Source organism: Saccopteryx leptura, chromosome 3 (genome assembly GCF_036850995.1).
Source record: "Saccopteryx leptura isolate mSacLep1 chromosome 3, mSacLep1_pri_phased_curated, whole genome shotgun sequence".
Lineage (NCBI taxonomy): Eukaryota > Metazoa > Chordata > Mammalia > Chiroptera > Emballonuridae > Saccopteryx > Saccopteryx leptura.
Genome location: NC_089505.1, coordinates 17,008,510 through 17,152,688, shown reverse-complemented (window position 1 = coordinate 17,152,688; position 144,179 = coordinate 17,008,510). Strand labels below are relative to the sequence as shown.

General features: G+C 40.2%; 1 protein-coding gene across 5 annotated transcripts; it reads left to right on the top strand.

Moving 5' to 3' along the window:
• The first annotated feature begins 58,316 nt into the window (after nt 1-58,316).
• Nucleotides 58,317-130,952, top strand: TAB2 (TGF-beta activated kinase 1 (MAP3K7) binding protein 2). 5 transcript variants are annotated; one of them, XM_066373030.1, is made up of 9 exons: nt 58,317-58,699; nt 59,474-59,612; nt 85,215-85,363; nt 99,949-100,139; nt 107,734-109,231; nt 124,096-124,256; nt 124,463-124,556; nt 125,828-125,908; nt 129,048-130,952. In XM_066373030.1, the coding sequence occupies exons 4-9, from the start codon at nt 100,038-100,040 to the stop codon at nt 129,188-129,190; spliced, it is 2,079 nt and encodes a 692-aa protein (XP_066229127.1). In that variant the 5' UTR covers nt 58,317-58,699; nt 59,474-59,612; nt 85,215-85,363; nt 99,949-100,037; the 3' UTR covers nt 129,191-130,952. The 5 variants fall into 5 exon arrangements, with proteins under 5 accessions (XP_066229127.1, XP_066229125.1, XP_066229129.1 ...); XM_066373028.1 differs by lacking the exon at nt 59,474-59,612; XM_066373031.1 differs by lacking the exons at nt 58,317-58,699; nt 59,474-59,612 and adding an exon at nt 84,379-84,490.
• Nucleotides 130,953-144,179: the final 13,227 nt, after the last annotated feature.

Sequence of the window (144,179 nt, the reverse complement as noted above, 5' to 3'; positions counted from 1 at the left end):
GCATACCCCTCGCCCAAAGTCAGATTGTCCTCCGTCACCCTCTATCTAGTTCTCTGTGCCCCTCCCCCTCCCCCTAACTCTCTCCCTCCCTCCCTCCCATGTCCTCCCTCCCCCCACCCCTGGTAACCACCACACTCTTGTCCATGTCTCTTAGTCTCGTTTTTATGTTCCACCAATGTATGGAATCATGTAGTTCTTGTTTTTTTCTGATTTACTTATTTCACTCCGTATAATGTTATCAAGACCCCACCATTTTGCTGTAAATGATCTGATGTCATCATTTCTTATGGCTGAGTAGTATTCCATAGTGTATATGTGCCACATCTTCTTTATCCAGTCTTCTATTGAAGAGTTGTGACATTAATGCTGAGGATTAGTATATTAGTGCAGTTGTGGCTAACAGAAGGAGCAAGGCCTCCTTCATCAGGGGAGAGTGTTCTTATTCCGTTCAGTGTGATAACTGGTGAAGAAGACGCAGGGAACTGGGAGGTGGAGCGGAGTGGGAAAGTAAGGAACAACATAAACATCAGCGACCCTGCAGAGATGGGGACGAGAACGTGGTTTGCATGGCAATCACGTCTCCATGACATTGCAAGGTGAGCCATAGCAGAAAACCATAGAGGCCAGAAGGAGTAGATCGGGTATCCGTGGCATTGGCCTCAGAGAAGAACTTCGTGACCAAAGAGAAGGTGTGAGCCATGGTGGGAAAGCCCTGCTGTGGTCACATGTCCTTTGATTGCCTTGATAGAGAAAGAGTTAGCCCTGGGGGTTATATTTTGTTGTTTTTACCCAAACATGTGGCACCAGCGCAAGCTGGAGTAGCTTGGGAAACTAGGATACCCTTGTCTCTAGAACTGCATCATTTCTAAATCCGATTTAGACAAAGATAATGAGTTAGAGCCTAAAAAAAAAGAGAGAAAGAAAGAAGGAGGGAGAGTTTTGACTCATTTGAAATAATGCTGGAAAAATGCATTTTAAATGACAAGGGTTCAGAACTTCTTTTTTAAAACACAGCAGTTTCCAAGGTTTACAATTTTGTGGGTCTCTAATGGCGAAAGACCCTACAGAGCAAACCCAGCTTCGCCAGCGTTCGCTTTCAGAATGGCCTTGGAATTTGGTTGAGGTTAAGGATATTTCCATAACGTAAGTCTACACCTTCACTGTTTTCCAACATCTGAACATCACTGTTAATGTGACTGCTTCTCTTTTATTTTGCTGTGGCCTTTCTCAGCTTCCCACAATCGGGATAGTATTTCATGTCCACAGGAATGGAAATAATAACCAATAGCTCACTTTCCTCTTCTGCGGTTTCTGTTTGTGTTTTTCTCCTGCTTCCTTGAGCTTCCTCAGCTCCCCTCCTCCCCGACCACTTACCCCTTCCAGCCCTGCTCCACCCAGCCTCTTGACTGCAAGTGAAGTTTATGAAGAGTATGATAAAAGGAACATAACAAGGGCTAATGCCTAGAGGCTGTCATCTCCAGAGCACTGAATTTGAAGCCAGGAGGCCAAGGTTTAATGCTAAACCCCAAGCCCCACACCAAGTCTTCCACGATTCCCTAATGTCTATAAAAGGTACAAAATCCTTAGCCAGGAATTCGAAGTTTTCCCCAATGTGACATTGACCTGCATCAGTGTGCTACCACAGTACCCACATGAATTCTCTTCTCCAGCCAGCTGGGAAGTCGCCCTGAGCTAGGCGTGCTCATCCTGATGTCTACGCTGGGCTCAGGGCTCCACTTGCCAACAGCGCCAGCCTTGTCCTTGCCTGCAGAGGTCCTATTGGTCTGAAGCCCATTCATGAGCCTTACAATGGGTTCATGGGCCTTACATTCAGATAAGGTTACACCTTCAGTTAAAAGCAGAGTGTATTGGGTGATATTAGCTATCAGTAAAAGTCGCCTTAAAAGATTTTTTAAGTCTAAAGAATCAAGGGAGCTGAAAATAGCATCCAGTGGTAATTGAATATGAAAAAGAGAGGTCCTGGCCAGTTGGCTCAGTGGATAGAGCACTGGCTGGCGGGTGGATGTCCTGGGTTCAATTCCCAGTCAGAGCACACAAGGGAAGCAACCATCTGCTTCTCCCCTCTCCTTCTCTCTCTCTTCCTCTTCCACAGCCAGTGGCTCGATTGGTTAGAGCATCGGCCCTAGGCACTGACGACAGCGCGACTGATCTAAGCATCTGCCCCAGATGGGGGTTGCCAGGTGGGTCCTGGTCAGGACGCATATGGGAGTCTGTCTCACTCTCTCCCCTCCTCTGAAAGAAGAAAGAAAGAAAGAAAGAAAGAAAGAAAGAAAGAAAGAAAGAAAGAAAGAAAGAAAGAAAGAAAGAAAGAAAGAAAGAAAAAAGAAAGAGAGAGAGAGAGAGAGAAAGAAAGAAAGAAAGAAAGACAAGAGGGAGGGAGGGAGGGAGGGAGGGAGGGAGGAAGGAAGGAAGGAAGGAAGGAAGGAAGGAAGGAAGGAAGGAAGGAAGGAAGGAAGGAAGACTAAAAGAGCATTAGTCAAATCCCTGTACAGAAAGGATATGTCAACAAAAGACACATCCATGGTGTCTGTGTCACTCTCAGAGGAGAGCACAGCCTCACTGGTGAACACATCGCTCTCATCCACCTGGCAGACTGTCCCTTAGCCGAGGTGAATATGCTGGAACATCATAATCTGGTCACCTCACTGCCGCACCGCCCGCTCTTTACTTTTGCTCAGATTTCATGCTCACCAAGGAGCCTGCGGTCACATTGGATTCCCATGTAGCTTTCCTTAAGGAAGAGAGAGGCTGACTGGAGAGTGTGAATATCCCTGTTGGGCAGATAAAATGTATTATGCTCACTTTGTTAAAGACGGCGCTGCCCATGAGGAGGCCGTCGCCCAGGTGATATTAATGTGTGTTGAGAATCCTTGTAGCCTGGGGCTTGGTTTTGGGATTAAGCCTTTCCCACCCTTTTTGATGTGGGGTGGTACAATCCAATCATGCCTCAGAGAAGTGACTTTGTATTAGAGACTTCCCTATTTTGTATATTGGATTAAAGGTTGTGAAGCTACACTATAAAAATGGGGGCAGAACGGGACCTTGCTCTCTTGGTTCCTGAGATTATCATTAGAGGAGAGAGTAGAGCCAGCAGCAGAAGGAGGCCATGTGGAGTAGACCAGGAGAAGCAGCCAAGATGGCGGAGTGCTGAGTGAGATGCCAGTTTGTACAGAGTTTGTATCTGGGATAAGGAAGGAGATGGGGAACTGAGGAGAATAAGGCTGGTGAGCTAGAAACCTTTGATTCTAGGAAGCTCGGATAAGTCAGTGGCTTTGTGAGCACTGAATGTGACTGGGTTTTGGAGCCGGGTGCAAGCTAGAATTAAAGACTATGGCCCATCAGTTTTTGGCTCCGCTGTTTCTTTACCGACTGTCCGAATCCAATGCGAACCTGCATGGGAGGCCGGGCTGCTGTGATAGTGGGCCTGGCCGTGGCTTCTGGCTCTACAATCCCAAACCTACATCAGCTGACAGCGGGCCATTGGCTTTGTACTTGGTGCCCCTTCACCTTCGGTGAGTTTGGTTTGCGCACCCATTGCTGAGAACCTGGCCAAGCTGAGGCACCCCGAGCGAATGGAGTTTGTGAACCTCACAAGCTAAAAGCCAGAGCACACATGTGGCAACTTCTGGAGGCAATGCTTTCTGAAAGCCCTGTGTGGGAGCCAGCCTGATCCCTGAGACATCACCCTGCTGTCTCTGTAACTTCCGCACGGTCTCCCTTGGTACCAGTCAGCGTCTGGTTAAAAGGGAGAAGACCCACCAGTTATCTTAAAGAGAGAGCTTAATACAAAGAATTGGGCACTAGGTATTAACCAAAAATGAATAAAAGGAACACCAATTTCCCGGCCAGGGCACACAGGAGAGGCGCCCATCTGCCTCTCCACGCCTCCCCCTCTCCTTCCTCTCTGTCTCTCTCTTCCCCTCCCGTAGCCAAGGCTCCATGGGAGCAAAGATGGCCCGGGTGCTGGGGATGGCTCCTTGGCCTTTGCCCCAGGCGCTGGAGTGGCTCTGGTCGCGGCAGAGCCACGCCCCGGAGGGGCAGAGCATCGCCCCCTGGTAGGCGTGCCGGGTGGATCCTGGTCGGGCACATGCGGGAGTCTGTCTGACTGTCTCTCCCCATTTCCAGCTTCAGAAAAATACAAAAAAAAAAAAAAAAAGGAACACCAAGTTTTTATGGATATAACAAGTGCAGTAAGTGTCTCCCATCTTTAAGGGTTGCAGAACAAAGGAAATTTAGAAATTTAAAATTTAGAAAGTTGGAGTAATTTTGTGGGCTAAATCATGTTCTTCCCCCTATCTTTGTCCTTCCCCCTCCCCTCAAAAACCTGTATGTTGAAGTCCTAACTCCCAATACCTCAAATGGTGACTGTATTTGGAGATGGGGTCTTTAAAGAAGTAAAATAACAGTGAGGCCATTGGGGTGGGCCCTAGTTCAATATGACTGGTCTCCCTGGGTGAGGAGCTTTGGACACAGAGAGGCACAGAGGGAAGACCAGGTGAAGACACAGGAGATGGCCATGTACAAGCTAAGGAGAGAGGCCTCGGAAGAAACCAACCATACTAGTACCCTGTTTTAGGAGTTCTACCTTGCAGAACCACGGGAAGATACGTTTCTCTTGTGTCAGCCACCCCGTGTGTCCAGAGTACCTTGTCATGGCAGCCCTAGAAAACGAATACAAGGAGCGGGGCGGAGATTCCTGCAAAGCTGGGACTCAGAAAACTAAGCAGAAGGTACGTGCTGCCAGTGCTGGTGTTTCTGAGAGAAGGCAAGGCAAGCAGAAAGGAGCATGCATACCCTTCCTCATCTTCTTGCAATCCAAGTTCTCTGTGGTGCCCCCTATTGGTAGGACCTAACAAGGATCCAGCAGGCAAAGCAAAACAAAGCGGTTTGCTGAACCCCAGTTCCATCCTTGTAAAGCAGAGGAAGAATGATGGGTTGGAACTACGACAATAATAGCTTAATAACTGACATCATATTGTATTTATAGATACCCGTCATTATCTCTCCCCTCCACTCGAGAGGGAGCTCCAATGGGGTAGAGGTTCTGTTCTGCTCACTGCTACGTCACCAATGTCTAGAATAGTCTCTGACAAATAGCAAGACCTCAATAAATACATGTCCAGTAATTAAGTGAATTTGTATCATCACCCAAAACAAAAGGTGAAAATCAAAGACTAGTGACAGAGACTCTCCAAAGTCCCTCACAAGCAAGGTGTTACCGTATTTCCCCAAGTATAAGATGTATCCTTTTTCAAAAAATCTGGAATCTAAAAACTGGGTGCCTCTTCTACAGTGGTTGTAGTTGATTTTACTTGCATATCCCACTTTTTCATGTGAATGAAGTGTTGTATGATTTTTATGATGAATAAAACTTGAGTTCAATAACTTTATGTTGTACTTTTTTTTTTTCAAATTTCGGGCCCCAAAATTAAGGTGCATCTTATATATGGGAGTGTCTTATACATGGGAAAATATGGTAGTTAGGATGAGGTTGCCTTTAACTACCAGAAAAACCAAAATAGTAGTGACATATGAAAAAGCCATTACTATTTCCTAGTATATGATATGGTACACTGCATCTTGAATACATGCGTTGGAACTAGCTGGGTTTTGTTGTTTTCTTCCCAAGGACCAAGTGCGTTTTTCATGGTATTTATTCCAGGCCTCCTCTGATCTTCGGCCACGGTCTCGCTTTATCTCCATGAAGACGCTGGCAAGCTCTTAGACCAGAAGCACGTTGGCTGCTACTGGCTGAGGCATGATTCTCCCCTTCTGAAGGGCCAACGGGAGGAACGTGTTCACCTCTTCATTTCTGAAAAAAGAATTTGCTGGTGCTATTCCGAATGTAGAGAGGCTACTCTGCCATTGTGATTAGAAAAACAAAGCTTCCCTGCTGCACTTAACGTGAAATATATGCATCTGCAATTTCTTCTGTCCGGTTATCCGTAATTTCTAATCTCCTTACAATGAACATGCATTTCTTGTGTAATAGAGACTTTTTTTAAAAAGCACAGTACAGTAGTTGTTTCCAATTCTCATGGTTGCAGAATGAGTCAATTTTTTTTAAGTCAATTTTTTTTTCTCAGAGTGACCTAGTGGAAGGAGCAGGAGGAGTCTGGGAGCTGGAAACTTCCGAGTTCTTGTCAAAGCATCAAGAGCCCCTTGCTGTGCAGCCTTTGCAATTCTTTTGAACTCTCTGAATCATGTTCCTTGTGCAATAAATAAGGATATTCAGGGACAATTGCAAAGTACAATTGGCTAGTGTTCACTGTATCTACACAGTTTTCATTTAGGATAAGTAGAGAATTGAATCAGAGGCATGATACCTAAATAAAAGCCACTTCTATTCATCTCTGTGCTGTGAAAAAATGGTCCGTCCTTTGAGTATGCTGTAAAGATCAGCATTTTAGTCGGCCAAAGCCTCACAACTAGAAACCTGCTTTGGTTGTCATGAGAAAGAAGATTGGAAACTTTGCTTGGCTTACTTGACTCATTTGCCAAGTATTTACTAAAAGCAGACTCGGAACACAACTCCCTCGTAGTAAAGGTACCAGCCTTTCCCATGCTCCTTCTTAAATAACCTGACGCATGCCCATTGCCCTGGTGTCCCTGTTCTCCATAATGCAAGCTATCTCCAACCACAGTGGGCGGCACTGATGTGAAAAGCTGGCCCGTGAAGAACTGAGTCAGTTGGAACCAGTCTCCTGTGAACTGAAATTGAGTCAGGGGTCATTTAGAACTTGGAGTGGGCACCATGCTGGGCCATGTACAAGGGAAAAAGCCCAGGGTGCAGCCAGGCAGAGGAGCAAGTGTGGAAGGACCAGCAGGGCAGAGAGACCTGAAACCAAAAGAGAGGAATGGGGGAGGAGGAAAGAAAGTTGCCTGAGGCCCCCTGGTTTCCTCAGACCAGGAAGAACTCTTGTTGGGTTTATGGGAGTCCTCTATGTCTCCCCAGTAAACGCCTTTCTCAGTACGACTGGAGCAGGTTTTATTTTCTTACACCAACAATCAATTAAGTCTATAGACCTTGCCTTTTGCAGCAGTGAATCCTAGGCTAACATGGCATGCACCACTAGGAAGAAGTCCACCCAAAATCCCAGAAGTAGTATAGAGCAGCCAACTTCTTATTCTACCAAATAAGGAATCAGAAATCTTACATTGTACTATCATCAACAGAGTGCTGGAAATTAGAATGCATACATAATATACAACATTTTAAGTTGAATAGTTTTATTTAAAACTCACTGCATTATCCTTCTTTTCCATTTTTTATTACAGTACAATTTACATATAGTAGATTTCACTCTTTTAACCGTGCAGTTCTTCAATTCTTGAAAAATGCATAGAGCTATATATAATGCCACCACAATGGAACAGTTAAATAGAATAGTTCCATTACTCTAAAAAATTCCTTTGTGCCCTTTTACAATCTACCCCATCACCACCCTCAGCCTCTGGAGACCATTGATCTATTTTCCATCATTGTACAATAGTTTTGCCTTTGCAAGATTAACATGTAAGTGAAATGATATAGTATGCAGACTTTGAGTCTGACTGTAATATAGTTGAGACTTAGCCATGTCATTGTATACATCAGTAATTCATTCTTTTCCTACTGAGTAGTTAGTATTCCATTACATGAGTGTACCACATTTTGTTTATCTGCTCCTCAGTTGGGAGACATTTGGTTTGTCCTGGTTTTGGGTGATTCTGAATTAAGCCACTATAAACATTCACCTAAAGGTGTCTGTGTGAATATAGATTTTCATTTCACTTCGGTAAATACTTAGGAGAGGAATTACTGGGTCTTACAGTGCACGTATATTTAACTTTACAAGAAATTGCCAAACTGTTTTCCAAAGCAGCTGTGCTATTTTGCATCATACCAGCAATAGATGAAAGTTCTAATGCTCCTATGCTAGCCAGAACTTGATAATGCTAATTTATGCTTATATTAGCTATTCTAATAAGTACTTCATGATATTGGTGGGTTTTATTTGCATTTCCCTAATGATTAGTAACGTTTAACATCTTTCTACATGATTATTTGCCATCTCTATAGCTTCTTTGATGAAATGTCAGTTTAATTCTTTTGTCCATTTTTAAATTGGCTTGTTTGGTTTTCCTATTATTGATTTTTGAGAGTTCTTTATACATTCTGAAAGCAAGTCCTTTTTCAGATACATGCATTGCAAATATCATCTCCCAGTCTGTGGTTTTTCTTTCCATTCTTTAACCACTGTATTATTCTTTTTTTTCCTATTTTTTCCAAAATTAGAAGTGGGGGGGGGCAGTCAGACAGACTTCTGCATGCACCCAACGGGGATCCACCCAGCATGCCCACCAGGGAGCGATGCTCTGCCCCTCTGGGGCATTGCTCCGTTGTGGCCAGAGCCATTCTAGTGCCTGAGGAGGAGGCCATGTAGCCGTCCTCAGTGCCGGGTCAACTTTGCTCCAATGCAGCCTCGGCTGTGGGAGGGGAAGAGAGAGATAGAGAGGAAGGAGAGAAGGAAGGGTGGAGAAGCAGATGGGTGCCTCTCCTGTGTGCCCTGGCCGAGAATTGAACCCAGAACTTCCACACGCTGGGCCGATGCTCTACCACTTATTATTCTTTTTTATTTTTTTAATTTTGACTTAGTTGAAGATATTGTCAGGAATATCATTGGCATAACAGTATTTGGGAACACAGAAAATAATGGACAAGAATGTGAATAACTTTGTTAGTGAGCTAATACATAAATAGCCTTACTTTAGGATGGATAGGCAGCTCTATTCCATAAGGTCATCCAGGGACCCAAGTTCTATCTATCTGGTAGCTCTATCATCCTCTGGATGTAATCCTTGTCTGCTTGGTTAACACTAATTTACCACCATTTTATTTGCATTTTTACCCTAGGGAAAAGAGGAAGTAAAAGGCAACTACTTCTTTTTCAGGACATACTCGGAAATTACCAGACCTTACTCACTTATCCCAGTTAGGAAGGCTTGAAAGTATGTTCATTAGCTGGGCAGTCAAGTGCTCTCCTTAACACTATTACTGTTGGAGAGTATATATTGGAGGACCAGCACAATCCCCCAGAGATAAGAAATGAAGCTGTTGTACTGGAAATCAGATTTTCTTACTCAGACTCATAGATATCCAGAAAGCAGAAGTTCCTTTTAAAAGCTACAAAAAGGCTTTGCCAAAAGCCACTTTTGAGGTCACTAGAAAGTGGAAGGTGATTTTTACATTGGAATTCGCTAAAGGAGTTGGCAAAAGCTGAGGACACAAAGGAAGACACGCATTGTCAGACACCCACAAAATCAGCACGACACCCCTCCAGCCCACCTCCAACCTCCCAAAGACTGAGTTAGCGAAGGGGTAAGAAGAAGTTGTTGAGTAATTGCCCTGTGTGAATGTAATTTTCTGGGGTAAGAGATCATTTCTTCCTCATCCTAGGAGAAGAGAAAATGAAGTGTTCCTTCTCAAAACTAAGTGATCAAGGCTCAAGAAAATCACTCCTAAAAATCAGAGCAGTTTTTTATACCCAAGGGCAATTTTGCTCCCCAGGTAGAATGACCAGTAATCCTGGTTTGGGTTGGCACGAGGAATTTCTGGATGTTTTACTTTCCTATTGTTGCTATAACAAGTAAGCATAAACTTGGTGACTTAAACAATGAGAATTTATCATCGTATAGTTCTGGAGGTCAATTATAGTCTTTCTAGACTAAAGTCAAGGGAGAATCAATTCCTTGTCTTTCTCAACTTCTAGAGGCTGACTGCAATACTTGTTTCCTGGCACCCTTCCATCTTTAAAGCCACCAACTGCATCACTCTAATCTCTGCTCTTGTGGTCACATCTCCTTCTCTGACTCTGGCACTCGTGCTTCTTTCTTATACACTGGGCTCACCCAAGTCATCCAGGATAATCTTCCCATCCGAAGATACTTAACTAATCACATATGCAAAGTCCCTTTTGCTGAGTGAGATAATATGTTCACAAATGTGGGGACATTTGCAAGTAGACTGCTTTGGAGGGTCATTATTCTGCATACCATACCAGGCAATGGGACTTCTAGGCCTAGGACCAGGAAAGTTGGTCACCCTACTACCAGGAGACATTTGGCAATATCTATGGATGTTTTTAATTATCACAACTGTCATCTAGTAAATAGATGCCTAGGATGCTGCTAAATGCACAGGACAGTCCCTCACAACAAAGAATTATTCAACCCCAAATGTCTATAGTGCCAAGGCTGAGAAACTGGATTAAAGGTACCAACAAAAGTCATGAATGGGCCTGACCAGGCGGTGGTGCAGTGGATAGAGCATTGGACTGGGATGCTGAGGACCCAGGTTCGAGAACCCGAGGTCACCAGCTTGAGCGCGGGCTCATCTGGTTTGAGCAAAAGCTCACCAGCTTGGACCCAAGGTCACTGGCTTGAGCAAGGGGTTACTCGATCTGCTGTAGCCCCACAGTCAAGGCACATATGAGAAAGCAATCAATGAACAACTAAGGTGTCGCAATGTGCAACAAAAAACTAATGATTGATGCTTCTCATCTCTCCATTCCTGTCTGTCTATCCTCTCTCTGGCTCTCTGTCTCTATAAAAAAAAAAAAAAAATTAAAAAAAGTCATGAATGGCATCACTAGCTGGTGAAATTGATGATTTTCTCTCTGCCTCCTTGAGCAGGAAAAAAGCAAATGGAGGGAAATGGTGGGTCTTAGAGAAGAGGTGGAGCAAGCAGCAGGAGTTTCTATTCTTCACATGGAGTGGATACTTGAGTTTCCTGTGGGCTGAGGGGCTCCCATAGAAGGGTGTTGGGAGTTTGTCCTGTAGTGCCCCACTCTGGAGTTCTGTCTACCAAGTGAGTGAACTCTACCAGCAAGGGCAGACAGCCAGGGGGTGGGTACAAAAGGAAACTGGAAGAGGTTGGGCCAGAGCAGACCTTCTAAAAAGGGAACTGCACACTGGGGCAGCTTCCCGTGGCCCCTAAGAATGTATTCAGTGTTCCACAAGAGAATCTGCCTTTGGATGCCTGGCACAAAGACAGCATGCACAGCCCACCAGTTTTAGCCAAAGAAACAGTGACAGTCACCGTGAAGAGATGATAGTTGTGCCCCAACCCCTCCCCTTTGTCCCCAATCCTTCAAAATGTCATGAGGAAAGGACACGGAAAGGCAGACACACAGCTTCCTTGCTCAAATTCCTAAAGCCAGAAGTCTGACCTGTGACAGTGAGAGGGGAATTTTTGAAAGAGATATGTAATTAGAGTTTAAACTGGACTCATTTCACTAAGTTCAAAGTGACTAGATGTGGACAAGGCCCACCGGGGTGAGGACGATGGAGACGCAGAGACCCGACTCCAGGGACCAGGTTCAGTGACACAGATCCACTTTATTCAAGAAGTAAGCTAGCTTATATACACAGGTTCAGTCTATAGAGTGTTTCAGCGTGTCCTTCAAAGCCAATGGCTGAAAAGATCAGGGAGCTGTCTGGTTAGCACTGAGTTACTTCCTTATAGCGGGCGAGCTCCCTCCTGAGTGTGCCTAGGAGGGTTTCAGGTGCTGGAGTGTTCTCATAGCATTGCATCAGCCACAGCTGCTAGGAATGCGCTCTGCGCTCTACCTACAGTTCCCCCTTCTCTTTTAATTAAGGCCAGTTGAACTTGCTTGATGACTGCTTGTTGCTGTTGTAGCTTCTGAATGCTATGCATTATGCAACAGAACCCTAGTAGAACTAAAACAAGTATAATACCTATTATACTATATGCTAATAGATTAGCTGGATTAAACAATGAGGCAAGCTTCTGTAATGTTTGACTAGTTAGGAAATAGAACGTGGGTCTTAAACAGGGAATTTCTCCTGGGGGTCGGGATGTCATTTCCCTCCCATTGTGTTACAGAGACCTTCCAGGTGCCGTTAAACACAGTTCCATTTTGATTGTAAAAAAATGGACGTAGGCCTGACCAGGCAGTGGCGCAATGGATAGAGCGTCAGACTGGGATGCAGAGGACCCAGGTTCAAGACCTCGAGGTTGCCAGCTTGGGTGCAGTCTCATCTGGCTTGAGCAAAAAACTCACCAGCTTGGACCCAAGGTCACTGGCTCAAGCAAGGAGTTACTCGGTCTGCTGAAGGCCGCGGTTAAGGCACATATGAGAAAGCAATCAATGAACAACTAAGGTGTCACAATGAAAAACTGATGATTGATGCTTCTCATCTCTCTCCATTCCTATCTGTCTGTCCCTATCTAGCCTTCTCTCTGACTCTCTCTCTGTCCCTGTAAAAAAATAAAATTAAAATTAAAAATAAAAAAAAATGGATGTAGGTCCATGCACACCCCCTTCTTACAAAGGTCCCAGCATCCAAACACAGAACGGATGGCTTGCTGTGGGCTGCCTACTGCATATGGTTACATTCCGTCTCTCAGCTTTCGATGCCAAACTCCGAGGTTGATGGTCTGTGCATCAGGGCCAGAGGCAATGTGTCAGTCTCCCCAGGGAATTCCTTCTCTTGGGAGTGTTCTTAGATGTTCATCATACAGGAATGGGCAAAGAGGTGACCTTGGGAAGGCAAGGTTAGCAGGGTGGGCCCAGCTGTTGGTAGCTAGGGGGAAGAGGGCTTGTAGGCCAAGTACTGAGCCTTGGTTGGTAGTATCATTTTCAGCAAAGTCCCCCGTAGTATGATTTCAAAGGAGGACCCACCCCTCAAAGAGGACAGTGTTGTTATTCAGAGTAAACTTAAGTAGCATTGGGTCACTAAGGTTACCCCATATAGTGCCATTCCACTGTTGGGATTCCCGGCCACTACTGTCACAAGGGAGACTAAGGGAGCAGTTACTGGAATATACTGCTGGAAACTGTGGGCTATTAACTTCAACAGGCATAATTATACCAGGGTGGGGAACAGTTGCCTAGACATGAGGATCTCCTCCTGCCTGGGAGTTCACTGTGATAATGGCACATATAAGCAAGAACAGAGTACCAGGTCCTGGGGGCCCACCAGAGGCCACTCTCTGGGCCCGCCCCACCAAAGCCTCCACATCCCCCCAGGTGATGGGGCGTGCACACCAGCTGCGAGGTCTTCTTCTGGAGCGCTGAGGCCCTCCTCCCCTCAGGCATTGTTGGTGTGGAGGAGGCCAGTGCTGTGGCTTTGAACGGGTGAAGACTGAACCACTTAATGGGTGCCCAAGAAACCCTGTCAAGCAGGTTGGGGGGTTCTTGGGTTCCAAATTGGCTGAAAAACACAAGCATAACCTCTCCCTTGCATTATAAGAGAGTGTGATCCCTGCCGTGGCTAAGTCCTTCCAGCGTCATTTCAGAAAGAGGGGTGGGGGAGAGAGAGAGCAAGAGATACAGAAAAATAGACAGACAGACAGACAGACAAATGAGGGGAGAAAAGAAAAAAGACACATGGAGGCATATAGGCTGGCCCATGGGTCTACAGCGGGAACACGTGTTGGAGTTAAAGCTGGGGTAGAAAATGGTGTCTGAGAGGCTGGGGTGGGGCGTTGAGCCTGGCAGGGAATGTGGAAGTAGCGACTTCCGCTTCTTTGGGTGGCGGAGCTGACAGCGTGGTTTCTAATGTATCTAGTTTTCTTTCTGCGCGCTCAGCCGCGATTTTGTCAAACTCAGAGGCTAAACTACCTTCCACCTCAGTGGAGGGGGGTGATAGGGAGGTAGGGGCTCCCCAGAGAGAGGGGAAGCCTGTAAAATCTTTGGCACTGGCAGAGGGTCCCCAGCAGGAGCACTGGTCAGGCAGGCATGTATCGCTAGCAGGGCAGGAATGAGGCCGAGTAGGAAGGTTTGTCCTTCATGTACTTCAGCCGAACAGATGCACTGGAAAGCTCGGGCCCAAGTATCAGGGTCCCAAAGAGGCGCATCCCGGAGCCAAGGGTTGAAACCTGAGAGGATTTCCCAGTAGGTACAAAGATCCTTTTCACTAACTTTAACTTGACTACTCTGCAATAGGGCATAGGGTTCGAGTTTGCGGGGCTCAGGAGTAAGGGAGAAGGTTTCCCATTGCAGAGGATCACTCACCCATCCTTTGAGTGCTGAATGGGTCCCTGTTCAAGGCACCAGTATGTGGACAGGCCCACCAGGGGTGAGGATGATGGAGACACAGAGACCTGACAAGGCTCGCTGGGGGTGAGGGCGACGGAGACACAGAGACCAGACTCCGGAAACCAGGTTCAGTGACGCAGATCCACTTTATTCAGGAAGTAAGCTAGCTTATATACACAGGTTCAGCCTAGGGTGTTACAGCGTGTTCTTCAAAGCCAATGACTAAAATAGTCAGGGAGCTGCCTGGTTGGTGCTGAGTCACTTCCCCGCAGCGGGCGAGCTCCCTCCTGGGTGTGCCTAGGCAGGTTTCAGGTGCTGGAGTGTTCTCACAGCACTGCATCAGCCACGGCTGCTAGGAATGCGCTCTGCGCGCTACCTACAGCTAGAAAGTAAGCGGATCCATCCTAGATGTTTAATAATCCGCTTCCTAGTAGGACAAGAAGAGTGAACAGTGAGCAACTGAAAGCAGCGATTGGAGAAAATAAAACTTTATGCTAGCACCTCAGCAAGCGAAATCTCCTTCGTAATCTAGTTCCATGTCTTACAAATGTAATATCTTCATTGACTGGCATTGTAGTTGGAAACACAAAAGGACCTCTGTCCAAATTTGCACCCAGGCCTTCACCTTGCGCCCAGGGCCCAGGCAACAGTTTTCTATGTGACATAAATGGTTACGGCTCGGTGGTCTTGCCTTCAGTCATCCAAAAGTCTCACAGACAAGCGACACAGAGCAGGGACCCCACCGCTCAAGTGTGTGGGTGCTTCCTGAGCACTTTGCCCTCAGGAGTGTACCTGCAGCCTCTCTACAACCATAAAGTAGAGAGTGCTGCTTTTCGTCTCATGATTCTAACGAAAGCAGTTTATTTCCTTGGTTTTTCAGACTTGCCATTATTAATTTGGGGGAGAAAGTAATAAAATATTAGCCCGCTCAGCTCTCCTTATATTTCTCCCTTTCCACCATTTCAAGCAGGTAGCCAGGCATTTTTGTGCCCCATGATAATGTGGTAGCTAAGAAGTTACAGAGCCTAGAGCAAAAGTTGCCTGAAAAACGATTCCCTTTCTTTCTTTTGAAAAAGTCTTAGACCTTTAAAGAAAGACACTGCACTCATTATCCTAGAGGAAATAGACTTGGAGAAGTGGTTTTAAAAAGAAAGGGTAAAGATTGGGCCCTTGACTGGAAAAGAGAAGGATGTTGGGTTTCCAGAGAAAGTGAGGACCAGGGAAATGTTTATGGAGGGCCCCAGAAGGTGTCAGGCCCCAGTAGCTGCACATGTACCCCGAGCTGGACCCTCTTCTTGCCAGTGAGTGCCCCACCTTATGTATGGCACAAGTCATGGAGCCTTAGGACCTATGAGGGCTATGACCATAGGCATCTCAGCATTAACCCGGGCATATTTAGTTTAATATCGATATAGATGGTTACACAAAGAAATATTTATAAGTATATGCACACACTCAGGTTAGTATCACATATTTATTTCCTTACTCTGTCATACCTAGCAAGCACCTAGATTTTAGTTTCTAATACCATCCCCCAATAAATGAACCAGAACTCCTTGGAGAAATGGAAGCTAACTAAAAGAATTCCGAATGGCCAAAACTATAGCAATTTAAACCACACACAAAAAAAAATGAAGTAGTATTGAATGATAATTCAAAGTATAAAATAAATACCCATGAGTCCATACTGACATATATAAATTATTGAATAAATAAAAGAGAAGGAACAAGTCTCCTGTGCAAAAGAATTTTCAAATCATTTTGGGGTATTCTCCACTCCCAAGGTGTTGGAACATAAATCCCTACTCATTAAGTGTGAGCTGTGCACAGTGACAACGAAGACACCATGAAAACAGTGTAATAGAGTAATTGTATGATAAACAAACCTGATTAACACACTACCTAAGCCAGGTGCTCAAATTCAATATCAACAGTAAGAAGTTGCGCTCCTTTAGTGTAGTGAGAACATCATGTTACTTCTGTGGTCTTCCTCCGCAAAACCTATAACCCCAGCTTAATCATAAGAAAAATATTAGACAAATCCCAACAGAGGGACACTTTACTAAATACCTGACCAGTATTCCTCAAAAGTGTCAAGGTCATGAAAATAGAAAAGTGGGAAAACTTTCATAGCCAAGAGGGGCATAAGATGATGAATAAATGTAACATGGTCTAGTGGATGGGATCCTGGGACAGAAATAGGATATTAGGTAAAACTAAAGAAATCTAAATCAAGTATTTTTAAAAATAATAATAATGTACTAATATTGGTTCATCAATTCTAACAAATATACTATACTAATATAAAATGTTTACAGAAAGGAACTGGTGGGTGGCACAAGGGAACTCCCCACTAGCCTCACAATTTTTCTATAAACCTGATACTTTTCAAAAAATAATAGTATCTAAAATGCTCATTAATCCATTATTGCAACTGATGCATTCAATGACCCCTTTCAATAACTGATAGAACAAATAGAAAACCTGAAAGAATGTAGAAAACTCAAACATATTCACCAGTTTGACTTATTGACATTTATAGAACAACACAAAATAGACATCCTTTTTTGGAACACTTACCAACTTAGGTTATAACCTGAGCCATAAAACAAGTTTCCAAAAAATGTTAAGGGTCCTAGTCATACAAAGCATGTTCTCTGACTACGATGGAATTAAATTAGAAAGTAAGAAAATGGGGCAAGAAGTAATTGTGATTATTAAATGTGTGATTAAAACTGTTACTCACTGCACTTTTCAGACCATATTTTAGGACAGTAATCAGAGCAAATACGAATTCAGCAAGAAATTGACTCTCTCACCTCAACAAAACCGAGACTATGACTGAGTCACGTGAATTAGTCACACACTGAAGAGGCTCTGGCTGCCACCTCCCTCAAGGGAATCAGCCCTTGCCATGTCAGACAAAAAAATTAGTGCCTGCATTAAAAAAAAAAAAAATCTCGGCCCTGGCCGGTTGGCTCAGCGGTAGAGCGTCGGCCTGGCATGCTGGGGACCCGGGTTCGATTCCTGGCCAGGGCACATAGGAGAAGCGCCCATTTGCTTCTCCACCCCCCCCCTCCTTCCTCTCTGTCTCTCTCTTCCCCTCCTGCAGCCAAGGCTCCATTGGAGCAAAGATGGCCCGGGCGCTGGGGATGGCTCCTTGGCCTCTGCCCCAGGCGCTGGAGTGGCTCTGGTCTCGGCAGAGCGACGCCCCGGAGGGGCAGAGCAATGCCCCCTGGTGGGCAGAGCATCGCCCCTGGTGGGCGTGCCAGGTGGATCCCACTCGGGCACATGTGGGAGTCTGTCTGATTGTCTCTCCCCGTTTCCAGCTTCAGAAAAATACAAAAAAAAAAATCTCTTCCCACCCAGCCAAGGCCATAATACATCCCAGAACAGCATTTTTGACTGCTGGTTCATAATGCATTGCAACTGACTGAGACAGCTTATGGGACCTGTAAGGTGAGAATGAAAGAATATGGGAAGATTTTACTTCCTACCTTAAGGAACAAAAGGGTGTCAAGTGATCACCTGGAGAGAGTGATCTAATAGTTATTTAAGAAATCAAACATTTCTCCAATTAGTAGGCCTGAGTGGTTCCAGGCAGGTGCTCCCGCTCCTGTCACACTGAGCTCAGTCTGCACCCTTGGTGGATGCTGAGTGGGTGGAGATAGTAGAAGCTATGGATTTCAGGTCGTGACCTATGTAAGTGTGCTGGTAACTAACCTATAGAGGAACAAAGAAAGTGATATAAATATAATGGGAGTACGGGAGGAGGAGAGAGGGTACGTTATATCTTTGTGCAAGATCACTGGAAGGCTATATTGATGATATCTGGTGTAAATAAATCCCAAAGTGTAAAAGAACATGACTTGGAAGTGCAGAAGTAACTATCGAAAGACACGACTCACAAAGAAGGGGTGCTTTTATACAAAAGGACTAGAATGGAATAAGGAAGGGCAAGGGACTGTGACTTAAAAGTGTGTGTTTGATTTAAAAATCATATTAAAAGTATAAAAAAAATTACGAAAATTAATGGGGTGAGTAGTTCAAGATTCCAGAACTCAAATAATGACAATCTTGTAGATGTGTTGTCACTACAATCCAACCACCAATGAGTAACTTGGCAACATCTCTCGCGCTCATTTGGGTTTCTCCGACTGAACACTCATTTGCCAGATCATGCACCTAAAACGCAAATTGACCTATGTCATTTCTCTTCTGGGAGCATTTAAGAGCCTCCCATCAACTACAGCAGGAAGGCAAGGCTCCTAAACACAGTGTGTAAGGACTTCGTTAGCTCTCCTGTGAATTCTCTCACCACTTGCGGCACCTCTGCCAGCTTCACGCTGAAGCAACGCCGAAATGCTTGTCTCCCCACGTACCCAACGGGCTGTCTCCAGCTGTGCTCTCCAGTCGGCCTGGTATCCATCCTTCAAGAACAGCAAGGCGTTCCTTCCACCACCAGGAACCCTTCCCTGACTTTTCTCAAGCTGGGTTGGGTGCCTCTCCCCCCTTTTCCAGAATTCTTGGTGAATATTTTTGTCACTGTTCCTTGGGTGCTTCCCCACCCTTTTTCCAGAATTCTTTGTGACGGTTTTTGTCACTGTTCCAACAACGTTATATAGTGTCATAGCTTTGGTTCCCCCAGCCCCACTCCACCGCCCCAAATTGCTTCCTGAAGTCAGTCTTTGTATCCCAGTGCCTATTGCCAAGTGCACAGTAAATGCTTGATAAGTAATAATTTTTTTAGTTTGTTCTAAGAATGCTAATCTCATTAAGACTAGTAGGAGGTAATATTTAACAAAATAATTAGATCTAATTTTCAATCTGGGTTAACATGTATTTGTCACAGAATGATCCTTTTACATACACATTCCAAAGCATATAAACAATCTATCCTTACTCAGGGGCAGGGTAGGCAGTTGCCTGAATTCAAAAAGTTTCTGAGAAGTTCTCCTTAACCCACTCCCAAAGACTGTATTCATTAGATGCTAGAGAGGCCATCCCAAATTATTAATATCTACAGAAAGGCCTTCCCAAGCTTTTCCTTTTAGACACAAATAATCACGAGAGAGGTTGCCCCGAATTATGCTCACTCTCCTCGTGGAGTGATTTCCCTACACCCACCGTCCCCACAGAGCCAGGAGCATCTAAGATCACAGTCTGAGGGGGTGGGGGTTAGCTAAAGGGAGTAAGAGTGAACTTTTCTGGAATCTGGGGCACTATCATACAGAAATTAAGAGCATAACCCTTGGAATCAGATAAGGCTGGTTTGACTTGCCCCTGACTCTTATATTTGTGTGACATTGGTCGGGTTATTTTCCCTCTCTGAGTCTTAGTTGTTTTGAAGAGGCCACATTCTCCTGGTGTAGTTGCCAAGATTCAATGATGCAATACCCAGTGAGTGCTTTAAGAGGGCACAGGATAGGCTATATCAGTAGAAGCTAGTTATCACCCACATTACCTAATGGGTAGACCAGCAGCACACGACCCCTAGGAGAGAAAGCCAGAGGGCACTGAAAACAATTCTCAAATATTTCACAATTGTGCCTGGTTCCTAGAACCTTGTACATTTCCCAGAACCTCTTCTCAAGGAAATAGCCTCCCATATCTCCTAGGCCTATCTTAAAGCAATCTACTTCTCTCCCTTAACTGTGTCTGCATGTTTATCTATTCATGCGTTAACCTTTGGGAGCAACAAAGAATCCTGTCTTGTTATAAAGTAAGGAAAGTTTCAAAAACCTGTTCTTTAATATACTTCTGTATGGTCTTTATCACATACGGTCTAAGCATACTCGGTGACTCTTCTAAACACTAAGCAAAACTAGTGAGGTACAAGGTTCTTAAAGCTGTCTTATAGCCTCAGGCAGTGGTGAGTGGGTAGAAGCAAACTGATTTGCTTTTAAATTCTCAGTCAGTTTTTCTTGGGGATGCGTGAGAGTCACCTAGAGAGCTTGTTAAAACACATTGCTGAGAACTACCCACAGTTTCTAATTCCTCGGGTCTTGGTGCCTGAGAGTTTGTGTTTCTATCAAGTTCCCAGGTGATGCTTCTCTCTGCTTGTTGGGCAGATAAAATATAGTATGCTCACTTTGTTAAAGATGGCGCTGTCCACATGGAAGCCCGTCACCCAGGTGATGATTTAGTTGCCCTTCTTGCTTGGGATGGGCGTGATTATATTAATGTGTGTTGGGGGAGGGCTTTCGTGCCAAAAGGTTTTAAAAGGAGAGATCACATTGTTCCGGGGAAGAGTGATTATGTTTTAGGAGGAGCCCATGCTGTAGGAGAGCAGAGAAAGGCCACATGAAGGAGAGGAGAAGCAGTCAAGATGGCAGAGTGCTGAAGGAGAAGCCAGTTTGTGCAAACTTTGTGCAGAGAGAAGGAGATGGGGAACAGAGGTGAATAAGGCTAGTGAGCCAGAAACCTTTGATTCTAGGAAACTCGGATAAGTCAGAAGCTTTGTGCGCACTGAATGAGTGGGTTTTGGAGCCCAGTGTGTGATTTTACTTGCTTGCCTGCTGGATGCAAGCTAGGATTAAAGCTAATGGCCCACTAGTTCTTGGCTCCGTTGTTTCATTACTGTCTGTCTGAATCTAATGTGAATATGCATGGGCCAGGCAGCTGTGATGGTGGCCATGGCTACTGGCTTTACACTGCTGCTGGCCTGGGATTGCACTTTGAGGACCACTGCTTCAAGTAACACAGTGTAGAGTTTAAAACAACCAAGTTTTAGTTTTGCTTTCAGGGAAAGAAAAGCACCAAAAATGCATTTTATAAACTTTTTTAGTACTCTTTTAAAATAATTTATTTTTTGTTTGGTTTTTTTGTTGTTGTTGTTGTTGTTTTGTTTTTGGTATTTTTCTGAAGTTGGAAACGGGAAGGCAGTCAGACAGACTCCCGCATGCGCCCGACCAGGATCCACCTGGCACGCCCACCAGGGGGCGATGCTCTGCCCATCTGGGGCATTGCTCTGTTGCAACCAGAGCCATTCTAGCGCCTGAGGCAGAGGCCATGGAGCCATCCCCAGCGCCCGGGCCAACTCTGCTCCAATGGAGCCTTGGCTGCGGGAGGGGAAGAGAGAGAAAGGAAGGAGAGGGGGAGGGGTGGAGAAGCAGATGGGCACTTCTCCTGTGTGCTCTGGCCGGGAATCAAACCCGGGACTCCTGCATGCCAGGCCGACACTCTACCACTGAGCCAACCGGCCAGGGCTTAAATAATTTATTTTTTTAATGAGGTATACATTACCCCCCCAAAAAAAAAACTTTCTTTTTAATAATCAAGTAGTTCCAATCATGTTTCTCAAACTTAATTACACACTGCAATTAAATTTTTCCCAATGCCTGGTCTTAAATCTTTGAATTTGAAAAATTTTAGTTGCTATCAATGGACTTCTAGATCTGACATGTGCACAGAACATGAAAAATATTTTTCAAATAGTGTTACTACATGGTGCACATCTCTTGTGAACTATTTCTCTATACTCAAGAAAACTATTTGTTTTTTATGGCTATTTTCAGTTTTTCTAAGTTATTACTAACTTTTTGTGGGTCAAATAAGTTTGCAAATATAAAGTATATATTTGCTCACTTGTAGTTTGCATTGGGTGTGGGAGACAGGATGTAAACACGCAGGATCCTTATAGCCCAAGGCTTAGTTTTAAGACTAAGCCTTTCCCACCCTTTTAATACTAAGATCTTCTCAACACTAAGCTTTTCCCCACACCCTTGACTGTTGCAGAATATGAGGTAGTGCACTCTTATGAGGAATCCCATTATGCCTCAGATAATTGGCTTTGTATTATTTGTATACTGGCTTAAAGGCTTTAACTTCTACACCATTAAATAAGGGAAACCAGAGGTGCTCGCTCTCTCTCTCTCTCTCTCTCTCTCTTCCTGAAATTAGCATTTCAGAGGAGAAGCAGCGAAGATGGCGGAGTTCTAAAGGAGAAGCCAGTTTGTGCAGAGAGAAGGAGATGGGAAACAGATAAATAAGGCTGGTGAGGTAGAAACCTTTGATTCTAGGAATACTCAGATGAGTCAGTGGCTTTGGGAGCCCTGAATGGAAAGGGAAGTGTTTTCCCACTGTGTGTATTTCTTGCCCGCCGGGTGCAAGCTAGGATTAAAGGTAATGGCCCACCAGTTCTTGGCTTCGTTGTTTCATTACCGTCTATCTGGACCAAATGCAAACCTGCAAAGACCAGGCAGCTGTGATGGTGGCCGCAGCTACCAGCCTTAAACTTTTGATGTTACCCTACTTTGTTTTTTCAAAACAGGAGGTGAATAGCATTTTTTTTAAAGCCCTCTAAACAGTTTTAAAGTTTTTTAAAAAGGGTGCCAGTGAGCCCACCATGCTTTGAAATTCTACCAAAGGCAAACTGGTTCAATCTTTCTGGAAAAAATTTTGCCAGTTTATATCCCAATTCCTAAAAGTTTTCACACATTTTGACATTAATTCCTCTTTCAGAAGCCAATCTTGATGAAATAACCTAAACAAAGCTTTATGAGCAAAACTCTTTACCACTCTGCATCATTTGTTTTAGCAAAACTTTGAGGCTCCACTATTGCAGCAGGCGAGTAGGTGAGCGACCTGTGGTACATTCATATGTTGGACTGTTTGGCACCCTTAAAAATGAAGAATTTATAGTAATATAGGAAAATGCTTATGCTATAATGTTAAGAGAAAAAGCAGATTTAAGAATTGTATGTATTGTTTAACTTCAACTATGTAACCATAAAAGAATGTATTTTTTTAAAAGACTGAAAGCAGAACACAAAATATTAACTTGAGGTATCTCCAGTTGAAAGGATTATAAGTGGTTTTCTTTTCTTCATTATACAGTATGTCTGTAAAGTCATGGTGCACTTTTGACCGGTCACAGGAAAGCAACAAAAGATGATAGAAATGTGAAATCTGCACCAAATAAAAGGAAAACTCTGCCAGATTCATCCCTATTCTGTGCAGTTCGATGTGGGCTCACGCACAGAGTTTTTAGGGCTCCTTAGGTAGCTATCCTGTATAGCCTCTACAGACTCGTCACTGACTGATGGCCTACCAGAACAGGGTTTCTCCACCAAACTGCCAGTTTCCTTCAACTGCTTATCCCACCAAGTAATGTTATTCCTATGTGGTGGCGCTTCGTTACAAACGCGCTGATATTCACGTTGCACTTTGGTCACAGTTTGAATTTAGCGAGCCACAGAACACACTGAACTTTCCTCTGTACCGTCCACATCTCGACTGGCATGGCCGTGGGCTGCTCCGCTGTATACACGGTGTTACGTCATCATCTGCTCATGCGCACATGCTGCCACATCATCCTACAGAAACTGGGAGGGTTTTCCTTTTATTTGGTGCAGATTTCACATTTCTATCATCTTTTGTTGCTTTCCTGTGACCGGTCAAAAGTGCACCATGACTTTACGGACACACTGTATTTTCCTACACTGAGGATGTATTGATTTTATAAGTAGAAGAACAATAAACACTGTTTTAAAAACAAGTAAATAAAACAGGAAAACCCCCAGAAAATGTGTGAATGTGTGCAAAAAACTGGAAATGCTCCCAGAAATATTAAGTTGGGAGAAATAAGAAGCCTCCCCTACACATATAGTGATGAGGAACTACAACAAGCAAACTTTGTTTTCTGGGTTTGTTTTTTAAGAGTGTACTAGGAAATTGTGACTTTTTCAAATGGAAAATGAAATCTGCTTTTCAAAAGTTGTTGTAAAGGCACTTTTTCTGATGCAAACTGCTGAGGTATATATACTGACTTCCCAGCCAGCCCACAAAGCGCGGGGCCTGTCTCGGTCAGCCTGTTACTGAAATCGTTTTCAATGCCGCACTGTGCCTGGTTTTAGTTTTTATATGTGTTAGAATAAAGACATTGTGCTCGCTTGAACCACCACATAACACGATTCCCTGTGGAGTGAAATTCAGGAAAAGGCAGGTCAGTGCTGAGCACTTTCTGAAGTGCATTAATAAATAAAAGGCCTGAGAACCGATGCATGAGGCGTGTTGTTTATAAGGAGGACTTAAGCATTAATCTCAATTTAACAAAGCACCACCAAATAGTTTCACACTAGATAACATTTGAAGCTTTGATACTCGCACAAAGGTGGGTAACATGTTTAAATTCGATCAGCAAATTATTGTTAAGCCAAAAAATAAAATTATGGTTATGATGAATTAGTTAAAAAGTTAAAACACATAGCAACAAAAACATAGCTCAATAACAGTAAATATTTTAAGTCGGTGGTAAGTGCAAAGTACCGTGCGTGGATTATCTCACTCACCCAAAATCATTTCATAAGGTGGGTACTGCTCTTTCCAGATGAGGAAGTGGTCCCTGTGTTGTTTCTGTCTCACGCCACACTCTGCTCAATAGAGTGGATGTTTTTCGGGTTCCCTGTTCCTTCCTCTCGCCTCTCTGCAGAACAACAGAGAATAGACAAGTGACAAACTCTCAGAGACTCCTAGACTCTGTGCACCTCAAGGCTACGCCCGAAGGAAACATAAGCTTCCTCCGTGACCGCATTACCGCAGTGCCAGCGACTTTTCCCCCGGCCCCGCTCACCCTGAGATGTCAGGGACCCGGAGGGACGCGGCACAGTTCGCATAGAGATAAAAGGGTCGGGCCTGACCTGTGGTGGCGCAGTGGATAAAGCGTTGACCTGGAAATGCTGAGGTCGCCGGTTCGAAACCCTGGGCTTGCCTGGTCAAGGCACATATGGGAGTTGATGCTTCCAGCTCCTCCTCCCTTCTCTCTCTCTCTCTCCCTCTCTCTCTCCTCTCTAAAATGAATAAATAAATTAAAAGAAAAGAAAAGGGCCTTCTCTTCTTCACCCAGCAAAACCTCTCCAATCCGCGTTATTGCCGAAAACAGTAATCAAACTGGTGAAAAGTTTGATTTCCAGAATAGTTTAAAAATGATGCAACTGTATTATACATGAAGGAACCTGCTAACTTTGGACTCATATACAAAGGACTCATAACTTTGTTTATGAGTCCCCACAATATTCGGTTGTGGCACTTACACGATGTCTGATAATATTGTGATGAGAGTATTTTGAACTCATCTTGGTTCTCTACAAGGTTGAACAGAATAACTTTCCTTAAGTTAATGATTTTTCCTGCTTCTGCTCTCGCTCCTCAGCAAAGGAACCAAAGTGATTCTTTTTTTTAATATTTTTTCAATTCTTCAAATACAGTTGGCATACAATATACTTTCAGGTGTACAGCATAGTAATTAGATGTTTATATATGTTATGAAATGATTACCCTGGTAAGATTAGTGCATCTCTGACACCTAGTTTTTACAATATTATTGATTATATTCCCTATGCTGCACCTTGCATCCCTGTGACTACTTTTATTACTGGCGATTTGTACTTCTTAACCTTTCTGACATTTTCACCCACCCCTGCCAACCCCACCGCCCCAATCTGGCAATCTGTTTGTTGGCTGTATCTACGAGTCTGTTTGTTTTTATTCTGCTTGTTCATTTGTTTTGTTTTAGATTCTACATATAACTGAAATCATGTGATACCAAAGTACAATAATTCCTTTAAATAGAGATCCTGTCTTTCCTCTTTGCAAAACCATCTGGTGGCCCCATATTGCTCAAAATGAAATCCAAAGATGGAAACAACCTAATACCCATCAAGAGGAGGACCCTTTTGTTATGCAAAAGCCACCACATCTTAGTTGTTGCTTCTTGTAGTTACTTCTGCACTTCCAAATGCGATTCTTCTGACCCACTTTGGGATTTATTAATTGCAGATATTGTCAGTGGATTTCTGATAATAGTATTACGCAGATGTAACATACCCTCTCTCCCCCTCCCGTACTCCCATTATACTTATATCACTTTCTTTGCTCCTCTATTGGTTACCAGCACACTTACATAGGTCACGACCTGAAATCCATAGCTTCTACTATCTCCACCCACTCAGCATCCACCAAGGGTGCAGACTGAGTTCAGTGCGACAGGAGCGGGAGCACCTGCCTGGAACCACTCAGGCCTACTAATTGGAGAAATGTTTGATTTCTTAAATAACTATTAGATCACTCTCTCCAGGTGGTCACTTGACAACGTTTTGTTCCTTAAAATAGGAAGTAAAATCTTCCCATATTCTTTCATTCTCTCCTTACAGGTCCCATAAGCTGTCTCAGTCAGTTGCAATGCATTATGAACCAGCAGTCAAAAATGCTGTTCTGGGATGTATTATGGCCTTGGCTGGGTGGGAAGAGATTTTTTTTTTAATGCAGGCACTAATTTTTTTGTCTGACATGGCATGGCAAGGGCTGCTTCCCTTGAGGGAGGTGGCAGCCAGAGCCTCTTCAGTGTGTGACTAATTCACGTGACTCAGTCATAGTCTCGGTTTTGTTGAGGTGAGAGAGTCCATTTCTTGCTGAATTTGTATTTGCTCTGATTACTGTCCTAAAATATGGTCTGAAAAGTGCAGTGAGTAACAGTTTTAATCACACATTTAATAATCACAATTACTTCTTGCCCCATTTTCTTACTTTCTAATTTAATTCCCTCGTAGTCAGAGAACATGCTTTGTATGACTTGGACCCCTTACATTTCTTTTTGAGACTTGTTTTATGGCTCAGGTTATAACCTAAGTTAGTAAATGTTCCAAAAAAGAATGTCTGTTTTGTGTTGTCCTATAAATGTCAATAAGTCAAAGTGGTGAATACGTTTGAGTTTTCTACCTTCTTACAGAGTTTCTGTCTATTTGTTCTATCAGTTATTAAGAGGGATCATTGACTGCTTCAGTTACAATTATGGATTTTACTATTTTTTACAGTTCTATCAGTTTTTGCTTCATATATTTTGAAGTTTTATTATAAGGTACATAGTTACCTTAAATTATAATGGTCACTTAGGGTTTTTATTATAAGATGTTTATGTCATTTTTTTATTTAAATGTCATCACATTTAGGATTATGTGTGTTTTAACATATGTAAACATTTAGGATTAAATTTATACTACACTACATATAAAAATACTTCAGAATATTTTATACTCAACATTTTTTTAAATAAAAAAATAAATAAAACCATTCCACTTATACTTCCCGAAAATTTTTCTCTTCTCCTACCCCCTCTGTCTCCAATTCCAAACTAAGAGAAAGAAAGACAATTCAAAATTTTTCTAAGTATGATATTGCTGTTATTAAGCCCCCTAAATAGAAGTCTGCAGTCATGAAGCTTGGCCTGAAAAAGCAATTTCTGAAGCTCCCATGGTTGTTTTCACTGGGAAGCACAACTCATTTGGAAACTTCCAACTTGCCAGCTTTTCAATCAGGGATACTAATGAAGAGATGTGCCCAGAAAAATTATTTTATTCATCTGGTCAAAAATGTTAATTCAATCCTCTTATACTGAGCAACAATAAAAATTTTCTAATTAACTTGGGTTATATGATATTTTTATTAAAGAAAAACAAAGGAATTTAATTAAGATTAAGAATGTTAAGGAAATAGGTCATATGATTAACTGTAAAATAACTTTAATTTTTGAATAAGCTCATTGTTGCTTAATTAAGATATATTGATTTATGGAAACTTCAGAGGTACTTTTGTTCCAAATCGGAAATATGTTGGCTGTATTAATATGTAACTTTTATGCTTCTTAATTACCTATTGGAGCACTGTCAATAGCATAGTGTTCTTTCAAAAATAAATTTAATAATTAGTCCTTCCTCTATTTAAAAAAAATCTATTTAATTTATTTTATGTGCTTTCTTAAAATAAACGAAAATTCTAAAATGCTACCTGGCATAGTCTGATTGTTTAATCTTACTACTTTCGCTCCAAGTCCTTACTAATGACTTTAATTGCATCAATCATTCTAAAATTGTGCTTTTTTATCTTGACCTGTTCAGTTCTCATGGATTCCTGATTATAGAACAGTTTTCTGATGCCGACGCTGATAGAGTTTAATCTATGGTCCATGGCAGTGGGAAAGGAGGTTAATTAGTTTTTGTTGTCAAAAATTTACTAAACTATTCACTCTGTATAGAGCACTGTACTCATCAGAAGCACCACACCGCTGGCTAGAGAATCAATCTGCTTGCTATTCCTACTCTTGAACTCTGCAAATTCCAGTCATCCATTACTTCCTCCAGGAAGGCTGCTAAGATCCATTTATATTCCTTGATTATGTTAATTTGTATAATTATTATGTAAATTATGCTAATTTGTATATTTTAATGAACATTCATTAGTATGTGGCTTCCTAACTTGTTTTTTAACGATGTAGTTCTTATGATCTGTCCTCATAGTTAGACAAAAACCTTGAGGTCAGGCACTGTCTTCCGTTGCTCAGATGACAAGTAACTGAGATTCGCACTCATTCTCCTATAAAGCTCAAGTAATATGCCTAATGATCTCATTCAGTCACAGTAAAATCCTGAAGTCGATTTCTGGATAGTCAACAGAAGTTTAAACTGCATTTCATGCTGTAGTCTAATATGTTGAAACTTGACAATCCCTGAATGGAAATGTTCTCAGTCGCCCTCAGGTCACAGAGCCTGTGATCCCCAATCATTCTGATTGAACAGTTTACAACGTGGTGTTCTGCCCAGAGCGGGAACTGAGAGATTGTGTTTGATTTTTCACAAAACAGAACAAAATGCCAGGAAGAAGAAAACCTTTTAAATTTCAGCCCTCATTATTTTAGATGTTATGATACCTTGTCAAAGTAGGCCCATGCTGAAGCATATTTCTATTTTTACTATAAAAATACAGTTTACCTAGTAAAATATTTATGTGGAAAAGGCGAGGAAATTTTCAATCATCCATTCAGTCAACAGCCATTCAGCACCTGCTAAGTACCATATATTCTCTTAGGCTCCTGGGATCATAAGAAAGCAGAACAGACTATTATTCCTGCCCTTCTAGAGTTTATATCCTAGTGAAGAAGACACAATTAAAAATTAGTAAATACACTGGACAGTGACAACTGCTGCAGAGGGAAAGAAGGCAGGCGGGAGGACGGAGGAGATGAGGGAGAGGATGTGAGAGGCGGTTAAGGAAGTGCTCTCCGTGAAGGGGATGCTGGAGCAAAGACCTGCAGGGGTGACGGCTAAGCCCGGGTCCATCTGCAAGTGCAAGAGCAGGAAGTGTGTACCTGCTGGGCAGACGAGCAGCCCAGTGGCCTGGTGGGGGTTGGGTCAGGAGGACAGTGGTGGACAATGAGGTTGGCTCCTGCAGGACTGTGGTTCTGCACACTGGCTGCACATATGCGTCGCCTGGGGGACATTTTTTTTTTTAGAGAGAGAGAGAGAGGAACAGACAAACAGGAATGGAGATGAGAAGCATCAACTCATAGTTGTGGCAACTTAGTTGTCATTGATTGCTTTCTTATATGTGCTTGACCGGGGCTCAAACTGAGCCAGTTGACCCCTTGCTCAAGCCAGTAACCATGGGGTCATGTCTGTGATCCCATGCTCAAGCCAGCGATCTCGGGGTTTCAAACCTGGGTCCTCAACATCTCAGACCAATACTCTGTCTACTGCACCACCGCCTGCTCAGACTTGACTGTGGGATTTTTGAAGGACTCAACCTAAGATTCCAATCCAAAGACTCTGGTTTTCAAAGGCTCCAAGGTGATCTACTGAATATCATGGTAAGGAGTTAGCTTTTTATTTTTAATTGGTTTCCAGTTGTATTTCGATATCATTGGCATAGAATATTGTTTTAGTGTGAGATATGCAGCAGTGATTTCATGTGTGTATAGATTGTGGAATAGTTATCAGAATAACTATAGTTAACATCCGTGACCTCACATAGCTACGATTGTTTTCCTGTGAGAACTTGTAAGATCTACCCTCTCAGCAACTTTCAAATACTTGATACAACATTATTAGCAATAGTCACCAGGCTGTACATTACATCTTCTGGACTTATTTACCTTATAACTGGACGTTTGTGCCTTGTGACCACCTTCATCCATCTCCTCCTCCAACTACTGGCCTCACCTCTGTTTCTATGAGTTCAGTTTTTTTAGATTCTACATATAAGTGAGATCATCCAATATTTTTCTTTTTCTGACTGGTTTATTTCAATTAGCCTAATGCCATCAGAGTCTATTTGTGGTAGGCAGTTAGACAGACATGAGCAAAGCAAGGACTATAGGCCAGTCACAGAAGGTCACCTGGGTGGAAAGCCCCAGGTGCCTAGCAACGGGCAAAACTGGGAAGACAAGGACCCCACCTCCAGGATACCCTTTCCTCCACTAGCATATTGCTGGTCATGCAGTTTGAACCCTTCCCTGACCTTTCCGGCCCTGGCATGTTGTTAGTCGCGCTGGTTAGACCCTCTTAGAGGAGGAACTAAAAGGAGGCTGGACAATAACCCTTAAGCATTAAGCCCCCAGGACAATGAGGCTCTGACCTGCATCAGATACATCTCAACTTCAGCTGTGTTTCGGCTCCAGGCCCAGGAAAGCAACACACCTAGACAAGCAGTGCCAAGGCGGACCCCAGGACCACCTTCATTGACTGATGAAGCTGACCAATCAATGAAGACCGTGACTCTAAAACAACACACCTGGAAAACTGATGAGTATGCTACTGAGATTCTCCCCTGGGACCTCCCCTAAAATCTCCACCCTTAAAAGCCCTTAGGACAGAAGATCCAGGTGCTCTCCCTCCCACTAGCACAAGCCTGCCTGCACCTTCCCCCAGGCACATTTTCCTTGCCTCTCTCCCTGTCTCCTAAGCACTTAGGGACCCTGGGAGACTCACTATCAGGAAAACAATGGACAGTGGCAGCTCGTCCTAGGGTAACCCAAACCTATCTCTAAGGCCCCTTTTCTCTGACTTCCCAGGGAGCCAAAGCAGCCCGCCTGCGCTCTCTCCTGCTGCTGCTTTTATCCAGGCCCTTCCTTCATTGCACTGTCCCCAGCTCGAACAAATGTCCTTCCCAGATCACCTGGATTCATGTTGTGAAATCTTTCCTGCAGGAAGTCAAGAACTCACACACTACTGGCCGGCCCTAGGCAGACCTGCTCTGGGCCATGTCCCCTTTCCTGTAACATACTAGTGTCTGAAATATTTTCTTATATGTAATACAGTGTAAACTTGTTTTATATAAATCTAGCACCTTATTCAGGATGATCAGTTTCCCTCTTCTGATTCTAGAGAAGTCTGAAAATTGCCACTGAAATTTTCTTCTTTTCTGAGTCCTCTCCAGTAAGCCGTCATTAATTCACTTCTTCTGTGTGCTGCTGTTGTTTATTTGCATGGGTTTTTCTGGTTTCAAAATAAAACTGGTCTCAGATGCAGCTGTCCTGGCTTGTTCTTTGAATCTTTGCACATTCCAATAGCCTTTTCCACTGGAATGTTGAGTTTAATAAATGAAAAACCAGATGTTTCAGGTACATGCAGCCTGGGTTGAAAAGGACATCTATGACAGGGCTTCCGTGCTTTTTGAAATAGTTCATTTATCAGTAGTATACCTGTCAACTACGCAAAAATTTTTATTCTTTAAATATAAGCTTGACTTGTTCTATTAAAGAAAAATTCATATCTCTCAAAATGCTATCGATCACTTTGCAGACAATGACTTCATTTACACCGGCTGATAATATCAAAGCTTATAAAAATGCTTACTCTGCTATAATAATTGATATTATAATCTAATGATAATTTAATTACTAAAAACCTCAATTAATCCAAAAGAGTACTATAAAAACTATTGTTTCTATGGCAAAAGGGCAGAGACTAGAGAATATCAAACACTCAATAACAAGTTATTGTCTCTGAAAAATTTTTAGTTATTAGAAACTTTGTAACCGTATATGTGAATAGCAATAAAACCTAAGCATCACTGTGTAAGTCCAGCATCTGATTACATCTGGTTTTTGCTGAAGAGTAATGCCATATATAATATATTATATATATATACTATCATCATTTTATAACTGATAACACCCCACATAAGGCAAATTAAGTTCCCAAATAAATGGATTGCTTTATGGAAATTGTTCTTAAAATGTATGCCATAGTAAAAGACCTACAAATTGGAAAGACTCTTGAAGAGTCAGTAGACCTGGGCTCTCTGAACCTTACTTAGTTTTCTCACATAATTGTGACAATCAAGTGTGATCATTAATGTAAGAGAGCATTGAAAACTATAAAGCGCTATGCAAATATACAAGATTTTAAAATCTTTTTTGAGTGAATTATAACACACATCACAGTCTTGTTTCTTTCTTTCTTTCCAGTCCTTATACAATATTTTTCCTTTTCACCTTATTATACTGCCAAAACCTCCAGTAAAATGTTGAATTGTTTTCTTCATCAGTGGATACTATAGTGAACTCTTAAAGTAGACTCAAGATTCTCTGGATAAAATTGTGAAACATCTGATTTACTTATTTATTTATTTTCTGATTTCTTTCTTTCATAGATGTTTAGTGGGGCTGCCATCTAAGCCTTTATTTAGTCCCACTATCTCTCCTTTAAAGATAATCTGTTTTTTTATTTTGCGCTCACTTTTAAGACTAGTGTCACTGGTTTTGTTCAGTTTCACTACAATGAGTTTAAGAGAGAGGGAGGTAGTGGGTTAATGTTTTATTTTTCTTTTTTTATTTGTTTGTTTATTTATTTATTTATTTATTTATTTATTTATTTATTTCCTGAAGTTGGAAACGGGGAGGCAGTCAGACAGACTCCCGCATGCGCCTGACCGGGATCCACCCGGCACGCCCACCAGGGGGCGATGCTCTGCCATCTGGGGCGTTGCTCTGTTGCAACCAGAGCCATCCTCAACGCCCGGGGCCAACTTTGCTCCAATGGAGCCTTGGCTGCAGGAGGGGAAGAGAGAGACAGAGAGGAAGGAGAGGGGGAGGGGTGGAGAAGCAGATGGGCGTTTCTCCTGTGTGCCCTGGCTGGGACTCGAACCCAGGACTCCTGCACACCCGGCCGACGCTCTACCACTGAGCCAACCGGCCAGGGCCAATGTTTTATTTTCTTTAACTTACCTGGCTTGAAACTCTGTAATTTGTGGATTAGTATCTTTCATCATTTCTGGAAAATTATCAACCATTAGTTCTTCAAATATTATTATTTCCCATTATCTCACTCCTATTCTGAACTTCAAGTACACATATGTGAGACCTTCTCTCAGTAGCCTCTGTGCTTCCAACCCTCTTTCTTCTTGTTTCTCTATGTTGTTCTCAGGATAATTTCTTCTGACCTATTACATAGTTCACCAATTCCATCTTCAGCTGCCTCTGATCTAGTTTTAAAACCATCCACTAGTTCTAAATTTTTCACTTATGTATCTATTCATTTACATAATTGGTCATTATAGTTGATGGTTTCAGACTTAATTAATCTTCTCACTTATCTTTGTGCTGGTTATTTTTGACCATTGCACATTACATTTGTAAAAAGTATTTATAGGAACAATTCAAGACTTACCATCTTGGGGGGTAAGGGATTATCTAAATAATTTAATTCAGCGTTACTTAAAACAGGAAGTACATAGATTAATAAATGGGTATTACTTAGGAAGGAAGGAAAATCAATGTGTTGAGAACATTGTATGTCAGATCCTCGTATGTAATATCTTACATAAGTCTTATAAGAATGCTTCAAGATAGATAGTATCTTTATTTTAAGGAGACAAAACTGAATCCCTCAGAGATTAACTAACTAGGCCAAAGTCACCTATTAGTAACTGCTAGAGTCCAGAGTTGGACACAGATATTTTTCCTACCAAATGGCTATTTTCATTATAACATGTTATTAGACTGTCTTCTATTTACACCCTTGTTCTTTTTATTTTGAAATTTTCAAACCATCAGATTGCATAAAATAATACATCTATGCGGTAAACATCTAGATAACCTTCACTAGATTGACCCATTGGTAAAATTTTCACATAGTTGCTTTCCCTCTCCACCTCCTCCTCCTCCTCCTTCACCTTGCTTCCTCACACACTCCCTACCTCCTTCTCTCCTATTTTCCTTTCATCTACCATTTGATGGTTACATTTCACCCTTAACACTTCATCACATGTCTCCTAAAAGCAAGCTCTTTCTTCCACAGCCACAATACAGTTATCATTACCGAATATGCAATTAATTTTAAATTCCCAATTGTCCCAAAAATATCCTCTATAGTTGTGCTTTTTCTTATCTAGGATCCAATCAAGACTCGCGCATTTTATTTACTTGTCAGGTCTCTGGCTTCTTATTTTAAAAATGAGTGATTAGAAAAACATCTGCCCAGATGCCGACACACAAATAATGGTTTAAGATGTGAAGAGGAGCATGAACGTGTTAATTTATATCCTGATGTACTTTTTCAAAGAACATGTACAATTTACATAACCTTTAAACCAATATTTTTTCATTTAAAATATCTTTGTTTAATTTATTGAGTTGACATGGTTTCCAGTGTCTCATTTAATATAGCACCCTCTACTCACCCTATCATGCCCCCTCATGCCCGGTGCAAAGTCTCCTTCCACTGCCATTTCACCCCTTTGTCCCTGCTCCCCCTTCCTCTACCCTCCCCTTTCCCTCTGGCTATTGCTACCCTGTTGTCTGTATCTCTGTGTTGTGTATATATAATTTGACTAATCCCTTCACCTTTTTTGATTCTATCCCCTCTTTCCCCTTCCCTCTGACAGCTGTCCATCTGTACTTGTGACCCTGCCTCTGTTTCTATTTTATTCCTCAGTTTATTGTGCTTATTAGATTCCACATGTAAGTGAGATCACATGATACTTGTCTTTCTCTGTCTGGCTTATTTCACTTAACGTAATAATCTCCAGGTCCATCCATGCTAACACAAAAAGGACTATTTTCTTCTTTTAATGGCTGTGTACTATTCCATTGTGTAAATGTGCCACAGCTTTTTTGTCCACTTGTCTATTGATTAAACCAATACATTTTAAAGGAAGGTCTGCATTTTCTAATAATGCTGTTCATAATAATATTGATGTTCATAAAGTTCATGATACTTCTGCTTATTTTTATATATAAAAGTACTTAGTACAATATTTTTCTTACTGAACTGCAGGTTTCCTTTTTAATTAAAAATGCAGGGTTTTATGTGATAATACATTGAATTGTGGAAATTTGAAAAATAGTTATTTTATCTTTCTCAATACAATAATCTATTCTGTTTTGCCTAAAATATAGGGGCATCAACTTAAAACACACAAAGAAGCCATTGGTCCTAAATCACAATTTAGTTGAAGGAAAAAAATTAAATAACTTTAGGGGATTTTAGGAGATTATTATACTAAAGTACTACTGTTCTAGATACCTCTGAAAATATGTGTACTATTCCTTGGAAATGTATTGTCTTTGGGGGAAAGTCATATAGTTTTAAAATCAGAAGACATCAGCCCTGGCCAGATAGCTTGGTCAGTTGGAGTGTCCTTCCAGAGCCCAAGGTTGCCAGTTGGATTCCCGGTCAAGACACATACAGGAACAGCCTCCTGTTCTTCTCTCTCTCTCTCTCTCTCTCTCTCTCTCTCTCTCTCTTTCTCTCTCTCTCTCTGTCTGTCTCTCTCTCTGCTTCTTTTAAAAATAATAATGATATAATAAATTAAAGTAAAATCAGAAGACATCATTTTAAGTCAAGACTCTACTACTAACTATATGTATAACTTTGAACCAGTCAATTAAGCTCTGAACTTTTTCATTTGTAAATTAGAGATTGTAGTATGTACTCTTTAGGGTTATTTGAAGGAGAATGAAAATATGGAAGACATTGTACAAAGTCTAGAATATACACAAAACACAGAGAAAAACATCGATTTCTCTTATCTCAGGAGCAAATTCTTTTTTTTTTTTTTTTTTGTATTTTTCTGAAGCTGAAAACGGGGAGGCAGTCAGACAGACTCCCGCATACGCCCGACCGGGATCCACCCGGCACGCCCACCAGAGGGGGATGCTCTGCCCATCTGGGGCATCACTCTGTCACGACCAGAGCCACTCTAGCACCTGGGGCAGAGGCCAAGGAGCCATCCCCAGAGCCTGGGCCATCTTTTGCTCCAATGGAGCCTCGGCCGCGGGAGGGGAAGAGAGAGACAGAGAGGAAGGAGAGGGGGAGGGGTGGAGAAGCAGATGGCGCCTCTCCTGTGTGCCCTGGCCGGGAATCGAACCCGGGACTTCCGCACGCCAGGCAGACGCTCGACCACTGAGCCAACCGGCCAGGGCCTCAGGAGCAAATTCTATTAAGTGATATTTTATTCTCCCACCTGACAGAACCTGTTTGAGAATTTTGAAGTTAATCTTAGTTAGAGGGATTAATTCTATTAACTGGCTAAGTACATTCCTTCTGCTTTTGTTGTTTCTGAATTTAAAAACCATGCCTAGTTCAATTATTGCTATCAATCATAACTTTTCATTGAGGATTTGCTTAAAGAATCTTTTTCACACTAAGTAAATATGGGGATTTATTTTTTTCCTTGACCAGAGAGCTAACTATGAACACTTTTATATATTATACACATAACAGAAAATGAAAAGTATTACAGTAAAAGAGGAGGAAGACTGTGTTAAGAAGCCATCTGATATTAGTGGAAATTTTCATCAGTGGATATAGCACTGGTTTGAAATATTTCATTTTGATCAAAAGACTAATAATTACATTAGTGTCTATTGTCAGCTGCCATTTATTATTTACATCAGAAAGAAAGTTAATAAGCCTGATAGTGTTGTGAAAATTAATGGAAATCTATTTTTTTCTATATTTAGGTTTTCACTAGATAAAACGGAAGCTTCTGGATGAAGACATAAGAATTTTTTTCTCACTTTTATTGAAGAATTTTGGTCTCTAAAGTATTAGCTATATAGGAACAGTATCGTGTATAAGACTAGGAAGATGGTAAGCCGAAGATAGACCTTGTAACCCTGAGACTTTGTGAGTGAATCCAGGTAAAGATGTCCATCCTAAAATGTCTATACATGAATAGTTACTTTGATTAAATTTAAGCCCTTATTTGTATACTTGATTGACAGATCCACAATGTCCTACTTTTCACACCTAAAAGAAAAAATCAGACAGAATTGTTTTGATCCATAACACATGCTTACTGAATCATGGTACAAAATGGACTGGAGTCAGATCATCTTGATTCTAGAACTGGTTCTGCCAAAAACTCTAACCTTAAAGAAATGTCTTAGTTTCTGTGCAGGTGAAATGAGGAATTTCAATGAAATGGTCCCTCAAATCCCTTCCAGTTGTAAAAGTCTGCAGTTTTGTGGATTATTTTGAAATTTCAAATAAGACTGAAAGTGACTCAGCATAATTCTCTTTTTTCAACCTTTTCTGGATTGAATAAGAGTAGTCTTGAGAACAGATTAGTGTTACGCAACAGAATTTTCCATCAGCCATGGGTCTAGAACCATCCCTCCTCCCACAACTACCTCTACCCCCCAACACATACATACACACATACACACTCCACTGTGGCTAAAACACAGACCCAGTGTCGGGCTCAGGAGAGACCAGGGGACCCAGTAGGGAATTAAGAAGGCAATGACAGGGAGAAGTGGGCTGAAGAGGCTGAGAGAGGGGGGGAGAAGTCAACCAATGATCTTTAGCTTAGAGGCCTACGTCATTGAAGTGGAAAGTTCTAGACTTTGCATTCTGCTATACAGAAAGAGAAGGTCCTAACTCAGTTATTCCCGTGCATTGGAAGTATCTTAGAAAAAATAAACCCATGTGTAAATTGAAATGCTGTATCAGGTGCTATACTACTCAGGGCTTGGCGAGTTTTGCTCTGAGACAACCTGGATAGAGAGTGAGCGATGACAAGAGGTCACCTTCCTTCTCACTCTTGGAATCATAGTGAACTGGACTGATTCAAGAGGTCCACACTGGGATTGACCAAAACCACAACTCTATGACTGAGTGGGGGCTATTGACATAGTGGTCAGAAAGCATAGATCATTACCAGTGACATCAGCGGCAAATCTCTGGCACTGTCAGAAACCAAAACTAGAAGACCTGGCAAGGAGCCAACAGTTAACAGAGGTCAGCCTCAAGGGACATTTAAGTTCCCGTTGCTCTAAAGGACAGTAACAAGGGAACTACAATACTCCTGGAAATGAACTCGAAAGCCTGCTAATCAAGTTATGGGTTCCTGGGGACATCATAATTTAAAGTCCAAGGTAACTGTCATCTTATTTGTATATTGAGTTTATTGAAGCCTACACTGTATAGATGTTTTCAACTTTTAAAATTGCTTAAAAAGAAGGCCAGAAGCAAGTTAATACAAGGATGAAATGGTCATTTCTGCCTATTACAACAATAACATTCACCAAGAAAACATGGTCAGGAGAAACAAGAACCCATGTTTATAAATCTTAACTAAGTGAATGCCAGTCCACATGCTTAAATCTTTTTGTTTATTTACTTGTTTTTTCCATGTGAGTGTTGTTTTATGTCATCAGAAATATTTCCTCATGTGAACATTTGCATATAGTTCTTCATCACATACATAATTCTTAGTCACATACATTGTGACTTAGGAAAGGGTTTTGTATTCATGGAGTATTTGTCAGCGAACACTGTACTAAAAATACTAACATCCTTTAAAATCTTATTTTTATTATTTCAAAATAAACCACTCCTATAAAGCTATTGCCTCAGTAGTCCATAAGGCACCATTTTGGAGGAAAAAAAAAACTTTGAAGGTAAAAAGCATATTTTTCTATAACAGTCTTCTATTATACTGCTCACAAAAATTAGGGAATATTTCAAAATGAATATGAAGTGATAAAAAAAAAGAAGCATTTGATTTTTTTTTATTAAACAAGAACATCAGAAAAGCAAATGACAAGTCAAAGAAAGTTCAATTATGCAAATGAGATATAAAACCAATTTTCATTTCATTGGTGGAAATGCACTATAAAAAAAGCTGAAAGTGGCCCTGGCCGGTTGGCTCAGCGGTAGAGCGTCGGCCTAGCGTGCGGAGGACCCGGGTTCGATTCCCGGCCAGGGCACACAGGAGAAGCGCCCATTTGCTTCTCCACCCCTCCGCCGCACTTTCCTCTCTGTCTCTCTCTTCCCCTCCCACAGCCAAGGCTCCATTGGAGCAAAGATGGCCCAGGCGCTGGGGATGGCTCTGTGGCCTCTGCCTCAGGCGCTAGAGTGGCTCTGGTTGCAACATGGCGATGCCCAGGATGGGCAGAGCATCGCCCCCTGGTGGGCAGAGCGTCGCCCCTGGTGGGCGTGCCGGGTGGATCCTGGTCGGGCGCATGCGGGAGTCTGTCTGACTGTCTCTCCCTGTTTCCAGCTTCAGAAAAATGAAAGAAAAAATAATAATAAAAATAAAAAAATAAAAATAAAAATAAAAAGCTGAAAGTACTGGAGTATCTGTAAGTTCCCTGATACCCTAATTTTTGTGAGCAGAATATTTAAAACAAAATTTTGACTAAGAGGTATACAATTAAACATATTTTCAAATCCAAGAAGGGGATTATTTTGGTATATGTCAAGTCTTAAAGTTGTTTATGTTAAAGACCTCTCGGTCACTGCTATGAACTTATAGCCTGCCCTGTTTCATATCGTCATTAAAAGAATATGCCCAAGTCAGGCTCAGGAGCAAATTGCACCATTCCCATGAATGTTAGAAAATTATTATCATATATATGTATACATATTTTGTGTGTATTATGTATATATATACATATCCCTTATATATACAAATAGTATATAGTCATATATTTTACAAAATATATATACTTTATGACAAAGAGTCTTTATTTTTCCTATTTTTTTTATTTGAAAAGGCATGTACCAAAATGTGAACAGTGGGTAATTCTAGTCTTAGAATTATCAGGACGTTTTATGTGTTTTCAGTTTGTTTTCCAGTTTCCCTAAAATGGCCATGTATTACTTGTGAAATAGAAATATCTATTGAAACACTATAGATGACCGGACAGCTAGTGGTGCAGTGAATAGAGTGTCAACCTGGAACACTGAGGTTCCAAGTTTGAAACCCCGAAGTCAACAGCTTGAGCTCAAGGATGTTGGCTTGAGCAAAGGGGTCTCAGCTTGAGTCTCCCCATTAAGGCCCGTACAAGAAGTAATCAATGAACAACCAAAGTGATGCAACTATGAGTTGATGCTTCTCATTCTCCACTCTCTCTCTGTGTCTCTCTCTCTCTCTCAAAGTAAATGATAAAAAAAAAAAAAACACTATAGATAAATAGTTATGGCTGAGAAAGATGTTCATAATAAAAAGTCCTATTTAACAGCAGACTTCCAATTTCAGGCGGGTACAATTGACCAAAGGCCTCAGTTGCTGGGCTTTGAAGTCCAGGGCCACTCTCTCTAACTCTGTTCCCAGCCCATAACAGCCTGTCAAGGTTACTAAGGCAGGCCCCTTCCTGGATGACTTGGGACTCTTCTGATAGCCCATTTTACTTGAGGACCTCCCTGGAATCTTGCAGAAATTTCCCTAGACGAGACAGCTGTGCAGAATGCCACCAGCCAACCTCCTGTTCCTCTCCCCTTCCCTTGGAGTCAGATGTAGATCCTGGTCTGACACCTTTTGCAACCTCTCCTAGGTCCCTGTACCATGTTCTCTGACAGGTGTCTTCCTATGAAATTCATGTACATTTAATACTTACTTAGTGTCCGCTTCTCAAAATACCTGAAATAACACAGGCTGCAAAGCATGTGGCACATTATTATACACCGCTCACAAAAACTAGGGGATACTGTATTACTTCATATTCATTCTGAAATATCCCCTAACTTTTGTGAGCAGTATATTTCGGTTGGAGGAAAAAATATATGTGTGTGCATAAGCATGTGTATATTTACATGTGGGTATACACATCGGTCTATGTATGTTTATAAATAGGGAAAAAAATGGGACAGTGGCTTTCTCTGGGTAGAAAGAGTATAGGTAATTTTTGACTGATCTGTATATTCTTAAATTTCTACTGTAAGTATGTTTTACTGTAATAAATACATAATATAATAAAAAAGTAAACCTTACATGTTACTAAATTACTTCAATCTGTAAGATTTACTTATACCTAATTTTACACTTTACTAGATTTGTTAAAGAATGGATCCATTCATTCGTTTCTTCATGGACACATTTGCCCACTATCTGCAAGCTCTGTGCTAGGGACCGCTGTTGATGTGAAGATGAAGATGACAGTGAAATCAGGTGGTTGCCCGAGAGAGGCACAAAGCAAGTGCTCTGAAGCTCCGAAAGATGGAAAGAGGACACCTGTTTGAAGGGCCAGGGGAAATCTGTGCAGAGGTGGCATTTTAGCTACGCCCTGAAGGAGCAGGTCACTTTTCGCTGCTTTGGAAATTTATAGAAACAGTTTTAGCAGTTTGGGTCACAGTTTGGGAGTGCATCAGAGTTTGAGACTGAGTGGGTCCCAGCTACCAACTTTCTCCCTGTGAGGGTCCCCTTGCAGCCCAGTCCTGGACCTGCATCACACAATGCTGAGCTAAGGTTACTGAACTCTTGGTTTTCTGGTCACTTGGCATGGTTTCCTCACATCGTTATCTCAGTTTAAAGGAGATCTCATTAATTTTAAAGATGCTTTTTGTTTTTATAGTGATCACATCCCATTAGTGCTGATGGGTATCGTGGATTTTGCCAGATAGTCCAATTCCCTGTTGACTCCTTTTTATCCTGCAGTGACAGAAGTCTGGGGATCTGACATTCAAGTGTTTGTTTTAGTTATCTCAACTCTCTTTTGGGCACTTCTAAAGATGGACCTGTCCTGACTCATCAGAAGCAAACGTGATAAAACAGGTCAGATTCGATAGAGAAAGGTGGAAAAAATGGCAAGAGTAATCGCAAAAGGCTAAGTCCCAGCGCTCTGCCTTCATCTCACAAAGCAGTTCACTTTACAAATGAGCAACTGGTGTACCTCGATCAAGATCTCACAGGCTCCTCCACCATTTCACCTAAAGGACTAGGCTCATTTGTTTAAAAAGTGGCTTAGCACTGCAGCCTTTCCAAATTTGGAAATATCACTTAAATAATGTTGAAAATTATTTTATCATGAATAGAACATCTTTCTTCCCATTCAAATAGCTTTCTGAAATGCTAGTGAGTGGTATTCATGGAGTAGAGTTTGGACAGAAGCGATAATCTAACATCAAATTCTGCTACATGAGCCCATAAAATTACTTGACTCACCACAAGCTTGAAATTCAAATACTGCAATAGCTTGTCACTTTGGCTACATTTCCTTTTTATAAAGGCCCTATCCAAATCTCGCAAGACCAGTCTGACTCAGGAACCATTAAATGTATAAAAACACCTCCTAATCACTTACTTCTGTACCTCAAACATCCTGCCTGTTCTTTGCTGTTAATAGATGAGTTGTTAGAATCTAAAACCTTGACATTATCATGTGGAAAGAAAAGTAGTTCAAAGGAAAAACAATAGAACACAAAGTTCTTCAGTGAAATGCTGACTTTGTGTGTAACATGGACAAAGCCGTTATTCATAAATCTGAGGTAACATTCTTTTCAATTTTATTTAAAGAAATGCTATAGTCGCTGAAACTGGAGTCTACAAGTGTTTCCTTAACATGTCATTTTTTCCTCCAATTAAGATACACAGACTTATTATTATAAAGTTCTTCAGAATTCTTAGGATTTTCCATTTTATAACAGCAAGTATTTCAACATTTATTTGGGGGGAAAATGTTTAGAAAACTTTGTGAATTTTTCTAGCTAGTAAACCAATAATTATGTCTAGGAACATGAATATGACCCAGTTCCTTCTCCTCACCCCTGCCTGCAAACAATCACAGTTAGTTTTCTTTTCTTTTCTTTTTTCCTTTGTATTTATATGGGAATTTTGCTCTTAGAGAAACAAGAGGAAGGGAAAGAAGAGGGGGTGCTATTCTGCAGGTCTCTAACACCTGGACTAAACAGTCTACTGAAAACTTACTGTGTGCTGGGCATTGTGCTCCTGCTGGGTTCACCAGGACGAGAAACTAGGGAATGGGTGGGGGGACACTGACTTACAGCAACAGAAAGGCCTGAAAGACCATACAAAGTTTATTAATTTTGTAGTCTGTAAGCTTTTTGAGAATAATAACTCCTGTTTAATCTGTGTCTTAAAATGTGACGCTGTACACAACAGCAATTGTACTTTTGTCCGTTTAGGTTTCAGACCACGCTTGGGACCTATAGGAAATCACTGACTCCTTACAATAACCCCTATGGTCCTGGCAGTTGGCCCTGTCCTCCTAACCCGGGATCTGGGGCTGAGACACTTTTTTTCTGTTCAAACATGGGCAGAGTTGTAATAAGTATTAGGGCCTTGAGTCCCACAGAAGAATGGGTTGAATTAAGGATTTTCGGCCACCTTAGTGAAATAATGGGTACACAGCCCAAATTATTGTACTTAATAGCCAGAGAACAGTACACATAAGATCAGGTTCAATAAGGGTGGAAAAGAGTGACAAGGATAAAGAGAGAGTTGCCTTGCACTCTAAAGCCTTATTTATATGCATGGAAATCTACACAGCTTTGGGGGAAGTTTGAAACAGAATGACAAACCAAGGCAGAGACACACTCCCCACTTCTCCTCCGGTCCATCTCATCCTCATCCCTGCCAAAGAGCCTCCTGCAAGCAAAGGCCAAGGCTACTCCGATTTTTTTTCTGCTGCCCTGTCATGGTTTATTTTCCTTTAGTTCTTTTAACTATCGTGGAAATGAGGTCAGTACTCCATGATTGTCATTTTGTTCCAAATTCTTGAAATATTTTATTATTTACAAAAGATTTCCCTACTGACTTAGGACAAGAAAAAAAAATAGGCAAATGTGCAAAATCTGAAAGTCCTAATAATAACAACTTCAATTGTCACGGTTTTAGTTAAACAAAGATTAATCCTAAAGGATTTCTGAAGGAAAATATTTAAGAAACATAGTCTTATTTTGTTTATTTTTTATTAGACACTTTCATTTTGTTTGTTGATGTATAAGTAACATATGCATTGTTAAAATTTCAAAAAATACCACCCCCAAAAGTATAAAGAATAAAACAAAAGTGTTGTCCCTAATGACGCTGTCCAATGTTATGTTTTGGAGTCTATCTCTCCAGACTTTTTTCTATACATTTCCACACTCACTGTTTTAAAAGTGATCAGAGTATTTTTAATAATCTGTTATACAATGCATCTACCTTCTTCACTTAATATAATATTGTGGCATCTTTTCACATCAATGTATGTACTTCTACATTAGCTTTTTCTAATCATCGCCTCATATTATATCAGTGCACTATAATTTAGCTCGTTACCTATTTACTCAGGTTATTTTATTTTGGGTTTTGTTTTGTTTGTATTTTTCCGAAGTTAGAAGCGGGTAGGCAGTCAGACTCCCACATGCTTCCCGCCAGGATCCACCCGGCATGCCCACCAGGGAGCGATGCTCTGCCCATGTGGGGCGTTGCTCCGTTGTGGCCAGAGCCATTCTAGCACCTGAGGCAGAAGCCATGGAGCCATCCTCAGCACCTGGGCCAACTTTGCTCCAATGGAGGCTTGGCTGCGGGAGGGGAACAGAGAGAGAAAGAGAGAAAGGACAGGAGGAGGGTGGAGAAGCAGATGGGCACTTCTCCTGTGTGCCCTGACTAGGAATTAAACCCGGGACTTCCACACACTGGGCCGATGCTCTACTACTGAGCCAACCGGCCAGGGCCTCAGGTTGTTTTCTATTTTTTTCTATTTTATTCCTTTTATATAAAAGATTAAAATAAACATCCTTGAACATACACTTTCAAATATGTGTTCAATTATTTCTTCCTGGGATTGAAATTGGTAGGTCAGTCAGTTTGCATATTTAAAATTTTAACACATGCTGTTAAATAGCCTTATGGGAAGCTTACACTAATCTTACTCCCATCCCAGGATGTAAGAATACCTCTGTCTCCACTGTGTCAATTTTGGGGCTTTGCTTTAGTTTCATTTTTACCATTTAATTTAAAAATTAAATGTCATTGTTTTTTAGTGAAATTGACTATGTAGAATAAATTTATTTTCCTATGTTTATGGACTATTAACAATACTTTTTAAAACCTGTTTATGTCTTTGCCCACTTTCTTTTAGCTTATGGAGTTTGAACCTTATACTTTTTGATAACCCTTTGCATTTTAGGGATAGTGATATTAGTCTATGCAGGCTATAAACTCCACAAGGCCAAGACCATCTTTTTCATCATAATATCATCAGCCTCTAGTGCAGGGGTCCCCAAACTACGGCCCGCGGGCCACATGTGGCCCCCTGAAGCCATTTATCCGGCCCCCACCGCACTTCCAGAAGGGGCACCTCTTTCATTGGTGGTGAGAGGAGCATAGTTTCCATTGAAATACTGGTCAGTTTGTTGATTTAAATTTACTTGTTCTTTATTTTAAATGTTATATTTGTTCCCGTTTTGTTTTTTTACTTTAAAATAAGATATGTGCAGTGTGCATAGGGATTTGTTCATAGTTTTTTTTATAGTCTGGCCCTCCAACGGTCTGAGGGACAGTGAACTGGCCCCCTGTGTAAAAAGTTTGGGGACCCCTGCTCTAGTGCAACAATTTTCAATTTTTCATCTCATGGCACACATAAACTAATTATTAAAATTCTGTGGCACATCAAAAGATATAGTATCTATTTTGTTGAGCTGACAAATAAATATAGTTACAATTTTGTTTCACTCACACTAGTTTTTGCTGTGTTGGCTGTTGTCATTTATTTCTCTGAAAATCTATGGGAAAAGAGGTCAGTGCTCCTGACTAAATAAATAGTCAGGTATGGCATGTTTTAAAATTCTCGTGGCACATCAGTTGAAAATTGCTGCTCCTGTGCAATTTCTGCTCCAGGGTGAAAATTCAAAAAGTATTTGTGGTTTGACTGACTTTGCCCATCATATATATATATGGTAAGTATATTTTTCCAGCTTATGTTTCTCTTCATCTTTTTTACGTATTATCTCTCATCCAAAAGTTTTTAAACATCATATAGTAATAATCTATCCATATATTCCTTTATGATAAATGACATTTGAATCATGTAGTTCCCATATTAAGATTATAAAAATAATACAGCAAACATTTACATACATACTGCATGTGCCAAGATCTGTTGCAAATACTTCAGATGATCATTCATTCAATCCTGCAATAAAGCTTATGTATAGTAGAGTATGTCGCCCCAATCCCCCTCACCCCCCAGCTATGTCTTCTTTGTAAAAGCCATTCTAGCCATTTTTCTCAATTAATTTCATTAATTTAAATATGTAATGTTTCACATTTTCTAAATCAGAAGGAGGAGGGAGAATAAAATGAGATGTCTCGCTGTCTCCCCTTCCTCTCAGCTGCCCCCCCATTCCTCCCATATGTGTGATTCCCCCCCTTTTTACACAAATGGTAGCATCCTTATACACGCTGTCCTGCAACCTGCTTATGTGATTCCCTTATTGAAGTATTCAGACGCTTTTCAAAATCACACTTTTGTTGTGAGTTAGTTAAATTTATGAACTTGTGGACAATTTTCATCCTTAAAGTATTGTCTTCCCACACAAAAGGATATTATTTCTATTTTTTCTAGCTTTCTTTTGTGTCCTTAAATAAAGATTTTAGCTTTCTTCTTATAAATTTTATTTATTTCTTAAATTTACTTCCAAATAGTTATTCTTTTCGGTCTTTATCTAATAAGATGGAAAAACAATATCTACTTTGTGTTTTTTTTAACTTGCATTTACATTATTGCTAATGAGGTCGCTCATTCTCATACACTTATTGGCCATGTTCATTCTCTGTAAGTCCAACTCCTCATCCTAAACATCTGAATGACAGAGAAGGTTTAAGAAGTTCTCAGGACTACAATCATTTTTCAATGCTTTAAAAATCTAATTCATCATTCCCACCAAAATCCATTTTTTCACCTTACTCCTTTGTTTCTGTTAATAAGCTAACAATTCTCTATCCTTCAGGCTCAAAAATCACGGTCTCTTCTTTGATCATTTTTTTTTCTTCCTCACCCCCAACTTTATTTCATTTGCCTAAAGGGATTTTTTTTTTTAAAAGCTACCATCAAAATTCTTCTTGCTCTCTTTTCATCGCCACAGCTCTGTTCATGTCCTCCACACCGTCACCTAGGAAGAGTAGGTTTTATGGTCTCCCATATCCTCTTTCTTCCTTCTCTCCCCAAACAGAGGATAAATGAAGTATAAATGCAATTACAGCCTATTGCTCACAACCCTTGGACAGTGCCAGCCCTGCCTCCCAAATTTAGTTCACACTTCTACGTTTTTATGTCTGTCTCTCACCACTATCTTACATTCTCCCTACAGTTCACCAAAACCAAATGACTTAATGCCCCCCAAATGCTCTGTGCTTTTCTGACTCTTTCTATGCCTTTGCTCCCACCACCCCCTGCACCTGGAATGCCCTCCCTTTTAATTTACTTTTTATTTGCTTATTTCGTTTTATTTATATTTTTTGGTCTCTTGCAATTCCATTTCTTCTTCAAGGCTCATCTGAAACATGGTCTCTAAGAAACCGTTCCTATGATCTCTTCCTCCTGTGAACTGCTAGGGGATACTTACTTCTCTTAAACCATCTACCCTGTTATTATCGCCATTGTAAATTGTTCAAGCAAAGAGAGTTAGTCTTGCATGATAGTGAAAAGGACTTAGGATATGGAGTCAGAGGACCTGCTCAAAGGCTAACTGTTCACTTACTAATTATTTTAGGGTAAGTCATTTAACCTTTTGAGCCTTAAGATCTTTAGTTGTGAGTTGATGGTCATAATAATAATATACATAACAAAAGAACCTGTGAAGAACAAAGAAGACAATGCATGTTTTTTTAAAAAAAAAAAACTATGCAGATAGCAAAACACTGTGTAATAAATATTGGTTTATAGTTGGGAAGTTTTGAATGCCCTGAGTTCCTATACATTTGTGCATCACACCGATGTATCGATGTACCATATTCTACATCAGACAGTAGTAATATTTTCTGATAAGATTTGGCATCATAATCTAGTCCCCAAAATTAAGATGCTCACATTAAAAAACAACAGGCTTTTTAAACAATGGTTTTATAGTCGCTGAAAAGTGAAGAAGAGCCTTAGAAGTAGGGAGCACCCAAGTCCAGCTTCGCGATGGGTGACATTGTTATAGACTGTAGAAGGTCGCTAATGCTGCTGACAAAATCATTCTAAATGAAACACGTTTTAATTAAAGAGTATGATATATGGTGAAAAGGCGAGTCAAAGATCAGAAGATAGCCACTCTGAGTTTTTCAAGTCTAGTGCTGAGGTAAAGGGCAGCTGAATAGGTCAAGAGGACTGTTGTTTTTTCCTGCATCAATCTGCTATTATTATTCTGCTGAAGTAAGTTTTTAAACTATTCATAACAACTTCTGGTGCCTCTCTCTACAGTGGCATCACAAAATACATACATACCATATTTTGTACACATGAGAACATCACCTTTTCTATCCCAGGAAGAAATAAGACAAGATTGAATGAGTGACTCTCTTCCTATATATCATTATCTCCACTATATACCATTTTAATCCCCTTTCTAATACTCTTATTCTGAGCAAAAGGCCTTGCTTTCTACATATATGAAAGGTACGAGGCCCCCATTTCCTCTCTAGTGCTCCTCTCTTTCTAAGATTAAATTTCCCGGCCCTGGCCGGTTGGCTCAGTGGTAGAGCGTCGGCCTGGTGTGCGGGGGACCCGGGTTCGATTCCTGGCCAGGGCACATAGGAGAAGCGCCCATTTGCTTCTCCACCCCCCCCCTCCTTCCTCTCTGTCTCTCTCTTCCCCTCCCGCAGCCAAGGCTCCATTGGAGTAAAGATGGCCCGGGCGCTGGGGATGGCTCCTTGGCCTCTGCCCCAGGCGCTAGAGTGGCTCTGGTCATGGCAGAGCGACGCCGCGGAGGGGCAGAGCATCGCCCAGTGGTGGGCAGAGTGTCGCCCCTGGTGGGCGTGCCGGGTGGATCCTAGTCAGGCACATGCGGGAATCTGTCTGACTGTCTCTCCCCGTTTCCAGCTTCAGAAAAATACAAAAAAAAAAAAAAAAAAAAGATTAAATTTCCCTACATTGTCATCCATCTTTCTCCTTTCTTTACTTTGTATTGAATTATAAGTATATTCAGTAAAGTGCCTAAATTGCACCTCAATTTTGGGTATATAGATCAATGATTTTTTTTGTGTATGTTTGAATACAAACAACTACAACACAGATCAAGATGTAGAGCAATTCTGGCGCCCCAGTGGGCTCCTTCATGACTCATCCTACTCAAAACTCCTCAACCTGTACCCCTCACAGGTAAGCACTATTGTGACTTGTATTGCCATCAATTAATTTTGCTTGTTCTTGAACTAGACATATATGGAATCATACCATTTGTTTTCTTTTTTTCTCCTTTCAGAATGTTCATGAGATTCATCTACTTTGTTAAGTGTATCAGTAATTCATTATTTTAAAATATGTAACAGCTTTATTAAAGTATTATTCACATACCATAAAATTTACCCTTTCAAACTGCAAAGTTCAGTGTTTTTTTTTTAGTATATTCGGAGTTATGAAGTATCACTAATATATAATTTTAGAGCATTTTAATTATCCCAAAAAGAAATGCTATATCAATTAAAAGTCGCTCCATATTCCTCCAGCCCCTGGCAAGCATGAATCTACTTTCTGTCTCTATGACTTTGTCCATCTGGGACAGTTCATATACATAGAATTATACGATATATGGTCTTTTGTGACTCACTGCTTTCAGGCAGTATAATGTGTTCAAGTTTCATCTATGTTGTAGCGTGTATCATTATTTCATTCCTTCTCACTGCTGAATAGTATTCCATTGTGTGGATATATTACCTTTTGTTTACCAGTTGATAGACATTTGAGTTGTTTGTACTTTTTGGCTATTATGAATAATGCTGCTATAAATTATATGTACAAGTTTTTGTGTGAACATATGTTTTCATTTCTCTTGGTTATTGCCCAGGTTTTTAATTTAGATGAGGTACAATTTACTTATATTTTCTTTTGTCACTTAGGTTTTTGATATATGTAAGGAACCATTGTCCAACACAAGGTCATGAATGTTTAAGTCCTATATTTTCTTCTAAGACTTTTAACGTTTTAACATTTAGGTTTGTGGTTAATTTTGAGTTAGTTTATTATTTTATTTTATTTTTTTGTATTTTTCTGAAGCTGGAAACAGGGAGAGACAGTCAGACAGACTCCCGTATGCACCCGACCAGGATCCACCTGGCACGCCCACCAGGGGCGACGCTCTGCCCACCAGGGGACGATGCTCTGCCCCTCTGGGGCGTCGCTCTGTTGCGACCAGAGCCACTCCAGCGCCTGGGGCAGAGGCCAAGGAGCCATCCCCAGCGCCCAGGCCATTTTCGCTCCAATGGAGCCTCGGCTGCGGAAGGGGAAGAGAGAGACAGAGAGGAAGGAGAGGGGGAGGGGTGGAGAAGCAGATGGGCGCTTCTCCTGTGTGCCCTGGCTGGGAATCGAACCCGGGACTTCTGCACACCAGGCCAACGCTCTACCACTGAGCCAATCGGCCAGGGCCCATTTTGAGTTAGTTTAGATACATGGTGTGAGCACAGTTTCCACTGCACACTTTTGCATGTGGATATCCAGCTGTCCCAGTACCATTTGTGAAACAGCTGTTCTCTCTCCCTCTTCAATTGTCTTGGCACTCCCACTGAAAATTAACTGACTGTGAATAAATGGGTTACTTCTTCTTGTTATTAAGTAATATTTCATTGTACAAATATATTACAATTTATTCATTCTTGTCTTGATAGACATTTGGTTTGTTGTCAGTTTGGGGCTACGTATTAGCAAAAAGGGGACCTGGCCCAGAGCAGGTTGGCCCAGGGCAAGCCAGTAGTGTGTGGGTTCTAGACTTCATACAAGAAGAACTTCAAAACCCAAGTCCATTGGTAGGACATGTGTTCGAGCTGAGGACAGTGCAATGAAGGAAGGGCCTGGATAAAAAAAGCAGCAGCAGGAGAGAGTGCAGGCAGGCTGCTTTGGCTCCCTGGGAAGTCAGAGAAAAGGGGCCTTAGAGATAGGTTTGGGTTAGTTAGCCCAGGACGAGCTGCCACTGTCCATTGTTTTCCTGATAGCGAGTCTCACAGGGTCCCTAAGTGCTTAGGAGACAGGGAGAGAGGCAAGGAAAATGTGCCGGGGGAGGGTGGGGAGAAGAGGAGGGCGAAGAGGAAGGCACAGGCTCATTCCTAGGAGGAAGAGCACACTGGGTCTTCTGTCCTAAGGGCTTTAAAGGGTGTAAATTTTAGGGAGGTCCCAGGGGAGGATCTCAATACAATATTCATCACTTCTGTAGGTGTGTCCTTTCAGGATATGGTCTCCACTGATTGGTCAGCACCAGGGCAGGGGGTCATTAATCAATGAAGGTGGTCCTGAAGTCCGCCTTGGCATTGCATGGGTGGTTTTGCTGCTTCTCTGGGCCTGGAGCTGAAACACAACTGAAGTTTAGATGTATCTGATGCAGGTCAGAGCTTTGTTGTCCTGGGGGCTTAATGCTTAAATTAAGGGCTATTCTCCAGCCTCCTTTTTTGTTCCCCTTCTAAGGAGGTTTAACCAGCATGGCTAGCAACATGCCAGGGAAAAAAGGTGGGAGGAGGGTCTAAACCACATAACCAGAGATATGAAAGTTCAGGGGGTCTAAACTATTAGACCAGCAACATTCTAGTGGAGGAAAGGGTACCCTGGGGGCAAGGTCTTTGTTTTCCCAGTTTTGCCCGTTGCTAGGCACCTGGAGCTTTCCACCCTGGTGACCTTCTGTGACCGGCCTATAGTCCTTGTTTTGCTCAAGTCTGTCTAACTTGCCTTCCACAGGCTATTAAGAACAAAGCTACTATGCACATTCAGGTTTGCACTATTATAAATAAATACGATATGAATATTTGTGTACATGCTTTTTGATTGTCATATGCACTTACTGCCCCTGGTACATACCCAGGAGTGAAACTGTTGATGTAGTTTTCCAGGGAGTTTTCCAGGGAGACAGAACCCAGAGGATAGGTAGGCAGGTAGGGAGACAAGCAGACAGACAGATCATGAATTGGCTCATGTGATTATGGAGGCTAGCAAATTAAAACTTTACAGAACAAGCACTGGCAGCCTGGAGAACCAAGGAGAACCAATGCCACAGTTTTCTTTCAAAAGCCATGAGGCTGGAGAACCAGGAAGAACTGATATTACAGATCAAGTCAAAAAGCCACATACTGGAGAATTACTCCTGCTTGGGAGACAGTTGCTCTTTTATTCTACTCAAACTTTCCACAGTTGGATGAGGCTCACTCACATTATGGAGGGCAACCTTCTTTACTCAAAGTCCACCAGTTTAAAAGTTAATATATAAAACACCGTCAAAGAAATACCCTGAATAATGTTTGACCAACTGTCCAGGCACCACGGCCCAGTCAAGTTGACATAAAATAAACCAACATAGTTGGGTAATAAAGTAGGCTTATATTTAGTTAGTTTAGATACTGCCAAAGAGATTTTAATGTGGTTGAACCAATTTACACTGCCATCTGCTCTATATTTTTCTTTGTCAACACTTGACACCACCAGACTTTTTCATTTTACTCATTCTGGTGGGTAGGTAGTGATATGTCATTGTTTATAATTTGCATTTCACTAATACAAAATTTTGTTGAACACTTTTCCACAAACTTAGCCACTTGGAAATCATCTTCGTAGAATACCTCTTCAAAGGTTTTCCCCATTTTAAAATTCTGTTGTTTGGGTTTTTTTATTGATGTGTAGAATTGTTTTTACATATTCTGAATGAGTTCATTGTCAGATATCTTTTCTACTCAACCCACTCTCCTGATAGTGTCTTTTTATTAATAGCTTTGTTTCTCTACCTTCTAAATTTAGGTCTACGATCCATCTTTAATTAAGCTTTTGTATATGGTGTGAGGTAGCAGTCAAGTACCTTTTTTCCATATGAATAGCCAATTGCTACAGTACCATTTACTGAAAATATTATCCTTTCTTCACTAAATTGTAGCAATGCCTTTGTCATAAATCAAGTTCTATTTCTGGATTCTCTATTATGTTCTTTTGGTGCATTCATCTATCTTTGTGCCAATACCACACTATCTTAATTACGGAACTTTTTAATAAGTCTTCAAACTTAGTAGAGCTTTTTTTTTACTTTATTTTTCTTCAAAACTATCTGAGTTATTCTAGATCCTTGTATTTCCACATAAATTTTAGAATCAACTTTCAATTTGCACACATACAAATACACATGCATACACAAATAACCTGGCCATTTTCTTTCTTGTTCATTTTTGTCTCAGAAAATGTCCCTTCCCCTGGAAATTCAAACTCTCCTTTTGTATCATCATTGTTATTCTCATATGCTTCTCTTGGACGCTCAAGACCATCACCTCATTCTTGCTTCTTCAATCTTTCACACTACTTTGAATTTTCACCTCAGCCTGTAAACATGGCCAAATATCTCTTATTTCTTACCAAATCAAAACAAACAAAAGCAAATGTTTTTCAATCTTACAGTACCCTCACATTGCCAACACTGAAGACATCAGAGCAGAGATAGAAAGAGCCTTCTTGGTCCTTGATGATAGTATCAAGTTTCTGTTCTGAATGTTTTAAACCTGAAGTCAACTCTACCTTGTAATTTCCAAAGTTGTGAGATATAAATTTTGTTATTGCTTAAAGTCATTTTAAATTGTGATTTGTTAAATGCTACTGAAAATATCCTTAATGATAGACCACTTTATATCAATTCCTCATTACCTCTCATTTGGGCTCTTGCAATGGTATGTGATCTTTATGCCTTTAAACCTAATCCATTTCATAAACATGCAGCTTGATTATCTTTCCTAAAGAACTATTTGATCATGCCTGGCCAGGCAGTGGGGCAGTGGGTAGTGAGCATCCACCTGGGATGCTGAGGATCCAGGTTTGAAACCCCGAGGTCACTGGCTTGAATGCAGGTTCACCAGCTTGAGTGCAGGGTCACTGGCTTGAGTGTGGGATCATAGACATGACCCCATGGTCACTGGCTTGAGCCCAGAGGTTGCTGGTTTGAAGCCCAAAGTTGCTGGCTTGAGCCCAATGTTGCTGACTTGAGCAAGGGGTCACTGGCTCAGCTAAAGTGCCCCTGGTCAAGGCACGTATGAGAAAGCAGTCAATGAACAACTAAGGTGCCGCAACCAGGAGTTGATGCTTCTCATCTCTCTCCCTTCCTGTCTGTCCTTGTCTATCCATCCCTCTTTCTCTTGCAAAAAAAAACCCCAAAAAACAAAAAAAACCAACAAAAACTATTTGACCATATCTTTTATCTCATTCAAAGACCATTAATTTACCTAAACAATAGTTCAGACTCAGCAGCTTAGTATTTGTGGTGTTATACACACCTACTTTTCTTCACATACCTCACGTTACAGATGCACAGAATTAAGTTCTCTCAAATATGCCTCTTTCTTTTCTGCCTACTGGAATACTCTTGCTTCACTTCCTCTTGTGCATGTGCAATATTCTTCTTGAAACTGTCCCTGACGTTTCCCCTATTTTCATATCCTGCAAAGTAATCTCCTTCCCCTAACCTTCTATAGTGTTAATTACCATCTATCTTGTATTAATGTTGGTTATATAGTGTAATCTCTTCTACCTGCACAGCAGAACTTTCTGCGAAGATGGCTGAGCACTTGAAATGTGGCCAGTGCAACTGAGGGCCTGAACTTTCCATTTTGTTTAATTAATTTAAGGGTAAATAGCTACAGGAAGCCAGTGGTCACTGTCTCAGAGGGCACAGTACTAGACAAAAAGGGTTCTAAATGTAGTACAAGGATTTTATCTTATTCCTGTTATCACTACAGAGAGCAACGGAAGGGCACGGACTGCTTTTATTCCCTCTTATTTTCTCCACATAGCCTTGTATTTAATAGACACTGAGTATTTATTGGATTATTAAATATGGAATTCACATTTACCAAACACAGAAGGGTTCCTAACTATTTCTGTTTCAAATCCAAATAGATTAACTAAGAAAGAAAAGCTGAATGACCAAAACTTCCATCTATTACTGAGAAACAGATGGCCAGTTCTTTTGAAAAGAATCTCTCTTTCTCTCTCTACCTGTCTATCTCACATTTCTCCTCTTTGTCAGAGGCAAATTCTCTGCAGTTCAAAGTTCTTTAGGTTTTTTTTTTTAATTTTCAACTTTGCAATAATTTTAAAGTTAGTGAAAAATTGCAAGAATAGCACAGAAAGGTCCATATTTACCAAGTTTTTAAAATACTTAAACACTTCTTAGAACTGAAAATACTATGTGGTTGCCAAGGACTAGGGAGGGGGAATTAGTATTTAGAGGGTATAGAGTTTCTGTGTTGCAAGCTGAAAAAGTTCTAGAGGTCTGTTGCACAATAATTTGAATATACTTAACACTACTGAACTCTACATTTAAAAATGGTTAAGAGCCAGATAGCTCAGTTGGTTGAAGTGTTGTATGGTAGTGCAGAGGTTGCCAGTTTGATCCCAGGTCAGGGCACATACAGGAACAGCTCAATGTTCTTGTCTCTTTTCTCCCTGCCTCTCTCTCTTAAAAAAAAAAAAAAAAAAAAAAGTTTAAGATGGTAAATTAAATAGTATGCTTTTTCACCACAATTAAAAAAACACACATACCACCATCTTCAAGCATGAGAACAGTTAAGCCATCTTTGGAAAATAAGCTATAATTTTATTATAGACTCCAAAAAAGCAAATATATTCTCTTTTGTCTCTGTGAATTATTTTTGTAGGAATCAATCTGTTCTTATGTATATTTTGAAGACCCCATTTCTTGTGCTTTTTTATGGCTGATTTTAAGTTCCTTATTTTATAAAAGAATCCCTTTTCCATCATATTCTAACTTCAGTGAAAATAGTTTCTTCAATAAAAACTATAATAACCTAGGTTCACCGCTGTTTAGATTTTAACCTCTCTCTTTCTGTATGTGTATGAAAGATGTGAGAGATTGTGTGTGTGTGTGTGTGTGTGCGTGCATGTGTAAAATTTTCTGAACCATTTGGAAGAAAACTGCATGCATAATGTCATTTACCCCTTAGTATTCATTGTGTTTTCTTACGAATATAGTCTCATATATAACATATTCAGGAAATTTAACATTGATACAGTACTTTTATCTAATCTATACTCTATATTCCAAATGCACCAATTATCCCAATAATGTCCTATATATCAATAGCATTTTTCTCCTCCAGGAAAAGATCCAGTTCAGGGTCACATATTGCACTTAGTTGTCATGTCTCTCTAGGAAAGGATGCAGTTTAGGGTCACATATTGCATTGTTTCCTTTAATCAGCCGTTTTTGTGTTGTCTTTTATGATATTCAGTGTTTAAGAATAGAGGCCAGTTATTTTATGGAATTTTCCTTCGTTTGGGTTTGTCTGACACTTCCTCAGGAAGATCCAGGTTAAAGTTAAAGCTCCTCAGTTTGGGGGATGTACTATTATACATACTTTCTCTGCCACCCACTGGTTCTCAGACTTGACCTATTCATGCCTATCATATTCTCGTTTACGAAGCACTGCATTTCTATGACAATATGTATGTACATATTTATTTTTATATACAATGCATAATTCTACCATTTCAAAAGCAGTCGGTTCTGTGCTTATACTGGTTTCAAAGACAAGTGAAATTTACTTCATAAGAGATTTAGTTTCTCTCATTTCATCAATTATTTTCATATTGAATATGGAAATAATTCCTCAAAGAGGACTACTGTAAAATATTATTAGTTGAGTGATTTCTCACTACTCCCAGTGAATAAATTAAAACTATAGTCTTTCCGGTTTTTAAATCCTAATTTACTTTAACACCTCTTAATGAAAACGACAATGTAGAGACAAATACTTAAATTATGATTTGTAAGTAATAATAAATACTTTGGGCTTTCGAAGTGGTAAAGGTTTTGAATTGGCACTGTATCTGAAGATTTCAGATATTTTTAAATGAGGGAAAAAGAACTGGGGAAAGTCTCAACTTTAGAAGAAGAAAAAAAGCTTGTACTTAAAAGATGCTTTAAAAAAAAAAAAGTCTCTCACTGTAGCTATAGCGCTCACACTGGAAACAAGAATAAAAATGGTCCGTTAGGATTTTTCTGGGGAGTAAGAATCGTTTCAAGGAAGAAACTGGCAGAGCTATGGAAATTTTGGACAGGGGCAGGAAAAAGCTGTAGCGTTTTGGACGCCATGAGAGCGATACGAAGAAGTATTTTACATTGTGATAAATGTTTTTCTTCTTTTCCTAGAGAAATTAAATATTTCTTTAAGAAGATAGAAGTCTCCCCTTCTCCCCACAAGTTAAAGTGTCTTTGGCTCTGCTTCTAGGACTTCTAGGAACGTGCAATTAAAATAAAAGCGAAACAACAAAACGCTTGCAGTATTTAGGGTTTTTTTCTTTCCTCTTCTTTTTGGAAGCGCTCACGAAAACTCAAACACTTTCTCCAAGCGCGGAAGCTGGGAGTTGCGTGGCTGTCGGACAGCTGCCGCACACTCGGGGAGGACTGCGGTCCTGCACGGGCCGCCTCCGTCCGCCCGCGGCTTCGGCGCCGCGCGGCTCCAAGGGGGTGTGTCCCGCCCGGCGTGCCCGGACAGCGGCCTCCGCGGCGGGCCCACCTGCAGCGGCCGGCAGCCCGGCCCGGCCCGGCCCGGCGCGGGGCCCACACACACCCCCTCCCGGAGCTGAAGCCGGGAGCTGGTCTCTCTCTCCTTCCAGCCCCGCGGCTGTCGGCCGCGTCCAGGGGGAACCCTGGATTCCTCCCCACGCGGACCTCCCCCTCCAGTCTGCGCGGCCGCGACCGAGAGAGACGGACAGACACACAGGCCCCGGGGCCTCCCCGTTAGGCGCCGGCGCCAGTCCGCGCCGTGGGCAGCCTCCTCCCCGCAGCCTCCGCAAGCCGGGCGGGGAGTCAGCGAGCGCCGGGGGAGGGCTGCAGGGCGGAGAAAGAGCATCCCCGCGCCGCCGCCGCCACTGCCGCCACCGCCGCCGCCCGGCTGGGAGAGGCCTCGTCACAGCCGCCGCCGAGGCGGCGGCCGCAGATCTCGCGGTGTTTGCCGGCGGCCGCGCCGCCATATTGTGTGACAGTATTTTGATTTGCACTGGGCTGGCGGAGCCGCGGCGAGAGCGAGCGAGAGCTGGGGGGGTGGGGGGAGGGCGGCGAGCGCGAGGGGGGTGGGGGCAGCGGGAGGTAGGGAGGCCGAGCGAGCCGGGGCGGAGGAGCGGGCAGCGGCGACGCCACCCAGCCACCGTTTCTGCTCGGCAGCAGCCGCCGGCGGGGCGACCCAGCCCGACCCCCTCCCCTCCCCCTCAGCCACGAGCGGCGGCGGCGGCGGCGGCCGCGGGGAGGTGGCGGCGGCGGCGGCGGCCGATCGGAGGGGCTGAGCGGGGAGGGCGGGAGGGCTGAGGTGTCCCCCCTGTCGGGTGGAATCGGAGGCGGCGGCGGCGCTGGCGGCGGCCGTGGTGGAGGCGGCGGCGACGGTGACGGTGGAGACGGCTGCCCTAGTGGGAGAGGCGGCGGCGGCGGCCGAGGAGGAGGAGGGGGAAGCGGCGGCGAAGGGTAAGCGGACAGCGCAGCCGGGCCTCGGCGGGATCCCGGGTCTCGGCTCTCCCCTCCGCTCCGCTCCGCGCACCCCCCTCCGCCTGGAACTGGCTCTGCCGTTTCGCAAGGCCCGTGCGGGCGGCCGCTTCACGCTCGCACTCTTCCTCCCTCCGCCTCCTTCCTTCCCCCGGTGGTGAGGCGGAGAGGGAGCCCCCCCAGGTCCTCCCGACCGGGTGGGGGTGGGGAGCATCGGGCCGGGCCTGGGCCCCGGGAGGACTGTCTGGGGGAGGGGGAGGGGGAGAGCCCCGGCTGGGGGGGTGCCAGGGGTGGGGAGGGCCCCTGCCTGCACCGGTGCCTCCGGCCTGCCCCTCGGGCGAGTGTGAGATCGGGGTGACGGATAGGCACCTCCTTTTGGGGAGCCGTGGTCCCGAGAAAGATGACCTGCAGGAGAGGCGTTGGCAGGAAAGACCGAGAGAATTCTTTCGGGGTCTGGGGGAGAAGGTCGTTCCCTTTCCAGTGTTGGTTTCCTGCAGCCCTGAAGTGAGGAGCGAGCCCCGCTGTGATCATGTGGCCCCTAGATTTCACGAGAGTTGGCTGCTCGATCAGCCTCACACCGTAAGACTGTGGTTGTGGCAGGGAGGCTGTAAAGGTCTGGCGAGTACTAGCCAGGTGACAGGTGTATCTTTCGGTTGCTGATGTTGTGGTATTGCTCAGGCAAAGTTGTATACCAGAGTGTCACAGGCCGGGTGAGTTTGTATTTATGTGTTTGGCCATGTTTCATTCCATATATAGTATATTTGAGATGTTAGGTTTCCATTCTTCAAGTCAGCTTAATTGTCGTGGAGAAATTCTTCAAATGTTTCTGATAAGAGGAGCTTCCAGGAGAGCGGAGGGAGTTTGCAGCTTCTCAGCGGTTTCTCAAGAAATTCAGGTACCCAGTCCCAGGCTGTTCTCAAGTGCCTTTATTCATTGAAAAGTTCTTGAACACTAAGGTTGTATTCGAGGCAACAGTGAGGCAGTATAATTTTGCATCCATTTTGTCTGTTTTAGGTAAGTTTGTAGGTAAAGCTGTCGAATTTCAGGGTCAGGTTGGTTCTCGTTTTATAAAAGAAATTACTTTGTGCCTTAGCTCACACAGAGGAGTATGTTGCTCATTATGCAATTTCAGATTTAGCCGGGAATTTTGGTGGGCATGGAGAATTTTTGCTTTCAGTTTTTACACTCCTGCTGCTTACCACATTCTTCATACAGTAGCAGCAAAATGACACCTTTTAAAAAAATACCTTTGAACTTTTCATAACAGTGAAGTCCTGATTGATTTTAAGAGCTAACAGCTTGCGAGACTTTAGATGAAAACATTGCATTCTCTACTAAAGGAAGACATGCTTTTCATCTCACTGTATGGTTTGCCTGAGGACATAAATTAGAAACAATAGGAGGAACTGTCAGATAAATGAGCTACAAATTAAATTAGAACCAAGTTGGTTTAGAAAGGATCCTATAGCTTTCAAAAAAAAGGTGTGTGGGACGAATGTATTGAATGATGGTATTATCAGTGTGTTAACAGGAAATAGAACAAAAATTCCAGTGATTCAGAACTTCTGTTGGGGTTTTTCCCCCTTAAAATGTATTCAGTTTTTAATAGAGGGTGCTTAAGATTTAAATCTTGAAAGGATCAACTGAAAGTTGAAGGTGTTAATTAGATGAGTAAGTCATCCACTAGAAATATACTCCATTATTTCGTTTTTCTCTTGAGTGCATGGAATAACCTTTCCTGAATTGAAAAGTATTCTCAAAGGACACTAATGAAATGTAGCCTTTCAACCCTCTTTCGTGGACTGTCACATAGTAGAACCCGTGCTTTTGTAACTCATTTAAGAAGTGAGAAATATCAGAATGTCATGTATTACAGATTTCCTGAAAAATAAATTTTAACTTGGATCAATACTGTTTGATTGAAATAATACTTATATTTGTTCCTCCCTTTAATGGAGAGAAGTACTTGGCCTTCAACTAAGGATATTGTTTAAAACTTGCATAGCAATTATTGCACCTAATGAAATGAGGAGGTTTTTAAACTCTGCAGTTAAGTGGGTACTACCCAGAACCCTAATTATGTCATTACTGAGTACTGTTTTAGTATTTGTAACACATAGCACTTAGGTAAATGTTTTAACATGATTGGTCTTGTGGTTCTTGATAGAATTAAAAACCCATTCTACTTCTGTAGTTTTCCGTGTAAGGAAAATTCTTTTCTTCAAATACTGTTTAGATGAAATGTACATACATATCTATGAACATACTGCATTTTGGAAAATGGGTGTAATATAGACTATTTACATGAAACTCATGAGTTTCAAGCCAAAAAAATCTGTGAAGAATGTCTGAATTTTATAAAACAGCATTTTTTTTAGGTATATAAACTGAACAAGACTATAAGTTTACCTTTTTTTTAATGACCATCAACATTTTAAAGGCAAATTTTTGCCTTGTTATAGATGTTTGGGGGGGGGGGAGTCCCTGCTAATCTTTATAATATATAAAGTTCATAAATAAAACTGTAATTCAAAAAGGCTTCAGTTCTGTTATATCTCTTCCTGGCTAGGCTCCCATGACCCAGAACAGCAGTAGCGTTTTCCCCTTGTTTCACTTAGTTCATCTGTATTTGATCCATCAGAAATTGGGACTCTTTAATAAAAATAGAAGGGTAATGAGGTAAGAACAGAGGCAAGTGTGAAAGTTGGGGCAAAAGAGAAATAAGGAGAAGATAGAGGATAAGATAGTGGGAGAGGATTAGATGAACAGTTTTAGGCAGCCAGGAATTTGGAGATGTAGGTAGGGGTGGCTGCCAAGCGTAGGAAAGTGATCATGCTGAACTGTATGAAGGAGATTTGCTCTGAATCTTTTGATAGACTTGACAATCTATATATGTCATCTTATTTTAAACTCTCTGTATTAACATGGTAAGGATTTGGAGACACTAAAATTATATGAAATTTGAATATATGTACATATTTATTTACCCCTGGCTCATATTTCCAGAATACTTATTGTATTTTAACATTTCATCTTATGATTCTGATCCTAAAAAATCAAGGATACTTGTTTAATCAGAAAGCTAAAAACCTGAGTAAGTACTCTTAGGGGTAGCTAGTACTATACTTTTTACATTCTCTTTAGTTAATCACTAAACTTGACTAGATAGAGTAAGATTAAGAATGGCTGTCTTTTTCTTTGTTTTCTAGATATTCCATCCCTCAAAACACCATATTTAGTACTAAGTAGTACTTAACTACTTGTAGTCAGCTTCATTAAAGTTACGTATTTCGCTTAGACTTTTCATTTGGATTTTTATTGACTCATTTCAGATTATGCTTAGTTTCCAGTTTCTTAATCTTCAAAAAAGAATGAGCTACTGTTAAAAGCATCACTAACAAGTTGATGTTTCAGAAGGAGATCCAAGGCAGAATTGTTACAAAGTAAAAATATGGCCGCCTGACCAGGTGGTGACACAGTGGATAGTGTCCTACTGGGATGCGGAGGACCCGGTTCGAGACCTTGAGGTCACCAGCTTGAGCGCGGGCTCATTGGGTTTGAGCAAGGCTCACCAGCTTGAGCCCAAGGTCGCTGGCTCAAGCTAGGGGTCACTCGGTCTGCTTTAGCCCCCCCCCCCCCCCTCCGGTCAAGGCACATATGAGAAATAAATCAATGGACAACTAAGGAACCGCAATGAAGAATTGATGTTTCTCATCTCTCTCCCTTCCCGTCTATCTGTCCCTATCTGTTCCTCTGACTCTCTGTCTCTGCCACAAAAAAAAAACAAAAAAACAAAAAAAAAAAAACATGGCGATAGATAGATAGATAGATAGATAGATAGATAGATAGATATCAATAAAAGATCTCTGAAATTTGATTAAAGTTTTGGCACTTAAAAATGCATTCATTTGAAATTCATTTATGTAGACCAGGGGTAGTCAACCTTTCTATACCTACCACCCACTTTTGTATCTCTGTTCGTAGTAAAATTTTCTAACCACCCACCGGTTCCACAGTAATGGTGATTTATAAAGTAGGGAAGTAACTTTACTTTATAAAATTTATAAAGCAGAGTTACAGCAAGTTAAAGCATATAATAATAACTACTTACCAAGTACTTGATGTCGGATATTTGCCAAGTTTGGCAGAATAAATCTTTATAAAACAACTTACTATAGTTAAATCTATCTTTTTATTTATACTTTGGTTGCTCCGCTACTGCCCACCATGAAAGCTGGAACGCCCACTAGTGGGCCGTAGGGACCAGATTGACTACCAGTGATGTAGACCCTCTTATCTCCTGATGTTGCTTGATGATGAGGCTTTGCTAAATGTGTCCATCTGATTTGCCTATCATTGTTAATATAAAGCTTTAATAAGAAATTTTATATTTCTAATTATCTATTCCAGTTCAACATTTGCTATCAAGGTATTGGTAAATTTCTTTTAACCTTTAATATCTTAATGTTAACATTTTTAGTGTTTGTTACATAGTATAGGAAAGAGAAAGAAACTGTTGTAATATTTACTGAATGCCTATTGGGTACCCAGCTTTCATTGATTTCACAAATATTTACTGCACTCTTAGTATGTGCCAGGACCTTCAAGATGCTGGAAATGCAGCAGTGAATAACATACACAAAATTTTTGTCCTCATATAGTTTACATTTTAATGTGGAAGACACAGATAAGTAAAATGTAGTTTATCTCGGAGAAAAAAGTACTGTGGGGAAAAGTAAAACAGAAAAGGGGTTTGGGAAATGGACATAGCCTATTTTAAGAATGGTGTAATGGATATTATCCTTGCTTTCAGAAACAAAAACTATCCTATACATAGATTTTCTCGTTTACGAATATACTTTATAACTTGGGAACATGGTTGTGTTTGTACAGAGTTTCAATTAATAGCGGTTTCCTTTTGTTAGTACTTCAAAAGTTGGTTTGAGGCTCATAGAAAATTTGGAGTTTACTATCCTGGTAATCACCTATTAGCTTTGTGATTTGGGGCCAATTACAATGTCTTAGCTTCTCCGAGCTTGTTTTTTGTTTGTTTTTCTGTACAATGAATTATATCTGTAAGTTTGTTGTGATGAAAATTATACATTTTATGTAAATTATCTGATATAGAAGGGGCTCAGTAAATTGCAACTTTTTTGTTTACTGCCTATCTGGAGGTCAGTGAAACATAGCTGAAGTTGGTGACTCTTCCAAGATGTTCTCATAGTACTGTGGGACATTGTCTAATGTACATTTTATTTGAACAACTAAAGCAGTCTTGTCTCTGATAGCATGAGGTTAATTAAAATGCAACTGTAACTTATAGTCATTAGTGCTTTCCGGGGAGTTTGTACATGTTATCTGGTCAACATGATATCAGAAGTAAACCTGTTTTTTACCTTTTCCTGGTGAAGGAAGGTTGTGACTCGTCTTGTTGTATAGGTTGATGAGCTGGGTCTCAGCATTTTGACAAGTAGATACAAATACTGTGTAAGATCCCAATTCATGGAAATACTTGTAAAACGTTTAGTACAGTGCCTGACATATTGTAAATGTTTCAATTCAGTAAATGTTTGCTATTTTTATTATTTATTACTTACTCCTTTGTTGTGTGAAGAAAGGTAACTCAAAGAATTTACAGAGTATTAAGGAAAACTTTTACAAAGATAAAATAATGCAAATGTGAATGACCTTTTTTGAGGAAAGAATAGACTAGCCAATCAAATTGCAGTTGTTTTTCATTTTTTGATTTGGAGATCACTAAATTGAGTTTCCCGGTGACCATCTCTTATTTTCTTTTCACTCCTGACTTCACCATGTCTTCAGTACCTGGCCTATAGTTAGGAGCTCAGGAAATTCTGTTAAACACTGAATGATTCTTATTGATAGTTTTTCTGTATACCTCAACTCTTTGATAGTAAGCACCTTCTGAGTCTGAAAAGTGGCTACACTAGAATCTGTGATTTTAAGCACAAACTAAGATGTGATGCAAAGTCTTCTGAACGCCAATTTTTGTAATCTAGCTAAAATTTTGGAAAATATCCTAGAAATTGAAAGGAAGATATCATTCATTTGCAATTAGATTAATACATATTTGTTAACCATTCCCTGTGAGTTGTTGAAATAAAAGTGAATAGCAGTTTTAAAAAGTAGAGTAGAAAAAGTAATTCATGCATAAGTACATGCTCTTAGTTGCTAAAAGACAACTTTATCTTGTCTCTTCAAAACAGTTTCAATGAAACTGTAGGTTTATACCTGAATTTTATTTTTTAATTTTATTATGAATTAAGTGGCTCAGTCACTTTCTTAAATTCCTGTGATGTGGGAATACTGGTATTTTCATGGAAAAGGGAAGATATCCCACCTCACCCTACTTTAACAGTAACCATTTTTTATATGTTTAAGTCTTAGCACCAGTCAGCTTTTTCCTGTTCTGTGGCAAGTTATCCTCTGCCTAATGAATAATAATTTTAGCTTTCCTAAAACTTAGTACTTCCCTTAAGTTCTGAAACGTTAGTCATTTACACAAAATATTTCTTGGCTTTAAAAAAAATACCCACAAACATATATATAAGACAAATTGTTTATATTCAAATTTGGATAATTATTATTTTAGAAATGAGATAGAATTACATAAAATTGAATACTTTGATGCTCTAGTGGATTGTTTGCTTGTTTTGAACTGTAACAACCTCCCACCGGAAAAGGATATTACTGCTGAGTATTAGTTTGAGTGGCTTCAAAAAAGAAAATCTGATTTATCCACAAACAGGTACAACATAGACAAGGGCATATTAAGAATTTGTAGTATTTTAATTGCCTTGTTAAAGAAAACGGTATTCTTGTTTCACTTAAAAACAAAAACAGTCCTAGTACATGTCACAGAAGCCAAACAATAAAATGGGTGAGGTCCTGTAGAAAGAGACAGGAGAAGCAAGAGTAAGCGATTAGAATTTAACAGATTTTTACATGAATGCTGATTATTATTAATAGAATTATTCAGAAGAACTAACCTGTTAAAGTGTGTGATCCTTGCAACCAAGCCCTCACCCCCAACATTGCCAAAACAGTAAGTCTAAAGTAATGCCACATTCCTGGATATATTACAGAGATTAGTGCTACCATCAAAGACTTGAAAGTTTCTGGGGGGTCATTCTGGCCATTTAACATGCCTGTTTAGTGCAGAAGACAGTTTCTGGGAGAATGAATTATTGAAAAAAAACAAAACAAATGCAACTGTAACTTTGTGAGTTGGGGCCAATTACAATGTCTTAGCTTCTCAGCTTGTTTTTACGTTTGTTTTTCTGTACAATGAATTATAATATCTGTAAGTTTGTGGTGATGAAAATTATACATTTTATGTAAATTATCTGATATAGAAGATAATTCTATATTCTATATGTAAAAGTAATTTTCACTTAGTAAATTCAGCTTTTTCCCAGGTTTATTAACTATACTTCCATCTGAATTAGTAAATGATATTTAGAATTTTAGCTTACAGTTTTTTTTTTAATTTTTTTTATTTATTTATTCATTTTAGAGGAGAGAGAGAGAGAGAGATTGAGAGAGAGAGAGAGAGAGAGAGAAGGGGGAGGAGCAGGAAGCTTCAACTCCCATATGTGCCTTGACTGGGCAAGCCCAGGGTTTTGAACCGGCAACCTCAGCATTCCAGGTCAATGCTTTATCCACTGCGCCACCACAGGTCAGGCATAGCTTACAGTTTTACGCTAAGATTTATTAAGGAAACTTTCTTTTGACCTTTAATATCTTAATGTTAACCTTTTTAGTTTTAGCAGAATTAAGCACATCACAAGTTTGTTTCCTGCCATTATGCCAGCCAGGCAGGCCAAGGATATTGCTTGTGTTATCGGTCTAGCGCCAGTAGTACCTAATTGAGAGAAAGGGTTTTCCATTCCCTATCAATGAGAGAAAATGCTTGCCAATATAAACAAATCTTGAAATCAACATCTTGATCTTGCTGATTCTCATACAGGCAAGTTTTGTTTAGTCAGAGAAATAAACAACAATAATTCTGATATGAACTGGAGGTAAAGGTATTAGAATGGGAAAAAATTATGAAATACATTTGGTCTTTTCAGCCTTGTTTTTATTGCTGAATAGTTTTGCTGTTAGCAAAGTCAGCATGTAGTATATATGTATATACTACATGTCATCGCTAGGAAATAGTTAACTTAGCAATATAGGCAAGAAAACTTACTTTTTAAAAGGAATTCAAAACAATGTGCATTCCATTTTAATCTGTTGAGCACAAATTATGCCATAGTTGCATGGTTAATTTTTAAAAAGCAATTAGTGACCTGATAAACTCTTAGGAACTTAAAACAGATGAATGTAGACATCACACGTAAGTGGTTATTAAAATTGAAAAGAGTTTTCAAGGAGATATCTAAGGGATCATTGTCAAAAGTTAGTAGAAATACAGATACTGTATTTTTGCACTGAGCGTAACTGGCTATTTACCTTTTGACTAGCATGTACCTGAACTGTACTTGACTATGCACTGTCTGCCACTTATGATGATTTTTTAAGAAGTGGAAACATAAATACATGGAAATGGGGGGGGGGGTGCCAAAAATTCCCATTTCCACATAAATGATTCTGTTTTACACATAAAAATGTATTGATATGTAGTGGTTGAACTTGCTTTTTCTTTCAGGTTTTTTCTGAGATTTTTCTAGCTGAGGTTCTTGGTTGGCCTGAGTGAGACATCCTCATTCTCTTCATGAGATTTTTCCCTCAGGAACAATGGCATGAATTTACAGGATGACTGTTCAGAGCAGTCACTGTAGCTCTGCAAGTGGAACAAGAAGTACTTTTTGGGGAAGGTAACTGGCTCATGGGAAAATTGGACTGATGAACTTAGCCAAACCAAGCCACAGGATTAGTACTTCCACTTTTATAGGATATCACATGATCAAAAGAATAGCAAGAAACTCCACGGAGTTTGTTTCATATGCCTTTTATGACACACCTGTGCAAAGTAGCTGCCTAACCCAAGAAGTCTTGCCTGACTCATTCTTCCACTGTGTTTCAGCTCTACATTTTTTATTAGTCAATCTAATTCACTTATCCAGTAGTTTTGAGTTCCTACTGAGTGCCAGGTACTTTGCTAGGTGACAAGGATGGAGAGATGAGTAAGATAGTTCTTGCCTTCAAGAGACTTACAAACTAGAATGCTATTCTGTAACAAATGCAATGACAGGGTTAAACATAGAGCACTAGCACTTTAGGAATCTATAGCAGGGATTGTCTGACTCAGATATGAGACGGACATCTTCATAAGAAAGGTGACACTTCATGTGTGTGTGTCAGACAGATAAGAGGGACAAGTTGGAAGAAGAGCAGCCATTTCGGTCAGAGGGAAGAACATGTGCAAAGGATGGAGGAAGTAGGGAAGGCCAGGCATGTTCAGTAACTGAGTAGTTCCACAATGCATTCAACACCAGCGCTGGGTTAATAGGAAGTGAAGTGGAGAATCGGAAGACAGAGTATGAAGGTGCTTACATGCTTTGTAAAGTAGATTTGACTTCATCCTAAGTGATGGAAGACAAGTGATTAAATTCACATGTAGAAAGATCTCTGGCTTCATTGTAGAGAATATTTTAGAAAAGATCCAGGTTTAGGGGAGAGGCAGATATTTGAGAGTTGATAAGGAGCTGAATTAGGACTGGGATTAAGGAGGAAAATAGGTGATGAATTTGAGAAGAGAATACTGAGTGTGAAGTAAAACAAGGTAAGGATTGTGCGTGGCCTGGCTTGAATACTGGCTGCATAGTGTAGTTAGTGCCTGTCATTCATCAGTACAAGAACGTACTGGGAGCAGTAGTAACAGGTGAGGAAGATATGAGTTGTGTTTGCTGATTTTAAGGTGTCTATGGAGAGAGAGAGAGGAAGAAGACATTGCTTTATATGGGAGGGGAGAAAGCGAAAACATCTCTGATTAGATGACATTTGAGCTGGTGCTTGAATGAAGTTATCAAGAAATAGCTTTCCAAATGGAGGCAGTAGCAAATGGAGAGGCCTTTAGGTGGGAACATACTTGCAATGTTCCAAGAGCAAGGCGGCCATTGTAGTTGGAGCTGATAAAAGAGGGAGATGGGTAGATGAGATCTGGGTATGTGCTTTTCATGTTGTATCTTTAGATTCTAGTCAGGTCTTTAAATTTTATTCAGGATGAGCCAGGAAGCCACTAAGGGTTTTAAGACATGATCTATTTGCCTCTTTTCCCCTCACTTAAAGCATGATTTATTTTTTGGTCATTGTGTGTACGTAGTTCTGTATCATTTATCATGTGTATAGATTCATACAGCCGTCACAGTCAGGAATAGAACTGGAATTGTTCACCACCACAAAGAAAGTTCTTTGTGTTGCCCCATGTAGATGTACCTCATCTTACCGTGGGGTTATGTCTCAATCGAGCTGTCATAAGGCGAAATATTATTAAGATGAAAATGAGGTTGGTAAACCTAAGCTACCAACACCAAAGCTTAGTCTGCCTATTCCTTTTTCTTTCTTTCTTTCTTTTTTTTTAGAGAGAAGTGGGGAGAAGCATGAAGCATCAACTCCCATATATACCTTGACCAGGCAAGCCCAGCATTTCAAACCAGCAACCTCAGTGTTCCAGGTCAACACTTTATCTGCTGTGCCACCACAGGTCAGGCTTAGCCTGCCTGCCTTAAACATGTTCAGAACACTTATGTTAGTTGGGCAGTTTTCTTAAGGTTCATCTCAAAAGTAAATGTCGCCTGACCTGTGGTGGCGCAGTGGATAAAGCGTCGACCTGGAAATGCTGAGGTCGCCGGTTCGAAACCCTGGGCTTGCCTGGTCAAGGCACATATGGGAGTTGATGCTTCCAGCTCCTCCCCCACTTCTCTCTCTCTGTCTCTCCTCTCTCTCTGTCTCTCTCTCTCCCTCTCCACTCTAAAATGAATAAATAAAAAATAAATAAAAATTAAAAAAAAAAAAAAAAAGTAAATGGCTTCCTACTCTTACCAGAAGCAAGAGACACAGATGGGCACTTTGTAGACATGACGGGATGTGAAAACATAAAACCCTGTCCAAAATGCTGGCAACACAGTGTGCTATAGAGCATTGGTCACTTACCCTCGTGGTTGCGTGGCTGATGGGGAGCAGTAGCGCGCTGCTGGTGGCCACATCACATGAGAGTATCTTAAGGAATATTGCTAGCCTGAGAAAAGATCAAAATTTGAAGTCCAGTTTCTACTGAATGTGTATTGGTTTCACACCATCGTTAAGTCAAACTCTGGTAAGTCAGGGACCATCTGCATCTAGTCATACCTTTCCTTCAACCTTAACCCCTGGAAACCACTGATCTGTTCTCTATCACTATAACTTTGGTATTCTGGAAAGTGTTATATAAATGGAATTTTACATTATGTTATTGTTGGCTTTTTTCATTCAACATTATGTCCTTGAAATCCATCCACTTTATTGTATCAGTAGTTGCTTTCATTTTAATGTTAAAAAGTATACCGTTGTATGGCTCTACTACAATTTGTTTAACTATTGACTGACTGAATGACTGGGGTTTCCAGTTTGAGTGGTAAATATAAAACTGCTATGAACAGTTTTGTACAAGTTTTTACGTGAAAAAACATTTTTATCTCTCTACGATAAGTCCGCAGGAGTGCAGTTGCTGGGTTGTGTGATAAGTATATGTTTAATTTTATAAGAAGCTGCCGCTTTCCAGAGTGGCTGAACCTTTTTACATTCCCACCAGCAATATATGAGAGATTCAATATATCCGCATCCTTGCCAGCATTTGGGGTATCCATATTTTTTATTTCAATGGTTCTAATAGGTATGTAGTGACATTTCGTTGTAGCATTAATTTGCATTTCCCTAATGGCTAATGATGTTGAACATATTTTCATGTGTTTCTTTGCTGTCCTTATATCCTCTGTGGTGAAGTGTCTGTTCAAGTCTTTTGCTCATATTCAAATGAGACTTTATATTTTAAGTCTGGTGGGTTTTTTTACATATTCTGGATACAAGTGCTATTTTAAGTATGTGATTTGTAAATATTTTCCCATAGTCTGCAGGTTATCACTTCATTCTTTTTAACAGGGGCTTTTGCAGAGCAAAACAATTCTAATTTTGATGAAGTCTAATTTACCTTTTTTTCTTTTATGGATCATGCCTTTGTTGTCAGATCTAAGAATCCTTTGCTTATCCTTAGGTGCCAAAGATTCTTCTCCTATTTTCTTGTAAAAGTTTTCTGAAAGCTTTATATCTTGTATATATAAATCTATAATCCATTTTGACTTAATTTTTATATAAAAGTGTGAGGTTTAGATTGAGATTTTTTTTTGTCTATGGCTGTCCAGTTGGTTTAGCACCATTTTTAAAATAAATCATCCTTCCTCCATTCAGTTGCATATGCACCATTGTCAAAAATCAGATGGCTGTATTTGTAAGAATCTATTTCTGAATTCTTTGCTCTGTTCCATTGATTGATGTTTGTGGCTGTCCCTCCACCACTAAGTACTGTCTTGATTACTGTGTTTGTATTACTGTATTCACTATCTGTGTTAAAATCAGATAGTGAAATTCCTTTAACTTGATTCTCCTTTTTCAGAATTGTTTTAGCTATTCCAGCTCCTTAACATGTAAAATTTGGAATCTACAAAAAATTCCTGCTGGGATTTTGGTAGGAACTGCATTAAAACCATGGATCTGTTGGGAAATTGACCTTTTTATCTTGTTGTCTTTTAATCCATTAACACAGTATTTCTCTCCTTATATATAAGTGGTCTTTGATTTCTTTCATCAGCATTTTATACTTTTGAACACAAACCCTAAACATTTTTTTATTTAGAAATTAAATTTAATGGGGTGACATTGATCAATAAGAGTACACAGGTTTCAGTTGAACATCTCTATAACATTTGAACTGGTGATTGCATTGTGTGCCCATCACCCAAAGTCAAGTCAGTTTTCATCACCATGTTTGTCCCTTTTCTTCCCTCCCCTCTTAACCACTTCACTTTTATATATGTCCATAAGTCTGTTTTATAACCTATCTATATGTGAAATCATACAGTTTTTAGGTTTTTTTGATTTACTTATTTCACTTAGTATAAATGTCCTCAAGGTCTCTATCCATACTGTTGTAAATGGTAATACATCATCATTTCTTTTGGCTGAGTGGTATTTCATAGTATATATGTACCACATCTTCTTATTCAGTATTCTGTCAAGGGACACTTTGGTTGTTTCCATGTCTAGGCCACATGAATAATGCTGCGATGAACATGGGATTGCATGTGTCTTTGTGTATCAGTGTTTTTGAGGTCTTTGGGTAGATTCCTAGTAAAGGGATTGCTGGGTCATATGGTAGTTCTGTTCTTAATTTTTTGAGGAAACCACCATACTTTCCTTCCATAATGGCTGTACTAGTTTACATTCCCACCAGCAGTGAATGAGGGTTCCTTCTTCTCCACAGCCTCTCCAACATTTGCTATTACCTGTTTTGTTGATAACAGCCAATCTAACAAGTGTGAGTTGGTGTTGGTATCTCATTGTAGTTTTGATTTCTTTTTCTTCCTTTTTTTTTTTTTTTAGATTTATACCTAATACATTTTTTGAAGCAATTGTTAAGTATTTGTGTGTGTGTGTGTGTGTGTGTGTGTGTGTGCACGTGCTTTAAATCTTTATTGAATTTATTGGGGTGACATTGCTTAATAAAATTATATAGGTTTCAGGTGTACAGTTCTATAATCCATCATCTGTATGTTGTATGTTCACCACCAAGTCAAGTCTCCGTCCATCACCATTTATTCTCCCTTTACCTGCTTCTACCTCTCTCTACACCCCCTCCCCCTTTCCCTCTTTATAATCCTCGTACTGTTGCCTGTGTCTGTGAGGTTTTTTTTCTTTGCTTAATCCCTTTACCTTTTTCACCAAGCTCCCAAAACCCATCCTCTTTGAGTGCTATAGTGTTTTTTATTTTGGTTTTTAGTTATTGTCAGTTTATAGCAGTATGGTTGATTTCTGTGTTGACTCTGTATCCTGAGACCTTGCTAAGCTAAACAGTTCTAGGAGTTCTTGGTAGATTTTGTGAGTTTTCTAATGTGTCTTTGAATAAAGACAGTTTTATTTCTTCCTTTCCCATCTGTGTGCCTTTTATTTCCTTTTCTTGCCTTACTGCTCTGGCTAGTATTTCCAGTTGTATGTGTAATAGAAGTGGTGAAATCAGACAAGCTTGTCTTGTTCCTGATCTTAAGGGGAATGCATTCAGTCTTTCACCATTAAGTATATAATAGCTACATAGGGTTTTGGCAGATTCTGTTTATCAGGTCAACAAACTATTCCTAGTTTAAGAGTTTTTTTTAACATGACTAAATTTTGTCAAATTCTTTATTTGCTTTAATTGATATGATATGGCTTTTTTAATTTAAACTGTTAAATGATGGTAACTTTCCTTTTTAAAGATTCATTATGACTCTTCTTTGTTGAATAAACTGGGAGTGGGGCAAAGGTGTAATCAGGGAAACCATATTGGAGAGTATTACAATAATCCAAATGAGAGATGATAGTGGCTTGGATAAGGGTAGTAACAGGGAAGGTTGAGAAGAGGTCAGATTTTGGATATGTTTCAAATGCTTGTGGGAGGAATTGCTGAGGCATAAAAGACAAGTCAAAGAGGCCTGACCTGTGGTGGTGCCGTGAATAGAGCATCAACATGGAACACTAAGGTCGCTGGTTCCAATTCCTAGGCTTGCTTGGTCAAGACACATACAAGAAGCAACTACTACGAGTTGATGCTTCCTACTCCTCCACTGCCTTTCTCTCTCTGCCTCTCTCCTCTCTCTAACATCAATAAATAAAAAATTTTTAAAAAGAGAGCAAGAAGTCAAGGATGACTCCAAGATTTTTGGCCCAAGCAATTGTAACTGCGGAGTTGTATTGACTAAGTTGGGGAAGATAGTGAAGTATCAAGTTTGGGCTGGGCAGTCAAGAATTTGTTTTTGAACATGTTAACTTTGAAAGGCCTCGTAGACATATAACTAGAGATATCAAGTAGGCAATTTAATGTACAAAATAGAATTTTGGTAAGGGATTCCGGGTAGAAATAAAAATTTGAGAGTTATCAATTGAGTTGATGGATGAGAAATTCTAGTGATATTTATTAAAAATTATACCTATAGCCTTTTTCTTTTCACTGTACTGTGATTTAAGATTTATTAGTAAAAAGCCATATTATCTTAGTATTTGAAGAACTTTGCGAAAAGTTGGGTTGGTTCTCTTTATTACCAGACTGTTGTATATCTGACATTAAGTGTACCAGAATTCTGTGATTGGGAGAATATATATTTATTATAATATGTGTTTAACCATACTTATTTGATAGGTATATGGCTATAATAGTAGTATAGATAGATATCTCTTACTAATTTCAGAGCTTTGTCCTAAATCTTTATAAAATGAAGTAGCTCTGTATATTTTGAAAAGCGTTTGACACTACATATTATTAAGTGCTTGGATGGCTTCCTATGGCAGCATTTCTCTTGTACTGGATAGTCAGACAGAGAGATCAAAATCAAAAATTAAAAACAGGAATGCAAAATAGCTAGCAAGGAGAGAATTAGATAGCTAATCTAACTCAGAGCCAGAAATTGGGAAAGGGAGAGGGTAAGCCTCAGTTCACAGAATTGATAAAAAGACAGATCTTCTGAGTTCTAGTCAGATCGTTTATTTCATATTAAGGTATTCTGGAAAGTACTTTTTAAATGCCATGATCTTTTCTGTTGTAACTGGGTAACTCTAATACTATTTTCTTATTGATAATTTCTATATCTCAAGCTCTTTATTTCATAGGATTTACCATATTGTAGTATAATAGTCTATTTACTTTTTAGTAAGTTTTTGGTCTTCAAGCCTCTTCTCTTCCTGCCTAGCATGTTTTTCATTACTACCAAGGTCAGTATTACAACCTTCTACTGAAAATCAGTACAGTATAATTCCATAACATCTCTTACCTCTCTTGGAGGAAAAGATGCAGCTGTAGTTTTAGGAGATACTAAGTTCGTTACAGCTTCGAAATGCCTTGGAATGGAAAGAGTCATCAGATAAGAGATAATTGTGTTACTGTGATTGTCCAGGTAACAGATACCTAAACAAAGATGTGGGAATAGAGAAGGAAATATTTAGGAGTAATCAGTGGAAATTTGCTCTTGATTGTATATGATGAGGAAAAGGAGAATTGAAGACCCTAAGATTTCTACCTTCAGAATCATGCTCAATTATTAATATTTAACATAGAGATACATTGTTGGGTGGGTGGAAGTGAGTTTTGGACAAGATGACTTTAGGTTACTAGCATAGCATTGTAAGGCTATTAGTTTGCTTGTTCCAGTCCCCTACCCCCCTGCTTCCCCTTGACTCACTCACTTCCCTGTAGGAGAAGTAATTTTTTTTTAATATCGTAATCAACAGTAGAGATTGAATTGTGTGGCAAGCAGTTTATTTTTTCCTACCCACATTCACATTATCTTCCTCTTTTGTATCATTTCTTCCAGTGAAAAAGATTACTTAGGATAGTATTTATTACCATCAGTACTACCACCCCACACTACCTCACCTCTGGATATTGGTAGATTTTATATTTTTATATGAAATTATAAAATAACTCGGGAGGACTTTGTGGAGAAAAACAAAACTTTATGAAGTATTTGTGATTCAAATATTAATGAGTAAGGAACACCTCATCATCTAGTATCATTAAGTAATAAGTAGTCTACATAAGATCATTAAAACATCCCAACATCTATTTCTTTATAGATTTTATATAGAGGTTTTTATATTTGTATATACTATGTAGATTTTATATATATGCATATTTTAATAGCTCCAAGTCAATTTTTTTAATAGTTTATATGATTCATTGCCTTCTGAAATGGGGAACATTCCCCTCCCCATATTTTACTCTTTTCTGAAAAATAGGAATGGCTTTTCGTTTCAGAGCTTCAGAGAGTCAGGGGCCCCAGGTTCTAGTCCAAGGCCTAACAGAAGATTCCTGTGTGAGATGTTTGGGTTTTTTACTCCTAAAACCATGGAATCTGGAATAGTGCCTGGCACATGTAGTAGGTGCTTAGCAAATATTTCTGGAATGAATCATTGTTTTATGCCTACTTTAGTACTCCTTTCCTGATTTATTACTTGGAATTTATTACTGCTGAATAAATAAGCTTCTGAGTTTTTAATATAATAGAAGTATCTATGTTTTGATTGAGGTAAACTATTAAGATTACTTTATAATGTCTCTTTTAACTGCTTAGTGGAATTATTGGCCTTTTTATATGTTTTCTGCTATTTAAATTTGCCAAACAAAAGATACTTTAGTACTTTATTGACAATAGTTTATTGCATACATTCTGTATGCCTATATTATATATAGGCAGTTTTTTTGTTTGTGTTTTTAGAGACAGAGTCAGAGAGAGGGACAGACAGACAGGAATGGAGAGAGATGAGAAGCATCAATCATTAGTTTTTCGTTGCGACACCTTAGTTGTTCATTAATTGCTTTCTCGTATGTGCCTTGACCACAGGCCTTCAGCAGACCGGGTAACCGCTTGCTCAAGCCAGCGACCTTGGGTCCAAGCTGGTGAGCCTGGCTCAAACCAGATGAGCCCACGCTCAAGCTGGCAATCTCAGGGTCTCGAATCTGGGTCCTCCATATCCCAGTCCGACACTCTATCCACTGCGCCACCGCCTGGTCAGGCCTATAGGCAGTGTTCTTTATGCAAGCATAGAACTCATGTCCTCAGTGATCTTATGCCTATGAAGAGGCAGAGAAGTGAAATTGTAAGAGAATAATTAAATGTTGGATCATGAAAGCTTGACCCAGAGTACATTAGGAGTTCTAGGAATAAAGAAATTCATGGGGGCTGAAGCAGTAGAAAAAGGATTCAAGGAGATGCAACTTGAATTGGTTTTGAAGAGGTAGTTAAGTTTTTGATAAGCAGCGAAGTGGGAAAATGACATTCTAATAAGCAAGGGCAATAACATAGTCAGGAAAGAAAGCATAGTTGAACATGTTCAAACAAGCCTGACTGGATTCTTCTGGGTGAAGGGGATAGTGGAAAATAAATCAAGTGGATTTAACAGTTTTACTCTAGTCTCTGTGACCCCTGAAGGGATCTAAGGATAGAATTTGGAGGAATTCATGCAATCAGATGAGGAAAAAAAAATCACATCTTTATATTTTCACTAATAACCTCACTGAAATTTATCATTCCTTTGATTATGATTTAATAAACCACAGTAGAATTTACAATGCCTGTGATTATTATTAATAGAAAAACACTGATATTTTCATATTAAATCACAATTGTGAATATCTCTGAATATAATTTATGTAGATTACTACTTCAAAATTATGGTTATTGTTAGACCCCTGCTAGATTTTAATGTGTTAAGTGTTAATAAAGAAGTAGATATATCAATATATCACAAATACAGATTTTAAAAGCACCTGGTAGCCTGACCAGGCGGTGGCACAGTGAATAGAGCATCAGAGTGGGACACTGAGGACCCAGGTTTGAAACCCCGAGGTCACCAGCTTGAGCGTGGGCTCATCTGGTTTGAGCAAAGCTCACCGGCTTGAGCCCAAGGTCACTGGCTTGAGCAAGGGGTCAGCTGGTCTGCTGTAGTCCCCTGGTGAAGGCACATATGGGAAAGCAATCAGTGAACAACAAATGTGCCGCAATGAAGAATTGATGCTTCTCATCTCTCTCCCTTCCTGTCTGTCTGTTCTTTTCTGTCCCTCTGTCTCTGTCTCTGTGTCACACATACACACACACACACACACACATACACACACATACACACAAGTATCTGGTAATGGTGTTTCTATACAATTAGTTTTTTGTAATCTTACATTTTATGCATTTAAAACCATATTTTTAAAAATTAATTATATTTCATTAAAATTTTCTTTCTGTGTGACAATCCTGTGTACTGTATATTATGCATTTAAAACCATTCTGAGTGGGAATCTGTAGCTTTCTCTAGACTGCGTGAGGGGCCCATGCACCAGATCTAGTGGAACCAAACTGGAGAAGGCCTTGAAAACCACACCAAATTTTAGTTGAAGTGATAAATAAGGGAGGATCCTAGTAAATTTTTCATGTGTTTGTTTTAATTACAGAATAAATATGTTAATTTAGAAATTTTAAAATTTTTGTTTTTAAAAAGAGGGGAGACATCTTTTTAGTTCACTGTAGTAAACTAAGATTTCAGAGGTTAAAAACAATTGTCTATAATCCCACAATCACTTTTGTTACTGTCTTATTATATATCTGTTCCAGTTTATCAATTTCTTGTTCAAAGGAGTAAAATAAAGTGATTATGTAGGAGCATATCTTTATCTGCTATACTGGGCTTCACAGGTCAAGTGGGAAGACCTTGGTGGCAAGGAGGTAAGCTGTAGGTCTGGGCATTTAGATGTTGAATGAGAATAGCATAGTAGCAGTCGGGGTGAATTAGAATTGACAGTTCCAAATGGTGTTTGGAAAGAGGGACTTATAGGACTCGGTGCTAACAAGTGGGGCTAAAACGCATGGTGTGGTATAAGGGTAAGTAAGTATCAGAAAGAAAGGAACAGGGTGCCTGAATTAGGATTCTTGGAATAATTGTACAGGTCTGAAATACCTTACCTGAAACCCAAAGGCTATGTTTTGGAATTCAGAATTTTTTGAGTTTTAGAAAGGTAATGTGTATATATATATATTATATTATGTAACATTCCCAGCAAGGTCTGAGGCATCACTCAATAATTAAACACTAATACAATATTTCTGCAGTGGAACATGGAAATATTTGCAGTAAGTAGGCCAAATAAAGCCTATAAATAGCCTCATATCAATTCAATATAAATAGCCTCATATCAGTTCGAAGCAGATTTTTGCCACTACTAGATGAGTTTGACATGAAGTTCCATGAAAAAATCATTTTAATAGGTTTTAGACTTCAGTACTGTGAAGTGATTGGAGACTATTGACTGTAACATCAGTAAGGAGACTCTTAGGAATTGTGTTTTAAGGAGTGATCATTATTAAATGGATGAAATTTAAAGAAATTGAGAAAGGTAAAGAAAGGTAAGAGGAGAGCTTAGCTAATTTCAGTTTCAGGGTAAAAAGAGAATTGCTACTTCTAATAAAAATGAGAAGTTGAGTAGGAAAGCTAGTTTGGGAAAGAGTTGAAGTTTAAACTTGCTTCACTTGAGATTCCCTTTTATTTTTCGTGTATTCTGTACATAAGGTGGGTAAATGAACTTAAAAGTTCAGATATATTGGAGTATAAAATTTCCTTTTATTTATTTTTATTTTTTTAATTATTTTCATTCATTTTAGAGAAGAGAGACAGAGAGAAAGATAGAGAGAGAGAGAAAGAAGGGAGGGAGGAGCAGGAAGCATCAACTCCCATATGTGCCTTGATTGGGCAAGCTCAGAGTTTTGAACCAGCGACCTCAGCATTGCAGGTCGACGCTTGATCCACTGTGCCACCACAGGTCAAGCTAAAATTTCTTTTTAAAATAAGCCCTTGGTCCTGGTTGGTGGCTCACTGGTTAGAGCATCAGCCCAGCATATGGGCGTTCCTGGTTTGATTCTGCTCAGGGCACATAGAAGCGACCATCTGCTTCTCGCCCATCCCCTTTCCCCTTCTCTCCCTTCTCCCTTCCCACAGCTAGTGGCTGGATTAGTTCAAGTGTGGCTCCAAGCACCAAGGATAGCTGTTAGTCTGAGCACATCAGCCTAAGGCTCTAAAAATAGCTTGGTATTCAAGCATTGGCCCAGACAAGGTTTCCAGGTGAATCCTGGTTGGGGCACATGTGAGAGTCTATCTCCCTCCTCTCACCTTAAAAAAACAACTAAATTTTCAGAGCCTTTAGGCTTCTGGGCTGGGAGAGTTAGAAAGGTGTTTCTAGACAACTAAGAACGGGAGCCCTGCTCATCTGGAAAATAGACTGAAAGGAGTGGAGTGAAGTACTTGTCCCTTAACAGTATTCTTTTACGTGTGGTTGAGTTATTAATATGGCCATATTTATAATGATATAAATATATTTGAAAGGAGTAATTGTTGTAGCAGCAATGGTAGCTGACATGTTTTGAATACTTACCATGTACCAGACACTGAACTAAGTGCTTTACAGCAAGCAGTGTATGGCATTTTTTAACTGCTGGTCTGGAGACGGATTGGTGTTGGTCTACAAAGAGTTAACCAGCCTGATGTACGAAAATTATAGACCCAGTATTCTTAGTTGAATTCACTTATGCTCAGGATGATGTCTGCCTTAGCAGTTCCCAAAATAATTCTCCTATTTTCACCGGTCTCCAAATGTAAAAAGGTTGAAATCTACATGTTTAGGAGGGCAACTGTTTGTGCCTTACAGATTGGGTCGTGATACCTAGATGGAGAAGTGTTAGCGTAGCTAGTACTGTGATTTTGAGTCTGAGTTCACTTAAAAATTCTGAAATATAGATAATGCCATGAATATATAGAATTGAATGGGTTTTAACTGTATTGCCATTCTGTGACTTTTTAAAAAATCTGCTTTGATAATTAGACTCTATGTTAATACTGTTATATAAATAAAATCTCTTATAAATAGGGACAAGCCTTTCCAAATAAAAATGAAGATCCAGTAATTACGCTTAAAATTAGTTTAATTACTTTATATTTACTGTATATAAATGTATGTATTTATTTTGTGATTCATATGTTTTAAAAGGCAAATTTTATTTAAAAACTTTTCAAATTCTGCTACTGATTTGTATGATTTGAACTTTGTTTTTCATCTATTAAATAAGGAAGTTGGACTAGATAATCTAGAATGTTCTTTTCGGTATCAAATTCTACAATTCTGAAAGTATTACTAAGTAAATAGAAAATTTGAACTAAAATTCAAAGGAGATTCTCCTTAGATTATGCTCTATGTTTAGATGAAATGCCAGAGGAAGAATATAGAAAATATCATAGCTTTGCACCTACATTCTTTTGACAGACAGTAAGAATGAACATAGAACTAAGGATCCAATGAAACTAGAACGTGCGGTGTTGACCAGAAAAGTTTTGAAAATGATCATTAATCATTCAAGTTAGTAATAAGTCAAGTTAATATAGAAGAAAAGAACTCCTGGACCTGAAGTTAGAAAGCCACGAATATATTTCTGGCCCTAACTCGGCTGCTTAATGGAGTTTTGATAATCAGTAAATTACTTAGTTTTCTGAACCTTGCAAAGTGAGAGTAATTGCTACCTAGCCTTCTTCAGTGGTTTTTATAAGGATCAAATGATATAGTAAATTAGAAGTGCCAAATAAAACTTAAAAATATTTGTGAACTTAAGTTATTGCAAAAAGGTGGATGAGGTTTCTTAAGAGGTTGGATTTAGTGATTTGAATAAAACTATTCTCAAGGGAGGAAACTTGAAGGCAGATTAACACAGAGTTGAGGCCATAGTGTAAGTACTCAGTAGATAAGTTTGACAAGGCGTGAATGGTAAGAGAGACATAGACTGGCATAGCATTCTCGTTCCTTACATTGCCACTGCAATTTTGTATGCGTGTTTGTATTTCTTACTGAATGAGGAGTAGGGAGAGGGCAGGAACTGCAGCTCATCCTCTGTTTCCTCAGTGCCTTGAAGAAAGGAGCAATTTTAATAAATACATAGCTTTGTGAACAAATACTTGCTAAAGAAGACATAACTTGGTAAGGAAAATTTTTCTTCTATTTTCAGTATCAAATTCTACAGGGAAGGTGTATGTTTAAGATGGTAAAGACTTAAACATGTTCACAAGTTGAAGGGAGAGATGGGAAAGAAAGGGAGGGAGGGTGGTTTCATCGAGGAAATGTGAAAGAGGAGGATATAGGATCTGGAGTCACAAATGAGAAATACTAGTCTCACTAGTCAGAGACTGTTCCCCCAAAAAAGCACCAGACCCGGAAAGGTTTTCCATTGAGTTTCTTAAAACAACAAGCACCAGATCACTATTTTAGAACATAAAGGGGGGTGGAGGGACATAAGCTTCCGAGTTCTTTTTACAAGGACAGCACATAACATGATAAAATGTGAGCATAAAAGACTACACACCAATCTCACAAAGTTGGTGTAAAAAAAATGCTTAATAAAACTATCAAGTGGAATCTAGCATTACACTGATAGAATAATACTGTAATTGGAGTCACCCTAGAAATATAATAATAAATCAAGTTAATTCATATTAGTAGTCGGTGAGGGCGGGTATGAGTAAGGGATAGCAAAAAGGGGGAAAAATCATTTATTTCTGATAAGAACCCTAAGTGAAACAAGAATAAATTAATATATCTAAGATTTTATATATCTCAGACCAGAAGTCAGCACTTTTTATGGTAGAGTACTAGAATTCCTATTTTAGTATTTAGTGAAAGGTAAATTCCTTTTTAAAAGCCATGAATCAAAAAAGGTGTGGCCAACATTACTGTTATATAACATTGGGAATGCTAGCCAATGTAATTAGACAAAAAACCAAAATAGATAGGAGGTGTAATTATTTGAAAGGAAGGAGGCAAATTTATTATTTATAGATGACATTGTATGCTTGGAAAAGCCAGAAGAAACAGCTGAAATATTACTATGAAGAATAAGATATTAGTGTGATTGCTAATTCATTCAAAGTGTATTTTGTTGTTGTTTTTTTAATGTCCTTTAAACTGAAAGCCTATCCATATAGGTTAATGAATGAGAATCCTCATTCTTAAAATACTTTTTTTTTTGCCTTCTGGGGAATGCACATTTAATCTTATCTAAGTCAATTGCAGTCTATTTTGACTAAGACACTTTTTTGTGTGTGAGAGGAGGCAAGGCAGACTCTTCTATGGGCCCCTTCTGGATTCACCTGGTTAGCCCACCAGGGGGCAATGCTCTGCCCATCTGGGGCCATTGCGTTGCTCCCTTTGCTCAGCAACTGAGCCATTTTTTTATCACTGGTGGTGGAGGCCACAGAGCCATCCTCAGCGCCCAAAGCCAACTCAAACCAGTGGAGCCATGGCTGCAGGAGGAGGAGAGGGAGGGAAGGGGGAGGACTGGAGAAGCAGATGGGCGCTTCTCCTGTGTGCCCTGGCTGGGAATTGAACCCCGGACTTCCACACACCATGATGCTCTACCACTGAGCCAACCTGCCAGGGCCCGAGACACTTCATGTTAACTTTTAAAAATTACTTTGAAATAAAGTTGCAGCAGTAAATACAATTTGAATGACTTTAAGGAAATCTTTTTTTTATTATTATTCCTTGTGGCTGTAATGCCAGGGAAGGTGTAATCTGATCTTTGAGCTATATTTGGTAAATAATGATTTTGTGTGGAACCCACTGTTCACCAGTAAGAGGAATGTTATTGCACAAATGTAAGGCTTTTCTTTGCCCTTAAAACATTTCCTCACTTAAAGACCCAAGTTATAGCATGTATTGATTCCTTTGTTTTCTAAAAAGCACTGTGTTCCAGATCTATAACCATAACAAGAAGAGTGTTGGCAAAAGTATTTTCTACTTTACTTGAAGTACATGCCTTCTTGTTTGCCACTAATTCTCTTTGTATCCTGAATGCAAATTATATTGTTATTCATCATAAGCTGTCAGAATTAAGCTCTCTCACACATTTACTTTGTAGTTAGCTGTTCTACAGTCAGTGATGATAAAGTGATCATATCTTTTAGAATGTGATACAGATGAATTATTTAAAACTAAGCTTGTTATACAGCTGTTGCTTTAGCATTTATGAAAATGTAAACTTAAGTATACCCATGTTTAGAACCAAAAAGTATGTTTCATTCTTTAGTAATGCAGAAATTGTATTGAATACCTACTATATGCCAGTTTATTAGGTGCTTTATATACTTCAGCTAATTCTCATGGCAATCCAGTGAGGTGGGTGCTGGTGTCCCATTTGATAGAAAGGAAACTTTTGCAGAGTTTTAGTCCAAAGCCAGACTTGGATCTAGAGCTGTCTCTCCCAGATTTTGTTCACCAACAATATGCCATCACAAAAGATGGAAAATTTATATTTTTCTTAAAAACTTTTATTCTGTATTGCTTTGTTGTGTTGCTAGTTACTAAAAATGCAGAGAGTTATTTGACTCCTTGTCTTCACAATTTTTTGTCCCATTTCAGTCTCACAATCAGTCATTTGACTGCTGCGGGATTGGTTTCTTGGAGAAACTCCTTAGGGCAGTGGTCCCCAACCTTTTTTGGGCCACGGACCTGTTTAATGTCAGAAAATATTTTCACAGACCAGCCCTTAGGGTGGGACAGATAAATGTATCACGTGACCGAGACAAGTATCAAGAGTGAGTCTTAACAGAGGGAATCTAGTCATTTTTAAAAAATAAAACATCGTTCAGACAAATATAAATAAAACGGAAATAATGTAAGTTATTTATTCTTTCTCTACAAACCAGTACCAAATGGCCCACGGACTGGTACTGGTCCGCAGCTTGGGGGTTGGGAACCACTGCCTTAGGGTGCCAGCTCACCAAGCATACGGACATTGTTTCCAACCTCTAGTGATCTAAGCGGTACAACAGTCTCCCACTTTTTTTATTTTTTTTTATTCATTTTTTAGAAAGGAGAGAGAGAGAGAAGGGGGGAGGAGCAGGAAGCATCAACTCCCATATGTGCCTTGACCAGGCAAGCCCAGGGTTTCGAACCGGCAACCTCAGCATTTCCAGGTCGACGCTTTATCCACTGCGCCACCACAGGTCAGGCCCAGTCTCCCACTTTTAATGTCCTACCATTTTTGTAATCTTTGTGGTTGCAAGGTTTTTTTTTTCTTTTTTTCCCTAACAGGGACCTAACCCAAAACTTTTTTAAATCATTGAATCTATTTTAGTAATGGAAAAAAAAATTTTTTTCCAGTGTGGTTAAGAACCACATCTTATAAACTGTTCTTTGCCCCCCTCTTTAAGAATTACCAAGTATTTTTAAAAATTGTAACTTGAAATTCAATTCATTGCTTGGATATATCTAAAACATTTCTTAAAGAAAACTCTGAGAATTGCTTTTAGGATATTAGGGGAGTCGTTAGAAGACAATTGTAAACAAAATAGCAAAAGAGAAAAACAAAATGACCTAAAAATGAGGACTTTGGGAAGCTTCACCATTGAAAATGGGTTGTTTTTCTCTTTGTTATATCTTGGTCAGTCTATTGTTGAAACCCATTAGAAATTTCATAAAGGCTGCTGTTTCAATTTCTAGAATTGGGAGTCCAGAATAGAGTTGGATAAATTTTAAAAATGACTTAACTAATGTATAGCATCTTCTGGAAACTTGTAACTTCAGAGACTCTCTTTCCACTTTGGAGTATTTTATGTGAGAGACATTGGGGACTACCTCACTGCTGCTGTTAGATCTCATAATGTTATCTGGTCACGTTTCTTGTTCTGCCGACCTCTAGTTTACTCTAGTTTCTCTTCTGCTTTCAAGGCTCCAGACCCAGTTCCTGGACCTGCCCTGGAAAAGAAGTATCCAGTAGAGATGAGCTCACTGCAGTTACTTAATTAAAATTTTGTAAGCTGCAAAAATGGCAGTGGGCCAACCAAGAACAGCTACAATTTGAATTTTTCTATTTCCAGGTATGCTAAAGTAGATGGCACCAGTCAAGCTTAGCCTATGTAACTGCCTTACAATGAAATCTATAATAACCAAAACTTTACTTTCAGAATTTGTGGTCATCTTGCTTTAAAGTATAGTAGCATCCCTAACATCTTGATACCTTATGGCTAGTGTTGCCCTTAACATACCTTTTGCCTGAATATTTCTAATTTAACTTGTTTGCTGGTAGTAGCAAATTAATCCAGAAACAATTTAAGGAAAGTATATTTGAAATGCTATTGAGTTAAGCCCTGTAAATGTACAAAAAAATAATCTAATCTTCATTGAAAAGTACACATTAATCACAATAGAACTTTCTTCCTTTAAGAGGTTCACACATTGTAAAAGTTACATAGGAAATTAAATAAATGACATTAGTTCTTCATCCTAAATTCCTCAATCATTCTACCCTACAAATGTCTTCACATAAATAGTTAATATAGTCTTCATTAATTGGAGTCATAAGGAAAATTGCTGGATATGACCAAATAATGTACTACATAGAACTATTACCTGAGGAATTTAATTATATTTTAAATGTAAGTATATAACTAGTATTTTCTATATTTTTACTTGATTGTTTAAAAGAAACCAGACTAGAAAGTTCTAAGTAGTTGGAATTATAACAACAAAACTAAAAACTGAGGTTTCCTGCTGCCTTAGATTTTAACCAAGAGAAAACTACTTAAGAATGGTTTGTGGGTTGAGGTCAGTTAGTTTTTAAGGACATTTATTGCTTTTACCAGTTTCTATAGATTTAGAAGTAGTACTTACCAAAAAAAGATAACCATACTTATCTTTTGATTTAAAATTTTCTTTATTGATTGATTGATTTTAAAGAGAGGAGGGGAGAGAGAAAGAGACATTGATTTGTTGTTCCATTATTTATGTATGCATTAGTTGATCCTTGTGTGGGCCCTGACTGGGGATCAAACCCATAACCTTGACATACTGGGACAACCCTCTAACCAATAGAGTTGCCTAGCCAGGGCTTATCTTTGGATTTTAAAGTTCAATTCAGATAGGTTAGAGATTATTACCCAGTTGAACAGAGGAATTTTATATTCCAGTTGTGCTTTTAAGATATTCTAATATTCTAGTTTGTGCTTTATATTTCTGCTTCCTTTGTTAATGTGTGATGAATTTAATGTCAGCCCATCTAGTCAACATTAGGTCACTGGTTATGGGCCATATGATTTGTTTGGTACTGAAAAAATTTCTGAGTGTTAAATTTAGGACTGAAAAGAGAGCTACTACTAAAATAGGAGCATTACCACTGTTAAGTGAATTAAAGGAAAAATTGGAGAATTGCATCTGAATTCAAGACTTATTAGTTATCACTGGACATTAGTAATGGTAAAAATTTTCTGTATTGAAAAAAAATTATGTTTAAAGTACTGTGCTAGGTGTACAGTAAGGATATCAAAATGAATAAACCTTACTCTCAGTGAGCTTAAAGACAAGTTTGTTGTTTTTTAAGTGTCTAGGTAGAGGTGCAAATAATATATTTGAAAGTACCAGAGAGAATCCGTTTTGTGGGGAAGGTAATGTTTTTACTGAATCTTGAGGGTAGAGAAAATTCTTTAGAGAGTGATTGTCAAGAGGACACTGAGGTGATCAGCTTTGTATACTCGTCTTTGAACACCTGTGTTTGTCTCTGGAGTAGACAGACATAGAACTCTGGTATTTTATTAGTAACTAAATTCACTCAGTCCGAATCACAGATTGCAGTAGCAATGGCTGGTGACGCCACCACAGTTGTGAACTACTGGCTTAGAATACTGATCTGCTACTGACTGGATATATCTCTTAATATGTGTGTTCATGATTCTCTTTGGGTTAAAAAAAATGGTATAACAGTTGTCTTCTCTGCTTCTTGTGAGGGTAGGATAAATGAGATAACGGATATGTGCTATAAGAAGTCCAATATAAGTGAATTCTAGATGATAATCTCAGAAGCACAGACTATATTTTATTCATCTTTGCCTCACTAGAGCACATTGCATGGCATGTAGTGGGCAACATTTGTGGAATGGATCCCAGAAATGGTGAACCAAAAAGTGGGTCATAGTTATGAGAAAGTTTCAGACCAGTAGAATTGTTTTATATGTATATTTTACTGTATCTGAAATCTGTATATTTTTCTTTTTCCTTTTTTTTTTTTTTTTTTTTTTTTAGAGAAAGTCAGGCAGAAAGGGAGAGATGAGAAGCATCAAGTCATAGTTATAGCATGTTACTTGTTCTTTGGTTGCTTTCTCATATGTGCCTTGACCAGGGGGCTCCAGCAGAGCAAGTGACTCCTTGTGCAAGCCAGCGACCTTGGGCTTCAAGCCAGACATCTTTGGGGCTCAAGCTGGCGACCTTGGGGTTTCAAACCTGGGTCCTCAGTGTCCCAGGCCGACGCTCCATCCACAGCACCACCACCTGGTCAGGCTGAAATCTGTATATTTTTCACTGAAAATTTCCCACCTTTTCAACCTCATCTCACTTCCCTACTGTGTTACAGCCACAGTTTCTCAAATATATCATGTTCTTTCTTGGCCTTTTTCTCAACACAGTTGTTAATAATATCCTACAAGACTTTTATTATTTATTTCTCAGAGCTAAGCTCAAGCACTACATTCTTTGTGAAGTTTCTCCTGCCTGTCCTTAATTCCTAAGTTTGGGCATTTCTTTCTATTGACCTCCATTGCAGTTTATACATCTTTACATGGCACAGTGTTGCTGAATGAATGCATGGTTACCTCGGGGAGTTGGTGGCATATCACAGAATCAGGCAGGGCCTGGAACTTCAGGGATAAATTATCTGAATCAGAAAAGTGAGGGGCACATTGTTTTTGTTAACTTGTGAGATGCAGCATGCATGGTGCAAAGGAGGGCGATTAGATCTTCTATGATGTAACCCTGCCTACCCCACTTCTTCAGCATTGTCTTTCATCCTACTTTCTCCCTGTTAATCTCATTCCCTGCTCGTCAAGATTAGCCAGCTACTTGTGGTTTCCCAAACTTGCCATGCTATTTTACTCCTTAATTTCTTCCCCAGGCAACTACTTATATCTGAATTAGCCTTTTCCTCTCACCTGTCTACCTAGTTAAACATACTTTATCTTCCAAGGCCCAGCTTAGCCGTCACCTTCTTTAATGAGTCCTTTCCTTAAATCTTCCCCTTATGTCAAATTGATCTCTTCTCTTCCTTTGTGTACTGCACATCATATCTCTAAGGACTCAGATATTTTAACATTTATTTGTTGTGTTTGTCTTCTCCTACTAAAACGAAAATTTTTTGAACATAGGCGACGGTGTTTTTTATTAATTTTAATACTTCAGCACCCATTAAAGTATTGAGTTTAATAGGCACTCAAAAAGTTTATTAAGAGAGGACTGGCAATCCAGCCTGGGGAAAAATCAGCTGAGGGCCGTGACAGTAGAAAGAAATGGGCAGCCTGACCAGGCGGTGGCGCAGTGGATAGAGCGTGGGACTGGGATGTGGAGGACCAAGGTTCAAGACCCCTAAGTCGCCAAAGCACATGGTTTGAGCAAGGCTCAACAGCTTGAGCCGCAACAGATCAACGCCCCAGATGGACAGAGCATTACCCCTTGGTCGGCATGCCTGGTGGATCCTGGTTGGGCGCATGCGAGAGTCTGTCTGACTGCCACCCCACTTCTAACTTCAGAAAAATACAAAAAATAAAAAAGTGCATGGAGGATAGTTGCTGGAATTTCTCATAACTTTCTCTTAATCTTCATATTAAGATGCCATTTTAAATTAATATTTTAACCAAATTATTATAATTTTGCCATGTCATTGATTTCATTACAAATGTTTATGGTTAATATAATATGAATATTGGTTCTTTCAAGTGCTTTTATTATCTTTCTCTTTTTTCCCCCTTTTACCTATAAATATGAACTCATTGTCACATTACATATTGATATCATCTTTTTTAAAGGTAATATCTATGCAAAGGATGGATTATCCAAAAATTACATAAAAGGAGGGTACCAAATGATAACTGTTTTTATCTTTAAGTGCTAATGTATTGGAAAATAATGAGAGATATGAATTGGAAATTACACAAAAAGATAGTTATATAATATGTTTTGATGAATTATAACTATTCTGTCTTAGATTTATTGTACTTTTCGTGATCTTTAGAAGATGGTAGCACTTACCACAAAACCATAGTACGTAAATTGCCAAGTGTGGCTGACTTGCACATTCCTTTTAAAAGAACTTATTACTGGTAAGCCTTTTAACCATAAGAGATGGTCAGCCTTCATGGACTTGAGGCAGTGTATTAAATGAGAAAATTGGGAAGTTTTCTTTTTAAGAGACATAGTATGGGTCATAATAGTATTTCAACTATTATGTTTATTTTTTTGTAAGAGTAAATTATTATAGGGTTATAAAACTGAGAAATCCATTGTTTGATAACCTAATTCTTTGTATACTTCAAGCTTATAAAGAACACAAAATCTGAACAAAATAAAGTAAGTAGCATTTAAATGACTGGTTTGTTATTTTATTTTTGCAAATAACTGGTTATGTAAAATGATCGACTGACAGCTGTTTTATGCTAAAGGTAGCTTATAATTATCTTTTTAATCTTAAATGGTATTAGCATTTGAATTTTAGGTTTTTCATTAATAGCTATAAGTCTTGAATTTATAGGAATCAACTTGATATTATAGATTTGGGAGGGAAAGTTTGCTTTGCTTCATAAAGTTGTAACATGCTCCAAGAAGTATAAATCTAATAATTTTCTATTAAAAACAGTTTTGAAAATGTTCATTTTTAATGACATTTGTAAATTATTTTGAAGTTAAAACATATGAAGTGCATCAACAGTTACCTAAATGGCATTTGCCATATTCACATAGTACATTAATAATGTAAAAGATGGTTAAAATAGTATATATCATTAGGCAGGTAGTATGATATTTTTCTTCCTTAATCCTAAAATCTTCCTTTAGAATAAGTTTTCAAAACTTGCTTTAACTTTAATTTTTAAAAGTACAGCATTATTCAGCTATTTTTCCTGCATATCAGTGCTTCTCTCTATGATGAAAGTATATAAGGTCTACCGGAAAGTTCTGTCCGTTTCTATCACAAGTTTCGACACGTAAGCACATGTTTATTTGGCGCATGTGTGCCTCTCTCTTTTTATCACTTAATGTATACATACTGACGTAGCAAATTAACTAAAACAAAGTTGATTCACGTTAGTCTTATGTGTGAAGCCATAGTGTACCCATGGCTACTGATAAAGTTCATTTACGCCCCTAATTTTTATGAATTTCAACAAGGAAGAAATGCTACAGAAGCATGTCTGTCGCATCCACCGTATTCCCCGGACTTAGCACCCTCTGACTACCACTTGTTTTTGTCCTTACAAAATTTTTTGAAGGGCAAAAAATTAAAAAATGAAGAAGATATCAAACAAGCACTGGTTCAATTTTTCGCATCAAAAGATAAAACATTTTTCAAAAATGGGATATACAAATTACCCTCACGCTGGCAAGAAATCATTAATAATAATGGCAATTATATTATTTAATAAAGTTTATTGACGGTAAGAAAAATTTGTATTTTGTTTTATTCCCAAAACGGACAGAACTCTCCGGTAGACCTTATATTTCATCTGCCCTGTGATAATATCAAGCAGTTCACAGAAGAGACACATTACAGTTAGTGATAAAAAACTGTTAATATCATATTGATAACCAAAGAGACAAGTTGAAACACTGTCTTCCTTTTAGACATCCTAGGAAAGTTAGTGTTAAAAGTTGTTCAAGCCCTGGCTGGTTGGCTCAGCGGTAGAGCGTCAGCCTGGCGTGTGGGGGACCCGGGTTCGATTCCCGGCCAGGGCACATAGGAGAAGTGCCCATTTGCTTCTCCACCCCCCCCCCCCTTCCTCTCTGTGTCTCTCTTCCCCTCCCGCAGCCAAGGCTCCATTGGAGCAAAGATGGCCCGGGCGCTGGGGATGGCTCCTTGGCCTCTGCCCCAGGCGCTAGAGTGGCTCTGGTCGGGGCAGAGCATCGCCCCTGGTGGGCGTGCCGGGTGGATCCCGGTCGGGCGCATGCGGGAGTCTGTCTGACTGTCTCTCCCCGTTTCCAGCTTCAGAAAAAAAAAAAAAAAAAAAAAATTGTTCAAGTCAGAGGAGCTTCGCAGTACAGACAGTTCTGCTAAAATTTGATATATGTATTTCTAAAAATCACCATACTTTGCAAATTTTGCAAAAAAAAAAATCCCTCAGAGTTTATGGAAAAAGAGGAATTCGAAGTACAACGCTCAAAAACTTCATCAGTGGCATTAAAAGAAAGATAGGAACCTAAATAAACCATGGCAGTATAAATGGTAAGTGGTTAAATATGTACCATATTTTTAGCTCCATAAGACGCACCAGACCATAAGACACACCTAAGGATTTAAGGAGGAAAATAAGAAAAATATTCTGAACCAAATGGTGTGTTAAACTATTTCATAAAAGACTGTATTTTTCGCTCCATAAGACGCACAGGCATTTCCCCCTCCATTTTGGGGAGAAGTGCGTCTTACGGAGTGAAAAATACGGTAATTACTTCTACAGCATTTAGACAAGTAAATTTTGTTCTTTGAAAAGCCTGAAGTTTGCTTAGGGAAGAAGGTGTAGGTGTGGCAGCTGATTATTGTGGTCAAGGGTTTTCTGAAATCAGAAGGAAAGCGGAAAGCCGGGTAGGGGTGGTCAAGTTGGACAGATGTGGGAAAGTGGAAGTCGAGCAAGGAGTCTGCTGCTCAACAAGGCTTTTCTCTAACCACTGAGCTTACAAAGTTTTTTACAAGATAGTTTTCTAGGGTCCTGTGTAACTCAAGATTCCAGTAGTCACAGAGAAGATTATCATCTGTAGAGGTTACTATTAAAATACCCCAGTTAAATTTTAGGATGATATATATGTTAAAAGTGCAAAAACCTCTTTAAAATGGAAGACTTCTTTACCTTCTTCATAAGCTAAAGGAGGATCCCAGTGCAGTTGAGTAGTGAATTTTAATTCATCTTATTTGTCTTTGACAGTCAACATGAACTTTATGTTTCTGTTGAAGTATGTAATTGTGTCCCAGTAAAACTCATGTAAGAATGGAGCAAAGATGAAACACGTAGTTTTACGTAACGCTAAAACTTGAGGGTCCGTGTGTATCAAAGCCTTCTATAATGGCCTCTTTCCTCTTGCAGCCTTCACTGGCCCTTCTCAGCTTCTCCCACCCCGAACTCCTTTTCACAATCCCATCTTTCCCCTGTCCCTCCTTTCTTCTTCTAGCAAGACAGGTGACTGGCTCCCTCTCACCAGTATTTGGTTGCCTTGCTTCACACTGAACCTCCTTATTTAAGTGCCCATGATTCCAGACCCTTCCCACTCCCTCCCTCAGCCCAGACAGCCTTCTAGGCATCTACAGGGCAGTTCATACACCTTACCTAGCACTGATGTGCCTCCTTTGTGCAAGTGCCCCAGTTACACCAGTTATTTGTCCCTACACACGGAAAAGGAAAGCCTGCGCGGTGCAGTCCCCTCCTTCACATTCTGCAGCCAGAGTTTGTTCACGCTTTCTCGCCTTTATTTTGGGGATATTCATGCCATTTAGAATAGTTATTACTCTCAGTGTTGGTATTTTTTTGCTACAGGCCAGTCAGGTACAGTGTAATTAACTTTTACTGTATTACTAATACTTTAAATTCTTTGACTTATTTTTTCTATTTTACAAAGAACAATATTACTGGCTAACGTTTATGTAAGCTATTTTATTTTTTGTGCCTATTATGTAATATTTTTTATTATCTTACATGTATTTCTCATTTAATTCTTATTCTCCTATGAGGTAGCTAGTCTTATCATCACCATTATGTAGATGGGGAGACTGAGGCACTGAGAAGTGAAATGATTTGCCCAGAAAGACACTCCAAGTGGCAGGTTAAATTTAATAAATGAACACATTATAGAATCTTAGAATTTATACTTAACCAGCCACCATTGTTTCCAGTACTTTACACTTTGTATACAATACATCATTTAATTTTTTACTGAAACAATGCCCGCTAATATACAGGTGGAGATATTTAGTAATATTAGCTTATCTCTTTTTAACTACTAACCTGTTCTTTCACCAGAAAAATTTTAGAAACACGTGGCTAAAGTCGAATACTGGGTTGTTGTTTTTTTAAGTCTACTCTTTAGGAAAAATTTAAGCATGTCTCAGTGACATTTAATTTATTCAGTAAATTATTTTTTGATAAGATTTTAATAATAAACACCAATTCTTTGTCTAGTTTAAATTATAAATCTAAGTAGTTTATACAACGTACATTACCAGTTATTACCTTTATTTTAAAAGTTGGTTCTCTGGGAATTGAACTTGATCACCATTTACTTTGTATCAGGCCCTTCTGGTCAGAGGCAGTTAACGCCAGTCTTTGATGTAGTAGTAGAGGAGGAATGTTTTCCCCTTGCCCCCCTCCTCCCTTTTCTCCCCATTACACCTGTGGTCAGAATTGCAAGACCTTTGCTGTTTTATTGGACTTGATGGAAAACCAACTTTTGGTCACAGATGATTAATATTCTAGTTTTTTCCACTAAGAACACACAGTTTTCTTCCTAAAATGCTAGAATAGGAAAGAACCTTGGAGATACAGTGCATACCTCATAATATACTAAGTGTCTAGGCTAACAATATTCACAGAGAAAAAAAAAGATAATACGGATTTAAGCAAAAAATGTGAAATAAGTAATTGCACATAGGAGTGGAGAAGCTTGGTGTAGATATGAGAGAGCAACTGAGTTATAAAGCTCTCTCTTCATTTTCCACAGTAGAAAATCCAAAGATAATGTGTAAAATTGAAAAAAAAAAATCAAGAAACCACCCTATAATCTTTATGTGTAGCAATGTGGAACAGTAACTTGCGGTTACCTCTATAAAATATGGTAAGAGTGGGGGGTTCTGATACAGGGAATTTTCTGTTTCCCAGTAAACTTGGTAGTACTATTTATGTAAATGTTTTCTTCTATAATTTTATTTAAATTTATTGTAGGGTATGTCATGTTAAAATATTTCCTGAACACAAAAATTAATAATTAAGATATTTGAAAATCAATTTTTGTATATACTATTTAGTTTGGACTTGTGGGGTGCTAAAGAAAAATTAATACTTTTTCTTCCACCTTCTAAGTTCTTTTGGCTGGTAGAATCAACTAACTAATAATCAAATTAACAGGTAGATTAACTGGAGAAAATCAAAGTTTTAATACATGTGCATGGAGAGTTCACATAGGCATGGAAATTTCCATGCAATTTCAAAGACAACACTGGACAAAGGAAGAGGGGGGTATTTGATCTCAGAAGTGAGAATGGATGACTACAGTTAGTAGAGAGAGAGGAACAGACATGGCAGGAGAAATCCTGCCAGGCGACTCTGACAGTGGGACATGAGGAATCTCAGCTGGCAGGCACACATCCCGAGGTCCTCCTGAAGCAGCTTTCTCTGTCTGAGTCTCTTGGGCTGGAAGAGGAGGGAGGGCCAAAGGTTCTCTTTAATTCTTTCTTCTTAATAAGTAACTTAATATCCCAAAAAGGCAGCTTCAGGGTGGCAAAACTTTAGTCCCTTTGGCCTTTAGGGGAATAATTAATAATGGCTGTATAATGTTTTATACAACATATAACAGGCTATTTTCTTTAAGTGTTCATAAATTGTATGGTAGGATTATCTCATCTACATTCAAGTTTCGATAAATGCCAGCACCAAAGATGCCTTCTAAATGTTTATCTGCAGCCCAGACCCCACTTCTAACCCATATATTCCAGCTCCTTCTTGTGATCTCTCTACTTTAATGTTTTAAAGGGGTATGAAGTACAGCATAGTGAATATAATAATATTGTAATAACTGGGTGGCATCAGATGGATTATGGACTTACTGGGGGGATGACTTCATAAGTTATATAATTGTCTCATCACTATGTTGTACATCTGAAACTAATATGTCAATTGTAATTGGGAAGAAATCAACCAAAAATAAATGAATGAATGTGCCCTAGACTCAGCATGTTTAAAACCAGACCTATAATGTACCCCTTAGTTTATACCCTTAGACCTTTTCTATTGTTCCCTAGTTTATACGCGGAACTGCCATTCAATTGAGCAAATCAGAAATCAACCTTGACACCAACTTTTTTTTTTTTTTTTGTATTTTTTCTGAAGTTGGAAACGGGGAGGCAGTCAGACAGACTTCCGCATGCGCCCGACTGGGATCCACCCGGCATGCCCACCAGGGGCCGATGCTCTGCCCATCTGGGGCGTTGCTCTGTTGCAACCAGAGCCATTCTAGCGCCTGAGGCAGAGGCCATGGAGCCATCCCCAGCGCCCGGGCCATCTTTGCTCCAATGGAGCCTTAGCTGCGGGAGGGAAAGAGAGAGACAGAGAGGAAGGTGACGGGGAGGGGTGGAGAAGCAAATGGGCACTTCTCCTGTGTGCCCTGGCCGGGAATCGAACCCGGGACTCCTGCACGCCAGGCCGACGCTCTACCACTGAGCCAACTGGCCCGGGCCACACACCTCCTTTTTCACTCCGATACCTACCTAATCCATCACCAATTCTATTAATTTTTACTTCCTAAATATCTCTTAAGTTTCTCCTACTCAGTCTTCATTGCTATCTTTGCAATTACAAACTGTTACCATTCCTGGTTAGACTATAGCAGTAGTTTCCTAACTGGTCTCACATAATCTTTTTTCGTTTTCTCCATACTATAGCCATTCTCCATTTATATATAACTTCTTGATCATGTCACCTTCTCTGTCTCTGAGTTCAACTCCTTCAGTGGCTTCCCCTTACTCTGAAGATAAAACCTCCAAGTTTTAATGGCCAGGAAGGCACTTCATGTTTTTGGGCACTACCTTTTTCTTGCTCTATTCTCTAGTTTTTCATAATGTACGATGCCCCCTTTTTATCTGTTTTTGAGTGATGCGAAAGAGATTTTAAAAAATGACTGATAGCAACAAGATAAACTGAGATTGCAGGCATCAGATCTGGTGTCAGGAGAGACAGAAAGTAAAATAGCAGGCAAGTTCAAATAGTTGCCTAAATTATGAACTCGTATCAATGTGCCTTCAGTCCAGGAGTTCTGTTACCTAGAGAGCAAGGGCATTATGAATGACTGAATTCTGTTTTCCTCCAGTGAGTATCGATGTTTTGTTGGTTGGTTGTTTGGTTTACTTGCTTACTTGCTTGTATGTTTTAGTTAGTTTTGCTGAACTCCAATTATCGACTGAAATCTCAGTTTTGTATTTTATCCTTAGCTTGACTTCTTGGAATCACTCACGTATATGTAGTTTGGGTATCAGAAATATGTATAGATAGAATACATAGAATTTGGGGCATCTGTTCTTTCTGTTAGTTACTCACTAGGTTTTGGGCTGTTGTGGTTATGTCGAAGTCTGTTCTTTGGTTCTTTAAGCGAGTAAGACTGCAGGTGTTCTGTCTTGGTTTTATCCAACCGAACCAGATGGGGTCTGCTGTCTGACTACAAGCCATTAAAAAATGGAAAGCCACCCCATGCTCTTCCCTCTTCTAAGTGCTGACTCCCTTCTCGTCCCCACCCCTAGTACCACCACAAGCTGTTTTCTATGCTTTGTCTGTTTATAGTTGTTCTTAGTGAGACAGTTGGTCCAGTAGGAACTGCTTAGCCATCACAGGAATTGGAACTCCCGGATGCATTTGTACATGTGAACAGCTTGCTCATCATCTTGATAGTCGTAATTAGAAAAGCAAGGTTTTCAGAGAATTTTAGAGAGTTCTGTATGTGTTTTAATAATGGGATTACTTGAAATTTATTTTCATGGTTTATCATCTTTTAAATAATAATGGAGGTCCTGAATTAGACTGAAAATTTGCTTCTCCCTCAATTTGTGTATACATTTCCAAATCTAGTCAAGGGAAAATGTTTTAAAACAAAGTAATATGAAAAAACCGTATGATAAAGCCTTCACCAAAATGTTGCATCTTTGACCTAGCTCCTGGGGAGACAGCAGTAAACCTCAAAGTCCTTGATCCTGTGAGCTACATTTGGGGATGGCAGGATAGATAATAAGTGTATGTCAGATACAGATAAATGCTGTGAAGGAAATGGGGTTATAAGAATGTGATGGGGTAGGCAAGTGTGGCATCATTGAGATAGATTGGTCCGGGAAGCGGTCTCTGAGGAAGTAACGTTTGGTCAGAGATCCTAATGAAATAAGAGGAGGAGCCACACAAGTAACCCAAGGGAACAATGTTCCAGGGGAGCAGCGAGTCCAGAGCCCCCAGGGAAGGGTGGGATTGGTTTCTTTGAGAAATCGCAGTTCAGAATTGTGGGAACAAGGAAGTATTAGGAGATGAAGTCCAACGGATGGTAGTTATCCAGGAGCCTTGTGTTGTAGGATTTTGAGCGGGGAGTAATTGCTGTCACTCTCTTTTCACAAAGATCACTCCGTTCAATAGAGTGCAGGTGCAGATGGAACAAAGAGTGAAGGCAGGAAGGGGAGACCATTAGGAGATCTTTGCTTTCAGTCTAGGTGAATTATGATGGTGGCTTGGACAAAAGCAGTAACGGGTAGATTCAGAAGATGTTTTTGCAGATACCTCTAACATGGCTGGATGGTGGGTTAGATGTGGAATGTTGGAGAAGGAGCACTACTGAATGAGTGATGGTACTGTCTACTGAGATGAGAAAGACTGGGAAAGGGGTGGTTCGGATAGTGGGAAATTAAGGGTTCAATTTTGGACATAATAAGAAATTTGGATATCCAGAAGATGTCAGATAGGCAGCAGACTGTGTTAGTCTAGGACTCAAGGGAGAGCTCTCGATTTGTAAAGCGTCTGTTTAAAGCAGTGTGTTTGCATGAGATTGCCTTGGAGAGAAATGTAGGTCTTGTTGAAAAGAAACCCCAGATCTGAACTCCTTAACCCACCAACACTTATATGTCCAGGAAGGGAAGAGAATCAGACACAACTAAGAAGGAGCTGCCAGTGGGTAGGAGGAAAATCAGAGGGTGTCGATCTCAGAAGCCAAGGGAAGGAATTGTTTAAAGAATGGAATGACTGCGGAACAGGCTGGTTAGACAAGTACTGAGGACTGAACTTTGGGTCTGACAACCTGGGGGTCTAGGACGCCTTTGATGAGTCTAGTTCCAGTGGCTGAAAAACAGAAAACCTGACTGCGGTAGGTTTAAGAGAGTGTGGAGGGAGGAAGGGGAGACAGCTACGTAAAAACCCTTTTCAGGAGAGTAGGCCCCAGAGAGGGAAGGGGCAGAGAACCGATAGCTTGAGTGAAGTAAAGGGTAGCTTTCTCAAGATAAGAAGTACCCCTTAATTGTATTTGAGTATCATTTACTAACTTTCAGTACTTTTCTCCTCTAAGTGTTGAAATTGTGTGTGTATATGTGTTTTACATAGAAGTAGATTTAGGAAATCTATAATGCAAATAACTTGGTTTGGCAGTGCTTTCATCTGATATGTAACCAAGCTGAAGTCACGTATAATTAAGTAAAATTTAATCAGATGATAATAAAAAGGCAAAAGGCTTTATTTACTATGCATGCTATCTCAGTGAGCTTTTATTCTGTTGAGGACTCAAGAGTTCTATTGTAACTAAATTTACTCAACAATATTTTAATACTACTGCTACGCTGAAAACTGTCTAAGAGTGCTAGATATACAATAATAGGGCAGTATTTTTAAGTTTATGTTAACAAGGTTAACAGAAATACTATAGATAAGAAATTTGTTTTTTAAGAGACTGTCTTTTAATGTGCTGTGTAGGTTTAATATACAGTACTTATATACTATTTATACATCAAAGAGGTTTCAAGAATCAACATAATTTACATTAGGAATATTAGGGATAAATTAGATAGTTCTCAACTTTGGCCACACATTAGAATCACTTGAGGAACTTTTAAAAATTTACTTTCCCTGGTTCCTCCTCAACCAATTCAATCAGAACCTCTGGGGTTGGAGCCAAGCATTAGTATTTTTTAATATTGATTTAACAGAAACACAGAATAAAGCCCCTGAGAATGAATTGATTACAATTTAAGGATTATGTTTATATAAAAATTAGGAAAAAATATCAAATATATTGGGTTGTAGCTCATTTCTAAACAATCGTGCAAAGTTATTTGCAGAACCAAAACAAACGTTTACTCTCTTCAGGCTGGCCTCTAGTCATTAAGAAAAAAATCAATATTAAGTTACTTTCCCCTTTTAAAAGAATGAGGGAAGACCACCTCGACAATAATTTCTTATTTAAATACTTTTTGGCACAGCCATTGTAAAGTGAAAAAATATGTAGGAATTTGACAATTTAAAGTTTGCCATCAAGAGTTATAAACCGAGAAGATAGTATAACTGTGAAAAGCATTATAGGACTAGATAATATTTTTATAGTTTATATAAAGTGTTAGATACTAGAGCACAATAAATACCCTTTTGTATTGAAATTTTAAATCCACAAAATATTCATTCTATAATCAGTTTCATTAAAATTGTTTTTCTCTCTTTCACAGAAAATGCTTGGACAGAAGAGATGAGTACTATTTCCACTAAGGCCTAGAATTGCCTACTATACAGATAGTCCTGATCAGGCAATATACGAATGGCCCAAGGAAGCCACCAAATTGATTTTCAGGTTTTACATGACCTGCGACAAAAATTCCCTGAAGTACCTGAAGTTGTTGTATCCAGGTGCATGTTACAGGTCAGTGTTCAATGATTTCTGAATTTATTAATATAAACCTGGTAAATTTTTAAACATTGGAAGAAAACTCTTATCTTCTTATTGGCATTAATGTGCTATGATGGAAAGAGATGAGCTTTGGTACCTGATAGTCGTGTGGTCTTTACTGAGTTGTTTAGTGTCTGCGCCCCATCTGCTACGTGGAACACACCTACCTTGTAGAGTAGGTGAGAGGATGAAACGGAACCCCAGCCGGAAGCATTGAGGCATGGTTATACTCACAGGAGCTTGCTTTACTTCCCCCCCATTTTGTCAGGAGAACTCCAGATCTTCATGTGAAAGTGAGAAAATCATATAGGGGTCAAGACTCTTGGGTTCTCATTCTAAATCCTTAGCATAGTTGGCAAGTACTGTGCCTTCTTTGTACTGTACTTGAGTTTTCTTATCTGTAGAAGTGAAGGAAGTTGACAAAGCCTCAGCAGTCCCAGTGCTAAAGAAAAAAGTTTGTTTCTACATTTTTAATTTAATCTGTTTTCTGTGAATTTCACTAAACAGCCAATACGTACATTTTTACATTTAAGAAAATGTATGTACAATTTTAGAAATTCATTAATTCTAAATACTTAGTTATAATTGTGCCTTCTCATTTGGTTAAACTGGAAATCTTTCTATCAAAAACTATTTTTCAGTTTTTTTTATTAAAGCATATATAAAAAGTATTTTGGATTTGGATATATCCAAATCCATATTATTCTTAACAAATTATTTTTAAAGTTTGAAATTGTATGAAAATTTTAAAGACTCAATATTTATACTTGATATTAAGTGACCACATTTTGTTCATACCCTGATATCTTTTATCAGTATATTTAATTGGTGTGTCCCTGCTTTTACTCCAACCTAGTTTTTGACTCTTGCATCTATCCTCCTCACTTCTGCCCAAGTGTCTTTCTAAATGCTGATTTTAGCAGTTGATCCTTACTGCTTAAACCTGGTTATTCTCCATACCTTCCGAAGCAAGCTCGTGTCTTAGCTCGGAGATGTCTGTGACTGAGCCCTGCCTTCCTCTGCAGCCAGTCACCTGCCCAGCCCTTCCCCTCGCGCCCTATGCTGTAGTCTTCCTCAGCTGATTGCAATTCTTTACACAGGCCAGGCTCTTTGTATATAATAAGTGCTGAAAATGTTTGTAGTTCATAATAATGGATTGCTAAAAGAGTAGATCTTAAGTGTTCTTACCACTGCTCCCCCCCAAAATGTTAACTCTCTGTAAAGTGGTAGATGTGTTAATTAACTTGATTGTGGTAATTTTACAATGTGTACTTATATGAAATCATTGCATTGTTGTATATCTAAAAATATATTTTACAATCTGAATATATAGTTTTTGTCAATCATACCTCAGTAAAGCTGGGAGGAAATAAAAATAAAATTTAAAAATCAGTAGCATATGTTTTGGTGATAAACAGACTTAAGTTCAAGTTTTGACAGTTACTAGCAGTATTAACTTCTCTGATCCTTGTTTTTCTTCGCTGTACAATGGGGATGAAAAATTCACAGAGAATTAAATATGATAATGCAGGTAAAGCAACTAGTAGTATAGCTGATTCATAACAAATGCTCAATGAATGTTAGTAGCCAGTACTAATAACGATAATAATAGAAGACCCATAATAAAGATTTGGCTAATGAATCAGTAGACCACATTTGTCAATACAGGGTGTGAAAGAAAAAATAAAAGGAGGGGGAGGTACTAAGAATCAAGTCCTAAGTTAAAGTATGGGGAGAAACACTGGTAGTGCAGGAAGGTGTCTCCCTGAGGACCCGAGTGCCTCTTCCTAACCTTGCAAAGAGAGATTTGTGATAAAAGAAGATTATGCTGAGAGTGTTGAGTGAGTCAAAGAAAAATACTATAGATGCTTTAGTAAAATTTTAAACTGAGGGAACTATCCAGAACACTTTCCCAATAATACAGGTACAGAGATTTTGAACTACCTTGACTGGAACTAAAACAAGAGCCTTATATAGAATTATTTAAAATATTTTGTTTTTATTTTTAATTTTCAATTACAGTTGACATTCTATTTAAAGTATTTCAAAAATAAAGAAGCTATTTACTCTTACAGTATATCTGCAGGATTGTATTAGGTTAAGAAAACAAAACACAGTATATATAGATGAGAACAGGGGAGTAAATACACACACATGTATATATCTGACCATGTTTGCATAAAGAAGTGCTGGGGGATTAGAAACAATGTTAGTAAAAGACGGTAACCAATAGTGGACAAGAGGGAACAGGTCATCAGGGATTGAGATAGGGGTGAGACTCTCAACTTAGGCCCTTCTAACTGTTTTTATCTGTGTAAATGCCCATTTTTAAAAAATTAAATTAAGCATGTTTTCAACTTTATCAAGAAATAGAAAATAGATGATTTTTAATTTCCTTTGGGCACTCAGTTGTACTACCTATGTTAATGTGGTTTTACAAGAACAAACCTTCCTATAACTTGAGTGCCGGTGCCTAGTGATTACTAAGAGGAGCTCTGTTTTACCTGCTGGTTACCTGTTAGGCAGAGCATATTCATTTCTATTGAGTTAACCGTCATTCTGGGCATCCAGGTAATGTCCTTTTTAGCTGATAAAACAAGAAATACAAGGAAGTGATGGGGAGGGCCCCTGGGAGTAAAACTAGGGTGTCAGTCCTCCCAAATTTGGAGAAATATTTTTAAACTATAAAGGTAAATTAAGCTACATCTAAGTGTCATATAGTTTTATTTGGTGACAGCCATTCTTTGGGAACTGCTCTCTCTCCAATTGCATAGGCATCTGTCCTTTCTCTAGAGCGATCCTCCTTATAATACACTGGTTTAGAACTTTTCCAGATGAGAAAAAAGCATAGTATACAAAAATAAGAAATTAGTAGTTAAAGGATCATTCCCTGCTGCCACTTCTGTTCTTAGGAGAACAGAAGATTCTTTCCTCTGGTCTAGTCTTTTTTTTTTTTCCCCCCCCCCACAGAGACAGAGTCAGAGAGAGGGATAGATAGGGCCAGACAGACAGGAACAGAGAGATGAGAAGCATCAATCATCAGTTTTTCATTGCGACACCTTAGTTGTTCATTGATTGTTTTTTCATATGTGTCTTGACCATGGGCCTTCAGCAGACCGAGTAACCCCTTGCTCAAGCCAGTGACCTTGGGACCAAGCTGGTGAGCTTTGCTCAAACCAGATGAGCCCATGCTCAAGCTGGCGACCTTGGGGTCTCGAACCTGGGTCCTCCACATCCTAGTCCAACACTCTATCCACTGTGCCACTGCCTGGTCAGGCCCTCTAGTCTATTCTTGACTTTATTTACTACTCAGATGCCTGTTTCTGGAACTACACATAATTTCCTTGTGCTGTAGATTCTTAAGATAACCATATTATCAGCAGGTATAATTTGTATCTTTAAAATGTGTTGATACTTGGTGATTAAACCTTTAGAATAGTGTGAGAATATAGCATAGTTGGCACCTGAATATTTTAATTGAATTTTTCACTATTCTCAATATTATTGATTTTTAAAGTTTAAATTTGCTATTTCTTTTCAAAGTAATACATTGTGATGTTCTTTCAGTATTTGTAAAATTTAGTATTTAAGTATTGTATCCTTAGGTGATGCCTTCTCAGAAGACCACCGCCGCCTATAGTCTTTATTCATATTTCTGTTAAAACACCTGCCATTCTGTATTATATTGTGTGCTCATTAATCTCCTCCACTAGGATTGTGAGATCCTCAGAGCAGTGATTGTATTCCTTTCTGGCTTGCCTGCTGGGTGTTCAGTAGATACTGATTGAAGGAATGAATGAATAAGAGTTTGAGAAGGATGTTCATAATGCATATATACTTTAATTACTATTTGTAATCTCCATATCTGTATAAGAAGCTTGGAGAAGAAAGAAAGAGGAACTGGAATTATGATTCAGGTTATTCTATAGTTTTGAAGAGAATGCAGATTTGTATATATACAAAAAAGCAATGATTCTCAACCATTTAAAAACTCACCCACCTATTTTGATACACTTAAAAGGAGTCCTCTACAATTTCCAAGTAATAGCAATAATAACAATAAATAAGGACTTATTTGGGAAATAGCTGATTTCAGATCTGGGGCAGGGCGTATACTAGGGGAGCTGGACATCTTGTCATATCAGAAGCAAGGAAGATATAAAAGACTACTGGATTCATGTCATATGCACACAGGAATCAACTTGACGTTATTCCCACTAGCCCAAACATGGGGTATAATGACCTTAATCAGCTGACACACAGCAAAACGTTGAAGATACAGGAGTTTATAATGATATAAAGAAATTTAATCTTACCACCTTTGGAGGTTGCTATAGTACCAATTCATTAGTCTAAAAACCGGTAAAGAGAAAGAATTCATTTATCCTACCTCTTCTGTGCAAAGAATAACCAATAGTAGAAGAGAGCAAGTTCTTTGAGAAAGAATTACAGTAAATATGTGAAGAAGGAGTCTTATAATTAGGGTCTCACCAATATCACCATTTTGCAAGTCCTGATTAAATAAAGTTTCTAAACAGCAATCACCGGTACCTGCTAAAAATCATTAGTTGGATCAAGCTAACACCATCAGAATCTACCAATCAGCTTCACAATCACAGAAAGGCAGGCAGACATTATTGTGCCTCCTTGTGTGATGCAATAAGAAATAGACTATAAAAGGTCTTGTCAAAAATTCATGCATGAACCTGCTCCCACCCACCTAGTTACAACTACTGGTTTACAGTGAAATGCAGAGGTATTGACTCCGTGGGGTATAGTCAGCCAGTCCCGGTGGGAAATTCTGCTAATAAATGAATGGTCAAGCTTTTTGACAAATGGTTAAGTTTGTCAACAAACGGCTAAAAAAATTAAAAAGATATAAGAACATATCAACCAAATAATTGGACCTTGCCTAGGTCCTGATTTAAACTAACTAAAAAGACCTTTATTAAACAATCAGAGAACTTTAACACTTTTTGGATATTAGGTAATATTAAGTATTGATTATTTTAAGGTGTGATAATTGCATTATGGTTGTGGTTGGGTTTTTTGTCCTTATTTTTTAAGAATACATATTGATGTATTTCCAGATAAAAACAAAATAACGTCTAAGATTTAAGAGGAGTTGGGGCATACACATTGGATGTAAAAACTTGCCATCTATAAGTATTGTTAAAGATGGTGATAAACTCCTTTTAGGTTCTTTTATGTTTTGCTGATTTAAAAAAAGTAATGTGAGTTATGGCATAGCTGGGACTAAAACATTAAATAATCAGAGATTATGAAGGATTGTAGAGATTTTTGAGAGCTCAAAAGATTAGGAAGATAACTATGAGTGCCAGCTTTTAAAAAGGAAGTTTGTGATTAGATTTGGTAGGGAATGTACATTTTAACTTGGGAATGTTGGCAAAGATGAGAAGATGGGGTCTCTGTGAGCTTTGGCTTAGAATAGAAAAGTTAAGAGGAATAGCAATAAAGTTAGCTTGAAGCAAATGCACCAGTTAGGTTTGGCTGAAGAAAAGATCTAAAACTACAGAAAGGAGTAGTCAGTTGCTAATGATTGTGATGAATTTTTAAATTGCATTTGAAAAACTAATTTGTATCAATTCAGAGTTAGGAGTAGGATAAAAGGATTTTTATTATAGCATGAGCGATATTGAACTGGTTTGGGATGGGGAAAAAAAATCAACTCTTACTAACCTTTTCTTTTACATTCTTCTTCAAACTGTGGACTGTCATTTCATAACAAGACTTCAAAATGCCTTTAGTTTAGTTTTCTCTAACAAGTTTTTATCTCATATGAAACCACCTGTAGACTTTTTTTTTTTTTTTTTTTTTTTTACAGAGACAGAGAGTCAGAGAGAGGGATAGACAGGGACAGACAGACAGGAATGGAGAGAGATGAGAAGCATCAATCATCTGTTTTTTGTTGCAACACTTTAGTTGTTCATTGATTGCTTTCTCATATGTGCCTTAACTGCGGGCCTTCAGCAGACCGAGTAACCCCTTGCTCGAGCCAGCGACCTTGGGTCCAAGCTGGTGAGCTTTTGCTCAAACCAGATGAGCCTGCACTCAAGCCGGCGACCTTGGGGTCTCGAACCTGGGTCCTCGGCATCCCAGTCTGACACTCTATTCACTGCGCCACCACCTGGTCAGGCTGTAGACATCTTAACATTTTTCATCTTTTTTATATCTCAAACTGCCCCCTTTCTGGCAGACTCCTAAAGTTTTTTTTGAATTATCTTTCTCTCTTGTAGCCAAATTGGGTTGACTATTTGTCATCTTTCATAATTTGTTTCCACTATCAAATAGTCATTAATGTCATATCGTCCAACTAGTCTTATCAGAGTTTTCCCTTTTCCTGTTTTTGTTGTTGTTGTTTTTGGTGGGCTTTTTTGTGACAGAGACAGAGAGAAGGACAGACAGACAGGAAGGGAGAGAGATGAGAAGCGTCAAGTTTTTGCTGCAGCACCTTGGTTGTTCATTGATTGCTTTCTCACATGTGTCTTGACTGGGTGGCTCTAGCAGAGTGGGTGACCGCTTGCTCAAGCCAGTGACCTTGGGCTTCAAGCCAGCGACCTCTGTGGGCTTAAGCCAGCAACCATGGGGTCAAGTCTATGATCCCACGCTCAAGCCAGATGAGCCTGCGCTCAAGCTGGTGACATTGAGGTTTCAAACCTGAGTCCCTGCATCCCAGTGTAGTGCTCTATCCACTGCGCCACCGCCTGGTCAGGCCCTTTTCTTGCTCATTTTAAGTATCCGTAGACTTGTCTTCCCTAAATACCCTTTGTGTCTCCTCTTCTCCATTCACTTAATGTTTAGTAGCTCTCCCCATTGCCTATATTAAAGTCCAAACCCCAGTGTGAATCATTTTCAAAGTCCAATTATTTAATCCCATTTGGCTTTTCTAACAACTTAATCTGCAAAATATTCAATATAAACTTTTAACTCCAGCCAGATCTGTTACAGTGTAGAGTAGATTTTTATATGGTGCTGTCTAAAGGCAGATACGAACTCAGTTATTCTAGAGGCTACATTGAGCTTACATTTTATTTATACATGTGTTTGGGGGTTTGTTTTTTACACAAGTTAAGAACATGTAAGGAATTGTGATGACTATGGTTTTTAGAATTTTTTAAATTTAAGTACTACAAATAATTAATTTTTTAAAAATCTTAAAACATTTTATAGTATTATAATGTATAAAATATTTAATCATACAGTATTATATGCTTAAGGTGAATATCTAGCACTCAAACTGCATTTTTAATTACATTGTGATTTTATTATATTTGCATGAATTCATTTTACTATAAAATAACTTCTGAAACAGCAGTAACTAGGTTCACTTAACTTTTGCTAGTTAGAGAACTTTTCTGTTATGTTATTACTAATAAGGATTTTTAATTAAACTATTTGCATAATAAACAGTTCTCAATTAAACTGTTTCAAATATATGTTATTTTATTAACTAGTCATTTGTTAATTACATAATATTTTAGTAGTGATGAGTCTCAGCATTAGCTTCTGATTCTTAACATCGAGCTGTTTTACTTTTGTTTTATAGAATAATAATAACCTGGATGCCTGCTGTGCAGTTCTCTCTCAGGAGAGTACAAGGTATCTTTATGGTGAAGGAGACTTGAATTTTTCGGATGACTCTGGAATTTCTGGTCTACGCAATCACATGACTTCTCTCAACTTGGACTTGCAGTCACAGAATGTTTACCACCATGGAAGAGAAGGCAGTAGGATGAATGGAAGTAGGACCCTAACGCACAGCATTAGTGATGGACAGCTTCAAGGTGGTCAGTCCAATAATGAGCTCTATCAGCAGGAGCCACAGACAGCACCGGCTCAAGTTCCTCAAGGCTTTAATGTGTTTGGAATATCCAGTACATCTGGTGCTTCAAATTCAGCACCACATCTTGGATTTCACTTAGGCAGCAAAGGAACATCTAATTCTCAGCAAACTCCCAGATTTAATCCCATTATGGTAACTTTAGCCCCAAATATCCAGACTGGTCGTAATACTCCTACATCTTTGCACATACATGGTGTACCTCCACCTGTACTGAACAGTCCACAGGGAAATTCTATCTATATTAGGCCTTACATTACAACTCCTAGTGGTACAGCTCGACAGACACAACAGCATTCTGGCTGGGTATCTCAGTTTAATCCCATGAACTCTCAACAAGTGTATCAACCTTCACAACATGGTCCCTGGACTACTTATCCCGCATCTAATCCTCTGTCACATACCTCAGCCCAGCAGCCAAACCAGCAAGGCCACCAGACCTCTCATGTCTACATGCCCATCAGTTCGCCTACCACCCCACAGCCACCAACAGTTCATTCATCTGGTAGCTCTCAGTCTTCTGCCCACAGCCAATATAACATTCAGAACATTTCAACAGGACCTCGAAAAAACCAGATTGAAATCAAACTTGAACCTCCACAAAGAAACAATTCTTCAAAATTGCGTTCTTCTGGACCTCGAGCCTCCAGCAGTTCCTCTTGTGTCAACAGCCAGACTTTAAATAGAAATCAGCCCACTGTTTACATAGCTGCCAGTCCCCCAAATACTGATGAGGTAATGTCCCGTAGTCAACCCAAGGTCTATATTTCAGCTAACGCTACCACAGGAGATGAGCAGGGCATGCGCAATCAGCCCACCCTCTTCATATCCACAAACTCGGGAGCGTCTGCCACCTCCAGGAACATGTCTGGGCAAGTGAGCATGGGTCCTGCCTTTATTCATCACCACCCTCCCAAAAGTCGAGCAATAGGCAATAACTCGGCCACTTCTCCGCGGGTGGTGGTCACTCAGCCCAATACAAAATATACTTTCAAAATCACAGTTTCTCCCAATAAACCCCCTGCAGTTTCACCAGGGGTTGTTTCCCCTACCTTTGAACTTACAAACCTTCTAAATCATCCTGACCATTATGTAGAAACAGAGAATATTCAACACCTCACGGACCCTGCTTTAGCACACGTGGATAGAATGAGTGAAGCGCGGAAGTTGAGTATGGGATCTGATGATGCTGCCTACACACAAGGTAATGATGATGCTGACGGGAGGGGCATTTTCCGTGCTGGGGCACGGCCTGTGTTGGATTCACTGCGGAAATGGGTATCAGCATTCTTAGTTCATCTTTTAAAAATGAACTAAATCATACTATTCTAAGACCCTTTGCAAGTATTCACATAACTTTTAAATTTCAGTTTTATGGTATGTATAACTTGAAGTTTGAATGACAGAGGTATCAAATGTTCAGAATAATCAACTCTGATTTGTTGTTTTCTTAATGTTTATAACATGTTCTTTTCAGTTATTTTCTTATCAGTGGTGATGCTTACTTTCCCTTTAAAATTTCTGCAAATTAAAATTCATAAAAACACATTTTAGTAAGAGTTAGTGGAATAATATAGTAAATATGCCTTCTTTGACTAGTAGGATCCCCTTCATTTCTCTAATACCGTGATGGCGAACCTTTTTATAAAAACCGCCCACTTTTGCAGTGCTGGTCAACCTGGTCCCTCCTGCCCACTAGTGGGCGTTCTAGCTTTCATGGTGAGCTAATCGTGGCGCCTTTTGGTTGCTCCGCTACCTTCCACCATGAAAGCTGGAACGCCCACTAGTGGGCAGGAGGGACCAGGTTGACCAGCACGGTCCTAGAATAATATAAAGAAAAATTTGAATCCTGTTCCTAGTATTTGTCTCCATCAGCCTCTCTTAAAAGATAAGTTCGTTCAGCCTTTCTCTTACTTAGAATTGTTAATAAGAACATTAGTTTTAAATCTGTGTAACTGGAGATTTTTCTGCAATAGACTAGTTGACATTGGCATAGTACTAAATTATATCTATTAATTCAAGTAGAGATCATTTCTATTATGTCATATTTTTTTTAAATTATTTTTATTTATTTTATTTTTTTACCAAGACAGAGAGAGAGTCAGAGTGGGGGATAGACAGGGACAGACAGACAGGAACGGAGAGATGAGAAGCATCAATCATTAGTTTTTCGCTGCGCATTGCGACACCTTAGTTGTTCATTGATTGCTTTCTCATAGGTGCCTTGACCGTGGGCCTTCAGCAGACCAAGTAACCCCTTGCTCGAGCCAGCGACCTTGGGTCCAAGCTGGCGAGCTTTTTGCTCAAGCCAGATGAGCCCGTGCTCAAACTGGCAACCTCGGGGTCTCGAACCTGGGTCCTCCGCATCCCAGTCTGACGCTCTATCCACTGCGCCACCGCCTGGTTAGGCTATTATGTCATATTTTATCTGACCCCTTAAGTTGCTCTCCAGTAGAAAACTTAAATTTATTCAGATAAGAAAGTGGAGGATGTGTTTGTTCTCTTGCATAAGGATGCAAGTTTGCAGATTAGCTGTGAGGCCTCTACAGTAACAATATATCTTAGTCACCTTGTATCCCCAATGACTTGTTCACCTATATCACTACCCCCGAGTAACATGCAGTCTCCTACTCCTGCTAGTTCCACTTGTTCTTTTTTAATATTTCTAAAAACAGTAATTTTACTGCTGAGTTTCTTAGAGGAGCCTGAGCTTATTTTGTCTTAAAACAATTCCATTCTTGTGAGTCTTACCCAAGCTGAACTATGGTGCTTTCAGATTCCATAATCACCTATGGAATTTTCAAAACACTGAGCCCAAATTTGCTCAGTTAGAATCTGTGAGTGGAGAAGCATGTGCTTATATACCTGTGTGTTTTCAAGATCCATGGACGATGCTGATTGCACTAGAAGCTACGATAAAACATTTCCCTCATGTATCTGTGACTAAACTAGAACCATGTTTGTTTAGTGCAAGCAGCATGTGAATTTAAATATACCATTATTTGTTCCACTGATATTTAATTTCTATCCTTCTCCCTTATTCTCCTACTCTCCATCCATTAAAATAGCAGATTTCTTGTGTTTGGATAACTGCCAATTCTTAAAAGAATAAAAATTTTGAAGATAACTTGATAAGAGAAATTTTATATTGAACTAGATATAAGATATTCATATCTAACTAGCTATTCCCAATTTTTCTCACATTCTTTCTTGAATCTAGTCAGGATTTTTTCCACTAGTCAACCAAAACTGCTCTTGTCAAGGCCAGCAGTGACGGCACTGTCACTACCCCAGTGGCAGTCCTTCAGGCCTCATCTTCCTTGATCTTGATATCAGCAGCACTTGCCACAGTTGGGCACTCTCTTCTTTGAAACAGTTTGTTCGTTTGACTTCCAGGATTCTACACTAGGATTTCCACTCTCCTTTTATTCTTTGCTTGTCTTCCCGCATCTTTCTGACCTCTCTCATGTTGTTCTTTAAAAAGTAAGGTCAGAGTCTCACAGCTCAATCTTTGGCCCTCTCTTTCTGTCTGTAGTATTTTCTAGACGATCCCATTCAATCTCATGACCTTAAATGCTGCCTACGCTTCATAAGAACATTTCAGTTAACACTGGGCCACATAATATGGTTCCATAAATTTAGAATGGATTATAAGCAAAAAAATTTGTTTGATTTGTTGAAAGAAAAGGCTGGACCTAAGGTGTTGAATTTACTGCTAGCTCTGGGTGGTTTAAATAAATTCAGTTATCAGCATGTTATCCACTTGTGCCCCACTGTGGCTGGGGTCCAGAGTGGGTGAGGGAGAGGGTTGGAAGTAGGGGACCACAGGGGCTGCTCATGCCTACCCCTGCTGATACATGCACACACGCATGCGCACATGCACACAGTCGCCATCCTGAACACTTACTCCCCATTGCTCTTTATCTCTTTTCTTCCCAGCCCCAGTTCTCTCGCTCTTCCCCCTCTTTGTTTTAGTATTTCTAGTTTCTTTGTTTTATTATTTCTAGCTTTATCTCTCTGGGCCTCTTTCTCTTGCCTTCTCTTCCTTGTTCTCTTCTGCCTCCCTCCCTTCTGGTGTCTACTCTCCCACAGATATGCCTCCCTTCATAGCCCTCATCCCCCCCCCTGTCCCCATAGCACAGCACACATTTTATCTCATACCTATTTTCACTGAATATTTCTATATTAATATCTTTAGATACACAGATACTTATTGTGTTACAGCTGCTGTAGTACTCACTTTAGTAATATGCTGTATAGGTTTGTGGCCTAGGAGCAATAGGTTATGCCACATAGCCTAGGAATACAGTAGGCTACGCCATCTCCATTTGTGTAAGTGCACTCTGTGGTGTCCACGTGACAATGAAATCACCTAACAGCACATTTCTCAGAACAGATCCCTGTCAAGTGACTTGTGACAGTATTATTATGTGCTAATGACTCCCAAATTTATAACTCGAACCTGGACTTAGTCCATGAATTTCAAGCAAGTTTATTTAAATATTTGTTTGACATCTCCATCTGAATGTTTTCTAGGCATCTCAAGTTTATTAAGTCTAGAACAGCTTCTCACATGTCCCCCAACTTTCTCTTCCTATGATCATTCCTCTCATCAGTTAATGGCAACTTAATTTTTATTTAATGATTAAGCCAGAAACTTCAAAAAGCCCTTGACATCTTTCTTCCACATTTCACATCTAATTTGACAATAGATTCTATAAATTCTAACTTTCAAAGTATATCAAGAATTCTAGCCCTGGCCAAATGGCTCAGTGGATAGAGCATCAGCCCAGCATATGGACATCCTGGGTTAGATTCCTGGTCAGGGCACACAGGAGAAGTGACCATCTGCTTCTCCTCCCTCTCCCCCTTCTCTCCCTCTTTCCCTCTCGCAGCCAGTGGCTTGATTGATTGGAGCATAGCCCCAGGCACTGAGGATAGCTCTGTTGGAGCATATCAGCCTCAGGTGCTAAAAATAGTTTGGTACTGGAGTATTAGCCCTAGATGGCATTGCCGGGTAGATTCCAGTCAGGGTGCATGTGAGATTCTGCCTATCTCCCCTTCTCTCACTTTAAAAAAAAAGTCCTATCGTTTCTTACCACTCCCATTGTCACCACTTTGGTCCTAGCTACCGTCATCCCTCAAGTGAATTATTGCAGTTGCTACCAGTTTTCACCCTTGCCTCCCAGGTCTTCCTTCAGCCCAGTAGATATGGTGAAAAATCATAAGTCAGATCATATCACTCCTCTGCACATGACTATTTCAATTCAGAGTAAAAACTACAAAGCCTTACATGATCAACCATCCCTCTCCCATTCTCTGTTCCAGCCCTACTAGACTTCTTGCTATTCCTTAAACAGAAGAGGCATACCTTAGGCTTAGAGCCCATGTCCTTGCTGTGCCCTATGTTTAAAATTCTCACAGAATCCACAGGTAACTCCCTTCAGGTCTTTATTCAAAAGTCACCTTTTCAGTGACATGGGCCCTGGGCTCCCTGTCTAAATCCACACCCCAGCATTTCCTATCTTTCTATCTTTGCTCAAGAGGAAAAATGAATAATCTTATTTATTTTTTTTTTTTTGTATTTTTTTCTGAAGCTGGAAACGGGGAGAGACAGTCAGACAGACTCCTGCACGCGCCCGACCGGGATCCACCCGGCACGCCCACCAGGGGGCGATGCTCTGCCCCTCCGGGGCATCGCTCTGTCGCGACCAGAGCCACTCTAGCGCGACCAGAGCCACTCTAGCGCCTGGGGCAGAGGCCAAGGAGCCATCCCCAGCGCCCGGGCCATCCCTGCTCCAATGGAGCCTTGCTGCGGGAGGGGAAGAGAGAGACAGAGAGGAAGAAGAGGGGGAGGGGTGGAGAAGCAGATGGGCGCCTCTCCCGTGTGCCCTGGCCGGGAATCGAACCCGCATCCCCCGCACGCCAGGCCGATGCTCTACCGCTGAGCAAACCGGCCAGGGCCGAATAATCTTAATTTTAAGATATATAATAATACCTGATGGAAGCTTATGTGTGCAAGGCACAGTTCTGAATGCCCATCTCAAAAGCAGCTATAAAGTAGGCACTAGTATTATTCCTATTTTCAGATTAAAATACTTAGGACCAGGTAGTTTCAGTACCTTACCAAAGGGTGAATTGCATAGTCAAGATTCCAACCTAGGAATTGACAGCAGAGCCCACACTCTTAACCTAATGGCTTTTGAGATTTTCAAAATAAATCCTCTTGGAAGGTACACCATTTTGGGGGCCACATGTGCCTCAATACGAGAAACATGGAGCTAAATGTGACTCAATAAAAAAAATACTTGACCTTAGTCAAAAGGCAGAGAAGCGATCTCAGTAAAAAAATAAAAACAGGCTGCTGTAGAGAAGGAAGTCACAATATATAGATATAATTAAAAATAAAACGATCAAGTAATACCCTTGATAGGTATAGGGAACACCTTCTAAATGCATCTGAAGATGAAAAAAAATTGCTGATGAGGGAAGGCTGTGCTTTCAGAGCTCCAAGCCTACCCAAGAAAGCAGGGTCCCCAGACTCTGCCACTTACTACTTCGCTTTGCTGAACCCTTCAGATAACTGTGACAACCATGCTTACGTTTTCAAACATTTTAAAACATACTACATACACACGGAGTTTCCTAGCATTCACATGGCTCTGCACCTCTGCACTGCTGATGTATGTGCACGCTGTGCTGGGTGGCTGCTGTTGGGCTTTCCGTCTCATTTCCTGTTTACACTGGGCCTGACCCAGATTTATGTGTCATCCAGTGATCTAGTGTTCCTTTGACTTTGTTCGAGTGAAATCAGAGGATTGTTCGTTCCTGAAAAATGCGTTTGTGTGATGTTAACTCACTCGTGTGATGCTTTACAGTTTACACAGCACTCACTATAGTACTAAATGGGGTGACCTGAGTAATACTGATCTTTAAGCAAGGATCTTTTCTGAACTCTCATTTGTGTAGTGTGGATAATAAGGAGAAAAGAGATGCCTCTGCCTCCTACAGTGAAATATTTCTAAAGCTGCTGGAACATAGTTTTAGAGTGGAAAAATAACTTGAGCCTTGTACTAAAATCCTAGGAAAAGATCTCAAAGAGGGGACATAAGTAAATTTGGTAACCAAAATGCATTATTTTGCATTTATATTTTCTCTATTATTTGAAATCTAAAAATGTCAACAAGAATTTATGTTCTTAAAGAGATACATTGTTTGATATGCCTTCTGCTACAGAATGAGCAGAAGAAAAGGAGGTAAATTAATGAAACTTCTAACAGGACCCTGCTCAGCTTGCCTCCAAGTCTGCCACCATCACCACCACCAGCCTAGCGGAATGCAGTTACGTTTGAGTCCTTAAAGTACTACAGGAATGGAAACAAAACTGAGTGCTGAATAGAAATTTTAAACTAAAATCTATAGCTATGAAGAAGAGTCTTATTTTACCTACAAAGAACAAATACTGAGATGCAAATTGCTTACCAGTAGGAAGGATACTGGCTAGATATCTATCTATGTTTTACCCTTTTCAGTCTCACCACCTGACTCCACCCAATTTCTGGAAAGTACCAATAAATATTTTATCATTCACTGTATTCTGAGACTTCATGGTGCTTTCTCCTATTCATAGAACTATGCTTTTTTTTAATACTGGCAACTCATTCAATCCGATTCTTGCAGGGGCGGGAGGTGTGGGGAAGGCCTGCTTCCTTTGTTTCGTTATGAGAGCCAGAGACTCTTACAAAACTAACATTGCTGCCAAAACTGATTTCTCATTCTCTGTTATCTCTGCAGAAATCCATCTGTGGTATTTGCTCTAACTGGTAAACTACAGTGTTTCTTTTAATTACTTATATAAAGTTATAAACATTTTTAATGATACTTTCATACTGGTTTTCTTTCATTTCTTCTTTGATCTGTACATCTATCCTTATGCCAGTAGTAACCTCTCTTATTGTTATTTACTTCGTAAGTTTTGAAATTGGGATGTGTAAGTCATACTTTGTTCTTTCTTAAAATTATTTTGGCTATTTGCAGTCTCTGGCTATTCCATATAAATTTTAGAATTGTCGATTTTAAGTTTTATTACATTCAAATATTTTTCTACATATACTTGAAAAATCAAATACATGTAGGAACAAAAGGGTGTATAACTGATAGTTCCTCTCACCAGAGACAACCAATAGCTATTCATAAATAGTTTATTTTGTATTCTGGTATTCTGAGTATTCCAGGTCAAAAGTATAGTATAGATCTGTTTTTAAAAATGACTGTATAGTATTTTATTCATAATGTCTAATGACTAAGGCCTTAAAGTCTTGCTTTTATAAACTGCTGCAGTAAAATTCTGCATATACACACTTGTGTCTGTATCCAAGTATGTGGGCAGAAGAGATTAGTAGAACTGTTGTGTCATAGAATATGTGTATTTTTAATTTTGATAGAGATATTATTTAGACTTGGTATACTGTCTTTAAACAACAAACTGTCATTGACAAACTGTCTTTAAAACAACAAAGGTTTATTTCTAGCTCACTTGCCATTATAGATTAGCTGGTGGGCTCTGTTCTATATCATCCTCACTCGGGGACCCAGGTTGAGGCAGCTTAGTCTCTGTTTCCATGATTGTTCAAGCAAGACAAAGGAAGTACAGCAAATCAGCATTGACTCCTTAAACCTTTGAGCAGTACGAAGGTTCATGTACGTCCTCGTGCCTCCTGACCATCCAGAGTATGATCGTACATATATAAGGCAACATTAAAAAGAGGCAAATGTATGTTCTTCTTGTTTCCATAAATTGGTTATCAAACAAACATGATTTTAAGTTAATAAAACTGGAACTAATTACATTTTTTGAAAAAGAACTCTCAGGAGTCAGCGATCATGAAAAAAACTCACTACTGAAAGGATTAAGCTTCTGTCCCAATACATTACTCTAGCTAAAGCAAGTCCCATAGGCACATCTAGTTTAGACAGAATGGAGAAGCTTGATTCTACCGTACTGTAGTCCCCTCTTAACTGTGGGGAATATGTTCCAAGACCCCCAGTGATTGCCTGAAACCACAGATAGTACCAAACCCTACACACACACATACATACACACACACACACACACACACACACACACACACACACGTTTATTCTGTAAATACATATCTGTGATAAAGCTAAATTTTTAAGTTAGGCAGAGTAAGAGATTAACAACAGCAAAAATAAAATGAGTCATTATAACAATATACCATAATAAAAATTATGTGAATTATGATCTCAGTCTCTCTCAATATCTTATTTACTATATTCACCTTTTCACTTAAATGAAGTACTCTATGGCTCCTCTAGCATATTTGAATGGCCCACATCGCCACTCTTGAACTGCAGAGCCATTAGTAAGTAAAAGGATTACTTGAACACAAGCACTGAGATACTACAGTTTATCTGAAAATCAAGAAGTGATTAACAAAGGGGTTAGAGTCCTGGCATGGAGATGCTGGACAAGGATGATTCATGTCCCCATGCAAGACGGCACAAGATTTCATGTTCATAATGCTACTACTCAGTACAGGGGACAGTTTAAAACTTATCAATTGTTCCTTTCTGGAATTTTCCATGTAATATTTTTGGGCCATGGTTGACCGAGGGTAATTGAAACCATGGAAAGTGAAACTGCAGATAAGGAGAAACGACTATACCTAGAAGACAGAGAGCCAGAAATATTTGGTGAAAGGCATGACCACAACAGTACATGTTGCCAGTTTTAATTTTAAGACCCTCCAAAGAGATTCTTGTACCAGAGTATAAGCTGGTAGAATATTTTCCCCCATATTTATAAATGGGGAACATTTTGGCAACATTTATAAGAAGGTTCTTTTCTTCCATTTCTCCCCCAACCATCATTATGAAGGTGATTGAAAAGAAAAATACATGTTTGTCATTCTGTAGGTAAAAATGTCTTGTTTTGGTATTTTTAAATTTACATCATTAAATGAGTAAGATTGAGCATCTTTTAAAGTACTAATTTTTAAACCATTTGTATTTCTTATTATGTGAACTTGCCTTTTTTGTAGAAAACCTAGAATGTTTTTTCTGTTATTTTAACTTGGTCAATAAATTTCTTCTTGTTTTGTAAATTTTTTTACTTTTATATATTCATACGAATCAATCCTTTTTCCTTCTGGTTTCTGGGTTTAGTTTTATGTCTTATATACAAAGCTCTTCTCCATTCCAAGATTTTGAAATAATAAAATAGAAATCTTAATGTTTATCTTTAATTATAATACTTCTTGAAAAGCATATTGAACTGGCCTTACTTCTTTCATAGGGCACCCTTCAAAAACCTGAAAATAGCTACCATGTTCCCTTTTAAAGTATAAACCTTCCTAAGCAGTAAGCATCCCCCATTTTTTTAAAGACATTTTTTAAGGCTTTATGTATTCATTTTAGAGAGGAGAGAAAGAGAACAGGGGGAGGAGCAGGAAGCATCAACTCCCATCTGTGCCTTGACCAGGCAAGCCTGGGGTTTCAAACCGGTGACCGCAGGCATCCCCGGTTTCTATAGTGGTTCATCCAGTTCATCTGCAAGGCTCTTTTGGTCTAGGCCCCAGTTTTCTTTTTACTAAAGCAAAAGTTTTAACCAATGTCTATATCTAAATGCTGTAAGACTACGTGCAGCATCTTAATTATATACAAATAAATGCCAACAAAGTATTATTCAAGCAGAGGTCTTAAGTTGACCTGTTATTAATGCAAATGTATAAATAATTTAGATTTCTTAAAAGTAATTACAGGGGTTAAACATCATTTCTTGTAGTTTTCTTCTAATATCTGTTGCCCAAATTATGGGCTTAGTTGCAGAGCTGTTGCAAGATCTGATTTCAAACTGATCTTTAAAATGGCAAAATAAATGGAACATCAGGATGCTTTAGAGTAATTGCCATCTCTAAATCTTTTGTCACTCAATCACCAAATAAGTGACTGTAATTACACAGTGGTATATAAAACAAATCTTCCTGCTGTCAACACTTACAGTCTAGAAAAAAAATCTTGGTTTATTTTAGAAGCTGACATTGTATCATCTTGGGTACAATGACTTAGGCATGTACCTGACTTAGACATAAAATTGTCATGACAAGCAAAAACTTAAGTACTTATTACATTTCCACTGCCATTTTAATAAGCCTAAGCTCTCTGTATCCATGTATAGCTAGTACATTTTCCAGTGGCAAAGGTATTTTTTTAATATGCACATTTCATTCTCTATCTTGTTTTTGGCTTTTGGAGAAACTAAGACATTATTTATACTATAGAATGCCAAAAATTAGTAAAGCTTACATCATCTGGAGCTTCAGGTGTGTTTTTCTAATTGCAAATAAAGTTAAGAGAAAATATGTCTTTGTTGTCCATCAGAAGCTAACAAAACTTGAGTAAAGGCTAAACTTTCTGAAATTTCTGTATAAAAAATCTAGCGTACTTACTGTGAAGAGCCCTACTTTTAACTGATGATTATCTTAACCACAAGAGGGAGTTGCATGCTTAACCTATCTTTACTCATTAAATTTCAGTTTTGACAGGACGATGATTTAAAAGGTACTAAATATTTTTTCTACCTGTTATTTCTCCTTTTTTGTCGATTTCAGAGGACAAGTAGGTAAGTTTAGAAAACTGAAGAACTTCATGTATGTTGGGGATATTAAATACATCACTTACTTTATTTCTTTGGTAGAACTAGCATATAAAAAAGACGCATTTCTACAATGTCAGCAACCTAACTAAGACTTGGCATACTTCAAAATGTATTGTCTTATTAAGTGAAAAATATTAAAACATTGAAGGAGACTTTAAAATCTCAGCTTTTTGTTTTATCAATATTTCTATTCTATTTCTTTTTCTATTTTTATTATCCATAAAAAGCTGCATTGTCATTATTTTACATATAATAGTTATCGAGTTCCTACAATTTTCAAGGTTTAATACTAGATACCAGGTAGCACAAAACTAAATTCAGTATTTACCCTTAAGGAACTTGAGGTTTCATTGAGAAGTATACTTAATAATGAAAAAATTTAAACTACTGAATTTTTCCAAGTGTGAAATGCAATGAACTTATCTCTTAGTGTGATAATGACTTATACATACAGAGTAATGATATGTCAACTCTTGCAGTAGTGGTTCAATGTGACCTTGCCGGGTAGCTCATTTGGTTAGATGTACCAGGGTTGCGGGTTCAATGCCCAGTCAGGGCCAGATACAAGAGTCAACCAATGAATACATAATAAGTGGGAAAACAAAACAAGTGTTTCTCTCCCTCTCTCCTTTCCTCTCTCTTTCTAAAATCAATCAGTAAAAAAAAATTATTTAACAAAAAGGAAAAAGTTATTCAGTGCAAATACCACAAACAAAACTGCAGCACAGTCTTTACCCAGACCTTATTATGGTTCAGATACATGTATATAATTGGATATTATTTTAACTTTATCAAGGTATACATATTTGTATAAATATGTTTATTGATGTTCCATACACACATTTTAATATACACTGCTCACAAAAATTAGGGGATATTTCAAAGTGAATATGAAGTGTTGAAATATCCCCTAATTTTTGTGAGCAGTGTATAGATCCTTGCTCAACCTTTAGTAGATTCCCTTGAATTAAAAGCTGGTGTCTCGCCTGACCAGGCACTGGTGCAGTGGATAGAGCGTCGGACTGGGATGCCAAGGACCCAGGTTCGAGACCCCAAGGTCGCCAGCTTGAGCGCAGGCTCACCTGGTTTGAGCAAAAAGCTCACCAGCTTGGACCCAAGGTCGCTGGCTCGAGCAAGGGGTTACTCAGTCTGCTGAAGGCCCGCAGTCAAGGCACATATGAGAAAGCAATCGATGAACAACTAAGGTGTCGCAACGAAAAACTGATCATTGATGCTTCTCATCTCTCCGTTCCTGTCTGTCTGTCCCTGTCTATCCCTCTGTCTCTGTAAATAAATAAATAAATAAATAAATAAATAAATAAATAAATAAATAAACAAACATTAAAAAAAAAAAGCTGATGTCTCCCTTCAACCATAGAAATCCCCTTTTTATTCCCAGTTTCTCCGTTCTCTCTTTCTAGAACTTTTCTTATTCAGTTTTTTAACGTCCTGGACCAACTTTTTATTTATTTTGTATTGTCATATCCTCGATATATTCCACCACCTTTTCTTCCATTTTACTATTAATTTTTGTTCCAACCTATGTACGTTGTATATGAAATTTTCATTTCAACAGTGATTTTTTTTAATTTCTAAGACAGTTCTCTGGTTCCTTTTTCATAGCAGATTATTTTTATGGGTGCATTATCTCAAATCTGTTAACGGTGTTTATCAGAATCTAAGTTCTTGTCTCTCTCCTGAATTATCTCCACTTAATCTGAGGTTAGTCTTTCTCTTTGTTTATCTAGATCTTTTTCTTATGTGTTCCTCAGATGTGTTGCAATTCCTTGTTTGTTAGTTCATACTTAACGAAGAATAACTGTGAAGGCTAATTGAAAACCCTGTGTAAGAAAATGAGATTTGTTACTTGGCTGACTGCTTTGTGTTGAATAAGTCAGGAACCAGCTGCTACATGAGAACAGTCTGCCACCATCACCTAGCATTCTTTGTATTTGGGGACCAGCTTGAGAAGTGTGTGTTTGGGTGCCTTACAAATAAAATAAACATAGATAAACATAGTCATTTGCCCTTCTATGGGATGGAGAGAGCATGTTCTATAAACAGGCATCCAGTTAAGCCCCTGGTTTCTGGCCTGTTCCCACTTCTACCTGCTGTGGTTACTTGCATTCCCCAAAGTCTGGAGCCTCTTCCAGTTTCTACAGGGCATGCTCTGCCTCTGTTCTAAGTGCTCTGCTTGTTTGTGAGACTGGAGCTTTCTTCACCCTCCTTCATTATTGTCTGTGCCATCTCATCTGCTTTCACTCAGTTTTTTAGAAACTGGCCAAAATCTCTTGTCCATTAATTGCTTTCTTTCTGTTGTATCATTGCATTGTACCAGTTTTATTCCTCTCATTTTCATGGCATTTCAGGAGGCAGAAGAATATATTTATAAATACAATGCTCCGTCAGCTATCCTCAAATGAAAGTCCTAGCTAATATAATTGATTCTTCATAGCTTGGCTTTTCAAGTCCATATTAGTCTATACTTAAATGATAGGAATGGAGAGAATTTCTCCTTCAGCTTACCCGCTGGAGTCTGTAACAAATCACCTCTCCTATATAAGTACATATTACTAGATGTGCATGAGCCTCATTCATACGTGTGCATGGTTGGTGTGATTTTGTTTATAAGTTTCTTCACATGCCAAAAGAAAGAAGCAAGACCCACAAAGCCAGTTAATATGATTCCTAATGTGCCTTTGCCTTGACTTCATTCCACTTCCTGCCTCCATTTTTTTTCCTCTTATTCTGCTCAGAAAGGAAAATGCACATCCTCATACACTTTTAGGACAGTAAATAAACCCTAATGCAGAGTTTTTATATTTTGGTAATAGAGGGCAAAAATTCTGTGATTCACATAAAATCAACCAAGTTAATACAAGCTTGACAAAACAAGCTTGGGAGGTATGGTGTGCACAGATATGGCATGTTTTCAACCAGGAGAATGTATATCTTCAAAAACACCTGAGTAACAGAGTATGTATTTAAATGGCAGAGAGGGTATCAGGATTTTAGTGTTTATCAGAATTAGCCATAGTTTTTGAAACTGGAAACAATGCCCTCATATTTATTTTTTTCCAATAAATAAGAAAGGAACAGCCTGACCTGTGGTGGCGCAGTGGATAAAGCGTTGACCTGGAATGCTGAGGTCGCCAGTTCAAAACCCTGGGCTTGCCTGGTCAAGGCACATATGGGAGTTGATGCTTCCTGCTCTTCCCCTCTTCTCTCTCTCTCTCTCTCTCTCTCCTCCTTCTCTCCTCTCTAAAATGAATAAATTAAGTCTTAAAAAAAATAAGAAAGGAACATTACAGAGGGAAACATCTGTGGGTTATATTAGTGTCAGATTTTTGTTGGGGAAAGTTACCGACTGTTTGAAGGTGATTTTGTTGAAGCATTTGAGGCTAACAGCATCCCCAGTCACCCCACACCCTAATTCTGGTCCTGGAATACATGCCATAGCCTTTTCCTTATTTTTTAGATTCTTGGAAGTTTGTGTTTAGTTGAAGATGACGTTCAGCATCAATCTAATCTGTTTAATCTGCTTGACTTTTTATTTTAATAACTATTTTTAATTTTTTAAAGTTTTTTTTTCCAAATCTGCCTATTTTCTCATAGAATTATCCAAACACCTTTTTTATGAAAGTAGCTTCTGGTATCTTCACTTTCAGTCCAGTATCCCAAAAAATGAGGCCCACATATTCCAGGGGTGGATCACAAGAACATATATAAAAGTTTTATGGTTTTATAGGTGTCCCAAACAGTTCATCATTCATGCTACAGGATTGATTGTTTTTCTTTTTTTTTTTTTTTTTTTTTTTTGATCTTAGGAAAATATTTTCATGAAATGTAATTGGAACATAAGAAAATACATGTTTGATTTCTCTAAATAGTATAGTTTATACTCTATAATTTCAACAATTTAATGCTAGCATTCATGTGGATTAAAATCAATGTTTCATTTGTTGCATACATCAAAATGGATTAGACCTAACCCACATTCCCTTCTAAAATATCTATAAAATTTTTCTATTAGAATACCTTACACATAGACCAAACAAACCACTTTTTGACGGTCAGATGTGAATTAAATAGAAGTAGGTCAGATGACAAAAGTAGAGCCTTTAGAGAATAAGCTAAATATGCTTTCTTTAGCCATAACATAGGTTTATCCAAATCCTGATAGGTGACATTTGTCCACTTAAATAATTAGGATAATTTTCAAGTTAAAAATTTTGGAATTTCAAGTGTTTAAACACAATATTTTGTTTTAATATATCTTTGGGATTGTTGGCAGACTCTTGTCACAGAAATATTTGTTTTCTCAAGACTGCTTATAGGTGAATTGACTGCAGTGGGTAAACCCTCATGTTTACTAATATGCATTACAGCTCTGCTGGTACACCAGAAGGCCAGAATGGAACGACTTCAAAGGGAACTTGAGATTCAAAAGAAAAAGCTGGATAAACTAAAATCTGAAGTCAATGAAATGGAAAATAATCTAACTCGAAGGCGCCTGAAAAGATCGAATTCCATATCCCAAATACCTTCAGTAAGTGTTTCTGTACCTGTGTGACCAATATGCCTGATCATGTGAAGAGGCAATCTGTAATAAGTATAAAAGTTTGATCTAGTTTTAAAAGCTCTTAATTCATGCTTGTTTTTCTGTTCTTACCTTTCCCTGCCAAAGTCTACTTTTTCTTAACTAATGACACGAGAATTCAATGTAGATCCTTCTCACATGGAATTATCTTTCAGCTGGAAGAAATGCAGCAGTTGAGAAGTTGTAATAGACAACTCCAGATTGACATTGACTGCTTAACCAAAGAAATTGATCTTTTTCAAGCCCGAGGTAAAGTTCAGTGCACACTCTGCAGAAGTTCATTGATTGTTTAAATATACCAGCTCTTTCCCTGTGGCCAAAAGCAGATGCATCAATCATAATCTTATTGTCTTAGATTTGACTTCGGAGCCAGATAGTGCTAAAGAACTATTGGGTTTTTATTTTCGACCCCCCCCCCCCCAATATGTATTTGGTTGCAAAGTAACTTGATATATTTTATGTCCTTCAAATCTGCTTTAGTCATGTATTCAGGGAATCAGGGAAGACAAGGAGTATTATCTCTGGCTGCATTGTCCTAAGTTGCTATTATGTGTTACAATAATATTTATTAAGATTGCTCATATAGCTATTTTTTATTTCCCTTATTTCTTTCTACCTTTCAAGAATTATGCTCTTCAAAACATAATTAAAAAGGCACCCCCACCCCAATGGCACTATCTTAATTGGCAGCATAGAGAATAAAAATATGGCTTACATAGTTTTAGAACCCTGATTGCTTATTATACTTGAGTGATTATTGACAAGTAATCATTGCTTATTGTCGTAAAAAAAATGTTTATAATTTAATTCAGTTACATAGACAATTAAAAGGAAATGTTATAACTTAAACCTAATTCTGAAGTTGGAGAAATAATAGAAATATATAAAATGGAAAAGATAGGAAAGGGAAGGAAGCCAACCGAAAAGCAGGCTTTCCTCACACTTGGAGTGTGTGCCAGAACCCATTAAACTGAAAGATGAGTCATCGCATTTTCTCTTAAAACATTAGTAAGCTGTTTATCTTGAAACAGTCATAGAAAGTGCCATAATTTAACTTTGGAGAGAAAAGTAAAGTCAGGGCTGGTCTAGAAGCTATAATTCTGAACTTGTTCCTTTTGTTCAAAATCTGAACCATTTATTAACTCAGTACAAGGTTTTTGTACTTCCTTGAGGCCAAGCTGTTTAGGTGCTTAAGGTCATGTTTGCTCATTTAAAATATTTTAAATTGCTAAAATTTTTAGTTACTTTAATTTGTCCCATAGAACAGGGGTCTGGTTCTAATCATATTATCTGACCAGCATTCATTTGACTTCTTCCCCAGCTTACCACGTGCACCTCTGTTATGGGTACTGTACTATACTTACCTAAGCTGTTTTGAAATCCTTACATACAATTGAGATTGTAGGTAGAAAATAAATGAAAAGCATTTCTGTGATTATTTTTTAGAAATATTTTATTTTTAAAAAATAAAATATTTTTGAGCTATAAACATTGATATATTTACTTTTTATATATTTCAGGACCACATTTTAATCCCAGCGCTATTCATAACTTTTATGACAATATTGGATTTGTAGGTCCTGTGCCACCAAAACCCAAAGGTTAGTGTGTCCATTAAGTGTGAGAATGGTTACATTTTGAAAAACAAGAGTGTTAAAAATTTTATTTTTAGCCACCTTGCACTGGAGATGTGCTTCATCACATCTTCATCACATAGGCATTCTTGGATGAATTCATTAGGCACATATTGTTGGGGGGTGGGGAGGATGCAAAAGTGTCATGTATTTAGCAAGTCTTGGCCAAAAAATAATCATCAGGTGCAAAAATTTGTATTCTTTAAAATTTTAGACAAATGATGAGGAAGAAACCATCGGGAGGTATATTTTTCTTAATTAGCTAATTTAATCTAATTTATGCATAATTCTGTACATTGAAATACCCTGAATTCCAGATGAGTGGTTTTTGAAAACTGTGACCTACTATCATTTTACATCACTGATATTCATAGAGCATATGTAGAGTATATGCACTCCAGACTAGGAAATGTCAGATATTTATGTGGACTTTTTGCTCCCGGCATTAAAGAATATATGGAAATAGGAATAAGATAGATGTTACTGGTTCTTTGGTTTGTTACAAGAATTATAACATTCTTAGTATCCTGTTCTCTTCACTTCCTCATTTTTGTTTAAATATAATTTAATCAGACTTAGCTAATCTATTTTTTTACTTAAAATTATTTTTAGCATAGTTGGAATATAATGAACTGTTGTTGCAGAGAAGCAAAGGTGAGAATGGGGTGTTTGGCACAGTAAGCGAGTATTCAGACACTGGGTGCTATTTGGTGTGAATTGAATAAAGGAATAAAGAAAATGGTGGCCTAGCCTAACACCCTAAAATAAGCAAATAGGCATTTCAGATTCTGAATCAGGTGCCTCTATATGATCTTTTTACTTTTTCAAAAACTAGAATTTTTCTTACAGAAATTTTCTGTTTTGCTTCAACCTAGTCTAGTACTTATTGAGGGTTCAGAGGTGGAATAAGATAAGATTGGTCTTGTCAGTTATTGAAGCCAGATAAGTACACGATGTTTTATTTCACTATTCTTTCTGCTTTTGTATATATGTTTGAAATTTTCCATGGTAAAAATTTAAAAAGGGAAAAAAAAGTCATCACTTAAAAGCCTTTTCACAAGATACAGAACCTTGTATACTAGCTATTTTTGGAGAAAGAAATCAACCGTTTTTGCCTTATGGCTAAAGTGAGGGGTTACTAATTTTACTGATAAAGGTTTATTTAGTTCTTAAAATCAGCTCCACTTCACAATGCATTTTTAAACAACTGAAGTTACACATCATCTTTTGCAGTGTAACTTTCTCCTTTTTCAATTCTGATGTTTCGTTTCCAAATGCCTCTAATAAAAAGATGCATAGGCCCTGGCCCGTTGGCTCAGCGGTAGAGCGTCGGCCTGGTGTGCGGGGGACCCGGGTTCGATTCCCAGCCAGGGCACATAGGAGAAGCACCCATTTGCTTCTCCACCCTCCCCCTCCTTCCTCTCTGTCTCTCTCTTCCCCTCCCGCAGCCGAGGCTCCATTGGAGCAAGGATGGCCCGGGCGCTGGGGATGGCTCCTTGGCCTCTGTCCCAGGCACTGGAGTGGCTCTGGTCGCGGCAGAGCACCGCCCCAGAGGGGCAGAGCATCGCCCCCTGGCGGGCAGAGCGTGGCCCCTGGTGGGCGTGCCGGGTGGATCCTGGTCGGGCGCATGTAGGAGTCTGTCTGTCTCTCCCCGTTTCCAGCTTCAGAAAAATACAAAGAAAAAAAAAAAAAGATGAATAATTCTAAGTACCAAATGAGATTGGGCAGATGTAAGAAAGCCATTGGAGATTTTTCATTTAAAAAAAGAAGTGTAGTGCCTGACCAGGCAGTGGCACAGTGGGTAGAGCATCAGACTGGGATGCAGAGGACCCAGGTTCAAGACCCCAAGGTCGCCAGCTTGAGCGCGGGCTCATCTGGTTTGAACAAAAGCTCACCAGCTTGAACCCAAGGTTGCTGGCTTGAGCAAGGGGTTACTCAGTCTGCTGAAGGCCTGCAGTCAAGGCACATATGAGAAAGCAATCAATGAACAACTAAGGTGTTGCAACAAAAAACTAATAATTGATGCTTCTCATCTCTCTCCATTCCTGTCTGTCTGTCCCTATCTATCCCTCTCTCTGACTCTGTCTCTGTAAAAAAAAAAATTTTTTAAAAAGTGTAGTATTGTCAGACCCTTGGTTTTTCAAATATTTTCAGATTGCTCATGCATGTGGCAAAATTTGTGAGGATAACTAAAAATTATGACCAAGACCTGAAGTTGAGATGTTTGCAATAAAATCCCCTTGAAGACTCATCAGTGCCTAGTGAGGTGGTGCTGCTGAAGAGGCACGGATAAAACTTCACTTCATTATCTTCAACTGTTAGAAAAACTTTCTACATTTTCACTTAGTTTGTCTTTCAGAATAGCAGAAAAGATATCATTTAATTAACATCTCAGTAACTGAATATTAGTAGGTGGAATTTGCAAAGTAATACACATTGTTTTGATATTTTGAATTATTAATTATATACCTAGGTTGGAGAGATCTAATAACGCATGCTCTTTTTACTCTAAACTCCCCAAAACTAATTAGTAGGCATACTATTCTAAATTTATAATGGGATCTACCCACAAAAAGTTTTCTAAATATAATTTTATTTTAACCACAACCTTGGAGGAATGTATTCCTCATATTTAAGATACCTCTATTCATGCAAATACTCTGGCACATTGGCCTCTTAAAGCTGCAATGACTTTATATTTATCAGTAAGAAAGATTAGACTTAGAGGTGATGTATCTAAGACCTTGATGGCGAACCTTTTTATAAAAACCTCCCACTTTTGCAGTAATGGTCAACCTGGTCCCTCTCGCCCACTAGTGGGCGTTCCAGCTTTCATGGTGGGCCAATCGCAGCGTATATTGGGAGGAATGATGGTCCCTTCTCCTTAAGAAGAGACAGGTGACGGCATGACGTCCATGTTGCTATTCCCCAGAGGAAGTAGCAGCTTGACGGAGATGGGTGAGGACCAGGCGTGTGTGTCAGTTTCAGTGAGATGCTTCATCTGGTCAACAGCCGGCTTCGTGCTGTGCAGGTAGTGTGTAAGATTGCCAGCAGTTTCTGACTTTGTGATTTTTACTTCTAAAATAATTTTTTTGCTTTCTTACAGATCAAAGGTCCACCGTCAAAACCCCAAAGACTCAAGATGCAGAGGATGACGAGGGAGCTCAGTGGAACTGCACTGCCTGTACTTTTCTGAACCATCCGGCCCTGATCCGCTGTGAACAGTGTGAGATGCCGAGGCATTTCTGAGCCAGAGGCCTAGACCTTCTCCACAACCACGTCTGAAGTGCAAGAAACCAGCCTGGCATCGGGGGAACAGTTTCACTGCTACACAGGATTTTGTCAAATTGAAGGTGTGACAAGACGGTGTGTGCTAATGTTAAATGTCAGCCCACGGAGCTCATAATACCTCAGTCTGATGCCATGGGCGGTGGAAATCATCCCGTGAAAGGTGGTCTGCTGAAGGACTCGGTGGCGCTGCCTGGCCGTGGACAGTGTTCCCAGTAGCCATCACGGATATTCTCAGTATGTTCATGCCTAGGGTCCCGGACCTTTCCCCTCCTGTCACTACTGAATTTTGACAGGAGGAAGGAATAAAATGATGGCTTTTTTTTTTTAAGCTTTCAGTGAAACACTACAAATATGAAGAAAAGGAACAAGGTTTAACTATTTAAAAACTGTTTGCTGCCACGTAGTGCCAACGGCTAGGGGAGGAACTTCCCAAATCTGTGGTCCTCCGGACCTGGCTGCGTCTTCCCCGAGCGTCTCCGCTCTGCGCCGCCCTTCCCTTCGGGCCCAGGGCGGGACGCAAGCAGGCTGCGCTGTCTGCCCAGCCCCAGAGCCCGCGCTGGGCCTGTACAGCTCTCCAGTCTGCGCGGGGCTCTGGCCTCCTCGTATGTCCTTATACTTCTGTATGTACAGTGTAATAGTCTTTTGTTAGCAATTTTCCTTTCTCTTTTAGTGAGTTAAGTACGATCATGTCCCTTTCTAAGCCTTGCCCAAAAGAATGCCTTAAAATAAGAAAAGCATTAATGAAATGAAACTATGCACCGCACAACTTTCCTCCACGTCCTCTGTACGTGCCCTCGTGGGTGCCGACCCCGGTGAAGACAGGTGCTGCACGGTGGCTGCAGACACTGTCACGGGACGGTGCCCGTAGGCCACACCGTACACTGGAGCCGTGGGTGACACACACAGTTTTATCTTCCACAGGGAAGCTTAAAGCAAAAGAGATTCTGAACCCGCTGACAGAGCGACAAGGCTAAGTTTGCCGTCTGCCTGGTGTCTCACAGAGCCTGCGCAGGAGGTCCCTGCTGGGCAAGTGCTCCAGTACCAGCAACAGCGCGGTACCCACAGCCCCTTTGCTGCGAGAGAAGTTTAAATGCTCTACTGCCGGCCTATTCGTTCCTTCACCTGAGGTGGTGGCAGTATCGTGTATTTATGAAACAAGGCTAGTCATATTTAGGATAACTGAAGAAAAGCTGGAAAAGAGGAAAACAAGCAAACTTGAACACTGAAGCAACCTCAAGCATCTCTTTATTTTGATGATATATTTTTATAAGGAAAATAAATATCCAGGTGATCAGGAATGTATATAACTAAATAAAGTCAAGGAAAATAGCAGTATGCATTTAAAAAGACAGCGTTATGAAATTATATATCAGTGCTTAGAATGGGGCTCACGGAAGTGCTGAAATGTAGCAAAAGATAAGAGGTAATGTAGACTGTCACCCACTGTAAATGTTTGCAAATGGATATTTTTTAAATAAACAGGATTATTACAGGTGATCTATATGAATGTCAGAGCCTCGATTCACAGGCTTTGCATTATGTATATGGGAAGAAATATGACAATCTTGTTAATTAGACAATAGACCCAAAGCCTTTACATTTGATGCATTTTGCTTTAAAAATAGGCCTTGTTTTTTCAGCTTCATCTGCAGTTCTATGTGAAGATTGATAAATCAGTTTTTACTTGTTTTATTAATAAAACATAATTTGGATATCTTGAGTTGATGGTTTTGTGATTTAGCTGGGTAAACTATCTTTGTAACAGATAAGTTATTTATAAAAATTAAAAAACTTATATTCTAATGTGGATTTTGTGAGTTGTTTTTAAAGATTGTGGGACAAGAGATAGTTTCTAGTTCATTGAAACCAGAGAAAACTCATCCTGTAGTCTTCTGATTACCTCATGGCATTCGACTGCATTTCTGGATTATTTTTATTCATTTCCCTGGGCTTTTTTATTGAAGAAACTACATTTCAGCTGAGCAAGAAGAATGAGTAGAGCTTTTTTCATAGTTTGTTATAGCTTTTCCTTTTCTGGTTTTTTTGTTGTTGTTTTTTAATTTACCCCATTGATGGAAACATGACTTTTTGGGTCATTTAGCCTGTCATTTAGTTAATATTTGCTCTCCCATAATGTATAGTTGATGAGGATGGTGATGTTTCTCTTGAAGAGAACGTTTATGTTAAGAATTTTCAAAAAATTATGACTCAATTTTTCTGAGCTTGAAAAGAGCAAAGTAGTACTTAACGATCTCTTTAAGACATAGGAAACCCTGCCTTGCCTTGATTGGTCTTTCAAACCTAGTGGGACAGGGTTATAGTCTTCACGGGCAGATGTGAGGCCTGGATATGGTGGTGGTCTTCAGGAGTTACTGCGCTCAAATGCAGTCACAGGTACTAAGAACTCAAGCAAGAAGACGGGCTTCTGTTTCCCGTCACTGTCCTCGGGCACTGACACTGACTGTATCTTAAGGGAAGGTGGGTAGTTAGCAAGCGGTTCATATAAACTGGACCCCTCAGGAAAACTTTCATATTAAAACAACCAGTATCTACTGTCATAACTAATATATTATACAAAGATGTATGTTGTGTTGCACACTTATGTGGGGGAAAATGAAATTTTAACTTGTAAAATTTTTATTTTTTAAAAAATAACCTGGACCAACCTACAGTCTGATATTAATAGACTTTATATCACAGAAATGAAATCACGCAGAAAACCATAGATAGTCCAAAACTATAATGGCTATTAACTTTAAACTTTTATTTTACAGCATTGATAAATAGCAAAGTTAACTGCATTTCAAATTTTTCTCTACCCCCATTTAATATTGACAGGAAGTTCTGGTGAGCAATGATGGGTTTGAGAGGGGACTGTGTAAGATAGAGTACTCAGTCCACGAGCAGCTGCAGTTGGCCCTGTTGCCTTAGGAAATAGTAAATCAGTAGCGGCAGCCAAGGCCATCCCAGATGTACTGTCTGCAGGCTGGGCATCAGCATAGTTCCCCAGACACTACTACAGAATACTCCTCTTTCTCTAGGACAAGTGAGCATATTGGACTCCAGTTTTCAGAAGCCATCCCAGATTTACTGTCTGCAGGCTGGGCATCAGCATAGTTCCCCAGATACTACTACAAAATACGCCTCTTTCTCTAGGACAAGTGAGCACATTGGACTCCAGTTTTCAGAAGCCATCCCAGATGTACTGTCTGCAGGCTGGGCATCAGCATAGTTCCTCAGACACTACTACAGAATACTCCTCTTTCTCTAGGACAAGTGAGCACATTGGACTCCAGTTTTCAGAAGCCATTCCAGATTTACTGTCTGCAGGCTGGGCATCAGCATAGTTCCCCAGACACTACTACTAAATACTCCTCTTGCTCTAGGACAAGTGAGCACATTGGACTCCAGTTTTCAGAAGCTGCAATTATATCCATTTTACTTGAAGATAAAATGGCTCAGAGCTGCATTTTAATTTTTATTGCTTCCATCTGAAAATATAATTAGGCAACTGAGAGAAAAGAAAGGATTTTTTTCTAAAGACGACAATTGTGTAGCTTTGTATTTGTTGAGTTAGGTTTTCCCCAAGCGGTTTGGGTTTTCTTTTTTTTAAAGGAGTATATAGTTAATTATATAAAAATATTTGATGATGCATTATATTTGTTACTAACAAATTTCTTTGTTATTGGTTCAAAAATAGCATTGCCATGTTACAGTATAATAGTTTATCGATTTACCTAGTTGCTTGGAAAGGGTACAAAAGCAATTGCATTTTAACGCTGTGGCACATTGTTCCTCAAAAAGAACTTGTAAATCTCAAGAGTCAAGACAATTGGGGTTCAATTCTGGCATCTCCCCAGAAAATACTCCATAACCCTGGAATACTTCCCTGTGTTGTATTTCTCTGCCTGGGAAGTGAAGATAATTGTAGTAATGTCCCACCCCCTCATGCCGTGTTAAAGGACTATTGGGAAGCTAGCTGAGCCGGCCCCTCTCACTAGGACTGGATCGTCCTAACGCAGCAGCTCATGCTCTTGTGTGAGGGGGTTTTCTCACTAGGACTGGATCGTCCTAACGCAGCAGCTCATGCTCTTGTGTGAGGGGGTTTTCTCACTAAGACTGGATCGTCCTAACGCAGCAGCTCATGCTCTTGTGTGAGGGGGTTTTCTCACTAGGACTGGATCGTCCTAACGCAGCAGCTCATGCTCTTGTGTGAGGGGGTTTTCTCACTAGGACTGGATTGTCCTAACGCAGCAGCTCATGCTCTTGTGTGAGGGGGTTTTAAGGCATTTTTCTCAACAGTATTAATGAACAAAATGGTAAGTTTGCTATTTATTTCTCTGAATTGGTCTATTTCAGTGCATCAAAATTTAGTATTTCAGTTACTGTGATTGAATTCTGTACCTTATCAAAAGGTTGGTTGCTTTGCAAAGATAAAATCATACTGACCTAAAGATTAAGTGTGTTCATATTTCTGTTACTTACATGTCCAGCTATCTAAAGAATGTACATTTTATGATGGAGCATAACAAATTATTTCTTCAGGAAAATAAACACTTTCTTCAAAGGATTTACTCCGATGTTTGCACAACTGCATATTTGTGTTAAGCCTAAGATTGACCCAGGGTACACTTCATCCTAGCCTCTCTTACAGATCTTTTCCCCCTCCTTTCTTCCTTTTCTGAGGCAGGAATACGTTTCTCCTCTATCTCGACTACATAAGAGAACCAGTACAGCTTGCCAATCTGCATTCCAACCATGTTTATTGATCCTCATAGCACAGTGAACAAACACTGCAGTGTCTTCCCTGTGAAATGCTTTCCAGAGACACTGAAGAGAAGGATTTTTTTTTTTTTTTTAGAGTCAGACAGGGACAGACAGGGACAGACAGACAGGACAGAGAGATGAGAAGCGTCAATCAGTTTTTCGTTGCGCATTGCGACACAGTTGTTCATTGATTGCTTTCTCATATGTGCCTTGACCACAGGCCTTCAGCAGACTGAGTAACCCCTTGGTCAAGCCAGCGACCTTGGGTCCAAGCTTGTGAGCTTTTGCTCAAACCAGATGAGCCCGCGCTCAAGCCGGCGACCTCAGGGTCTCGAACCTGGGTCCTCAGCATCCCAGTCCTATGCTCTATCCACTGCGCCACCGCCTGGTCAGGCGAGGAGAAGGATTTTCACTCCCACGTGTGACCCACTCACCAGTTCTTAGCAGGCTTGGTCCTTTCCACATTCAGGGCTCATTGGTTCTCCTGCTTCCAGCTTCTGACTCACACCTCGGCACACTGCCGTGAGAATAAACACCAAGTGAGTCCACTTTCTCCTGTTCAGAAATTTTGTTTCTCCAGGGCTGACTGGGCTTACTTGTGAGATTTTATAGTCTCATCCCTTACCTACCTCTTCAGGATGGTTTGTTACTTTTCAATTGAATACTCTTACACTAAATTGGCCTAATCACTTCCCTTAAAAGATCTTGCACATTCACATTAATGTGCTTTTGTCTACCCCATTTCCGATCTACTTGAACTTTCAGGGATCGGGTCAAGGATCAAATGAGACCCTTCCAAACTACACCTTCCCATAGCACTTGCTGTATTTTCTGCCTGCTTGGCATTCATTGCTATTTTGACGTCCCTGTTTGCATACCGACATGGTAGGTGTTATGACATACCCCTCCGTGTTCCCCGCAGTAAATGTCCGGAATCATTGATGGTGATAATGGTTCTTGAGGGCCAAGTTAAGTTTAAATATTTAGTCCCAGGTTAATCCGTGGGTGCAGCCATTTTGAACTTGGTATATATAATTATATTTTCTTACAGGACCAGTATTATCACAGGTTCCCAGGCCAACCCCCTAATTAACTGGAACACTTCGCATTTGATATACGAAGTAAGGACAGTACTGCTGGGAAACGTTAATGTAACTGCAATTAACAGGATGTTTCTGTTGTCTTCTGTGTGGTTCTGGAAGAGGATGGGCGAGTAGAGACCCTTGTAGTTATTCAAATTGGCCTTTCTTGAAACAATTTTATTTATGATTTTACCAGGCTGGAGACGGGGTAGGGGGCGGACGAGAAGTAGTTACTTTACTCTAGCTGTTCATCAGTTGCTTGTCCAATGTGCCTTGACCGGGCAAGCCCAGGGTTCCGAACCGGCTCTCGGCGTTCCTGCTTGGCACTCTTATCCACTGAGCCACCACAGGTCAGGCCAGAAGTTGACATTTGAAATTGAGGCTCCTGGTTCTGTTAACATTCTATTTTAATTAATCTACAAATTTTAATTTTGCCTTTACTTGGATACAAATGTCTAAATGGCTTGTTGTTCTCAAGAAGGCTCAATTTTTTTTCTCATAATTGAAGTAGAGAGGGATAGGGGTGATTTTTTCCTGAGAAAAATGGTCAAGGAAGGAGAAAAGAAGAAAATTGAAAGTGTGTAATAACCCTGTCCTTCCCTTTCTCAAAGAAAGAAAAGGCAGGCTTCTTACTAATGGAATGAGAGCAGAAAGCAGGACTATCCGCTATCACTTGGCTACATGTAACCAAGACACCGTGATGAATGCCATGAAAAGATGTTTGTTTTATTGCATGAATTGGCTCGAAGTCTTAATTACTACCTTTCGGTTTTTAATAGAACGATTTCACAAACCCTTTTGCTCAATGCCGAATTCTTTTCATACTAGGACAGTACACATCTAAGAACACTCATTAACTAACCCAGGCAGCCAAGCTCCGCTCAGCTACTGAATGAGAAGCAACTTCATTTCAGTGAATCATAACAGGTGATTTTGTTAAGACTGTGAAATTTCCAAAAGCATAATTATATTTAATATCAAATGACAAAAACAGCAAAGTTTTTAAAACTTGCCGCCGGTATTCCTCTTTATTAACCACAGACTGCCTCTTTCCTACTCTGTATGACTGTTACATACACGCTCCAGTTAAATGCACCAGCGTCACGTTACATGAAACAAATGACCCCCATGCTTTAAAACAAGTGAAGTCAAGAATAAGCGGGACTCACTAAAAACCTTAAACCCACTGTCACTTCTCTGAGCAGATGCTCTGGCATCCACATTTGCCATCGTGCAGACATCTTGAGGCCCCCCCCCCCTCAGTTATATAAGGCTTTTGTTTTCATACCGCCTGACATCCGTCCACAAGTAAAAGGATTTTATTACTGTAATGAGTTCCAATTGTTTTCTGGGTTTTCTACAGGCCTGGCACTGAGGGGAAAAAATCCCTATCATTCTCCTCCGGGAGGGGTAACCACCTTCTGTCTTTCTTCCTACAGCCTGTTTTCCTTCCCTGAGGGGCCAGCTTCCGCGGCCATCAATTATGATTGGACATTGGCCTTTGGCATCCTGATTCATTCAGAAAGCGGGCTGAGTGCTTGTTTTCTGACTCTTGCGTGTCATGTGCTTTTGATTATGTGTTGGGGGCGCATTGGACGTTTCTCACTGTGGTGCGGTTCATCCCAGCCCCCTGCCTGCGCTTTTCAGAGCAGTTCCGTGGACCCCGGCCGACCCTGGAATTGTGCGACCCCATCACTCCCTCTGGTTTTTGCTTTTGTTGTGTTTTTTAATCCACCAATGATTTTACGTTATAGCTATTGGTACTATTTTTATAATCATTATTCCTAATGTTGTCTATTTCCAGTCCATTCTAAGTTAATCCTTCCCTACAAGTCAGCATTTTCTCGGTCGGTCTGTAAGTCACACACCCAGAAGCTGAGCAGAATGGCCACGCTGACGCTTCCCTGGAACCGCCCGCTCCGCAGTCCTGTGCAGTCAGACCAGCTCTGCTCGCACATCCTCACACTAGACGGCCCGCCCGGGCGGCCACGGCCGCGTCTTCCTCACACTAGACCGCCCGCCCGGGCGGCCACGGCCGCATCTTCCTCACACTAGACTGCCCGCCCGGGCATCCACGGCCGCGTCTTCCTCACACTAGACTGCCCGCCCGGGCATCCACGGCCGCGTCTTCCTCACACTAGACGGCCCGCCCGGGCGGCCACGGCCGCGTCTTCCTCACACTAGACTGCCCGCCCGGGCGGCCGCGGCCGCGTCTTCCTCACACTAGACGGCCCGCCCGGGCGGCCGCGGCCGCGTCATCCTCACACTAGACCGCCCGCCCGGGCGGCCACGGCCGCGTCTTCCTCACACTAGACCGCCCGCCCGGGCGGCCGTGGCCGCGTCTTCCTCACACTAGACTGCCCGCCCGGGCGGCCACGGCCGCGTCTTCCTCACACTAGACGGCCCGCCCGGGCGGCCGCGGCCGCGTCTTCCTCACACTAGACTGCCCGCCCGGGCGGCCGCGGCCGCGTCTTCCTCACACTAGACGGCCCGCCCGGGCGGCCGCGGCCGCGTCATCCTCACACTAGACCGCCCGCCCGGGCGGCCACGGCCGCGTCTTCCTCACACTAGACCGCCCGCCCGGGCGGCCGTGGCCGCGTCTTCCTCACACTAGACTGCCCGCCCGGGCGGCCACGGCCGCGTCTTCCTCACACTAGACTGCCCGCCCGGGCGGCCGCGGCCGCGTCTTCCTCACACTAGACGGCCCGCCCGGGAATCCACGGCCGCATCTTCCTCACACTAGACTGCCCGCCCGGGCGGCCACGGCCGCATCTTCCTGGCCTGATCAGGAGAAGCAGGAGCAGCTACTGCACATTTCCACTTCACCGTTTCTCTCAGAATCGAACTGTTCTGACAAGATTTGCTTCTTCAGATAGAGTGCTGCTGTATATAATCGTCCAAAATATCCTGAGCACATGCTTATTACTATGCTCGACACTGTTCTTCATGCTTTACAAACACCCTCATGTAACCCTCACGCCCAGAAGGTGGTATCCTGTCCCCATTCTGTAGAAGAGGGGTGGAGGCAGAACGAGGTTAATAACTCGGCCAGGGCCACACAGCTCATTAGACTCGGGGCCAGGGTTCAAGACAGAGCGGCCTGACCACTGCGGTGTGCTGCCCGGGCCTCTCCTGGGGACTGCACATTGCCTTTTATTTATTCCAAAGCAGCTACATACATCATCAGCTGTCTCTACAGTCTAGATTTCAGATATATTTGAGTTTTACATTTCAAGTTTTGCTACTTCCACCTTTTGCTGGTCTTCCTAATCATGTCCCTCTATGTGAGGACAAGGTCTCTAATTTTGTTCACCACTGATATCCCCCCGATGTGGGCCTGGCACAGAGTCGGTACACAGTGAATTTTAAGTTACCTTCCATTTTTTCTATCATTTCCCCCTCCAATGCTTCTCGATAGCTCATTCCTGCCGCAGGCCGGGCAGTGTGTACGGGATATAAAGCGGCACCTCGGAGAGCTTACAAAGGGGAAGTCTGTGCGTGTGCTGACAGCCCTCACCGTGCTCGGCGTGCGCAGCTTAGGACTCTGCCCACTCACCGCGTCATCGTTCACTTGCGTAGAACAGTGAGAATTGTGAGTCACCTGATGCTCACATGCCCGCTGAGATCAAAGAGCCTGACAACACACTGCCTCCTTGTTGCAACTCCTACTGTATACGGGTGTCCTTTTCTATGGTCTGTACAGTGCCACCTTTTTGCATTTTTGTGCCCTTATTGGTGATTTTGCTGTTTAAAATGACCCCAGGCGTAGTGCTGATGGGTTGTCTTGCGTTCCTAAGTTCGAGAAGCCCCTGATGTGCTTTCAGAGAGAGTGGGTGTGTGAGATAGCGTTGTCCAGGCAGCAGGCACCGTGGCCGGCGAGTTCAATGTTAGTGGACCAACAAGGTATATCAACTAAGGTGTCTTTAAACAGAAACACATATAAAACAATGTCATGTGTTGACTGGTTGATGAAACTGTAACCAAAGGCTCATGAGAACCTACCCCTGTATTTACCTAGGAGCGAGAGTTCAGTATTTGTTAACTCAGTGTTTGGAGACTTTCTACAGTATAACTACTATAAACAACAAGAATCAACTGAAATTATAAGTGCTGTACGAAGATACAAAGTTCTGTGAAGGGAGAGATGACTTCCAGTGAGTGAGCCAGGGGCAGTTTAGGAAAGGGAGGCATTTGTGATGGGGCTCAAAGGGGAAGTGAGAGTCTGAAAGAGGTGGGAAGACCCTCTGCTCGCAGAACACAGAGCCGGGTGGAGTCTGGAAACTAGGGGCTCTTCAGAGATCTGCACTTAACCTGCTTGGCTAAAAGGGAGTCCGGTTTAGGAAGACAAGCACTAAAGGTCATTTGAGTCGTTTCAGGGTGGACGATTAAGAGTGTACTTAATTTGACAGGCAGAAATGAGCTGTGAAAATAATTTGGGTCATTTTCTCAAGAGAAAAGAAAATGTAAATCAACATAAAGACTTGAACATGGAGGACTGTTGAACAGCCAAATTCAAAGTAGCCCCAAACCAGGAACAACCCATATGTCCATCAGCAGGTGAAGGGATAAACAGATTGTGGCTCGTCTATACATTGGAATCCTACTCTGCATTTTAAAGAGACATATACAACAATACAAATGAGTCTTAAGTGCATGATGCTGAGTGAAAGAAATCAGATAGAGAGTACATTCTGTATTATTTGATGAATATGAAATTGTAGAAAGGGCAAAGCTAATTAGTGGTGGAAAGCAGAGGTGGGGATAGGATTCACAAAAAAAGGCACAAGGGAACCTTTTGGAGTGGTTGGTATTTTCTACATCTTGACTATAGTAAGGTTATGTAGGCATATTCATTTGTCAAAAAATTTTAAATGGGTGCATTTTGCATAAAAATTGTGAGTGTGAGTTTGTGGATGTGCTTTATTATATGTAAATTAAAATAATTTATTTTAAAAGGTTTAGAGGAGGAAACATCTGATATGATTCAATACATTGTCCCATCCTGCTGAACACCCACCCACAAGAAAGGCGAATAAAGAGAAAGGCAGAAACAAGGTCCCAATGCTTCCTTAGTAATTATGAGGAATAAAGTAAAACCTTGTCACATCTAAAGCTAAAAACTCACAGGCATCATTCCATTCGAGAACATCCATTATCTATACAGTTGCTAACTTGCATTTTATTTACAATTCCATATTAGTGGTATACATACTGTAAGGCCGGTGGCCAAGGCCAGGCAGGTTCACGTTGGATCTGGGCAGACGGTAGAGAAACGGCGAAGCTGGAAAGCGTGGGGCCATACCCGCTTATTGGAGGCTCGCAAAGACAGGTGGGCAAATAAACAAAAGTGAAGGAGCTAATAAACAAAGGAAAAGCTGCTATTTGCAGTAAGGGCAAGGGAGCAAGGAAAACCGCACCTCCCGGCAGTGAGAGAGAGATCTGGGAGAAGCGCCGCCCAGGGGAGGCACCCATAGCCTCATATAGGCTGTGCACACGGGTCTCTGCCACGTGCTCACGCACTAATCAAAGTGCTTGCAGCTGGTAAACCCGCGAGCAAGCCAAACGCTGCTGCCCCACAATAATATTGCTATCTCTGCGTACATTTCACTATGCAGCATCTTGGACTGACAAATCCCAAACAACTATTTAACTACTAGAGATGAAGCTGCATTTAGATTTTTTTTTTTTCTTTTTTAAGTGCAGTCATATGCGCCAAGTGCTCTTCTGGATTCTGGGGATACAACAGGGAGAAAACCCAGTGTCACCCCGGTGCTTGTCTGTCCCTGTGATCGCTGGTAGCCCTGGACTGCCATGCCACTTCCTCATGTCCCCTTTCAGTATGTTGCCTGATTGCTTCCAGAAGGGTCTTCTTTATACAGTGTAATGCCGGTGGCCAAGGCCAGACAGGTTCACATTGGATTCGGGCAGATGGTAGAAAAACTGGAGTCGGAAAGCGTCAGGCCATTCTGTTTCATAAAAGTCTCACAACGGCGAACAAGCACACAGGCAGGGAAACCACCTCTCACGCAAACAGCCAAATGGCCCCTTGAAGTGGCTGGCAGGCAATCACCATCCGCAATTCCCCCTGAGCGAAAGCGCCCACATAGCCTTATATAGGCCACACACGCGTGGTGCTACCTCGTGCTCACCCACTAATCAGGCAAAGCGCTTACACCTGGAAAGTCCGCGAGCAAGCCTACCACAGCTGCCTCACATACAGTATCTTGGTTTCAGATTCTGATGCTCAAAATCAGAGTAAGTTTCTAAATGTGAGCAAATATTACCTTTTGCCAAGAAATGATAAACTTGAATGCTCTTCCGACTTCTGCTTTGTGATACAGTGAAGAACCTCATTAGCCAAAGGGTAAGGGGTTTGGCTAAATGCCCTGAAAATGAGCGTTTCATTTCTCCAGACCGGCTTGAGTTGTGAAGCGGTTGAGGTGGGTGACAAGGAAATGGGCGAGTAAGCAGGTTGGGGGCACCGCCCCCTGAAGGCCTGCAACCTTTGCCCCGGGTGCCGCCCGGATGCGTCTCACTCTCGTGCTGCGCTTATTGGTATCGGGTTTTCTTTCAGTCGATGAATTTTCGCAATCTGACATCATTTTTTTGTTTCTTTCCCACTGTCTTTCTTTAAATATTCTCTTTAACAAGGAAGCTAGGGCATCTCAGAAAGTTGATTTCTTTCCACCTTAAACTCTGTGTTGGGGAGAGAACAGCACATGTGTGGTTTCTTTCCTTGGACTCCACTTTCTTGCTTTCTAAGCACATCGTGAGGACGTCTTTCATCAGCTGAGCCCTATGTGGCTCGGCTCCGAACTGCTGAATCAACAGAATGGAAGTCAAGCAAAAGAAAAGCAGGAATACACACAGAGGCATAATTACAAGGGACGCTTTTTAGGTCGAAAACATTGCTCACCCGGAAAAAACTTGACAGAGAAAAGTTTAAGCTGTTTCCAGTTTTCTCATCAGCAGTGTTTTCTTACAGAGTGCATATTGCCATAGTTCAAAAGAAAAGATTCGATGCGAGGACTAAAGGTTTGATGGATTCCAAAAAATGACGGGAGCTTTCAGAACACCTGATATTGATGGTAGGAAACGAAGGCTAAGCCGAGAAAGCAGGGGGCCCAGGGGTTCTGGGCCAGAGGCAGCGGTCTGCGTCCAGAGCCCCACTCTCTCCTCCCTACTCCATGCCAGAAGGGCCTGAAAATCCACGTGCGCCATCCCCTCTATGCATGAGAAGGAAGATCTTCCTATAGTGGGCCTTTACCTACCCACGTTAGCTGTGTGAGGGCATTTACACTTGAGGAAGACCACCTCTACCCCTCTTCACAAAGTACTAATGTAGTAAGGTGTTTGAAGAACTTCCTTGCTTTTTCAATAGGAGATATAATTTGTATACTGCTCTCTTTCTCCCCCTCTTGGAATCCTAGGAATAGCATGCCCCTGGGCAATGGAGGGAGGGGAGAGACATGGGAAGAAGCTGAAATGTCTGTCTTGTGAATCCCCGCCTTTATGTAGTTGTAAGCTTGTGGCATGATGTTATGCCTCCCCCCACCTGTATGTGGTCAAAGAGTATATAAGCAGCCTCTGAGAGGTAATCAGGGTAGGAGGAATGCCCCGTGTGTGCCGCCGGCTTTTCATAATAAAACTCCTCAAAATTTATATTGGACTTGGTGTCTCTACATGAACCCACAGAAATGAGGTACAGTACTTTATAACACTAATGGCGATAGAACACATAGGAACTATTGCAACATTAACACAGACTTCGTGCCTGGACCTCAGGGAGGAACAGCAGCTGCGCAGAGGAAGCCGGGCGAGCCCAGCAGGGTGAGCCCTATTCCTGCGGCCCCCAAATGCCAAGTGTCAAGCTCACCGCAATCTGTCACTGAGTGTTTCTGCGAACTGTGGCAAAATATGAAAAATGAGAACAATGTGCTGAATTTTCATAAAGAAAAATTGATTTTGTTTTCAAGGCTGCTTTTATTCTAACATTTTTAAACTTCTTTATAGAATGTCACCCCCTTGAGAAATTGCCCAACAGTAGAGCCATACAATCCGAAGAGAGTCTGTTAGTTCACAGCCCCCCCCCCCGGAAGCGGACGCTGAGACCGGGGTGAAGTGGCAGGGGGTGCAGGATGAGAGGCGGGGGAGGCGGGGACAGCCTGCGGAGCACCTGCAGCTCGCCCCGGGGGCTGGGGTGGGGGAAGCGGGAGGGAGAAGGGGCGGGCAGATCTGAGTCTGCGCACTGACCACTGGCCGGCTCCGAGGGCGCCCGGGTGGGGGACCCGCTCTGGGCGTGCAGTTTCAGGAGCTGCGGGGGGAGGTGGGGCCGAAGTAACGGAGTCTCAAAGGCTCGGCGACAGGAAAGAGCCTGGAGCACCTGAGGGACTGACCAGAGCCCAGGCAGCCTAGAGTCCAGAGCGAGGAGGGGCGGTGGCCCGAGCAGGGGCCGCCCTGGGAGGTAACAGCGGGCAGGCGCGAGTCTGAGGCCACTTAGGGGTCTGCTTTGAGCAGCCGGGGGTGTTAAACCGGGAGTGCCGGGTCTGGCTGCTTTTTCCAGAAGCCCGCTTTGGCAACAAGTGTAGAAGATGAATTGGCGTGGGGGCAGGAGGGGCCCGAAGCTATCGTAAGGACAACATTGCCCAGCAGGCAGTGCACAGCGCAGGGAAACAGCAGCCAGTGCGCCAGGGCAAAGCCCTACTCGTAAACGGAAAAGTGCAAGCAAACCACAGTGCGACGGGACTCACGCCCATCTCGTTAGCAGCATTGGGAAGGCTGTCGATTCGTTTCCGGTGAGAGTGGGGGAGAACAAACTCTGAAACCCGGCCGGACAAGTTAGCAGAACCAAGTGAGGGTGAGGATGTTCTCCTCAGCAGTTCTACTGCTAGGAAGGCGCCCGATGGACGCTCATCCACGAGCCAGAGAAGATATAAGTTTAAGAACATCTATTAGCATGGTTTGTAATTCGGGGGGGGGGGCGGATAACCTAAATACCCTCCTACCTGTGAATCAGGACACATTCATACCCTGGAATCTACACAGCAATGAAAACAAACTGAAGCCACCTGTGCTAACAGAGATACAGCCCCAAATAA

What these genes read in the sequence shown, in the direction of transcription:
- TAB2 (XM_066373032.1), top strand. Translation starts at nt 100,038, where the DNA reads ATGGCCCAAGGAAGCCACCAAATTGATTTTCAGGTTTTACATGACCTG. An exon ending in CCATATCCCAAATACCTTCA is followed by an intron (nt 124,257 to 124,462) that starts GTAAGTGTTTCT and finishes ATTATCTTTCAG; the next exon opens with CTGGAAGAAATGCAGCAGTT. An exon ending in TGTGCCACCAAAACCCAAAG is followed by an intron (nt 125,909 to 129,047) that starts GTTAGTGTGTCC and finishes GCTTTCTTACAG; the next exon opens with ATCAAAGGTCCACCGTCAAA.